The following is a 133,134-nucleotide window of genomic DNA, read 5'->3' on the forward strand; positions in this document are numbered from 1 at the left end:
GGCCAGGGTACACAGCACAGGGTGCTAGCGTGGGGTACAGTGCAAGGTGCTGCAGAGTACTGCCCCAGGGACCATGGTACAGAATGTCATTCAGGTTATTAGTGATGGGCACCAGCAGTGGTTTGGGTTCACATCCACCTTTCCAGCCCTCTCCCATTGTGTATGGTTCAGGTCAGGGGGAATATTGTGTAGCGGGTGAGGTTGGGGAGAAGGATCCGGCTGGGGTGCAGAGAGTGTGGAAGGAGCTGGGAAATGCCCTGAGATGAAGCTTCTTCTCCAAGGACAATCCCAGGCTGATGACAACATCCAGCAGGGCATGTTGGGTATCACAGCCCCATTGCTCTGTCCCAGAGCTCAGCAGCACAGCTGGCCCCTCCCATCTCCATCCCCTCTTAGGGAGAAGATCTCCTTGGTCTCCAAATGCTAATCAGCTCCCCCCACCCCCATGTGATTCTGGCTCTCAGCTCCATCGGAGCCCATGGAAACGAAACAGGTCTTCCTCTGGTCTGCACGTGCCTGGAGGTAGGAAGCAGCCTACAGCAGAGAGGTGAGGGGGTGGGCACAGGGTGAGGGGCATTTATAGACTCAGGAGGCCACGAGTCCATCCCCCTGCAGGGTTAATTATCCCTGGACCATCCCTGCTGGGCTGAATTCCAGAGGCACATCTCCTCCAGGCCTGAAATGTCACCCAGGGCTGGCGGAAGAGGTGCTGTTTGCATGGACTGCTAAGCAAGGGCTCTGCTAGGCATGTTTGTGAAGAGTGACACCAAAAGAGGGCAGGATCGGGGAAAGGGCCCTTCCTAGGGAGATGCTGGCAGGAGTCCCCCAACTCCAGTCTGTGTGTAGGGGTTGGGATGCCAGGCTCTCCTGTGCCCAGGGCTCTGTCTGGGTCTTAGAAGGGAGGTTTGCCTGGCTCTGTAGGGGGAATCAGTGTATCAGATCAAACAGCAATGAAACCAGCTGCAGCCCCACTAGTCCCTGGGACCTCAGCCCAGCCACCAACCTCTTGGAGCTGGGGAGGCTCTGGCTGGCCTGGGGCAGAGGCATCTCTCCAGAGCCAGGCCAGCTGGCCAGGGGGTGGTGGGTGTGTGGGATGGGGCCCCAGGGGCTGTCAGGCAAGGCGCACTCCCGAGCAGGGTGGGCTGCAGCCCCCAGGCCATTTGCCAGCCCAGGCAGCATCCCTGGCCCACAGGGAAGCCCTGAGCAGAGAGCATTGGCTGGGGGTGCCGGTGACTGGGTGAATCACACCCCTGGACCAGCACCAACCACAGCAGGGCAGCCAGGGGCTAAGGGGGAGCCTGGCTGGGCAGGGAACAGGGAAAGCTGGTGTATTGGAGGGGGCACGGCCACGGCTGTAGCCCCCAGTGCTCTCCAGGGTACCCCCGGCCACCGTGGCCCCAGGGGGCAAAGTGGGGAGCTGCACTGGAAGCTGATGTGACCTTCCATCCCAGCTGGCCTATGGCCCATGGGCAGCTCAGGGCCCTGACACCCGAGGAGACGCAGGCTCCATGCCAGCCTCATGGACGCACCCCGGGAGCCCCTGGGAAAGCCCAGGGCCTGTCTCGTGTTGCCACTGAGGCTGTGGTCAGGCTACAGCAGGAGGATGCGGGGGCAGGAGTGTCTGGAGGAGGGGGGCAGTATGGGGGCCTGAGGGCAGGGGGGTCAGTTTGGGGCCTGAGTGGGGCCTCTCTGCCGGGCGCCTCCGTGGGGGAGCCCCGAGGTGCCCCCCGGTGCCATGAGCCAGTTGCCCCCGCAGACCCTGTCCCTTAGGTGGGTGGGAGCCGTGGGGCTGCGCCCCGGCCCTAGGGCACCCGCCACCCACCCCCCTCGGAGCGGGACAGTCCCCAGTCGGGATCAGCACCCCAGGCTCGGACAGCTCCTTGCTGCGAGCCCGGCCGCGCCAGCTGCTTGGCTTGGGCGCCTTTGGAGGAGTTACCAACGGGAGCCAAATCCGCGAGCATCAGGGAGAGGGCGCGGGAGCGGGAGAGCCCCGCTCGGCAGCTGAGCAAATCAAGAGCCTTCAGCACCAGCGCGGTGGGCAGCTACTTATGCAAGAGCCGAGGACCGAGAGGCAGAGCCCCTCCAGCACCGGGCGGAGGCAGCAGCAGCTCCCCAGCCAGCGAGCAGCAGCCCAAGAGCGCTCGCCTCTGCCTGGCTCCGATGGGGAGGCGAGGAAGAGGCTGGCCCGGGAAGGGACCGCTGCTTCCCAGCCGCTAACAGGTCCCCTTGCTGCCCAGGTAAGCGATTGCTCTCCATCGGCATCTCCTGCCACAAGGACCCTTCCCTTCCCTGTGCCCGCCTGGGGCAAAGCAGCCCAGCCCGTCCTCCGGGCTGGAGGCTGCAGGAGACTTGGCTCTGCGATGCTGCCCCTTGGGCGCCTGCTCGTCTTCCCCAGAATCAAAGGGCTGGTGCTAACCCCTCTCCCCCGTTCTTCTGGGTGTGAGGGCATCCGTTGCTTGGTTAAGGCTTGCTAAACCTATACATAGCCTCGGTGTCTAATCCTATTCTTCCCGGCAGATGGAAAGGCTGGTACAAGATTGTACTGGGAGCCAGGCAGTTCTGTGTGCTGGGCACCCACTCCCAATTCTGGCCATTCAGCCTCTTCTAAAGTTGAATTGGGCGGCTGGAGGAGGCGATTCACTCCAGAACTAATTTTATTAGCCCGATCCAGACTCTGAGCCCCCTCCTCCCGCAGTCTCCCCGGGAGCTCCGGGGCAGCAAAAATATGCCTCCTTGCTGCTGGCTTGTCTAGGAAAGACGGGGCTGTCTTCTCCATTTGATGCCAGCCGGAGTGGCCTGCCTGAGCAGGTTTTGCTGCGTTTGAATTATTCAATGTCCTTCGTGGGCAAGACGAAAAAGTCTGAATATGTGAAAAAGGGCTGACTGCTCCGCGTGGCTTTTAATAAACAAACCGAGCAGGCAGGGAGATTAAACCAGAACGCAAAGCGGGGGAGGGAGGAGAAGTGTGAAGGAATCAGGTGAAACAGAGACACTTGTTTCCTCCTCTCTCCTTTGCACAGAGTCTAGAGCCCTAATTCAGGGCTTGTACAGAGCAGCCCCCAGCCACACAAGGTAACTTGGAGCCTTCCTTCTGTTTGGCCTCGGTACATTCTTTGATTTACCCCTCCACACACACATCACCCCCCAAACAGGTGTAGGCTGCGCAGAAACGGGCTGAGGGGAAGCGATTGGCAGGTGCGTTTGTTTTTATTTTCTTCCAGTTGTTCAAGCCAGTCACACAATTAACAACTGACCAAGTGAGCAAAAGTAAATGACTGGCTGGGGGAAAATCTGACCAGGAAATTAAGACTTTCTTTCTTTCTTTCTTTCTTTCTTTCTTTCTTTCTTTCTTTCTTTCTTTCTTTCTTTCTTTCTTTCTTTCTTTCTTTCTTTCTTTCTTTCTTTCCCATTAGAACAATTGACCCAGGAGCTTGGTGGATTCTCCATCCCTGACAATTTTTAAATCCAGATTGGATGTGTTTCTAAAAGCTCTGCTCCAGGAATGACCTGGGGGCAGTTCTCTGGCCTGTGCTGTACANTTTCTTTCTTTCTTTCCCATTAGAACAATTGACCCAGGAGCTTGGTGGATTCTCCATCCCTGACAATTTTTAAATCCAGATTGGATGTGTTTCTAAAAGCTCTGCTCCAGGAATGACCTGGGGGCAGTTCTCTGGCCTGTGCTGTACAGGGGGTCAGACTAGCTGATCACAATGGTCCCTTCTGGCCTTGGGATCGAGGAATTTCTGAATTTCCCCTTCACCTCTCTAATTCTTTCTCTCTTTTCTACACGAGAGGGAAGAATACTCATTTCCCAGCTTTAAGTGTGTAGGTCCCAGCAAGGCTCAGAGGTATTTGTTATCTATCTAGAGCCAGGGGCATGCTAAGAAGACAATGCTGTAACATTTAACAAATTCCTAAGGGGAGAAAAGGCGCTCAATTGCCTTCCAGTTCAAAAGAAATAGCCAGATGAAGTCTGCAATCTAATTCATGTAAAACAAAGTGCATTATTTATCATGCCGTCTCAAAAGCCCAAACTCCTCTCTCTCCAAAAAGTTGAGTCTGTTTTATAAATGCAAGAGAAAAGCTTTAACTCATTCCACCCCATGGATGCCTTTGAATCCTTTATGGACACTTGTAAGAAAGGCAAACGAGAAATCAGAGCACATTGCTCATTTTTGTCACTGATGTCTCGTGAATGCTCGATTTGACCAGCTATTCCAAAGAGCAACCTGAATTAACTTGTGTGGATTTAAAATCACCCTGGACAGCCATCCATCAGACAATCACTGACAGACAATCACCCTCTCATAAAGCAGACCCGACAGGATGTCTATTTTGGAGCAATTTATCGAAATGACTGATGGTGTCAATTAAGCACAGGGCCTATGGAGACTGGGGCTTGCTCTCAGAGTCTCCTTGTATGTTCCATATCTCAGAAAATCACCAAGAAAGGAGCCTGAAGCAGCGGTTGCAGCTGTCAGGTGAGAAGACTGAAGAGCAACAGGAGAGCTGAATGAATGCTAGCGCACAAGATGTGCTGCGGGTTGGAGGGCATATTTGTTGTCTTTGCTTTTGCATGTAAAACCCCTTGCCTGCTACCTTCACAAACTGGCTGCCACCAATCCCCTTCCAGGCTTGTGCAGAATTTGGAGGGTATCCGATGACTCCAGTACAGCTCTTTGAACAAATCCACGCAAAGACCAGGACCTAACTACTCCCAGCGGAGCAGGGCTGCCAACTGCGGCACAGTCTCTCAGGCCCCCAATTCAGGAAAGCATTTAAACATGTACTTCACTTTAAATATATGCTCAAAGTCAATGGGACTTACAGATTAATAGATTCATAGTTTATAAGGCCAGAAGGGATGGTTGTAATAATTTCATCAGGTCTCCCCTGTAACACAACCCACAGGATGTCCCTGTATTAATTCCTCTGTCAACCAGAGCAGATCTTTTAAGAAAGTCTCCAATCTTGATTTAAACATTGCCAGTGCTGGAAAAATTCTGGGTACCTTATTTCCACTCTGAATGGATCTAGCTTAAACTTCCAGCCATTGGATTATGTTATACCTTTGTCTGCTAAATTGAAGAGCCCATTATTAACTATTTGTTTCTCATGTTGGTACTTACAGATCAGGGGTAGGCAACCTATGGCACACGTGCCAAAGGCAGCACACGAGCTGATTTTCAGTGGCACTCACATCGCCCGGGTCCTGGCCACCGGTCCGGGGGGGCTCTGCATTTAATTTAATTTTAAATGAAGTTTCTTAAACATTTTAAAAACCTTATTTACTTTACATACAACAACAGTTTAGTTATATATTATAGACTTATAGAAAGAGACCTTCTATAAACGTTAAAATGTATTACTGGCACATGAAGCCTTAAATTAGAGTGAATAAATGAAGACTCAGCACATCACTTCTGAAAGGTTGCTGACCCCCGTTATAGACTGTGATCAAGTCACCCCTTAACCTTCTCTTTGTTAAATAGATAGATTGAGCTCCTTGAGACTATCGCTATAAGACAGGTTTTCCAATCCTTTAATCATTCCTGTGGCTTTTCTTTGAACCTTCTCCAATTTATCCACATCCTTCTTGAATTGCGGGCACCAGAACTGGACACACTATCCCAGCAGTGCTCACGCCAGAGAAAAAATATAGAAGTAAAACAACCTCTTTACTCTACTGGAGGTTCCTCTGTTTATGCCTCCCAGGATCACCTTAGCTCTTTTGGCTACAGTGTCATGCTGGGAGCTCATGTTCAGCAGATTCTCCACAACAACCCCCAAATCTTTGTCAGAGTCACTGCTTCTCAGGATAGAGCTCCCCATCCAGCAAGTATGGGCTACGTTCTTTGTTTCCAGATGTATCGCTTTACATTTGGCCATGTATTGTTTGCTTGCACCCAGCTTACCAAGCATGCTTAAAGGTAAGAAATTTGTGTATGCACTGTATGCATGTTTTCCTGCATAGGGATGAGTACATGTATGTGCTCCAGTGTTTTCCTGACCTGGGCCAGATTCTGAGCTGATGTACATCAGTGCAGCTCTATTAAACTCAAGAGGAGTAGACCCATTTACACCACTGAAATCAATGACGTGACGCTGTTTCACACCAGCTCAGGATCTGGCCCCTGCTGGCTAGATTCAGTTTTTAGGCTCGTAGGAAATAAGAAATAAGGAAGTTTTGCATGTCTATGATTCTAGGATGGAAGAGCCGTTTAATAGGCAAGACTGAGAGGGATAGAGCAGCGTGATACTAAATCTGCTAACAGAAAGCTAGGACTCCTGGAGAAGAGAAATGCGCGAGGGAGACCCGGGCATGGCTGTGATTTGAGAAATGGCTCTGTTTGAACAGGACAGTGACTAAAAGCAGAGCCCAGGTCGAGTTGTACATGGGGAGCTGGACGCAGACACTTCCTTTGTTCCACAGACTTCAGGGCTAGTGGGAAAACAAAGGCAGCTTAAGGCTCTTCAGAATGAATCAATGTGAAGGCAAATGACATCTCGCCTACTAAAGCGAGGGAAAGTGACAGAATGGGCCCTAGAGAACCCCAGAATTACTCCGATTATCTCCTTCCCTAGCCCCTGCCATCCCACGAGCTCAACAGACCTGACAAACATTAATGAATTGACCCTCACAACCCCCTTTTGGGGCAGGGGGTTTCATTATTCTCCATGTGACCAGAGGGGAAAGAGAGGCATGCGCAGGTGAAGTGACATGCCTACAGGCACACAGCAAGACAGTAGATGAGCCAGGACTAGAACCTCTGACTAAAGGACCAGTGCTGTAACCAACAGGCAGTGCTTCCTCTCTGGTGGCCTAGTGGCTGCAGTGTGCAGTGCTGGGGCTCAGACAATGGACAAGAGGGACTCCCTGAGGTCATGGGGAGAGGGTGCAAGAGGGGAATGGATCAGGCATGAGGGGCCTCAGTCAGGCACAAGGAGGGATTGCAAGAGCATCCCCCACTCCTCTAGGGAGACTGTGTCTAGCCTAGCATCTCTCACTGTCGGGATGGCCCCCCTGATGTTCAAACTAAATGTTTCCTTTGTTCAGATCATCCCGTTGATCCTAGGCCTCCCCCACACGTGCCACATAAATGATCCCTTGGCCTCACAGCCCTCAGACCTTTGTAGGCTCTTACGTGCCCCATCCTTCATCATCTCTTAGGCAAGCTCTAGCTATTTAGCTCTTTCAATCTTCCCTCATAAAGCAATCCCTTCTCCCCCTCTGCCCCCGCAGCTCTCCTCTGAACACCCTCCCCTTTGCCAAACTCTCTCCAGCCAGGAGGGGCTCCGGCATCGAATGCAGGGGGTCAGTCTTGCGCTTGGTGTGGCGCTCCACCAGTCTCACCAGCTGAGAATCCAGAGCTGGATTTGTGATGTGGTCGCACCACAGCTGGATGCATCTCTGTATGCAGCCCCATCTGGCACTGGGCCTGTTAACTATCAGATTGCACTACAAACTCATCGCTGATTCGCTGTCTCCTATCACCCTCTCAGTACTCAATGGGGAGGCAGTGTGGCCTAGTGCATAGCGCACTGGCCTGGGAATCCAGAGACCTGAGTTTTAGTCTGTGCTCTGCCACTGGCCTGCTGGGGGACCTTGGGCATGTCACTTCCCTGCTCGCTGCCTCAGTTTCTCCATCTGTAAAATGGGGATGTCGTAAAGCCCTTTGAGTTCTATAGCTGAAAAGTGCTATAGAAGAGCTCAGCACCTGAGACAGACGAGTTGTTTTCTGACCCTCCCAAACCTGCTCTTGTTGGCTACCACCACCATCTCCCACCCATGGGGTTGGCTCTCCTTCCCTGCCTGTTGGGTCAGTGTGGTCGTGGCTATGTGCCCCACGCCTGCCGTGCACCTCACCTGCTGTGCTGCAGAATGAGAGGCACTGGGACGCCTCGGCACACTCGCACCATAGCACACACAGTGTAGCGAGGTGGCAGCCATCAACAGGAGCAGGACATGTATCTGCCACCACGCCAACCCCACGGGTAGGACAAGGCAGACCTGACCCTGCTGGGCTGTGGTGCTCGGGGATGGAGTCCGACCCACCTTGACACTGAGACGTGGAGGCCAGGACATGGTGCTGGCTGGGTGGGTGCTGATCCGCTTGGTAATGGCAGAAAGGATATGGCTCGCCAGTTGCAGGCGCTTAGCGAAAAAGGCAAGCTCTGTCAGCTGCTATTTGAGAGCAAACTTCTGATGCCAGAGTCGACAGTGGCTGTAGGGGCCGGAGCCGCGGCTGTGAGCCAAGCCGGCGCCAGTGAAAGCCAGGGCTGCCTGGGACGAGAGGGGCACTCATCTCCGCCCTCGATTATTAGTGTGCTCAGCCCCTGTCAGGAGCCCATAGCCCTGGAGGTGTGTGATTTGGAGACATTTTGCCTGAGTTCCCCCCACCTCCCTCGTGCTCCCTGTCTCTCTGCCTGGCTGGCCCCGTCTCTCAACCATTATCACCTTTCAGATCCGATCTCCCGTTTCCTGAGCGGTTCTGCTCAGCCATATTTGTGAAAGGCAATAAAGTAATAATTCTGCTTGGATTGCCTGAGCATGCCTCATTGCGCCATCGCACCAGGGGTGTCAGCAAATGCTTAATTTAAGGAAGCTGGCATCATCCTATTTATATCCCATTCAGCCTTCCACTCTGAAGCAACCGGGCTCCAGGCCTAGTGTGCTCACCGTTGGTGGGGCGGGAAGGGTGGGGCAGGACTGGGGGCTGCAATTAAAGGACCATACCCAGGTTCCAAAGAGCAAGGAGCTAGTTAGAAATCCCTGGGCTTCTAGGAGTTACCCCTGGGTGCTTATTCTTGCCTGTGCCTGCCATGCTCAGGGTGGCTCTGGGCTGCAGGAAGCACACCATCCTGTCTGTTCTGTACCCGTAGGGCAGGGAAAGGACAAAGGATGGGAGCCGTGGGTTGCTGCAGATCTCACACACAGTCACTGCCAGGATGGGCTCCTGCATGCAGACTGCTGGACTCCAGGGCAGCCAGCCCAGAAAGCCTTGCTGGGATACAGCGAACAAAGTATGCAAGACTCAGTGCCACACGACAGTGTGTTGTCATTTCAGTGTGCACCAGGCTCTGGCCCTCAACGGCTGCCAGGCCTGGGTTTTCCCAGCTCTCCCACTGACCTGCTGTGCTACCATTAGCAAGTCACTTCCCCCCTCTGGAAGGCGGGGGAGCCAGGGGCGCAAGGACAGTTTACACCCACTGCGGATCTACTCCCTGGGCTGCTTCCCCCTCCCACCACTGTCTGTCTTGTCCAGTTAGACTTAGCTCTGCTGGACAGTGGCTGGATCTCAATGAGTGGCAGCAAGATGGGACCCCGATCTCAGGTCGAGCCCCTCGATGCTACTGTAATGTCAATGCTACTACTAATAATTGGGTCCCTCTTGGCCCGCACCCCTGAAGGACCAAGAAGGTGGCAAATTGGGAATGGAACCAAAGGGGAAGAAGAACCAGGCAGACTTTTCTCCCCAGTGCATTTCTGTTGCAACACAATGTAGACAGCAGACCCATCTCTAGAGAGACCCTCTGGGCTGACGGTGACACGAAGCAGCACAAGCTGAGCTGGAGAGACCCACGGGATTTTGTCTGTGGCCTGGAGCCTGGAAAAGGGCCTGCCGTCTATTCAGTGCTGCGCCTCTTGTGCCTTCTCCCCTGTGAGGCCAGCTCTGCAGTCGCAGGGCGGGGCTGATTCCCACCAGAGAGAGAATCAATTGCCAGCACCAGGTGCAGGTATTGCCCAGAGAGCTGCATTACGGAAAGCAGCTGCCACTGGCACCACTGGGCTGCTCTGGTGTTGAATTATTTCTTTCTTTCTTTTAGTTTCTAGTAGGCCCATCACCATAACACGCAGTCACCCTCTATTCCCATATGTCCTTCTTCACTCTGGAGCCAGTGCCAAGCGTGTCAGACTTGTGCAACCCCATTCACCTCCTGATGGCCCTGGCTGGCTTGTGGGAGACAAGCATGCCCCCCACCCCCGGGCGTGCTCCACCCACAAGCATTGTTCCTCTGATGCCTTCTCAAGCAGTTGAGAAAGGGTCCTGAGGACTAGCCTAGTGAACATCGGAGAAGAATGTGTTGTTTGGTGGCTGAGGTGGGATCTGGAACAAGCTTTCCGTATCTCGCTGCTGCATAGCTCTCCAGGCCTGACTCTGCTCTCACTTGCCTCAGTTTTACATCAGTGTCATGACATTGACTTCAGTGGTGGTCACCCCTGACTTACACTGGAGCAACTGAGAGCAGACTCAGACTCTCCTCCGCTCTACTCCCCATCCCCACTCCTTTCTCGCTTGTCAGTGCCTCTTAGCTCCCGCTCCCTTGGCTAGTCTTTAAGGCCAAGAAGCACTTTGGGGACGCAGGGCCAGATCCACAGTGTGGCTCTGTTGACTCCAATGCAGATTATAGTGTGACTGCCCAGACACTGTGCCAGCTCACACCAGCTGTAGAACCGGCCCTCTCTTTGTGCGGAGGACTCTCTGCAAGAGAAGGGGTGTGAGTGGAATTTGCTCTATTGGTTTAATGTCAGTATTTAGGCCCAGGGCCAGAGAAGAGCCAAAATCACTGGAACCTGGCCAAGCCACAGGGAAGTGGGCATGCTAGCTCTGTGGCATGTCTGCCTCATCCCTGGGAACAGGCTGGCGCTAAGCAGGGGCATTCCTTTGGGGAATCTGAGGGCAGGAGTTGGTTGCTCAGGGGAGCAGCTGCACTCTGTTGCACGACCTTATGCTGATTTCCCATCAGATATGGGAGAGCGGCTAACACTAGACCTGAGTGGAACAGTAGGGTCGAAACCTTTTGGTTGAAAAATTCGTTTTTTCTATAACAAACCATTTGTTGGAACTGGAATGCAATGTTTCAGTTTGATCAAAGCAAAACATTCTGATCAACCCCAAATGAAGTCTTTTCAGCAATGCAGAAGAGAAGAATGATGGGGGATTTGATAGCTGCTTTCAACTACCTGAAAGGGGGGTTCCAAAGAGGATGGACCTAGACTGTTCTGAGTGGTAGCAGATGACAGAACAAGGAGTAATGGTCTCAAGTTGCAGTGGGGGAGGTTTAAATTGGATATTAGGAAAAACTTTTTCACAGGGAGGGTGGTGAAGCACTGGAATGGGTTACCTGGGGAGGTGGTGGAATCTCCTTCCTTAGAGGTTTTTAAGGCCCGGCTTGACAAAGCTCTGGCTGGGATAATTTAGTTGGGGATTGGTCCTGCTTTGAGCAGGGGGTTGGACTAGATGACCTCCTGAGGTCCCTTCCAATCCTGATATTCTATGATTTGGCAGGACATTTTGAAAATGGTTTGGTGTCATTTTGGAATAGGAAAAAAAAAGGGCAATTGAGGAATTTCCCTTGAAATGGAAAATCCAGTTGCCTTCCAGCTCTAGCTGATGCTGCTCCAAGCGATGGTGTGTTGCCCACCAGCAGGGGGCGGCGGGGCACAGCAGCCGGTTAACAGCACCTACGCAGTTTGGGACAGGAAGTGAAGAACTGCTGGAGGAATTTCCAAGGAGGCAGAAGCGGACAATGACCAGAGTGGTGTTTAGCCTGGACACTTGGGCTAATGCCCCGGCTCTTCTGAAAAACCTCCAGAGGACTCCACTGACCATGGCTGGTGGCCAGGGCCTGGGCTTGATGTCTCACACTAAAGACAGCAGTGCAGTGTCCCCTGCCGGGTGTTGGTTCAGCTCTTCCGGTGGGAGGCTCATTAAACCCTGCCTGCTGCTTGCTCTGCAGAGCTCCCCTAAGACAGGTACTGGCCAGACCAAACCCACCTTTGATTGATGCGACCTTTGGCTGTCATTTGGGGTCACCCATTCAGGGCATGGCTTATCAGCTGGTATAGTGTCTACCTCCAGCCCCGACTCTTGGGAGACCCTGCTTTATAGCTGGTCCATGTCATTTCAGGAGCAGGGAAGCCTGCAACTGTCTCCCTTTTGGCTGCTTTGTCTCTGGGTATGTTTACATTGCAATTAGACACCAGTGCCAGCTGGCTCGGGTTGCAGGGCTGTTTAATTATGGTGTAGATGCTGGGGCTCAGGCTGCAGCCCGAGCTCTAGGACCCTCCCACCTCACAGGGTCCCAGAGCCCAGGCTTCAGCCTAAGCCTGAACTAGGGTTACCATATCTAATAAATAAAAAAAGAGGACCTCCACGGGCCCTGGCCCCGCCCATTTCCCCACCCCTAGACCCACCCCAACTCCACCCCTTCCCCACCCTAACTCCGCCCCCTCCTCCCTCCCACTCCCAGCCACAGGGAAAGGGCTGACCCAGCGCTACCAGCTTCACGGTTTGCCGGGCAGCCCCCAGACCCTGCGCCCCCGGCCGGCGCTTCCCCAGCGCAGCTGGAGCCCGGAAGGGGAAGCGCCCAGCCGGGGGCGCAGGGTCTGGAGACTGCCCGGCAAACCGTGAAGCCAGTAGCGCTCAGGCTTTGGGCAGCCCCTATGCCTCCGGACCCTGTGCCCCCGGCCGGGCACTTCCCCTCCCGGGCTCCGGCGGCGCAGGGTCCGGAGGCATGGGGGCTGTCCGAAGCTGGTAGCGCTCGGGCAGCCCAGATCTTAAACAGAGCCGAGCTGCCCGAGTGCTACCAGCTTCGGGCAGCCGCCCTGCCTCCGGACCCCGAGCTGCTGGAGCAGAGCAGCTGGAGCGGGGAGGAGAAGTGCCCGGCCGGCATTTTCCCGGACGTGTTTGGCTTTTCGGCAATTCCCCCCGGACGGGGGTTTGATTGCCGAAAAGCAGGACATGTCCGGGAAAAACTGGACGTATGGTAACCCTACCTGAACCTCTGCACTGCAATTAAACAGCCCCTGAGCCTGAGCCTGAGCCAGCTGACACGGGCCAGCCACAGGTTTTAATTGCAGTATAGACCTAGCCTCTGTAGTCAGCAATCTTCTTCCTGTTCCCCACCCCTTCCTGTGGCGGGCTTTCCCTTTTTACGCTCCCCTGCTCCAAGCCATATAGGTGTGCCTGGTTAGTGCTGGCTGAGCCCAGATGAGCTCATTAGTCTCCTCTCTGCTAGAGCAGGCACATGCCCCCTCACACTGAGTACATCTGTGAGCATTTCTGTGTGTACATGTCCATGCGTGTGTGTGGACACAGATGGAGTGACGAATCCAAGACAGTGTTCTGTGGGTTAAATAGGTCAGTGGCTCTGTGTTGAGCGCTCTGGGAGGACCCAGGATTCATTCCCATGCCCAGCCACTGCTAGCCGGCCTGGGAGCCCAGCCCAACCAGAGCAGTCAGCCTGGGAGGAAGGAAGACATGTCCCACAGTGCCCCCGATGGCTGATCGAGGAGCGGTAATGGTGGCCACTGAAGGGTGCCAGGCAGGAGGCAGGGCACCTGGGCCTATTCCCGGCTCTGGTACTGACTCGCTGTGTGCCCTTGGCCGAGCCACTCCCCTCTCGGGACAGCGGGCACGAGGACACCGACTGGCCCTGTTAAAGCAGGAGGAGAGCACTAGAGCAGCATTTATTTGCTCTACTATCGTTGTCTATAGCCAGCCCCCTTCTGACAGCCGAAGGGACACACCACCTTCCTTTGCCTTGCTTTGCTTTGACTCAGATTCCCCTCTCTCTCAAGGGAAAGAGAGAGACAAGGATCTTTCTTTTGTTGTGTGTGGAGAACCCCTTGGTCATTACAAACATTATAAACAACTTGAATTGTGGTCTGGTGGGGGCTCGGAGAGCCCCCACACAAACAGATGTACACAGTGAGAGACACACAGATGTACACAGAAACAGACGTACACACACAGAGACAAGGAGTATCTTTTATTGGACCAACTTTTGTTGGTGAGAGAGACAAGCTGTCGAGCTTACACGGAGCTCTTTAGGTTTGGGGAATTCACTCAGAGTGTCACAGCTAAATACAATGTCAAACAGATTGTTTAGCTCGTAAGTAGTTAACACACATTTCAAGGGACCATTCAAGATGAAGAGGCCCATTAACAGCCCTCCAGTCATAGGGAGGAAAGGGGTGGGGGATGGAGAAAGGCAGCTGGGGGTTGTTAGGGGTGGATTATAGGTTGTTTTAATAAGCCATAAATCCGGTGTCTCTGTTCAGTCCAGGACTTTAAGTGTCTAGCAAAGTTATGAATTTAAGCTCCCAGGCTTGTCTCTTGTAAGTGTTGCGCAGGTTTCCTTTGAGGCTGAGGACTGAGAGGTCGGATACAGAGCGATCGCTTCGGGAAAAGTGTTCGCCCACAGGTGTGATGGTGCTCTGGTCTTTTATCATTTTCCTGCGTGAGCTCATTGACAAGCGTAGCGCTGGGCTGGTTTCACACACACACACTCGGAATTACACAGACGTCCATATACAGAATGGTGCATGTCCACGTGCGTGCATGCACGCGCACACAGAATCATGTCACCGTTGGCTGGTGAGATTATAAACCTCACAATGAAAACAGCCCCTATTAACGGGTGAGTTTTCCCCACTCTACTTTTCCCCAATGATAAAGTATGTTGAGGCCAGTTTGTAGTGTCTCAGTGGGTTTCAGAGTGCTTGGCATTCTCCTCACCCGGTCCATGTCTCAGAACAAAGCCTGCTCGGGCATTGCATTGCAAGCTCTCAGCAGCCAGAGAAATAAAGGAAATTGAGTCTGTTACGCAGGAATTTTGTCACTGATCCATCAGCGGTGGGGTTCTGGGAGGCTGGTTATTGGGCTGAACTGCAAGGAATTGCAGGCGCTCACACACCAATGTACAGCAGCTCCATTGTTGCTGGCGCTGGTGCCACAGCAGATGGGGCCCAGCTAAAGGCTTGACAAGCCCATGCTGACATGGCGCCCCCTGTACTGCTCATGTCTCCGTCTGATATTGGAGTGTAGGGGCGCCGTGTGCTCCACAGGGGTTTGTTACAGGCGGTGGCTTGGGAGTTCTGGCCTGTTATTGTAGGGTGGCCCTAGGAGCCCTGGGCTATGCAAACCCTGCTCTGTTATTGTAGAGTGGCCCAGGAGCCCTGGGTTCTGCCCTCTTCTGAAACACAGGCCCATCAGTTCGGGAGGGACGTGGGGTTGTTGGCTTACTCATTAAGGGACCAGACGCTGAGCAGTGGTGCTGTGAGAAGCTGACCCCTCCGGCAGAGACAGGGATCCATCTTGGCTGACGTGACCTCAGGGAGGACTCTGCCCCTAGCAGCTGCAATGCAAGGTGCTTGGGTAGCGCTGGGGGAAAGTGTCTGTGCTCCTCTCCTGGAGCTGGACATGACCAGTGACTGTGGAGAAAGCCCAGCCCTCAGCACGCTGGGACTTCAGATTCCCCTGCCAGCCTGAGAAGCCAGGCAGGCCCCTGCCTGGAGCGTCCCTGGCGCCAGCCTGGGTCTTCTACCAGCACTAAATGTGATGTAATAACAACGCTGTGGCAGGCTGTGATTCTTACCGTGCTACCAGCAGGCAGTGCCAAACCCACAGTGGGTTGATAGACAGACTGGCTAAGCAGGGGCATGGTCTAGCAGGAGACAGGGAGATGGGGTTCGATTCCTGGCTGTGCTGCTGTGTCTGTGGGTTATTAAGTCCCCGTGCCTCGGTTTCCCCAGCTGTAAATTCAGGATAATGGGTGTAGCAGGGTGGTTACCCCGCTCCTGCCCTAAAGGGCTTAAAACAGCCCTGGGAGAGGGCTGTGGCAGGGAAGGAAAAGTGGGGCTGATTGGGGAAGCAGCCGCAGCTGGGCTATGCCCCAATCAGGCCTCAGCTGGCCCTATATAAGAGGCTGGGAACGAGAAGCTCAACAGTCTCTCTCTGCCTTCAGAGAGAGAGAAGGGCCTGGCTGCCTGCAGAAAGGGTATTGGGAGTGAAGCAGGGCTTGGGAAAGGCTAGGGGAGCCCACAGAGGTACTGGGAGGCAGAGGAAGGCAGCAGGTCTGAACCCCCTTGCCTATGATGAGTGGCTTTTACACTGCAGTCTGCCCCAGGGAGCAGGGGCTTGATGATGACTGGCAGTAGCCCAGACTGAGGCAAGGTGGGGATTAGAGGGTTGGGGGTTCCCCAGAGAGGGGTGACCCAGAGGCAGAATATGGGGGTATTGCCAGGGGGCAGTACCCCAGATAAAAGGGTACCAGGTCCTGGGAGGGACACGAGGGGCCAGCAGCAGCAGGACACTGGCCTGCAGAGGGTGCTCCGGAGGCTGGATGGGCTAATTCCCTGAGACAACCAGCAGGCGGCGCTGCAGGGGTGAGTCCCACACCGTTGTAATAGGCTTTAGTTATAATGGTTCTTCTTTTCTCACGGGGGTGTTGGAGGATTATTCTTTATGCTTGTAATTCATTAACGAGCATAAAGAATAATCTATCTGTCCATTGCCATTATTATCACCTCTCTATCTGTGCTGCATTTCTCTGAGTCTCTCTAGTATCCGGGTATCCGATACCTTTTGCTAGGCACTGTGTAAAAGTTATTAAGGGTACATTAACTTGGTATTATTAGCAGCAGGACTGCTATTACTTTAGTCTAGTGAGATCTCAGCCATCGTTGCTAGTGACCTTGCCCCGACTCAGGCCTGTTCTATGTCTCGGCTTCCAGAACCTCCTTTTTCTCAGGACTGCTTGGCTGTTGGGCCACATCAGGGATCTGGAGATTTCACTGCTCCCATCTCTGCAATCTGGACCCCCTAAGGATGGTACCACCTCCAGCGCCCCTGCCCTGCCAGAGGCTAAGGATTGCATCTCCTCCACCACCCATGCCCTGTCTGGGGCAGAGGTTCCGCAGCCCCTGCTCCATTCCTTCTGCCCTGCCCATTTCTTTAAAGCTAGTCATGCCATCTGCATTTGTTGCTGGCCCAGCGGGCCAGCCTGCCCCAGCTGGACACGACACTAGGGTGAGGGGGAAATGTCCTGGGGTAATGATAATGGTTGCTGTGGCTTTGCCTCCCTCCAAGGCCTCAGCCCCACAATCAGGCAGCGAGTTGCCTGCCTTGCTGGACCTAGGCTGGAGGAGTCTTAGGCTGCCCTGGGAGCTGATGAGTCAGTGCAGGGCCCAGGCCTGGCCCTGACATCTGGTTAGAGCAGCCAGAAGGAACCACCCTCATGCTGCATCATGAGGGCTGGTGATGGCTCTGTAAAGCCCACAGTGGCCTTATTGGAATCCTGGGAGGTGGACGGGCACAAGCCCACCCACGTCTAAAGGCCCCGCCCCTAGCCTTGCGTGAGGGACCACTGGACCTGAGAACCAACTGAATATGAGGGATAACTAATGAATAACAGGGTCAGGAGTGAAGGTCACAGGTTCAAAACTAGGGATCCAGAGAGAGAGAGAGACAGAGCAGAGAACCCTGGACAGCGCCCACTGCTCCTCAAACTGTCTAGGGAGCCAGCGGACGTCACCCAGAGGAACTCTGTCCGGATGCGTGAGACCAGGGAAGAGCGGAAATAGGCCCCACAGTTGCAGAGCACCCCCTTGTCCAGCATCCTCCTCCTGGTGTTGAAGATGGCCACTTTGGCCAGGGCCAGGAGGAGGTTGACGAGGTGGTCTCGCGACTTCATGGGGCCACGGCCAGGGTGTGCGAATATAAACAGATGGGGGAAAGTGCCATTAGAACCTCAACAGGAAGCTCTGGAGGAGCCAGAATAGGGGCTGCAACCTGGCGCATTCGAGATACGTGTGTGCCAGGTTCTCCCTCATGCTGCAAAAGGGGCAGGCGTCAGGGATGGGGGTGAACCGTGCCAGGTACATGCCCATGCTCACAGCTCCATGGAGGAGCCACCAACCGATATCCCCAGTGAGCCGTGGGACCAGGATGGAATAAAGGCTGGCCCACCAAGGTTCCTCACCCTCCACAGGTGGTGGATAGTACCACCATGTGATATCAGGGCGGGACACAAGGGTGAGGAAGTGAAACGTGTGGAGCACTAGTGTGTATAGTTGTTTCCTTAGTGTGGTTCGGAAGCGAAGCGGCTGCAGGGCATGCAGCCGGCTGGGATTGTGGAAGGGAGAGGGCTGAGAGGGCTCGCGGGACAGGGGCCCAATGAAAAGGTCTGGAGGGTGAGGGGTGGGCGGGGAGTACCCTCTCGCAATACCTGCTCAAGGAAAACTCGAGAGGTGGGCGATAAGGCTGCCCCCAGCTCCTGGAGCATGTGCAGGGAGGTCAGGAGGGTAGAGAGCCCCATGTGCCAACCGAGTGCTCGGGGATCCACCCAGTCCCCTCTGTCGTAGTTCAGGAGGTCTCCGATTCTAGTGGCTTCTGCCAGGACCAGCCTCTGGCGCACCGAGGGGGACTCTGCCACCTGCACATGAAGGTAGGAGTTGTGTAGCAGGGGCTCTGTGAGGAGGTCTGCCCCCTCAATGGCCATGACAGACTTGGTTGCCGAGAACTGCAGAAGACCTCTCCAGCCCATAGTGGCAGTGAGAGGCTGTCTGGGCAAGTTCCTCAGGGTTTGTCCCGCTCGCAGTAATCTAAATCCGATACCAAGGAAAATCCAAACTGACTGCGGTCGTCTTGCTTGGTCCATGATTGTTTCATGTTACTGCTAAATTGCTGGCAGAGTTTAGCATTTAACTATTCATGGGCTGATCCTCTTTACAACTGGCCTGCTCCACACATGGGTTTCATACCCGGATCACTCTTTCCCTTAGGGGTGAGAGTTCTTGCCCAGAAAGTTATGCCAGTACAGCCTTTAGTGTGGCATACAGGGGGTCCCTACCCCAATATAGGTAATTCCTGTATGCACCGTTGTATTGGTATCACTACCTCCACATGAGGGGGTTGTATTGCTTAAACTACCCCAATACTGATAAAGGCAACACCTTTTGTGTGCACGATTGTTTACAACATTAGAAGTGGAGAGCAGAGAAGCCTGCTGCCAGCTCCTTGCATTCAAGCATGTGAGGTAAGGGGGTTCAGGTTGGAGAGAAGGAGGCAGTGAGGAGGGGAAAAGAGAGGCTGCAGGTTGAGGAGAAATGCAGGCATGAGGGAGAAAAGTGGAGTATAGAGAAGAAAGAAAAGCTAACTCGAGAGAAATCCTAGAACCAAATGATTAGAAGGGACTGCAAGGGTCATCTGGTTTAACCCCCTGCCAAGATGCAGGATTTGCTGTGGCTAAACCATCAAATCCTGGGAGATCCATCATTTTCATTTCACAAAGACCCAGGAGGGTATTCTGGTCAGCTTCTGTTCTCCGCTCGTGTTTGCTGTCCTGCTGCTGCTGTTTCCTGCCCCTAGTGGGTACATGGCTGCAAAAGAGAAGAGCTGCTTGGAAAAGGCTCCCATCCATGTTTAACTAGGCATTTTGAAAAAAAATAATTAAAAAAAAATTCCCTACAGAAAAATGTTCCATTATTTTGATGGAAAATGGATGTGTTTTCAGGTTTCAAAACCTGCTTTTGTCAATGTGTTCAACATTTGGAGAAGGCGTTGGCTTTTCAAAAAACAAATGTTGTTTTTTAAAAACTGAAATATTCTGCTTGAAAGATTTTCAGCTGAGAGCTTCTTGTTTGGGGCGGGGAAGGAAAATGTTGATTGAAAATCCTGCAAAAAATATTCATTTTGGTCAAGAAGCTATTTTTCCTTTTAAAGCCATTTTTCAACCTCCTCTACAGCTCGGTAACTTGGTGGCTAGTTGTCCCTTTGCACCCGCATCCACCCCACTTGTGGGTGAAAATCCCAGTCTGTCTACACACACCCCTCACCTTGGGGGTATTATGGTTTTACTCATCCCTGTGTGAGTCACTGGCAGCAGGCACTGAACCTAGGACTCCTGGATCTTAAAGCCTATATTGAGTGAGCTGAAGGACCCAGTTCTCTTAGGTGGCTCAACCACTGGTAGAGGGGGACAGAGTGCCACACAAAGTGGGGGTGCAACCACAGCACTCCTCCTTTGAAAAGTTGCTCCAGTATCTCCCAACAAGATCACCTCGTGGAAGTACACTATCCAACTGAAGACAACGCAAGGGTCATGCCTGGGCTCTGGACGGTTCGGCTGGCTGGTGTTTTCTTCGTGCTCTAGAACATGGTGACACCCTCAGCTCCTGGGAGGAGCATGTGCCGGGAGCGTTGGGAGGGAGCCGGATTGTGGAGTTCAGCCGGCAGGTCGGAGGAGCCAGGGCCTGTCTGTCGGCAGGCGGAGAGCTGCCTGTTTGCAAGTTGTAAACATTTATAATTGACGAGCCTTGTAGGAAAAAATGTGTAAACAGCAAGGATTGCAAAAGACATGTGATTGGGGGTGAACTGAGCAGGTGTTTGCAACTCAGAGTGCATGCAAACAAACAGCACAGCAAATGGGGATGTGTGAAGTTTGAGGAAAGCAGAGACTCCACTCCTAGCCAAGCGCAGGATTCCCTTGGGATTGTCTGTGTGCACATAATATCTCTAGGAGAAGGGCAAGCAGGGTCAAAGGCTTGGTTCACTGCATTGTCTGCTGCACAGGTGTAATAGATCGTCATATATTAGGCTTAGCACTCATACAGTGTTTCTCATGCATGGATCTCAAAGCACTTTGCAAAGGCGGCTGAGTATGATGAGAGTATGACTATACATATGGGTAAACTGAGGCACAGCAAATACTCTTCTTTTGGACTGTATGGTGTGTGTGTGGGGGGGAGGAGTGCTGGATAAAAGCATTGCCCAAGAGTTAAAGAAGTCAGCATAGGTACCAGGAAGTTGGGCATCTAAATGAAGAGAATAGTGCAGGTTGGCATTGGGTGTTTAGATGCCACTCCTCTGTCAACTGCCCTGGGAGGGATTCATAGATGCGAACGCTGGAAGGGACTATGTGATCATCTTCTCTGACCTCCTGCCTGGCACAGGCCAGAGAACTGCCCCAATATAACCTCTAGAGCAGCACTTCTAGAAAAACCTCCAATGTCGACTGAAAAATTGCCAGTGATGGGAAATCCACCCGCCCCTTGGTTAATTATCCTCACTGTTTAAAAACTTCCGCCTTATTTCCAGTCTGAATATATTTAGCTTCAGCTTCCAGCTAGTGGATCACGTTCTACCTTTCTCTGCTGGTCTGAAGAGCCCATCATCAAATATTTGTTCCCCATGTAGGTACCATGCTAGGCTGACCTTATGGGGTACGTCTGCATTGCAATCCAAGGTGTGACGATAGCATCTCTCGACATACCCAAGCTAGCTGTGATCTAGCTAGCTCCAGTAATGGTGAAGCTGTGCCACTATGGCTTGGACACCCGGGGTAGGTACTTCAATGGCACACAGCTTCACTGATGATGTTCCAGTAACTGGATCAAAGCTAGCTCAGGGATGTCTACACATGCTACAGTTGCATCTTGGAGTGCATTGAAGGCATACCATAGACAGTCTGAGTCCTCTAGATCCCACCTCCCAACCCAGCTTTCCGACTCCCACTGGCACAGGGCGAAGGCATTTATGGCCACAGAGGGAGCTACAGCTGCCCCGTGCCACTGGCCAGCTCCTGCCATGGAAATGGGCATTTGTGGGCAGCGCTTCTACCCTCTTCTATCCAGGGCTGGCCTTAGAGAAAGGGAGGGGTGGTGAAAGCAAGGGACAAGCTGGGGAGCCAGGGGGAGGGGAGAGCTGGGTTTTGGCTGTGTCAGCGCTCTGAGCCGTGCGCTGCGCTTTCCTCTGGCGATGGGTGATGGTGCTGGGAGCTGACAGGAACAGCCCTGCCGTTCTCTGCTGGAATCTCACTGACTGGGAAACAGCCCCTGCACACACACAAACAACACAAACGGAGTGTTCTGTCCAATGAACCAAGTGGCCGTGACACGCTCCAGGGCCAGAGCAGGCGGTCTGTGGGGCTACGGAGTCGTGACTCCCCCCAGGCGCACTGTGGGACCTTTGCAGTGGTTCTATACAGTCAGGTAGGGTTACCATTCGTCCGGATTCCCCCGGACATGTCCGGCTTTTTTCAGTTAAAAATAGCGTCCGGGGGGAGTTTGTCAATGTCCGGACTTCCCCCCGCCCCCCTCATGCAGAGTGTGCGGGGCTTACAGGGCAGCCGGCCGGATGGTGCCACTCGTACGGGCTCCGGCAGCCAGAGCCCTTCCTTCACTTCCCCCCTCCTCTCCCCTGCAACTTGAGACCACTCCCCTCCTCTCCCTCCCTCCCCCCGCCCTGCATTCACAGATCGCCGGCCGTGGCCTCGGCCTCCGGCAGTCTGGAGCTCCGACCCTGCTCCCCTCCCCCGCTGCCGAGCGCGCTGCTCTGCAGCACAGTAAGGGGACCGGGGGTCAGAGAAGCGGCAGGGAGGTTCGGGGGGGGGGGGGGTAGTCAAGAGACAGGGAGCAGGGTTGGATGGGTCAGGAGTTCGGGGGGGGCTGTCTGGGGGTTGGGGGTGTAAGGTTTTGGGCAGTCAGAGTACAGGTGGGGGGGGTCTCAGGAGGGGGCAGTTAGGGGACAAGGTGTGGGGGGGGAGGGTTGGGAGTTCTGAGGGGGCAGGAAGTGGGAGGGAGTGGAAGGGGCAGGGGCGGGGCTAGGGCAGGACAGGGGCGGGGCTCCTCCCGTCCTCTTTTTTGATTGTTGAAATATGGTAACCCTACAGTCAGGTGGCAAGAGGCCGGATGGAGTGGTAAATCAGTAGTGGTCTGAGAGCTGGGAAGGGAGGATGAGCCCTGCTGTACCCTGGGGAACACAGGTGTGGCCTGACCAGAGGGTACCTAGAAGCCCAATGGCTTGTATGTGTATTATAGTCGCACCAGGGAGTCTCTTCTGAGCTCAGCCCCTGCCCCAAAGAGCTTACATTCTGAACAGGCAAAGGGTTGGTGGGGAAACTGAGGCACAGAGGGGAAGGGACTTGCCCGCACTCACACAGCACAGCAGTGGTAGAGCTCGACCAGAAGCCAGGTCTCCTGACTCCCCCAGTCAAGCATTCAAATACTAGACTGTAACACAGACACCGAGTGAGTGAGAGGAAGTAGTGGGGAGGGAGTGAGCAGTGAAAGACTCTCCATGAATAATGCATGTGATGAATTTAGCCTCTTCTCCTGCTTGAGGAAGCCCCATGAGCAAATCACCATTGCCTTGCATTCATTTTTTCCTTGAAGTTATTCAGTGGTGAGGTTTTTTTGGTTGGTTTTGTTTGTGGGGTTGTTTGGTTGTTTGCAAGCTCCCTTTTAAGTGGGAGGGCTGGTAAGGGCAAGGTCTCTGAGTGCATAGGGCTGGCTGCAGGCGGAGCACTGGGACAAGGACAAGGCACTGCTCAAGCCCTGAAAACAAGGTTTACAAGAACGCGAAGGGGGGGTCCGGACCTTGTGCTGGGCTTGTGGATTTCCTCCATTTCAGCTGAGTTGATTGCTGTGAATGGGCAGATGTCACATAGTATCACTCCTGTTCCCTGATTGGATGCATACCTCTGGCGTGTGAACACGCATGCACGTGACATTAATGTTCATTGTTCCTAACAATGACACTTGGCTGCAGGGATCTCTGGGTGAGGAATGGTCCCACTGCCCCAGGTGAAGTCAATCCATTTAAACACTGCTTTGGATTTCAGTGTCTTCCCAGCTCTGATCCTGACCTGCTTGTACCAGGGGAGCCTTCACCAGCCCTGGACGAATGAGCCCTGGCATAGGACTTTTCCTACTGAAGCCACTGGCAAACCTCCCATTAACACCTATGGAGGTGAGATCAGAGAGACCAGTGATGGTGCCTCATTCTGGTCTGCACAAGGAGAATAATTATCTAATTAATTAATTAGGCTTGGGCAGAAGTGATGACAACTTTTAAAATGAAAAATAGCCTTTTTTTCAAAATTATTTTTTTTTCAAGAAAACATTTTTCGTTCTGAATTTTGTTTTTTCAGTAAATAAACCCCAAAATGGACTTTTTTTTTTCTTTTGTTTTTTGGTTTTTAGTAAAAATGTGGGGCAATATGTTTACCAAAACCCAAATAATTGTTGGTTTTTAAATTTTCATGGGAAAATGCAAACATCTGGGAAAATAATCTTCCCAAAAAGCTGGGGAGAAAAATTCCAGGCGTCTGTCAAAACCATCCACAGAAATCCTTGTCATTGCGTGACCCAGCTCTGTCAGTCATTCACCATTAGCCATTCAAAATGGATGTATTCTGACAAGTGCAACACAGAGGTAGCCCAGCAGCCAAGCTCTGATATACTGCAAGCTTCTTTCCAGTGTTAGGAACTTGCTGATAGAGCTGGACAAAAATCTGGAAATCCATTTCCTGGAAATATTTATTTGAATTTGTAACTGAATTAGCTTCAGACATTTTTGGTCTGCTCATTTTCCATGAACATTTCAGCCATTGAGTCTTACCGACTATGGGTGTGCAAAGGGGCTGTTGATCACGTACTGAGATTTAGTGGGTTTTTCTTGGTTGGCCCTCTCCCAATACCAGGAGAAAGGGGAAGGGCTGATAAGGAGTCAGGATCCTGGGGCTGACAGGTCCCCAGGCCACAGGAAGAAGCCAGCGCTCTAGTCAGCTGGATTGACTGATGAGGGAGTTGAGAGCTCAGGGCCTGTCCTCCATGTGAGCTGTGGCTGCCAGAGCAGCAGCCGGAGAAGCATGAGTGTAACAGTGGTGGGTTGAGTTTCCTGTTCTCACTGCAGGGTTGTGTGCGCTGGTCTAAGGGGAGAGGGAGAGATGGGCCCCTCTCCCAAAGAGAGAGACCCTCAAGTACCAGATCCAGAGGCGGACATGGCCAGACAGGAGGCCAGAACAAAGGTGGGGCATGGGTTCTGGCACACAGAGTCCACACCCATCCTGGGGGCATGCCTCTGGCAGCACGTCCAGGTCCAGGAACGAGACCCCGGACTTGTGAACTTGTTGTTGTAAGGTCCAGACTGCTGCATGGAAGCTTGCCCAAGCTGTGCTGATGCTGTGAAGGATTCGTTAATCCCCAAGGAAACGGTTTTGGTGTAAATACATTGTATATGTGGCTACGTGATTACAGGTTAAAAGGGTGACAAGTGAGTTGGGAGTATCCTGGTGTAGGGGACCCTCGTTCCTGCCCAGAGCTCTCCATGGAGAGACTGAGGTAAACACCTAGGAACTTCTGGGTTCAGTCCTCCCTCTTCAGTCTCTTTTAGATGGGGCAGGGAGGGAAAGTCAAGGTGGGCAGGTACGGGGGTGCAGTGAATCAGGTAAGGACTCAGCTCCTGTCATGGCTTGGTTCAGCTGGGGTACAGTGTGTCATGCCATCTGGAGTAGCTCATGACTGTGAGTGCCTACCACAGAGCAGACTGTCAAAAGCAGGGCCAACGCCCCAAACTGGTGGTATGTTCTAGAATTAGATTTCACAAACCCAGTACCAAACGCAAACTCCCAAAGTCCTGCAATAGTCTTATAATGGAGTCCCAGCCAGTCCCCTAGGCACTCCAGTCTACCTTGCCACCCAGGCAGGCTGGACAATGATAAATAGTCACACCAAAAATCACAAAATATTCAGGTTGCACTCAGTCCCAAGAGACCAGTCACTCACCCAGGTTAATTTCTATCCCAGATCTCACACCAAAGACAATGCTGCTAGGTACAGGGGTGTACACAATGTAAACATGTGCTGGATATGGATAAATGATAACAAGGCATGCAGCATCCCATTAGTTTTCATGAAGTTTGAACACCAATACATTCTGATATATTTAACAATCACTTTGATCTAGACTAATACAGAAGTGAGTTGCCCTGGTTTCTAGCAGTGAGTTTGTCAGGTCTCAGCTGATGCCTATGCCTTGGGCAGCTCTGGCACTTGGCTTACCAGTGTCACACTGTGTCCCTATAGAAATAACCCTATGACAGTGGGACAAATCCCCAGCTTGTAGGTGTGCATGTGCATGTAATCTCGCGCGCTCTCTCTGTCTCTCTCTCTCTCACACACACACACACACACAAAACTAAGTTAAAAGAACATTGTTAAAGTTGCAAAGTCAAGCACTGGAAAGTTAGCAAATGCATGAAATGAAGGTTGCCTCTTCAACTTGAATTCACCTCCCTTGTGTGTATGCATTATGCTACAGCCTTTAATGACATGATTACATACCGTTTTTTCTCACAGGACCCCTGCCTTATTCAGAGCACAGAATAGAGCAGGGGTAGTCAATTATTTTTTTGTTAAGGTCCAAATTTCTTGGTCAAAGTCCAGAATCCAGAGAAAATAATAATAAAAAAACTAATAATGATAATAAGTAAATAAAAAGATGTTGGGGTCCATTCAAAAGAGTCTAGCGGTCCAGATTTGGCCTGCAGTCCACCTATTGACAACCCTTGGAATAGAGGGTGCTCACTGAATGAGCAGCTGTTTCATATTTTTTTTCTCTCCTCGTTGTTCAGAGTGTGGCCCCTGCCTTATTTACTGTGCACTGTTCAAACACTGCTCTGAAGCCAGAATTACGGGTCGTCTCATGGGCCGTGCTGGGATGCTCATCACTGAGGACGTTGCAAACATTCATTAAGGGGAGGAGGTATTGTTTCCATTTTACAGATGGGGAACTGAGGCACACTGAGAGATTAAGGTCAAAAGTATCTACTAATGTTGGGTGACCAGATGCCAAGGGGCTGATTTTTTTTTTGGAGTACGCAGTGATATATAGCGGTTCTGAAGTGGACCACATGTGAACTGCTTGATTCAGGTGACTCGCCCAGCATCACACAGGAACTTTGTGGCAGAGGCAGAGTTAGAATCCAGTTCTCCAGGGCAGCACTCACCTGCCTTAACCGTTTCCTTCACTGCACAACCCTCATTCACCCGTAGTGAGGTCCAGGCACTGGTATGGCTATCCTCTATGTGGACCAGCACTGGGACCTCTTGCCAGTGGGTTTCCCAGACAATTGCTGTCAGCAGAGAAATGGTGGGACTCTGGGTTCCTGGGTTTCATTCCAGGCGCCAGAGGGCAGTGTTCTCTAGTGGTCACAGATCCTTCTACCCATTCCCCATCAAGCTTGACCCCTTCAGCCCTGTCCCCCCAGCTTGTCTTTGTCCCAGTCCTGTATCTTCCCCACCCTGGCTCCTCATCCCAGTCTCACCTAGGCAGTCCCAGTCTCCATTCCTCAAGTTTCTCCTCTCAGTCCAAGTCACCCTACCCCTCTCCCAATCTTCCACCCCTAACCCCAATCTGCTTGCCTAGCCGGTCACAGTTCCTCCATCCAAGCTCATCAGCTGATCTGTCTCTCTCCTTCTCTACCTGGCCTCCAGTCCCAGTCTCCCTCCACAATTTCCTCATCCAATCTGTTTAATTTCTCTGCCCCACTCCTCCTCTCCTCTGCTGGCTTCTTGTCCCAGTTTCTTTGCCCTACCACTCCCCATTCTCCCCCAAACCCTGGCTTCTCATCAGATCTATCTCCCTTCCCCCATAGCTTTTTCCCCACACTGCGTCCCAGTCTCCCCTGACTCCTCACCTGATCTCAATCTCCCCCATCCCACTGGTTCCCGATCCACTGCCCATTTCCCTACATGACTCCCACTCTGTCTCCTTTCCTAGCCACTCAGCTTCTCTCCATCCTAACTCCCAGTCTGTGTCCCCCTCCCAATCACCAGTTTCCAGTTCCAGTCTCTCTCTTTCCCCGCCCCCCCGGCCTCTTCTCCCAATCTGTCCTGCCCCCCCACACACACACCTTCTCCCCCAGCTTGGGCATTTGTCCCCTCTGTATTCAAGTCAAGTCAAGTCCTCCTCTGTGCTGGCTGAGCCCAGAAGGGGAATCTCTAATTGCAGGGGAAGTCCAGCTTCACCCCTGCAGCCCTGGGCTGGAGGATGGCCAGTGAGGAAGGCATATTTGGACTTTAGCAAAGTTCTAGCAAGTCTCCACTGAACATGTGCGAACTGTGACGACTTCTTTTTTTTTAAGGTTTATCACTTGGCCAAATTTGGGTGCATTCTCACCGGGATGGCGAAAGGCACATCCGTGACGCAAAGGCCACCCCTCTGCCGAATGTCAAATCCCTGCTCTAAAGGGTGGGATGCTAAAGCGTCTCAAAGAAAAGGGCACCAGGATTTTTTTCAATCTAGGTAAAACAATGTATTTTTCTCTAGCCTCATTCTCAGAAATGGCTGGACTGTTTTTGCTGATGTTGGCATGGGAAATTTCAGCCCAAATGGTTGAAGTTTGGCAAAGAGGCAACTGAAAATAGGGTCTTATAATGGGAAGGATCAGGCAACATGAGAGGCTATTTGTGGAAGCCAAATTTTAAAGTCCCGTGTGGAAAGTCTTGTCCCAAAGTGCTTGCATTCGTCCATCGCGGGGAGAGGACCAACACCACATGACTTGTTTGAGCAACAGCAAGCAAGAGAGCTGGAGTCTCGAATGTTTATTGCCATCGGCCCATAGTGTAAATGGAGAGGCAATAGGCCGAGTAAGTGGGAATAATGACTATGTTCAAGGAAGGCACTTTAACCCAAGTGGGGTTGAGGGGAGACGGGGGTGGCTCCCATCCCGCGACAGATGCCAAGGAAGCGCATGTGTAGGATCCTTCAGCTCATCTGCTCTGCATCACCCAAATTATACCCTCCACCATGCTGTTCCCTCTTCAGGAGCTTGATGTGTTGGATTTAGATAATTGCAGCCAGCTCCTGCTGGCTGCCTTCCAGACAGCATTTAACACTCTCAACGACTGGATCAGCCGCTGTAGGATTCCAGCCTCGTGGGGGTAAACAATTAAACCCACTAATCAATAGTTCGCATCACCTTTCACTTCCTGCATCTGTTTCCTTTCCAGGTATTGAAACACTGTAATTCCTACCACCCGCCTCCCCTGAAGCTTCCAAGTTTTGCTGCTGTCACTTTCGGGCAGCGCCTCGAGCAGGATTTGCGGGGACACCAGGACAGAAACCCCATCCAGAGAGGGAAATCCTGCTGCTCCAGATCTGGGATGGGCTGTAGGCCCTTATGCGAGTGGAGGGAGATCCAGGGGGTGCAGTGTGCATGGCTGGCTCTCTGGTGGTGGTTATTCGGCCATGCGGTTATCAGATTTTAATCGTTCCATTTGTGTTAAAACGATCTGGGGAAGCAGCACAGCAAAAATGGCTGATATTTGGGGTGTTAAATATATTTGACCAGACTCTCTGTTATGATCTGACCCCTTTTTCAATGCTCAGGTTGCATGGAGGGGCCAGATTCTGGCAATAACTTAGCATCTGTTAATTACCCTGATGGAGTGGGGGACACCTCTTGGGCATAAATATCATGGAGCTGATTACTGCACTGGCCAGGGCCGGCTCTAGGCACCAGCGTTCCAAGCATGTGCTAGGGGCGACACTTCTCAAGGGGCAGCATTCTGGCCCTTTGGGGGCAGCGGCTCTCTGGTTTTGTTTTGTTTTTGCTTGGGGCGGCAAAAAACCTGGAGCCGGCCCTGGCACCAGCCATCCTGCCACCCCAGCATGGGGGAAAGCGTGTGGATACACTGAATGGGGGAAGGGGTTCTGATGGAACTCTGTTCCCCTCCGTTCTTAGGGACCAAAGTAGCGTAAGTTAGAGCCACCCATGGACAGTGCTAACTTCCTCCAGGATTGGCTCAGACCAGCCTGCAGGATCAGGAAGCCAGACCCCAGTTCCTTGATGTCCCTCACCACTCTCCTGGCCCATGATGTATATTTTTAGGGATGAAATTTGGGAGGGGGGCTGGAGGGGCAATTGTGCTGCAAGCTGGAATTTTGTTATTGGTCATTTTCCCAGGGATCGCTATTGTTGAAATCAGCATTTAACTTGACCAGGTTGACATCCCCTCTCAGTGTCATCGGCAGGGTGGGTGACATGGTGTCATATTCAGGATCAACACTAACTTTTAAATGCTAACATTTGTGCATGGTGGCAGGAGGTCAGTGGGCTCCCAGTGGAGCTAGCGGTCAGTGCTCCATGGGCAGCTGAAGAAGGGTTATTGTAAAGCTGAAAGGCTAGCATAAAAATATCAGAGCGGCTGGCTTTCTGATCAGCTGGTGGTGCAATGGCAAAGGGCTCCGGGTGGTGATGGCCAGCGATGGGGCGGCGGGTGGAATATTTGAAAATCAGGTTGTTTGGGGGTTAATCCTAATTTTGGTCCCTGGAAGGAAAATAGACACGTGTTTAACCAGATTTAAAGAGACACTGGAACTTGAAAGCTCGTCGTGACTTTGAAGTCGTTTCCAATGCTACTGAGTCTTTCTGCCAGTCGCTGTGGTTTGAGGAGCCCTCTTTCCTGGTTTGACCCTTTTCTCTCCTTTGCTTCTGTGGGCAAGAGCTGCACAAGCAATAGGGGAAATGGAGATTAGGTCGATTGTGCATCCTCACTCAAGCTGAGCTGTGCCGTTTGCTGCCACAGAAGTCATGGGGCAAGAGCCTCTGCTCCAGCCCCTCCACACCGTGTAAAAGGGCCAGAGTGGGGTGACAAGGCTCTGAAAGCCCCAGTCCGATCCCTGGGAGGATTCCGTGGCACAGGCCCTGGGGCATGCAGCCGTGAAGCTGTCCTCTGAAGACTCTCATACAAGACCATGCAGGCTAGGGGTGGACAGGGCATGTCTGGGGCAGGGCCACGGTGCACATAATGTGAAGATGCTGAGCTGGAGTGCAGCCATAGGGCAGACTGGGGAGACTGCCTTAATTTAGGCCCCCAGAGCTGTCTAAATTATGCTGGGGCATCTGCAAGCCCCAGAGTAGCCCAGGATCAGGAGGGCACAGAGATAGTTTAGAGCCACCTTACTTGCTTGCCCTTGGGCTCAGGGTTCTGTGCTGAGCTGTTAAGTGCCGCAGCCCAGAATCACACCCAGTGGGAGTAAGGCTGTGCCAATCCAGCCCTAAATGACGCTGTGACACACAAAACGCTGCCAGTAAACAAACTGCAAACACCGAGATGTTTGTTCTCTAATCTGCTTCAATTACAGTGATCAGAGGAGTCACTTGTTCCAACAGTCTGCCAAAAAAAAAAAAAAAACGTAGACAGCTCTGTAGGGCCAGATTCCCAGCTGATTACCCATTTGAAGCTGATGGCTTCCCATTTCCCCTCGAAGCCTTAATTTCTGTGCCGATGGCTAACACAGCAGTGAGTTTAGGAAGTTGTGTGTTTATAGTCTCTATCGGGACCATTAGACAAATCAGAAGCAGCAAACCGACGCCACTCGCAATGCCAAGGATACAGACCAAAAAAATGATAAAAGCAAATGGAAGGAAGACTAGATTGCTCAAAGGAAGGGAATAGAACACAGCCCTTTGGCTGACTGTCCTAACAAGACGGAAAGTCATTGCAGCATTAGGAGATGGGGAGAGACTTTAGGAGAGGCTCATGTCATCTGCCTTCTTCCCTTCCACGTATAATTGAAGTGATGACCACTTGTCCACACTGGTTTTGTCACAGATCTACTTCTGAACTGCATTAGACACAACCTTAGAAATGTGATTAACAGAATTATCCCAAGTCATTACACTCAACAGCAGTGTGTCCTGAGATCAGAAATGTATCATTGACTTGATTTAACACCTTCCAAGCGAGACCTCCCCTCTCACAGCCTTAGACCCACATCTGGGATAGTCTGGGGGCCTGGCACATAAAAATAGACTCGTCCAAGCCAATGGGAGGCTTTGTATTGAGTTCAGTGGGCTTGGGCTGAAGACCCATGGAAAGAAAGTCTGTAGAGGCTGTTGTACCTTCTGTTCAGCTGGAGAGATAGGGGGGTCTTGGAGCAGGTAGCTGAGCAGAGCGGGAGGCGAGTGGCCTGTTGTAGAAGGATTAGGGAAATAATCATACATATAGCAACATAAGATCAACTAGGCTCAGGGCCAGGAGTTAACAATAGCTCTTCATGGGGAGAGTGTGACAGTCAGACGGGCGGCAGAGGAGCTGTAATTAAGCAGCTTTGCTGAAGGGAAAGGTCAGAGTTCCTTTATATGGTAACTTCCTTCACGCTCCCCCCACCCCCATTAGTGTGTTAATAGGAAAGATATCCAACTCCCTTGAGGTTTCCTAAACCTCCTGCCACTGGCATCCAGCCTGGCGCAGAGACTGATGCTAATGTGGCCCCTGGAGCCTTAAGAAGAGCTGACTCATCCTTGATTGGTTTAGAAAGCCCCTGGGTCTCAGCCAGAGGTCAGGGGTCTATTAGAGGAGCAGGGAGGTTCTGTGGCCTGCGATGTGCAGGAGGTAAGACTAGATGATCATGAGTGGTCCCTTCTGACTTTAGTCTAGGAGTCTGTAGGTCGTGAGTTTGGCTGTTCAGACTGCACCTGTCCCCTTGGCCTGGCTCTGGTAGTCACCTCCTGTGAATGCTGCCTCCATTGGGTCTAGCTTGAGCATCTATCCCCAGCCAGCCTGATCCCACGCCTGGTTCGATGCCATCAGCAGTGGCTTATGTCCCTCTGCTTCCTTGCTGTGGTTCGTTGCAGGCTGTGGTTTTGGCTCCTCTCCCAGCAGGCTCTTGGCGGTGCAGTTTTTGCCTTTCCATTCTGAACAAGTCAGTCACTTAGCACCATACAAAAGTGCCCTCAAAAATGTCCGGAGTAGAACGCGCCCCGATGGGTGGTGACCGGAAAGCCATTGGCAGCCAATGGCTCTTTGGGCAATGAGTTGGGGTTATCAGTCCAGCTCCTGATGGGCAGCTGTTCGCCTCACTAGACTCCCCATTACAACTGGTTCTGGTGGACCCTCTGAGAGAGGCCAAGGCCAAGGAGATGGATCAGTGATGAGGCACTGTCAAAGCTGAATCCCAACCCTGTCACTCGGAGTGCAGAAGTGGGGCCAGCATGGATTTTAAAAATTAATATTGGCCACTCCAGGCTTGTATTAAACTCCAAAGGTTACAGCTTTTCTCTGATCTTGGCTTGGTAAACGCTACCACCACCAAAAGGCAACCAAACCCCCTTTCAACCCAGGAAGGAGCACTTGGGAATTCCTCCCTGTGGGGTGCCCTCAAGCCCTTTCACCCCCACTCCGGAGAAGAGCTCAGTAGGAAACAAAGGAAATTAGCTGTAGCTACCAGCTAATCAAACAACATGCACAAACTCTTGGGACACCAAAAATCCAATCCTGTTCTTAAAAAAGGTAAATTTTATTAAAAACAAAAAGAGAGAAAATACATCTGGAACTTAGGCTTTTGCTAGATAATAAAAGCGCAATTCCAAAAATCAAGCATCCAAAATAGCTTTCTTGAGGGTTCAGCTTAAAGGTTACAAGCAAACAAAAGCATCTGGGGTTAGCACAGAGGAGTCCACAAGCCAATAAGAAATAAAATAAATAACTCTAATCACATCTAATTAAACATTCTGATCTACTTACACATTGGAGTTCAGATAAGTAGTTCTAGGCATGATCTGATGACTTATAATCATACCTGGCTTAGCGGCATATAGCATGGCTGCTCTGACCCTTAAGCCCAGAGAGAACAGACAAAGGGAAAGTTTCTTTCAATTTTAAAAAGTTCTGTCTTTCCATTGGCTCTTTTGGTCAGGTGCCCACTTTTTTCTTTACCTGGGGACTTTTTAACCCTTTACAGGTAAAGCAAGTAAAGAACAGCTACCAAGAGGAATTTTACAGCTAAGTGGCTGGCTGGGTGTCCATCAAAGGGAGCTACCCCCCCCCCCACTTTATTTATCACAGGAACGTTGGCGGAACTATCTGAGGGGAGCGTGTGCTGTTAAAATAGGTAGACACATGGTCTGTGATCCACTTCTTACCACCAACTCCAGGACCTAATCCTGTTCCCCATTTACACGCATGGAACTGCACTTCCACTCCATGCATCTGATGAAGTGGGTTTTAGCCCACAAAAGCTTATGCCCAAATAAATTTGTTAGTCTCTAAGGGGCCACAAGTACTCCTCGTTGTTTTTACTTCAGAGAGCTTCCCACGGGGGAGAGTCTCTGGAACATGGGGAACAAACCCATGGTCCACCTAGCCCACTGTCCTATCTCTGAGAGGGACCAGCAGCAGCTACTGCAGAGGAAGGTGTAATTTGGTCCCATGTTTCCAGAAAAGAGCTGGTGAGATCTCTCGTCTCTTTTCATCGTCCTCCCCCATCCATCTGTTTGGCTGTATGCAGGGAGCTCCTGGTTAGCTTATGCTAATAGAACCTATGAGCGTATCAAGGAAGGAACGTGTGTTTGAATAATGCCCATTGCAGGGCACGGGCGCAGATTTTAAAAGGGGACTTTAAATGGGGAAACAAAACTCTCCTGTTGTTTGGGAGAAGACAAGTAATCTCTAAGGAGACTTCAGTTATTGCCAAAAAAATCCCTGTCTGTTGCAAATGACTTTGATTCCCCAGCCCCCGCACTTGTTTGTGCACAGAAGGAGAGTTGTTTTTTTAATTTAAAAGAGGCTTAATTTGGAAGGGAAAAAATCTGTTTAAAATTAGAAGAAGGAAAAAAAAGAAAAGGCAACCAACAAATGGTGTTGCTCAAGGATGGAGGACACAATGCCACACTGTTGGCCACGGAGGGGAAAATGCTTGTTAAAAAAGCCTCAAGAAACCTCCCACGATTTATTCTCAAATAATTTGTTTGAAACAAAGGCCTGGTCCACACTAACCCCCCACTTTGAACTAAGATATGCAACTTCAGCTACGTGAATAACGTAGCTGAAGTCGAAGTACCTTAGTTCGAACTTACCGCAGGTCCAGATGCGGCAGGCAGGCTCCCTCGTCGACTCCGCGTACTCCTCTCGCAGAGCAGGAGTACCGGCGTTGACGGCGAGCACTTCCGGGATCAATCCGGGATCGATTTATAACGTCTAGACAAGACGCGATAAATCGATCCCAGAAGATGGATTGCTTACCGCCGGACCCAGAGGTAAGTATAGATCTACCCAAAGAATTAATATATTTGTTGGAATGTTTCATATGTGCTATAAGAAGACGCCATGTGCCAGGTGCCACCTCCTTCCCATGCTCCCCTTCCCCTGGTGGTTGTACTGCCTGCAGTCACTGTTTTCACCGTGCCTCCTTCTGCTTGCACAGCACCAGGGGAATTTGCTGCAGCCGCCTGACACAAGCAAAGGGCTGAAAGTCAGTGACCTTAAGAGAACCCTGGTGCCAGATGGCAAGGGGCCCCTTGCTATTTAACAGTAAAACTCAGCTGGCCTGACCAGCTTAATACACCTCAGACTCTGTCATCATATTTGTTTAACTAGGGTTACCATACATCCGGCTTTTCCCGGACATGTCCGACTTTTTGGTCCTCAAATCCCCGTCCAGGGGGAATTGCCAAAAAGCCGAACATGTCTGGGAAAATGCCGGCATCCCTGCCCCAGTCCCCTGCTTACCTGAGTGGCTCCCACAGGCTGCAAGCTGCAGGCGGATTCCCCGGGGCGGCAGCTGCTGCTGCTCCCCCCAGACACCTCAGCTTTGTGTAGCTGAAGAGCCGAGCTGCCCGAGCGCTACCGGATTCACGGTTTGCCAGGCAGCCCCCAGACCTGCACCCCCGGCCGGGCTCTTCCCCTCCCGGGCTCTGGCTGTGCTGGGGAAGCACCCAGCCGGGGATGCAGGGTCTGGAGGTCTGGGGGCTGCCCAGCAAACCGTGAAGCCGGTAGCGCTCGGGCAGCTGTTTCACATGGCTGGGAGGGAGGAGGGGGAATGTAGGGTGCTCAGGGGAGGGGGCGGAGTTGGGCGGGGATTTGGGGAAGGGGTGGAGTTGGGCGGGGAAGGGGCGGAGTTGGGGAGGGGCCAGTGGGGAAGGGGCGGGGCCAGGGCCCCGTGGAGTGTCCTCTTTTTTTAATTTTTAAATATGATAACCCTAGTTTAACAGGTGGCTTGTAATATGTCATTTGAAAAGTAGTAACAAGCTGGTCTTTAATATCGCTGTGAAATGTACGTAACAAGGCTGTACGTGGACTTACAGATACACTCTCAGATTTGTCTTTTGGAGTCCCAAGGAGGCCAACTAGGTTTTTTCCAGACAAAGGAAAATAGCCAATGCCTCTTGGGCTCGATTGCAAATCACGCCATGTGTGGCCCAGAGTAATGGGCTCTTCGTTGGCAGGAAGATCATTTATATTGTAAAACCATAGGAGACTGCAAAAAGTAACATGGTGTCGGCTCCCTGGTGGACAGCGGACACGGAAAGCGAGTCCCCAGGAAGGCTCCCTGACTTTGAAAACAAAGAAAAACTTTGAGGGTACAAGGAACTGCTGAAAGACATTGGGGGTATCCACCACTTAGGACAAAGGGGGAACAGCACCTTCTGAGTTCAGGAAAAGTGGACCTCTTACGCCGGGAGGCAGGAGTCGTTGGAAATGGATCATAGGTGTGAAACACGCTTAGACAAAGATTGTAACTTGCTGAAATTAAGCTTAAGTCAGTAGAAAGCAGGTTTGGGTTGGTTTTCCTTGTCCCCATGCCTGTCTCTTCTGTTCTTCCTCAGGATTCCTTCAATCTCTGCTCCTTGTTAATAAACTTATTCTTGTTTTATTACAAACCCATCTCGGGGCTGAGTACTAAACTGAAGGGTAAGATCCTCAGCCAAACTACCAGGCTGGTGTGTGCTCTGCCTCTTTGGAAGCAGTGAACTTGAGAACTTCTGGGAAGGTCCGGTGAGAAGAGCTGGGCACTGCAGGGGAGACTCGGGACTGGAAGGGCTGTTGGGGTAACCAGGCTGGGGAAAGCCAGGGTCAGGCCATTGTGCTCTGAGCAGATGGCTGGTGGCTCGACTCTGAGCTGAAGCTGCATAGCACAGAAGCACCTGGGGTTATAGGGCAGGCGGGGACATGGCCCCTCACTGGTCTGGGTGACCCCCACAAAGCACCTCTCCTGCCAGGGGCTGTTCCGGGGTAGGTCAGAGGTGTGCTGTCAGGACAGGAGGTGCAGATAGTTCATTCCTACATGCTGGCTATTCCCTCGCGCAGCAGCTATCTCCTCTTCATCCTGTCACCAGGCTTTGTGCTGGTTTAGAGAAGAATTGACCCTCAAGGCTCCCATTGACATGAGTGGGTTTGCGCTGGGGTGCGTGAGATCAGAATCAGGCCCCTCTGAGGTTTTGCTTGAGTGGGGGCTGAGCAGTGAGCCCAGGGGTTGACCCCACTGAAGCACATGTGTCCGATATGCCTGTTGCCTGCATCTCGTTTTCTACCTATTTGCTCTTGACCCAGGCCAACAGTTCTCGATCCCTTTCCCCTGCCTCCCCACGTGGCCTCTTCAGCCAAGCTGTTCCATCGGGGCTACTTGGGCTTGTCCCCAGCTCTGCCTCTTTGAGCAGGACATTGAGTAACTGGCCCAGAACGTCCCCAGCAAGCTCTACAAGGCCGAAGTGTCTTCTGCATCTCTGTGCAAGGAGCCGGCCCTTCAGTCCTTCCCACTGACTGACTAACCATTGGAAAGGCTGACTAAGGGGCATGGTGGATTCTCCATCACTGGCAATTTTTAATTCAAGAGTGGATGCTCTTCCCAGAGAGAAGCTGCAGTTCAAACAGGAGCTATGGCGGGGGAAGTTCTATGGGTTATGCAGGAGGCCAGTCTACATGATTATAATATAATCCTTTCTGACCTTGGAATCTATCTACCTGTGGAACATGATGGACTAATGCCTAGCGAGACAGTGTATTGCCTTGGTGAGCGCATATGACTGGCTGTCGGGAGAACTGAGTTCTCTTCCTTTTTCTGACACAGCCTGGGCACCTGAGCTCTGCTTTCTTAAGTTCTCGGTCGGTCGGTCTGTCTTACATCCGTTCATCTCAGGCTCTCCCCAGGGTATCCGAGTGACCACGCAATGCCGCCATCAACAGCAAACTATTGCAAATACATGAGAGTCAAGCGTAGTCTCCCTGCTGTACCAGGGCAGCTGATAGGTACTGATTCAGTACATTCCCTCAGCAGCCCCTTTCATCCCCGCCCCCTGTGCAAACTTGGCAAGTGCTGGCAGCCTTCTGGGTGAATTCCCCTCCGTGCTATGGGCCAGGCTAAGCAGGGAGGTGGAATGAGTCTGGCCCAGTAGATATAATGAAGTGTTTCATAAACTCCCAATATTAAACACATCTCTCTAATCTAATTCCTGTTTAAACAATGCTAACACATAGGTGAGCCAGACTGGTTTCCAGCTCTGCGTTCATCAATGTTCAGTGTGGTCTAGGGGCCTTGGCATGAGCTGGCACCTGGCCTGCCAGTGTCACAGAGGGTGGGGAATGGAAGGATCTTTTACAGCCTGAGGCTGCCATCCTGGTGCCAGCCAGGCCTTCCCTGTCTCTGCGTTGGGCCATGCCCAGGTGTGAAATTAACTAAGAGTGGTGAGAAATGAGAAGTGAGAGGCAACATCGACTCTTTGTTTGCTGTCTCTTTGCTTTCAGCCCGCTTTCTGTCTCTCCCCTGAAGGGCTGGCGGCTGCTTCCTTCTAGTTCCTGCCAGTGGGTCAGTCAAATTGATTCTGATCGTTTCTTTAAGTCACTCCTTGGCTATAAACAGAAACACTTTCTTCTTAATGCGGTTTTAATTCTAGAATCGAACAATTATTAGATCGTTGTCCCCTATTGAGCTGTTTTGCCTCTTCTCTGCTAAAGGAATCAATCGAACAGGTATTCACCACATGTGTAGGTGTATGCAGCTCATTTGCTAGAACACATGTAGTGAGGGGTTGGATTTGGAGATGCTCTGAATCCATACGCATGTCTGTACCCACCCAGGCAGAACCACAGGTATGTCCGAATCCACACACACACAAAATCCATGCGTGTATGAATTAACATACTCACACAGATCCCCACACATACACACAGACCACACCCGCATGTATGTGTGAATCTGCACTCTCGCAAATCTATACATGTATGTAGTCAAGTGTATGTATGAAGAAAGAGCCACGTGCATTGAGAATCTGCACACTCCCGCAAATCTGCACGTGTTTACAGGCACACACAGACAAAATCACACATGTCTGAATCCACAGTCATACAAAACCATGGCTGCATATGCAGCCCTTGACGTATGCCAGGTGCATGCGCACACACCACACACGGATGTAATACTCACCCATCTCCTGCCCCAAAATCCCATACACAGGCTTACTTGGACCTCATGTGCCTGTCGCAAGATCATTGACCTAGCACAAATATATATACACACACACACACACACACAGGAAAACACCAAATATCTCTGCTCAGAACCCCTGGCTCCCGTTCTCTGTGATCAACTCCCCTCGGACTCTCTGGGGCAGCTTCCACAGAAAGATCTTTCTGTGGTTTGTAGCACAGACGACCCATTGACTAAACTACGCAGATAGGAACATAGGGATAATCGGCTCTGATCCAGCTGTGGGTAAGTCTAGATCAGTGTCCTGTCTCGGGGGGCAGCCCCAGATATAGCAGAGGAAGATATGAGGACCCTGCAGTAGCAGATGTGGGATAATCTACTCCCACCTAGGTCTGTTCCTGGTCTCTAACAGCTAGAGATTGGCTTAAACCCTGAAGGACATGGTTTAACAGCCCTCTAAAATTATTATCATACTAAATCTCAGGGGGAGGGATAGCTCAGGTGTTTGAGCATTGGCCTGCTAAACCCAGGATTGTGAGTTCAATCCTTGAGGGGGCCACTTAGGGATCTGGGGCAAAATCAGTATTTGGTCCTGCTAGTGATGGCAAGTGGCTGGACTCAATGACCTTTCAGGGTCCCGTCCAGTTCTATGAGATAGATAGGTATATCTCCATAAATCATTAATGCACATGCATGGAGGAGACTAAAAGCCGAGCTACATATACATGGTGCACACCCTGACATCCAAGCACAGAAACCACACATGTGCTTTTTGACACACATGCAACCACACACAAGCCGATATGTGCCAACATGCAGCCCTGCCCACACCTGCCTGTGCACTCCCCTTCGGACATGAGCACGGATGTCACATGCACATCTGCTCTCACACATGCACTTATGTTCACTGGTACACACACAATCATACAGCCCTGCACAACAAATACACCCATCATGTGCACATACCAATATACACACTACACCTATTCCTAGCTGTACGCACATCTGCATGGGAGTATGGATGTACACATGGGAACATGCACCGCCCAGCTAAAGATCTAGGAGGGAGATCAATTAATGCCCAATCCGGCTGGAGGCCAGTCTGAGCGCTCCCACAGTAAATAGCTGCTTAAAGGAGATTTCATTTTACGCAGAATTAACAGGCCATGGAACTGAGTGGAGAGGTGTGATCAGATATCAATTTCACTGCCTGGTGCTGGCGGGCACAGAGCTTCTGCCCTTGGTGCTGGTGCCAAGTGCTAATCCTGCCCTCAGGGTGCCAAGGTGGTGAGAGATTTTTGGGGGGCAGTGGAGCTGGAGGATGTCCTCTCACAGCAGCTCTCCTCTCTGCCTGGCTAGACACTTACTGAGGGGCCTGGCATGCCTGGCGCGAGCTGACAACATGCCATTTAGCAGTGCCAGTCGTCCGAGTTCCCTGTCGAGTCCCGGGGGCAGGTCCTGCATGGAGCAGCACAAGTCATATGGGGAATGAGGAAGGCTCAAACAATGGCTTCATTGTCTCCCTGATTCTGATTCCTAAGGCCGATTCCTCAGCTCCATTTTGGCCACTTTGCCCCACTCTGGCTGTGCCAAGGGGCCGGAAAGGTGGCAGATCCAGCCAGCTCGATACTGGCTCTGGTTTGCTTCTCCGCATGGAGGGCATGGCTAAAGTGCAAGCTCTTTGGGGGAGGGACTGCCTGCTACTGTGGGTTTGCTGCAGTGTCTAGCACAATGGGGCCCCCCCGGCGCTCTGGCAGTAAACATGATGAATAATAACAGCCAGATGAATTGCACTCCAGCAATCCCTTGCTGCCAGAATAGCCCATGGGGGCCATTACCAGCCAGCATAAATTAGAGCAACCTCGAGGTTGCTTAAAACTTGGGCTGAAGAGTGAGCTGGCCCCCGGCAGAGCCAAGGGTTGGTAAAGCAGAAAGGCACTTTTGCCTCCTTCTTGGTCGGTGTGTGGCGCAAAGCTGGGACAAACCCATGAATCGTGGGCCATGCCTCTGTCTATCTCCCTCTGTTTCTCTCTCTGTGTCTCTCCCTCTCGCTTTGCTGTCCTGGAAGTACCAGACTGCTGCTGGAGCTGTCACATCCTCTTGGCTCTGAACTCACCCCTTTGCCTCCCTGCAGAAAGCTGGGGAATGCTCCTGTCTGGTGAAGGGCAGGGTCCATGTCACAGCACCCAAGGGAATGTCTGCTCTAGTGGGTGGGTGGGAGCACACGTCTCCTAGGGCAGGTTTCAGCCCCAACTGCTGCTGCCCCTGCCCGTCCAGCAGCCCCTAAAGAGAGAAGGAAAAGCAAGGCCCAGTGGGGAGGGGGAATCTCAGAGCCTGACAGTCTGGGGCCAGCAGCCGTATTCCTGGAGCCCTCCTGATGGGGCAGAGCAGAGGTGGCTTCTCCTGGGGTGGGATCATGGGTGGGTGAGTCACTGGGGAGGTGAGAACAGCCTCGGGGGGAGGCAGGGAAAGGGGGTGAAATGGAGAATGGGGAATGGAGATGGAGAAAGGAGGAAAGTGTCTGACCCAGAGGGCGAGGGAGTGCAGGGGGGCAGCCAAGCAGACACCTACCTGCTCCAGGGTTGCCTTGTGCAGCGGGGCTCCACCTGGGCCCCAGGTGTATATTCCTGAGCACCTCCCGCGTCTCGGCCCTGCCCACATGTGCTCTGGAACAGCAGAGTAGGTGCAGGCGGCACAGGCTGTCAGTGCCCAGCTGAGGGACCCATTCCAGGCCAGGTTCCTGGACAGTGACTGTCTGGCCAATCCCAGGGCATGTACGGCTGTCCCAGCGACAGCCACGGTGATTGAAATGCAGTGAGAGGCTGGCATAGAGTTGCCCCAGAGCAGGTAGTGTTGGGACCAGTGGTGGTATCCAAGGCCCTTGGGGGCGGGGGTAACCCCACTGCCCATCCTGCTGTCACAGCCCTAGTGCAGGCTCCTAGCAACTCTTTCCTCCAGACATATGACTGTCGATCTGCTCCCTCTGCCCCTACAGGTGCTGAGCACTTGTCCTCCTCCCCGGGCGATGGGTCCCCACTGACCTCCGCGCTGTAACCTGCCAGATGTAGCTCAGCCGCCTGTTGCTAATGTTTGGATGCCAGAGGCCAGCGCTTTGACCAGTGCCGCCTGGTGGCTCTCCTCACTCCGCAAGGACAGGGCCATGGGGCTCTCTGTCCCCCTGTGGCTTTGGCTGCTGCAAGCCGCCACGTGCCTCGCCAGCAGCCCAAACCCCAGCTACAGCACAGTGGCCAAGAAGGAGATCAGCACGGAAGGGGACCTGGTCATTGGGGGGCTGTTCCCGGTGCACGAGAAAGGTAGCTCCAATGAGGAGTGCGGCAAGATCAATGAGCACCGAGGGATCCAGCGCCTCGAGGCCATGCTCTTCGCCTTGGACGAGATCAACAAAGATCAGCGCATCCTGCCAGGGATCACACTGGGGGCCCACATCCTGGACACCTGCTCCAAGGACACCTACGCCCTGGAGCAGTCTCTGGATTTTGTCCGCGCCTCCCTGACCCGAGTGGATGGCTCCGAACACATCTGCCCTGATGGCTCCTACGCCATCCACGATGACGTTCCCATGGCAATTACCGGGGTCATCGGGGGCTCATACAGTGACGTCTCCATCCAGGTACTATGTGCACAGAGGGCAAGCTGGGGCCATGGGGATTAGAATGAGAGGGCATTGAGGCCCAGGCCACTGGCAGTGGGATATAAGGTGACCTCTGTGTGGCCAGTCTGAATCTAGCTCTGGTTGGCAGAGAGTGAATGTCATTACATTCGGCTGGCTACGTGGTTTGCTACAGTATGTGCAATGAGTTTGTGTGTGGGGTCTCAATCCAGATCCTGGTCCCCAGGTGCTCGCATGACAAGAGCTGGTGCTCGCTGGCATAGTCTCAGCAGAGAGGCCAAGGACTAGATGACTGTTGGAGACCTAGCTGGTTGGATTTGAAGGGGTTTGAGGTGCAGCCATCCCTTCTGTACCTGTTTGGGGGATAAGCAGGGGTCTGAGCATATGGGTGTGACCTCCACACCACGGACCACATCACTGTCCCAGGGAATGAGCACATGGGTGTGACCCTTGCCCACCCCCAAGGAGTGAGCGTATCTGGCTTAACCTACCCTGTGTGCTCCACCACCCACCCCCCAGCCTGAGAGGATGGTGCAGCCTCACACCTGGCTCTCTCATTGCCCCTGGCATATGCTGATTTCTTTATTGCCCAATTTACCATTTAGAAGTCGGCCTCCTCCTGACCCAGTGCGGGTTTGCCCCTGTTCCCATGTGTGCACACCCGTGCCACTCATCACTCTCCTGCCCGTACAATGGAAAGCACGGTTCGCGTCGCAGGGAAAGAAAGAGCCACAGACATTCCTTGGTGACAGTGCCGGCTTGGGGCCTGTCAGTTTAACTGCAGCCTCTCCTGCCTTTTAGGAACCTAAAATTCTCTTTGGGCTTGTGAGAGATCCGGGCATGTCAGCCCAGGCAGAGTGGACGTGGTGTGGCATGTGGTGTGGAGGTCACACCCCATACGTTCAGACCCCTGGGATGGTGATGTGGTGCGATGGTCAGACCTATACGCTCAGATCCCTGGGATGGTGATGTGGCATGTGGTGCAGAGGTCACACCCTTACACTCAGATCCCTGGGATGGTGATGTGGCACATGGCGTGGAGGTCACACCTTTATGGTCAGATCCCTGGGATGGTGACGTGGCACATGGCATGGAGGTCACACTTGTATGTTCAGACCCCTGGGATGGTGATGTGGTGCAGTGGTCACACCTGTATGTTCAGACCCCTGAGATGGTGATATGGCATATAGCATGGAGGTCCCACCTGTATGTTCAGATCCTGGGATGGTGATGTGACACATGGTGTGGAAGTCATACACCCGGATGCTCAGACCCCTGGGACGGTGATATGGCACGTGGTGCAGAATTCACACCCATGCGCTCAGACCCCTGAAACAGTGATGTGGCATGTGGTGTGGAGGTCACACCCTGAGACCTGGTGTGTGCTTGTAGCAGACGTGTATACCCCATATGTTGAACACCGAATGCCTTTGAACTGTTCCCAAGCACAGGCCCTGTGACTTGCCCTGACCTCGTCCACACACTAGTATTTTCCAAGCCCTCTCTCCTTGCTGTGGCCATGACTTTAAACTCAGCCTAACTCAGCTCCCTGCCTGGGAGGGGATGGGCTTTTTATAGCACAGCAGCCACGTTGTGCCTTCCCTGCCCCGCCACGATGCCTCCCTCTCATGGAGAGCCCCTTCCCCCACACACCCCGATTCCACGCAGGTTAGTGGGGGCCTAGATCCCGAAGCACTCAATAGCCCGCCCTCCCGACCACCACAGTACTTAGCTGCTGCTCCCAAGCCTCTCTGTGCTGCATTAATGTTGTAATTAATGCAAATTAATCTCTCATCATCCCATTCAAAGCCTGGCCCAGGGGGAGCAGGAAGCGTGGCTAGGTGAGCCGGCATGGCAGCCAGCCTGGTGCCAGGGCTTTGGGGCACTGAGCCAGGCATGCAAGAAACTGAGCCGAGAGTCTGAGCAGAGCTGGCTCCTTGCAGCAGGCCTGCGTGGGAGAGCCATTCATTCAGCAGAGCCCTGAGCTGCTGCTTGCAAAAGGTGTGTGTGGGGGGCCCCACCGGTGCCCATTCACAGCCCTTCTCTCCTTTCCCCTGCTCTCATGCTCTACCTCAGCTCTGACCCCAATTGCCTCCCTGCGGGAGGGGCCACCAGGGGGCCCTGCCAAGCACACCTGAGACTCCACCATCTGTCGCTAGCATCAGCCGCTTTCCCTCAGGCCTCCTGGGCCAAACGCCTCCCCTTGGGGTAGCTCGGCCAGAGTCGCTGAGACGCAGGCCCAGGGTGGGAGCTGGAACCCTGGCTGGCTGGCAAAGAGACACAGAAAAGAAAGGAGACCTTCATTCATTTATAGCTCCACTCCCTCCCCGAGTGGGTGAATGCCAGGCAGCATCCCTAAACCCCCACACCTCTAGTCCCACGAGATTGTGCCAGCCATCCACCTTCCCTTCCTGCAGGGCCTTCTTTATTTACTCCCTGGATTCCCCTCCCAAGCAGATTGCTGCACAGCTGGGGCGAGCAGCTCTCCTTTCCCTTCCAGCTCAAGATGATGTCCCCCTGAGCCAGGCTGCCAGGGAGCCCTTGGCCCTGAACCAAGGGGTCTGCAGGGATGGGGATGGGGGGACAAGCAGGAAGTGGGGAAGGGAAACAAGGCAGGAGAAAAGGGAGGTGGGCCAAAGAGCAGGGAGAGGCTGCAGGAGCTGAAAAGATGGGGGTGCAGGAGCTGGATGGTCAGCTGTAATGTATGTTTGAAGTGCCATGAATAGCATTCCAATGGGGCTGCAGGAAGTAAAGGGAGCATTTTCTCTTTGAAGCTATTGTAGATGGAGCAAGAGAAAAAGGAGGAGGGGAAGGAAAGAAAGGGATGGGGGAGGGATGGATGGACAGATAGAAATGATGATGGGGCCAGACAGACAGGCAATTAGATACATCGACAGCCCAGAAGGTGGGTAAATCCATCGCTGGGCAGACAAAAGGAGAGGGAGATTGGCAGTGAGATCATTAGGCAGCTCATTAAAAAGAAGCAGCTAATTAGCTGCAGTTGCAGACACTGTCCAGGGCTGGGGACAGAGCTGCACGGCACTGAGGAGAACACGGAGCCGTTTATTAATAATTCTGGGCTTTCCTAGCTCTGCGTGCGTCTCCTCCAGGCTGCAATAAAGCAGAGCATGCTTGCAGTCTCCCCTGGGCTTCGCACAGAGAGCTCCAGGTTTGATCCAGCTGAGACATCACATTTCTGAGGCCTGCATTGAATTAGGACCTTCCCCCACCCCGACAATGGCACACGCGCTCCCCGTTCTTTCCTCACTAGGTGCTCTCCCTCTCTCTCTCAACACTCCCTTCTGGGAGCAGCAGCCCCTCGTTCTGCAGGCTGGCTTGAGGACCAGTGGCTGAGTGTAAGGACAGTGCAGCCTGCCCAGCACCGGGCCAAAGGTGGCTGTGAGCTCAGATGCAGGGCAGTGGGGCCCCAAGTGTAAATTAGAGCAGCCCCAGGCACTCAGCCCTATGCTGTGCCTGTGTAGGGGGGATTCTCTCCCAGCTACACATGGTGCCTGTATCGGCCCCTATATGTTTCCAGAGCAGTGCAGGGTTGGATCTCTCCTTGCCTGTCTGCTATGCCAGACACCTTCGGCAGGTATAATTCACCTAGCTCCCTGCAGCCCCTCCTGGAGGAAAAGTCAGTGCTGCATGTTTTCTTGTTTCCAAGTTTATAGCTAATGCTAGTCTCTATTATCCAGAAGGGCCTCCAAAGCATTTTCACAGACCGCAGGCACCCAGCATTGCTCTCTGTTATGGCTCTGCGGGTGTAATCTGGATTAATGCCGCAGGATGTGACTGCTAGCTGGATATACAGGAATTGTGCACCAACGCTGAGATGTAGCCACCTCGGGTGGAACACAGCAGCTGTTCAAAGCCAGCTAGGCGAGACACTGGAGCCAGTTCAGCCTGCTGGGAGAAGCGAGCAGGAGTGGTTAGGGCAGCAGGATGCAGTTACTGGTGGGAAGTTTGCACGGATGCGGAGGCTGATGCTGCCCTGTTCTTGTGAAAAGCAAGACGAGGTTTTTATCAGTCATGAGTGGTTGGGGAGAACTCCTCTGAAAGGTGGCATTGCCAGCAGCACAGTGCCCCCTATGGCAGAGTCACAAAAGGGTATCACTCCCCAAGTCACCAGCATCACTCCCTGTAGCACCTGTTTTTTTCCAGTCTGCTGCTGAGGTTATTGCTGGCCAAGATGATGGTTTTGGCCCAGATCTTCCAAGGTGTTTAGGCTCCTAACTTCCATTAATTTCAAGGGTCCTAAATACCTTGGGATCTCTGGACTTTCCCCCTTCTTTCACTTCACTGAAAACTCCATTAGCTTGGGGCTGAGGGGATGGTTGGGTGTCTCATAACTACCACCTCCCCTGGTCATTCACCCACTTGGCTCTAAAAGGGCTGCATAAGTCACTGACCCCTTTGCAGACTCAGCATGGGCCTCTGCCACTTACTACGCTGTAGCATTGGGCTGATCTTCTGCATTGGGGCAAATTGCACCCACAACCCCTCCTTTCTGCTTAGCCCAGGCACCCTGTTTTATATGGACTCGCCTTGTTCCTGGCCCCCACTCCATGTAGTGCTTTCTTGCCTTCACGCCACATAGAGCCTTTCATCTGGCAGGGTCTCGAGCCGTTTCACAGACTTATCCCCTCAATCTTTGGAATCGCAGTCAGTGCAGCTGTGCTGATTTCTACCAGGATTGGATCTGGCCTCGTGTACATTCAGATCACTCCCACCACCTGGTAATCAGCCTCTTCTGCAGCAGTGCACGACAGTGGGGTGGAGGGGCTGGAATTTAGGGAACAGGAGGTAATTGCCAATAGCCAGGACCCTAAGTTTAATGAGGAATCTTTATGGACCACAAGCGGTTGGAATCTAACCAGCACAGTGCCCCCTGGGTATTCACTCAGTCCCGATTCAGCCAGAGGAGAGCGACCTACTAGCACAAAAACAGGGCATTGTGTCACATGGTTCCTTCCTGCAGGGTACAGGGTTTCCTTGGCAGTCTCCTAGCTAAGGACGAGGCCAAAATTTCCCCTGCAGTTCCACCTGGATGTGGTATTCTCCTGCACTCCCTAAGTTAACCTGTTGGTTAGTGTGACTGTCCACTGTTAAAAACAGCTGCCATGTTTCACCCCAGAGGTGGCTGCATGGCAGTGCAGGTGAGGTGATTTTCTTATAAGTGGTTGTAGGCCTGGCTTGACATGAATAATTAGACATGGGTGAAACCTCATTTCTCAGAATACAGGATTAGGGAGGTAAATGGATCAGCAGCCTGGAAACAGAATGTCTGCACTAGCTAAGACAAGGGTGAACCCCCAGGGAACCATTTACAATGGCCAAGATAACAATCAACAAGATAAATTGGGACCATAAAGATGATGTAAAGAGTAAGTCGTGCGTGGACAGAGCATGCTGTACAGGGATTGTACAGCCAATCCTTAAACGTGTGATGCAGTGTATAGTAAATGCAGTTTAATCTGGAAATGTCTATAGAGAAAGAAGTTTGCTGTGTAACTTTGGGTGGGGGTGGTATGCCCTGTTCCCACCCTCTACTCTTGAGGCTACTCAACTCAAGTGTCGTTTGATTGCATGCCAATAAAGAAACCTCAGTGAGGAGTTCAGAGTCGAGCTGAATTCTTAGGAACTGAGGGAATGAGATCTTGGAGGCCACTGGGTGGATAAGGTCTCAGAAGCCACCCCAACGTACTCCTGAGCAGATAAGGTCTCAGAGGCTACCCCAGAACTGGGCTGGTGGAAGTCACAGGGCTCTGCTGTGAGCAATACAAAGTTCTTGAGGCTGGTGGATGCAGACTGAGGCCTGGGCTGTCTAGGTCTTGGCATGGAGTAAACAGCCCCGGAATGGACGGCTGCCTATGCTACCCGGTGAGGTGCTAGATTCCCAACGTGACCTTCCTCACAAGGCCTACAGTGGCTTAGATCGCGCCTTTGTATGCCAGCTTGGCCTGTCCACTTTCAGAGGCCTGCTGCCTGCCTGCCCGCCCCAGGAATTCGCTGGAAAGCACTTCCTGACTGGGATTTCGCTTCCCAGGGAACGTGTTTATTTCACTCTCTGTGCTTGTCTCTGCATGGAGCCTTTCCCACGGCTTTAACAGAGTCGGCTTAACCCACAATAATCTCAATGTTCAGGTCCACCCCCCCGTCTGCCAGGCTGCTCCCTGCAAACACTGCAGCCTCTCTCCGGCAGGCGTAGTGCCGCCACTTGTTCTGGATGACCAGGACTGCCCTCTGGTACTTCTTGTACTGGCTCCTTGCACGCCACATCCTGACCAGTGATTGCAGGAGGACGGTAGCTCTCATGGGCCTCACGTACATTGCCAGCACCGTGACCCGCCTCTCCTCCCGCTGCCAGAATGAGACCCGGCGCCACCACCTCTGGATCACCAGCACGCAGAGCGTCGCTTGGCGCACCGTTCGCCGGGTGAGCACCCCCCGCCACCATGACTGGATGGCAATGGCGGATTTGCTGCTGGGGTCCTTCTCTGGTGAGGGGGAGAGAGGAGGAGAGATTGCTTTCTGCTGTGAAGAGAAGACAGGAAACCATCTGTCGCTACGGGAGAGGTAGCCACTAAAGCACAGATTTCTATTGCTTGAGCTAAAGGAAAAGTTCCATTATCTGACAGCAGTAGTAGGTTGCTACCTTCTATGTGGCCTAGGCCCTAGAAGGGGACATGACACTCACTTTATGTTTATTGAACATCTTTTTGCCTAAACATAGGTGTCCACGTAGGCCATAAATGGGCACCTAAGAGACCAGCCAAAACTAGCTGCCTCATTGGGGTTGATCCAGCCGAGCGACCAATCACAAATCTGTGAAGCTGCTGACACAGTACCATGCGCACTGCCACTTTTGGGGAGCCCTATAGGGACTTAAAATACCAGCCTGAGCCTGCAGGAGGGGTCTCCAACGCCCATGGGTGAGCTGTTGTTTTGGCTGGCCAGTCACTGGAGAAGGCGGAATCCCGCTCGGCCTGTTGGTGGAGATGCTGGGAGAGTGTTGGGGCTGTTGCGGCTCTGAAGGAATGTCTGGGCCTGCCTCTGTGCTCTGCACTGGGAGGAGTGGAAATGGAGAACCAGGACCGGCTTTCCAGGCCTGGCAGAAAAAGACCATCACAGAGAACCGGAAGGATTCCTGGAGCTGTGCAGAGAAGAGAGGCTGCTCCGAGCCAGGCTCCCCCTGAAATCTGACCCAGTTTCCCCAGTTCCACTGGTCATGCTACATGTCTTGGCGCTGGCCATTCAGCTCTTGCCAGTTTTTGCCTAAGCCCCCTTTGGCTTCCAGAACGGGGGGGGGGAGGTGTCTTTAAAAGTGATATGAAGAGAGTTGTCAGGGGGCAGATCCGTGCTGGGTGACACCCGCAACCCCCACTGAGCTGTGCCTGGGGGTTCAGAGTCAAAGAAATCCCGCCTGCGAGATGGAGGATACTCACGTCCATAGCTGCTGCCTGATCTGGAGCGCCCAGCTGCTGCAGGGAGTCTGGAGCTGCCAAGAGATGCCTCTGAGCATCATCGCCGCCTCCCAGGGCAGGATCTGTGACCACGGAGTTCTTCAGCGCCTTGGCATCAGGCTTCTTCCTGGGGCTGCCCTCCAGAGCCTTCACGCCCGCCATGGAGGAAGGAAAGAGAAGAGCTGCTCAGCGTAAGGATGGGAGGGAGGTCGCAGGGCTGACGACTGCAGCCCAGTGAAGGTGAAAAGTCCCCACCGCCCATCAGTGAGGCTTCCCCTCGTCAGCACCTGCCGGTGTTACCCTGACTTTCCCCGAGCTTGTCAGGGATCCAAAAGAACAGGTGTGGGAGCTAGAGCCAGGCAGACTGGGTGTGCTGCAGTCTGCCTCAGAGATAGGTGTAACTGAGAGCAGAGCTTGGCTCCTAGAGACAGGCGGACGTACACAGAGACAGGTGGAGACATGGGACTGCCCAGTCGGGATCGGACTAGTGCACCAGTTAATCCAGGGGCTGGTGCCAGCTGCTGCAGAGGACAGGCAGTTAGGGGATAACCTGCCCCAGGGGAGAGAAATCCAATCCCAGGGCTCGGCCTGGCTGCATTGACTTTGGTGGGCATTGTCTACAGGCGGCAACCCCAGTTAGTTAGTTTAATTGCAAGTTTATTCATTAGCACCCTCATCATCGACGGCTTCAGCCTTTCTGCAGTCAGTGCAATCGCACCCACCCGACGGTGTTGGTCCCAAAGGCTGGTACCAGGCACATTAGAAAATCTTTCCATATCCTCTCCTGGTTTGGGTGGAAACATAACCCTTCCATGATCAGCCTCTTCCCTCAGGGGTGGGGATGGGTTGAGGAGAAACAGGGAATTTAGTGCTGGAGAGTTGAATGCAATGGAGGGGGAGTGAAGGCAGGCAGTGGACCCCATCCTGAACAACAGATTGCCTCACTGAGAGTAAGGAGGCAGGTGGAGTCAGTCAACCCTAGGCTTCTCCTCCAGTGGATCCCCCTGCTGTGTCCTGAGAGAGCTACACTCTCCTAGCAGGGGAGGGAAAACCTTCTCCCCATGGTTTGCCATCCTCGGCTTCTCCATTTGCCTCCATTATCCATGGTTTCTCCAGAAGATCTACCACATTCTGCCCCAAGAGACGATCCTCTCCTCAACAGTGGGCTTGGGGAAGGGACATGGTGCCTATAAAGGGATCTGTGTCTGGCAAGTTTCTACTTCTGGGTTGATATTACCCCCCTCAACAGCCAGATATAAGAGAGTGTTATCTGTGAGTAATGCACTCCGTACGGGAGGTTTGCTTTTTCGTGCCCCCATGAGGCACCTCACATCTCAGGAGAGGACCATGTTTCCCTGGGATGGCAGGAGTTCACTTTTCATCAGCTGAGGGTCTTTTAGGACACTAGCATCAGCACCCTGTGGCGAGAGCTGTGATGTTACAATGGACGCCGACATCACTAGTCAAGCTGGTCAACCCAGGTAACGGATGAGACAACAATAGACCTGCCTTGACCGCTCTGCTGTTGGTCATTGGCTGGGTTGGAGGCAACCCAGATCCATGTGGGTTACAGACGTGGAAAACCTTGGCCTCAGAAGGCATGTTCAGGATTTTTTATGTCCTTGCTGAACCCCAGGGCACTGGGGGCAGAGTGTGGAGAGGTGAGGCATTGAAGAAACAGCAGGGAGTCAGTGGTTGTTCCTCAGGGTAACTGCAGGAGGAAACATTATCTGTCTGTTGCTGGTATCTTTTTCATCATTCTTTTCTCTGTACAGCTGTGAACATGGGCACAGCTGTGAACATGGGCACATCTATACCCGTTTTGTTCTTTCTCACTTCCATGCACCTGGTCAAATCCTTCTCTCACACCAGTGTCTTCCCTGGAATCACTGAACCTGTCTCTCTCAGCTTCATAGTCCACAACTAACCCTTCAGGGGCTAGTAGCCAGTGGCTCCTTGAAGGTGGGAGATTTACATGTATTGGGAATCGTGACCACCAGGAGACCAGGTGGCTTAAGGAACAGGTATAGCCCTTCCCCCTCTAAGATCTATAGTTCAAATCTAGCCCAGGCCAGTAGTGGCTGGAAGTCCTGGTGTATGATGGGCCATTTGAGAGCCTCTATAAGACAAGTTGGTGGCCTCACCTTTGGTTCCTAGTGGACGTGGGTCTGTGCTACATTGGGACTGTTTGGAAGCCTGGTGGCAATCTCAGTAAAGAAGCCAGGACTCCATGGCCCTACAGATAGTGAAAATGCCTCTTGCCCCTGGAGCTGGCACCTTTCATCAGCGCTTAATTCTCTTTTAACAAAGGCCTGGTGGACATTCCCAGCGCCGTCCTCCCCTCGGGTGCCTGCTGGGACTCTGGGGGCAGGATGAGCATGTGGGAGCACTGGTGTTACCTGTAAACAGGGCGTGTTGCTTTCCATCCTCCTTGCTCCCCTGGGCGCACTGCACAGCTCCAGTGCACCTGGCTCCGGCTCTGCTCCCTGGGCCAATTGGGGGAGAGTAGCCTTTCCTGTGACAATACATTGTCCCAGCCCTGTGTTAGGCCTGCAAGCTGTCGAAGGGGTTGGGGGCAAAGGGGAAGGAGGGGAGCAATGAAATGTGCTGCCCTGCGGGATTTCAGTCCCAGCAGTGCTATCATGCTGGAAAGTGCCAATCTCACCCCTAAGTGGCATTAAAACTTATGAGCATGAGGCAAGGGCAGTGCCAACGGAGGGAAGGGCAGCAGGCAGAATCGTGGCAAAGGCAGAGCTGTGCTGGCTGGTCTCCTAGCAACAGAATCGTTCCGGCTACTATTCTACCAAGTGGGCTCATGGCACAAACAAAGCTCTGCTGGCCACTAGCATTTTAGCGAGCAGGCAGGTTCATGGCTGTGCCAGACTGGGATTTCCCTATACTCCCCCGAACTCCCCCATCTACCCCAGTGGTTAGCAGAGTGTACCTCATGCTTGGCTAAGACAAACACTCCCTGGCAATGCTCAACTTCTGTACAGCCAGATTCCAGGGACATTTGAGGGCACCAGGGTCAATCAGGTCACAGCGGTTCCTAGGATGTTAGCTTCCCACTGACGGGGACAGTCATAAAGAGCACAAGCTTACAGACAGCCTCACTGCAAGCTAAGTGACCCAGGGTCTGGCAGTGCCTTATCACTTCCCCTTTCAAGGGCTTGGTTTGCCCACTTCAAAAATGGGGACAGCAATCCCTGCTAACCTTACCTTCATTTGTTTTTAGCATCACATGAGCTGGAACCAGCAAATTGTGTGGTAGGGCCCAGTTCCTCAAAGGTACTTAGGTATCAACTCCCAGAGGTGTTAGGCACCTAAATACTTTTGAGGCTCTATGCCTCCCTGTGTGACCACACAATCTCAATATCCTGCGTCCTGTCTCTCCTTCTACTTCTAACATTCACTTGTAGCATGGTTCACATTAGATAGTAAGAGGGTAGGGACTGCATTTCCATATGCTTTTGTATAGTGTCAAGAACCATCAGGCCTCAGTCCTGATTGGGACCTTTGCATGGCACCATCATTATGGACATTAATGCCTTGTCAATGCCTGGACAGCTTTCTGTAAGTGCCGTCCCTTGGCCTTCAAGCGTGTCTGTTGCAAATTGTGAAAATAGGGTTGTTCTCAAGAGTGCAGAGAGCCCATTGCTAAATTGCACCACGCAGGGAGTTCCAAAGGGTTTGGATCTTGCTGGCAAAGGATACCCAGCTCGTGTTAGGTATCTCCCCCTTCTACCCAACTCCAGAAGTGCCAGTCGCCAATTTTGGTGTAACAGATTGAGCAGAGGTGGATAATGGGGCCATAAACTGGTCAAACAGATCTGATGAGAAGAGGGGAAAGTAGAGAACCCATCAGAGCCCCATCTGCCCAGGATTCACTAGACGTGAGAGCTGGAGGGAGCCACGGAAAAGCAAAAGGACAATGCCCCACTGGAGGTCACCAGTTGGCGTCAGCCTGTCAACTCCCTGGAGACTGTGGCTGTCACATGGTGCCACTCTCTCTGCAGGCTCTGAGGATGTTAGGGGGAGGAGGCAAGGGTGGGGGTCTGCTGAACAGTTGGCAGTAAGAGGAAGTACCACTGCCCTTCATCACATGACACACTGGGTGTCTCTTGCAGGGGTTCTGTCCTTCCAAGTAAGATAAGGAAGGCATCCCCCAGGTGAGGCTCTGAGTTCTCCTGCCAGATCAGCAAAGGTCTGTCCTAGATGCTTAGGTACTACTCGGATATCTAGGTAGCTCCCAGATACCTGGATACCTCCAAGATATCTCAATTCCTCCCAGATGTCTAGCCATCTCCTTGGGACAGCCAAATGCTCAAGTACCTCCCAGCTGTCAAGATAGCTCCCAGCTGTGTTTGGGAATTCTACCTTCTCACAGTGAGGAATTGCCTTCTGCATTTTAATCAGGACTGGTATAACCTGGCACGATCCCAACTTGTGCCTAACAAAAGTCAGAGCCCACTGGAACCAGAATGTGATTGGCGAACTGTGCGCCTGAACGTTGTGATCATTTGGCAATAGGACATGACAGGGAGTGAATTGTTCTCCATTAATTTGCACCTCGTGTGCCTACGGTCAAGTGCCTTCGATGACGATGCCTGGTGTGAATCAATGCAGGTTAATTCGCAGTCTCTGGTGCCTTATTGCCATGAGGAGTGTAATATTCTGTTAAAAACATATTTGTACATGTTAATTAAGCAGTGGAGATTTCCACATCATCGGGGGCTGGGAAATCAGCTCCAGATACCAGCTCTTGCCAGCCAATCAGATCACAGGCTTCTTCTCGCCTGCCTCTTTGACAGTCTGTATTTTTAATAGCCTCATTAGTGCGGATTTTTCCCCTTTGAAGGTAATGAGAATTGCTGCAGAGCATCTGGAAGAGCAGCCAGCGCGAGCTGTTTGGAGGGGGGAGGAAGAGGCACGCGCCAGCGCTTGTTCTGATCTCAATGGCTGGACACATGCGGTGGAATATTCTGCTCTGGCCCATTGTTTTTTTCATTCTCCTGTCCTTTCTCTTCATCTGTCTGGGCTGAGATATGCCCGCGCTGCACCAGCTCACAGGTGAGACTTTTGAAGGGTGGAAGTATTCTGAGATGAGTTGCTGGTGCTCCACCTCTCTCAGCATTTGGCCCCTATGTACATATTCCAATTCCTGAGTCAGACCTGCCTGGTCTTGCATGTTCTGGATTCATTTACAGGCAGTTTTTATAAAGTCTCTCGCTCTGATAGAGAAGGATTTTGTGGTATTTCAGCGGGAGGTTTAATATCTCACCTCTGATGGTGTTGCTGTTGAGATCTCACTCCAGGTTCAGCCTGCCAAGCCATGCAATGGCCCAGCCTCTGCAATTCCTCTTACTTACCACCTGCTGGCATGACTTCTCATTAATCATTGGCAAGCAGTGTGTGTGTTGGGAAGAAAAGCAGGGCCCCAAGTCAGGCAGGGGACAAGGTTCACAAGAGGGGAACAGCCCAACCTCCTCTCATGGGGGCAGAAGTAGAGGAGAAATCCCCAGGAATGCTCTGGAACTAGAAACCCATTTTGGAGCTCTGGGGAACCCCCTCCAGTGTTCATGAGCAGTGTTTGCTGATCCTTTGGATCTAGTCTTAACCCCTCATGGATGGACTGGGATTCCATGGCGCAAGGGAAATTGCAGGGGAGAGGAACATTGGGAAGCGGAAAGTATCCCCTCCCTGCTAAAGCTGGTGGTCTCATCGTGCTTTAAATCTCCCTGCCACCCTGAAAGTCTGATGGAATTCAGCTGCAGAAAAACATCTCACTGACAACACACAGTAATGCCTGAGGTACAGGGTCTCTCATAGGGTTGCCTATCCTCCACGATTGTCCTGGAGTCTCCAGGAATTAAAGATCATGTCATGATGAAACCTCCTTGAATACGTCCAACCAAAATTGACAACCCTATGCTGGGGGATTAATGACCAGTGCCCAGGATAGTTTGCTTCTGGTCACTAACCTCAGCAGGTCATCACATCCCTTGTGGTCAGAGGCCTGCAGTCTCGCTATGATGGAGCTATATTTTATGTAGCTATGAGGGGATGCTGTGGAACAATGCCTCTCCTCCCCCATCACCATGCCACATGGTGAAGTGGGAAGCAGTTGCCATTTGCATAGCCTTGGCTGTTGGTTGGCATGAAGATGCATGGTTGCGGAAGTTCTAGAGTGCAAACTGCTTGGGGTCCTTCTGAGCATGGAAGCCCCCTGGGGGTCACTGGACGTTCCCATGCAGAGGGCTAGCAGGATTGTCCCTTCTCCATTCCACCTTGGGCACTCCCAGAAGTCATCCTGGGGCAGGAACTCTAAGAGGCTGTGGTCATGGAAGATGTGATCATCTACCCTAAACCCATCAGTCTTTCTACAAATGATCTACCTGTGCATGGCGCATTGGCACACAGCAGAGTCAGGTCCCTGCTCCAATGAGCGTGCAGTCTCCATTAGACATAATACAGTGAGGGATCACGGTAGCCAAAGGGACTTCAGCTTGAGTTCCCATTTTGCTGCAGGACATTGAAACACAACAAAATAATTATGCCCATTTCTTCCCTGGCAGCCACCCCTTTGCCAGAGTCTCAGATGTACGGCTTCTTGCTCTAGGGCACTCCTGTCCTGTTCCTAGAGATGATGTGAGGTGGTGGGTGTAGGTGATGTCTGTGATTGGACGTCACTGATACAATGTTACACCATGCCAGAGGGCATATCAGGTGACAGAGACAGGAGAGCATTTGAACACACACATTAAAGTCCCACTCTGATGGCTGAGCATGGGAGCTTTTTCATCAATAGCAGACCATGCAACCAGGAGCCTTAACCCCTGAAGAGCAAGGAGAACCTGCATACAGGAAGGTCCCTCCCTCTCTATGCCCGTACGGTTCTCCTTTTCTTTCCACTGCCAGCTGAAGATCTGTGGGGCACTCGATGGTGTTTTGCCTCATGTGTCACCCCGGACAATGCTGTCATAAGTTCTAGCCGAGCCTCTTTTTAGCCTTTGTCCAGCATATCAAAATCATTGTGTCACAATGTCTTGGAATACACCCTATCGTAGTGTGCTGGGGAGGTGCCTCGTTGAAATTACTTTCAGTATTTCAGAATGCTTTTAACGTTTTAATATTCTGTATGTGGAGAGAGAGCCCCATGGAAATCGGGACAGGAGGCGACCTCAAATTGATATCAGGCAACCCCCCTTGCAATATCAACGCTGTAGTGTCCTCCCCAGCTATTTAGTGTAGTGACAGGCTAGCTCCCTGCTTACACATCTGCCTGCTTTGCATCAGTACTGTACCGGAATGGTTAGCAGGGGCTGGTATGTTAGAGGGACGCATGGGCTAAGTGCATGTCTGAGCATTCTAGCTCTGGCTCTGGCATTGACTCTTTACGTGGCCTGAGACAAATCCCTGAATCTGTCTCAGCTGTCCCACCTGTAAAATGATGGGGATCATGATAATACTTTGCTGGAATCTTGTCTCATATATAGACTGTCTTTTTGTTCTGTGCTTGTGCAGCACCTAGCACAATGGGGTTCTGGTCCATAACTAAGGCTCCTAGGCTCTACAACAATACAAATAATGAATAATAATAAATTACTGAACGCTTGGAAAACACTTTGAAGATTATGATGTTCTGTTGTGTTCTCTGCAGCGGATTCTTCTGCTTTTGCAACCGAAGCAGTTTATTTTCCCAAAAAGAGAACACAATATGAAATATTAAAACCAAACAAAAACAACCCAGAAGAAGTCACCAGCTCAGGATAATTGCTACTCCTTCAGAAAGCTGGAAACCACAGTGTAACAGGAGCGGAGACTGGAAGGAAAAAAACATCCAAGTCACTCAAAATAACGGACATATATGACCTTCACCCTGACAATGAACATGATGTGACTCGTAGGGAAAGCCTGACAGGTTATCACCCTCTAGACTGCTGATAATTATCTTCACATCTAATGTTTGAGGTGGAAAAAGGTTTATTGTTCAGAAAAATATTTTGAAAAGAAATAGCAGGAGGCTCATGCAGCCCCGCTACAGGCATCGCTACATCGATAGAACGCTCGGGAAATGGAAGGATATATGATTGGCTACTGGACTCAGAGAACTCTGAAAGGTCTCACTTTCAACCAATCAAAACTCTCTAGCCTTCAACATCCCACATGCTGCTACCTTTCTGACATCTCACTGGGGTTGTTCACATTTCCATAAAAGTGACCCTGTAAAAATGGCATGATGAAAGAAGTTCCATGGTGATTGTCACTCAGTTGTTTATCTGGTGCCCTTGTCTGCATCATCCCCATTGTGGAGTCCTCACAGGGGGCTGATGGTGGACTCTCGGACATGGACAACTTTGCCCTTAGTCACCAGTCCAGGTTTGCTGGCTGGCTTCTCCATCATGTTGGGGAGGGATGGATACTAGGTTTCTTCCTTCTCTGTCTCATAGAGCGCATGTGTGGTTGGATGTGGCTTCACCAGCTGTGGCAAAATCTTTGTCCAAGATTTTCTTAGACTTCACTATTTCTGGACACTGGGCTGTGGTACATCCTTCTCCTGTGTGCATGGTCCTTGAGCCTCCTTCAGCTTAGCCTCAGCATCCAGCTGAGGAGAAACCTAATTTGTTTTCTTCAGATACTTCAGGAATGAAGCCATGACTCCCATCAAGGGCTGGAATTTTATAACTGCAGACATCCCACTGTGGATGAAAAATACAGGTGCATAATCTACATGTGCAATTACACTGACTGTGCACAGTTGTGACAACTGCAGGTGCAAACAGCCAGGGAGATGTCTAAATCGCTTTTTGTACCCGCAGTTGCTGTGACTGCACATCCACGCGTGGGAACGAGAAATGTGATTACATGTGTGAAATTATCAATATTCAAGGCCTAATTGGCTCCATTTACAAGTCAACAGATGATTTTTCCAAACTCTGCCTGGTTCTGAAAATCCAGCTGGGTTCTTTATTCCATCATCGCCAGTAACAAAGGTTCTGTGATTGGAATGTAGTGATAGCGCAGGTGATGCTATATGAGACCAAATAGAATCCAGCTCACTCTCCACCACTGAACCACGGTGGCTCTCAGTCTTTGACTACTGGAGAGTCATCCATCGGGGGTAGCGGAGTGTCATCAGATAGATGAGTCACAATGCTTATGTCGTGAACATGCATCGAGAGGTGGTGACATTGCATCATGATGTGATGTCAACACATATACTGATGCAATCTGAGAATGTTGAGGGTCTAATGCAGTGGTGCCCAAACTTTTCCTGTCACGCCACCTCTTACCAGTAATGGAAGCTGTCTGCACCCCCGCTCCATTACTGCACAGTTGCTCAGCAGAGGAGTTTGGGTTGAAGGCAGAGCTGGGTATGGGGGAGGAGCTGGGGCTAGAGGCAGAGCTGGGCTGGGAGTGGACCAGAGGGAAGAGTTGAGTTGGGCTGGGGCGGTACAGGAGGCAGAGTGGAGCTGGGCTGGGAGTAGAGAGGGAATGAGGGCAGAGGTGGGCTGGAGGCGGAGATGGGATAGGGGCAAAGTGGAGCTGGGACTGGAGCTGGGCTGGGGGCAGAGTGGAGCTGGGCCTGGAGCTGTGCTAGGAGCAGAGCAGGGACCACTGGTCTAATGCCTTTCTTTCCTTTCTGGTCAGTGGGCTTGGCAGGCTCCAACTCTGTGAGTGGCGCTTCAGGTCAATGGAGATGTAGAGCTCCCAGAATACAGCTCAAGAGACATGAATTGGCCACCGTTGCCATGAGAGGTCTCCAGGGCTAAGAGGCAGAGAAGCGTGTTTGTGTTAGAATCAGCCTATAATTACTAGGAGGCACTCTGGGCTCAGAGCCATTGAATAAAAAGGGCCTCTTTTAGTGTCATATTTCTGACTTTCCTGGCGCTTTAAAGGAAAGCCCAGTGTTTAATGCCTAGGAGGGTGAGTGGCTCTGCTTGGAAATCACTACATCTCTGGATATGTGCCTGAGATGAGCAGATTCTGGAAAGTTTTGTGTCCATTGCCTCTACCTCTCTTAGTGAGACAAGTCCCAGGAGACCTAAAGAATGGGTCACACTTTACAGTCGGGGTCAATACCTTGCGGAGGGTTAACAAAGCATTCACAGACCTTGGACTAAAAGGTTGACCAATTGTTAGAGTCCAACAGGTCAATAGGTTGCTAATGACCATGGCTTAAAATCTTCTGTGTAGGAAACACCTTCTAATTATGTGCTTATACCACCTATATAACACATAATACTCAGATCTGCAACATAATTCTGACATCTATCAATCCTTTGTTTACAAACCATGTATGTAACTAAATGTACCTTTAGAATAAAGTGTACCCAAAGAAGACATATCCTATCCATCCCATTTCTAATGCACCAATGACTGTGGAATCTGGGCCTCAGATATAGGCATTTCTACCATGTTCATCACTGTGTTAGCTGAGTGCTTATAATCATAGAAATGTAGGGCTGGAAGGGACCTCAAGAGGTCATCTAATGCATCCCCCTGATCTGAGGCAGGATTAAATATACCTAGACCATCCCTGACTGGTGTTTGTCTAGCCTGGTCTTAAAAACATCCAAGGATTGGGATTCCATAAAAACTCCCCATAATCTTATAGATTATGAATTTTGTTGACTACATCTGACTCTCTAAGGGTTAGAATATGGAATGGTCCAATTAGGAGCCTTCAAGGAGAGGTTTTCTCCCCTCTAACCCTTAAAGGACCAGCTGTAGATATTTCCCAGGAAAACTGCTGTGGCATCCCACACTCTCTTCAGTAAATGGAGGCAGGATGCTCTCCCTCTCTCTTGCTCCCATGTACACCTTGTAACCTCACCCATTCCTTCTTTCCCCCTTTGATCTAGGTGGCCAACCTGCTGAGACTCTTCCAGATCCCGCAGATCAGCTATGCCTCTACCAGCGCTAAGCTCAGTGACAAGTCTCGCTACGACTACTTTGCTCGCACCGTCCCACCAGACTTCTACCAGGCCAAGGCCATGGCCGAGATCCTGCGCTTCTTTAACTGGACCTATGTCTCCACAGTGGCCTCGGAGGGTGACTACGGTGAGACGGGTATTGAGGCCTTTGAGATGGAAGCCCGGGCCCGCAACATCTGCATCGCCACCTCTGAGAAGGTGGGGCGCTCCATGAACAAAAAGACCTTCGAAGGAGTGATCAAGGCCCTCCTGCAGAAGCCCAGTGCTAGGGTGGTGGTGCTGTTCACCCGCAGCGAAGATGCCCGGGAGCTGCTGGCGGCTGCACAGAGAATCAATGTCTCCTTCACATGGGTGGCCAGTGATGGCTGGGGTGCCCTGGAGAGCGTGGTGGCAGGAAGCGAGTTGGTGGCGGAGGGGGCCATCACCATTGAACTGGCAGCCTACCCCATCCAGGAGTTTGCCATCTATTTCCGGAACCTCAACCCCTACAACAACAGCCGGAACCCCTGGTTCCGGGAGTTCTGGGAGCACAAGTTCCAGTGCAGCTTCCATACCCAGGACTGCAGCCGGCACTCGCTGAAGACAGGCAAGTTCGAGCAGGAGTCCAAGATCATGTTTGTGGTCAATGCTGTTTATGCCATGGCCCACTCCCTCCATAACATGCACCAGGCGTTGTGCCCCAATGCCACCAAGCTGTGTGACTCCATGAAGCCGGTTAATGGCAAGAGGTTCTACAAGGACTTCATGCTCAATGTCAAGTTTGATGGTAAGCCCACGGCATCAATAGGGATTGATGGCTGAACTGAAGGGGTTGGGATGGAATGGGCAAGGGAAATCAGAGGGTTTAACTAGGAGTACTTAAAGCCTGGGGATTTCAACTGGTCACATCTGAGCCAGACAATCCAAACTTGCTGAGCGCACTAGGTCTGTGATTCTTCACATGATGATGTCCTTGCCCAAAGTCCTTTGGCCCAGGAGTTCACACACTTCTCCTGCCTCTTGATGATGGACTCTGCCAAGCTGGTGGCATGAAACCGCTGCATCAGGTGTCATGTTAACGTTGCATCAGGACACAAACATTGTTGCACAAGGGCATAGTTAGGGTCTCAGGTTTCAGCTTGGCTGAACGTTGTGGTTGAACGTTGTGTTGGGTTCAGCTTCTTCTAATTTTCTAGAGGATGACTGACTAACTGGGAGGGTTGTGAGACCATTTCCTTCAGCTGACCATCAGCTTCCCAGGCACGCTGGCTGATGCAACTTCCATTATTCCTTTCATAACCTGTTTGGGTTTTTAATATTCAGCACCAAAATATTTGTAATAGTTGATCACATATTTTCCTACCAGCTCTGCTGTTTCTCGGGGACATCTGTCTAAACAGTCAGTTCTGCTAGGCCAGGTGAGCCTGGAGAATTGGCCAGTCACATCTCTTCTTCCTTAGATTCAGCATTCTTGTCGGGGCAGAGCAGTCAGATATAAGTCAAAGCAATTTAAAACTGTTCAGAGGCTTTATTCTCACGAGACCACATTGCACTGACCCCGCATACGGCGGATTCTTACCCCGGTGTATCATTTGTAGGAGACTCTGGAACACTGGTTTAAGATGCCACAGAAACAATGAGGACTCAGTATATTCCAGACTGCGTCCTTCTCCTTTGCGTTCTGGGTTTTATTCAGTCACAGGCAGCTAGGAGAATGTGGTGCTCTCTACAGGACTGACCTGCTCCTGAGATGGGCATTATACTGGCACACCGTGAAGACCTGAGCTTGCTGGATGGAGGAACCATCCAAAGTGTTCTCCTCCAGGCCAAGCTCATTAGACACCTGGGAGGATGATTATCAATCTATCAATTATCCAGCCTCCATCACTGTCATATCTGGCAGCATACAGCCCTTACTGTAGCTATCCTCACCACATCCCGGTGAGATAAGGAAAAACCCATGTGTGACGGGTTCGGTCACAGAGACCCCTTGGGACTGTCACCTGATGTGCTGAAATTACTTCTGAGATCGTTTGCCCTGCCAGCTTGGGACTCCAGAACCCTGCCTTGTTGAGCCAGACCCGCTAGCCTGCTGTAACACAGACTCAGGGTCTGGTCCATGCCCCCAAAGCTGAAGACTTAACTGAAAACAGCTTAGCAGGTTACCTGTCTCTAGCACCCAGACACCCAGTTCCCAATGGGATCCAAACCCCAAGTAAATCCATATTACTCTGTATAAAGCTTATACAGGGTAAATTTATAAATTGTTTGCCCTCTATATCACTGATAGAGAGATATGCACAGCTGTTTGCTCCCCCAGGTATTAATCACTTACTCGGTGTTTATTAATAAACAAAGGTGATTTTATTAAGTATAAAAAGTAGGATTTAAGTGATTTCAAGTAATAACAGACAGAACAAAGTAAGTCACCAAGCAAAATAAAGCAAAAACACGCAAGTCTAAGCCCAATACATTAAGAAACTGATTACAAGTAATACCTTGCCCTCAGAGATGTTTCAATAAGCTTCTTTCACAGACTAGACTCCTTCCTAGTCTGGGCCCAATCCTTTTCCCTGATACAGTCCTTGTTAGTTCCAGCAGACATCCCAGGTGGTAAGCAGGGGTTTTCTAATGACTGGCAGTCCCTTTTGTCCTGCTCCACCCCCTTTTATAGGTTTGACACAAGGCGGGAATCTTTTGTCTGTGCTTGTCTGCACCCCAGCCTCATCAATGGAAAAGTACAAGGATTAAAATGGTTTCCAGTATTATGTGACATGGTCACATGTCACTGTAAGACCCCTAGTCTCCATGCTTCCTGGGTTGGCCCACAGGTACACAGGAAGGTTTGCAGGTAAATAAACCATTTACAACCAATTGTCTGGGTCAGTGGGAGCCATCAAGATTCTAAACCGCCATTAATGGCTCACACTTTGCATAATTACAATAGGACCTCAGAGTTATACTTCATATTTCTAGCTTCAGATACAAGAATGATACATGCATACAAATAGGAGGAATATATTCAGTAGGTTATAACCTTTGTTATGATACCTTACAAGACACCTTTTGCACAAAGCATATTCCAGTTACATCATATTCACTCTGTGATACAGGAGGGCCAGGGAGCAGTGGAAGAGTGGTCGAGGGGAAATATATAAGCCCTAGGCTAATTAAGGCATGGTTCCCTGTAGACTAGATACGGCTGCTACAGGTTAATTGGAGCACCTGTAGTTAATTAAGGCCCTGTCAGGAACCTAATAAAACCCCCTGCTTCAGGCAGTCAGAGGAGGAGGAGGAAGGAGAGAGGACTGGAGCATGGAGATGTTTGTGAGATTTGAAAGACCAGAGAACCAAAGTAAGGGAGACCCTGTCCCGGCAGGGCATGGAGACTCTCTCCCCCAGCATCTAAGGACTGAGGGTAATCCCACTAAGGGGGAAGAGGGTAAGAAATCCACAGGGGCTGGGACTCTGAGTGAGGAGCAAACTCAGACCCCTTCCCCACTTCTCTCCTCTACCACCTTCACAGGCACTAGTGGGACCCTCGGTGCCCAAGAGCAGGGGCAAGGGGTGGCGTCTTAGCCCCCTCCTCCCCCCAAGAAAAGCACGGGACCCACCATATGAACATCGGCCATCTTGTCACAACACTCATAAGCATATTTCTATAAAACATATGGAGTGCAATGTCACACCATGCATCTCTGCGTAGTCCTGAGGGTGCTATGCATGGCTGGAGACTGGCATGCCAGCCACTAGTTGTCCTGAGTTTATTCTCAATACACGTTGCTCCATGTAATCTTCCATGTGTGTCCAGGGGCCAGTTCGCAGGTATACTGGTGTGGGCAGCAATAGCTCCCTGAGTCCACCCCTCTCCAGTTAGAGCACAGCTGGATACATCAGCCCTGCTCCCAGCCCCAGCATAGGGGGCAGGCTGGAGGCAGATCAGGGGCATGGCTGGTCTCTGCTTCCCAAGGCCCAGTCTGGTGTTAGTGGAGCTGCTGTCCAGCATAACTAGGGCACAGTTCCCCTCTCATAATCTTATGAAGAGTAAAGGGAGCAGGCTTGCCAGAGAACCTGTATATACTTCATCTCCCAGCTTGGCAATCAAGAGACCACATAGCGGGAGAGAGATTGCGGACTTACCTATATTTGATTTCATATATAAGCAGCCTTGGGCTGTCAGGCTTATGTCGGGGAAGTTAGTGCTGCTTAGAAAAATGTACTGTATTATCGGTCTCCTTGGGGAGGATTCTCATGGAGATAAATGTAGTATTTTCATGTGACGTGTTTAATACCAACCTGAGATGATAATAGAGGTGGGGGAGTGAATGATTGTCAAGTTGAAAGGATGTACTTAAGTGAAAAAGAATATGCATGTTATTGTTAGGTATTATAGTGCTATAAAGGGGTGAATATAAAACCAAGGCATGTGGGGTGGCGGGAAAGTCGTTGAATATTTGCTCAAATCTGAAAGTGCATTTGGATTCATGTGTGTTTGTGACCCTTTTGTGTCCCCATTCTGGTAACATCTGAGTGCTCCTTTACTAGTACAAATACAGCAAATACTAGTACAAATTTTAGCATGAAGGCTGGAGTAGTCACTGAAAACAAATTCTAGGTGGTATATTCAGTTGTAAAATTAACAATGTGCAATTCACACTGTCTTTGGTTAATAAGTCATGTGGCATAGTATATGTTCCCTGATTGGACAGTTTATGTAACTGACCAACAGAGCATGAATTGTGAATATTCAAATGTTCGCAATGTAACTTCCAAATGTAGCTTTAGTTACAGATTCATAAATTAGTGGCATAACTTTACAAATTGCACATTACAGATTACATTGTCGCATTTGTAAATTGTGCAACCTGCAGGCTAAGAACTATTTGCTGAAGGAAAATTGTGAATGGTTCTGAAAATATATAGCTTTGATAATGTTGGGATTTGTTTGTGGACAGAAAAAGAAGTCATTTTTTTTTAAGAGATTACTTGTGAATTATTTGTTCAGCTCAAATCAGAAGTACCATTGTGGTTTTGCAATATGGTGGGGAAATGAGATAGTTAACTCACGTACATTAATTAACATGTTAAACGTCACTTAGCATTTAGTGTGGGCAAAGGCAGAGATTTAGCTGGTTGATAATATTGTGTGATCTAATTGTAACCCTTCTGCCAGGTGAAGCCAGCAGCAACAAGGGTCGGGTTCAGTATCTAGAGGTTCCTTTTCAACAATACAACACAAACCGGCTCGAGCCACCACCCAGTGACCTGGGACAAAATTACACACCACTCCCTGGGTGCCTCTAAGAGGCAATACTTCCCCTCTCGTAAGCACAGAGTCTGAGTGTAGCAAAAACTTTTAATAAAAGGAGGGAATTAACTCAGCATTAATTTGGGAAAACACTGCAACTAGGGCTCATAAACACAAACCTAGAGCAAAAGACCCACCCCCAAGTCAGTTGGGCAGTGTCCTTTTCCCATCAGGGTCTTAAATCAAGCAACCCAAGCGTCCCTTTAACGTGCCTGTCCCTTCTCTGTACCCCACTCACAGTTGCTATCCTTGGCCAGTGCAGCCCCAGAGTTCAGCGGTTCATCCGCAGAGTCCACCTCCCACCCTGTGTGGAAGGCAAGGAGGGGTAAGCTCTGCGGGGCTCTGCTTTGGCCCTCTCTACTAGCTTTCTCTGCTGGCTGCTTGCCCCGCCTCTCCACCAGCCACCCGGCCTGCCACCCTACTAGCCACTTGCCACACCTCTCTGCCAGCTATCCATTCACCAAGATGTCTTCAGCCTCCCCCCCCACACACACACACACACTTAGCCCAGCTCTCAGTGATTTCAGCTGTTAGTGGGGGAGCCTCACTGCTGGTGCACACTTGGCAGTCTCTTACAACACTGTATCTATTAGTCTAATACCTAAGTATCAGTGATTTTCAGTTCTGTAACGTGTAAGACTCTCAATTGAATCTAAATTAGCTCTTTTATTATACCATGGAGAGAGAAAATGTCAAATGGTGTTTAGGACCCTTAAACAGCACCCACACCACCAGGTATACATGCCTACATCCACACTCTCTCAACTCACTGGGCTTTGGAACCCATGTCCCCTTCCTAGCAAGTGCCTTTTAGTTGAGTCCTTCCATTGGGATATGCCAAGTACAGTTCTGCTGCCCACCGTTCACACAAGAAGTATAACAACCCTTCATTACTCCTGCCCCAATAACAAGGAGACTGGGGATCCAACACCAGCCACAAGTGATCATTTGGGCAAGCAGTCATGCAGTCCCATCATGCTGAGCACCTAGGCAGGGTGGGTGTGTCCATGCAAACAAGATCAGCTTCTGAAATCTTTTCCCACAGCTAACCACTAGATGTCAGGGGAGAGCTCATCCAGACTCTGCTTACATCATTAATGCCTTCTAAAATGTTGGTCAAGGCAAAGCAAGTTGTTCTTTAGCACACCCAAAAGTGAGGCTGGGCTCCCTCATAGGCAACATCTGCACTTGGAGCTAGTGGTGTGAGTCCCCCCCACTTATGCTAGCGCTGATCAAGGTAGTGCACTAAAAATACAAGTGAAGCCATGGTAGCATATGCAGTGGTCAGCGGTAGCATGGGCTAAGCTGCCACCTCGCCCCATTGGTATGTACTCGGGGTAGCTAGCCCAGTGGCACTGCTTGCTGCTGCCCATGCCAGCATGACTATGCTTGTATTTTTAGCACACTAGCTCAGTAAGAGCTGCCATGAGTATATCCACGCAAGCTGCGAATCACACGGCCAGCGCCCAGTGCAGATGTAGCCACAGTCCCTACTGGGACCTACTAAGTCAGTGCGTAGTTTTAACATGAGTTATCTTCACTAGGATCTTGCCTCCTATTAATGACAACATGAGGTACTAAGGACACACCGTTTATCCCAGTGAAAATGCACCCTAAAGTTTCCCTCATTAACTCACCCATGTAGCACATGCTAAAGTGCTACTCCCTTTTTCTTGCCTCAGGGTTTGGAAGATGTTAATTAGGGTAGATCTGCGTGGCAATCAGAGGGTGTGATGGCAGCTGGTGCAGACAGCCCTGAGCTAGCTTTGCTCTAGCTAGCTGGAGTATCAGGAGCACTGAGTCTGGATAACATGAGCTACAACACTCCTTTAAATCCTAGTCTAAATATGCCCCCTGAGGGAGGGTGGACAAAATGTGCCGTGTTCCAATCTGTTGAGCATGAAACCCACTGGAAAAAAGCCCAACATTACTGTACATTGAATCTTTCATCCTTTTCCTCCTCACCCAGCTCCATTCAGGCCAGCAGACACCAAAGGCATCGTTCGATTTGACCGCTATGGTGATGGAATCGGTCGTTACAATATCTTCAACTACCATAGAGCGGATGGGAGATATAGATACCAAAAGGTGGGCTACTGGGCAGAAGGGCTTACCCTGAACACCACCCTCATCCCCTGGGCGAAGACCTCTGTTCCCGTGTCCCAGTGCAGCGACCCCTGCAAGAAGAATGAAATGAAGAGCATGCAGCCAGGGGACATGTGTTGCTGGATATGCATCCCATGCCAGCCTTACGAATACCTGCTGGATGAATTCACCTGCATGGACTGTGGTCTAGGATACTGGCCCAATGATACCCTGAATGGCTGCTATGAGCTACCACAAGAGTACATCCGCTGGAAAGACGTCTGGGCCATTGGGCCAGTTACGATCTCTTGCTTGGGCTTCCTCTCCACCCTCTTTGTCTTTGGGGTCTTCATTAAGAACAATGACACTCCCATTGTGAAGGCCTCAGGCCGCGAACTCTGCTACATCCTCCTTACTGGGGTCCTGATGTGCTACAGCATGACTTTCATCTTCATTGCAAAGCCCTCCACCGAGGTCTGCACCCTGCGGCGCTTGGGGCTGGGAACCTCCTTTGCAGTCTGCTACTCTGCCCTCTTGACCAAGACCAACCGGATCGCTCGGATCTTCAGCGGGGTGAAGGAAGGGGTCCAGCGCCCACGCTTCATAAGCCCCACCTCACAGGTGGTCATCTGCATGGCCCTCATCTCCTGCCAGATGATCATCGTCATCATCTGGCTCATGGTGGAGACCCCCGGCACGGGGAAGGAGACGGAGCCTGACAAAAGGTACATTGTCACCCTCAAGTGCAACAACCGTGACTCCAGCATGCTCATTTCACTGACCTACAATGTGCTCTTGATCATCTTGTGTACAGTCTATGCCTTCAAGACCAGGAAATGCCCTGAAAACTTCAACGAGGCCAAGTTCATTGGATTCACCATGTACACCACGTGCATCATCTGGCTGGCCTTCCTGCCCATCTTCTATGTGACCTCCACCGACTACCGCGTAAGTGATCCCTGCTGAGCAGGGTAGGGAATGGGAGGCCAGCAGCGTGGCTAAGTCCACTGGATTCCAGGGTCCTGCTCCTTGTTAAGTGGAGCTGGAGGTAGAGGACTGAGGGTGGGTCCTGGACACTAGAAGACCAGCCTGCAGGTGGGAAAGTTGTCTGTGCAGATGAACAGAAGGGTAGTTGTCATAATTAAATTAGATCTGAGGACACTCTGGATTGTGGTTAAATGCAGCATAGCAGGTCACTAAGGGAAAGGAGGAAGGGTGTGTGTCTCTGAGGGAGGCAAATGGGAGAACATGGCTGGTAGGCATAATGCAGGCAAGTTCTGTGCAAGTTCCTTGCTATTCCAGTCCCAGGCTTCCATACCTGCCTGCCAATACATCTCAATCCTGACCTGCTGCCTTCCTGCTATTTCAGCCTTGGGCCCCACACACAGCCCTGCCAATGCCCCTCCAGCCTGACCTGCCTCCCTCTGCTATTCCAGACCTGAGTCCACACACAACCTTGCCAATGCCCCTCCAGACTGCCCTGCCATCCCCCACCCCCGATGCCAATGGTGGTTGGCCTTGAGTGCGGCACAAAGAGGATTCAGGGACTAGACCAAGACCAACACATTGATTCACCCTTTATTCGTTCATCTAAATGCTCATTAACCAGAGTCATCAATCAAGGGGACTGATTTTTCCAGCAGAAATTGCAAACCAGAAATCTAGAGGCCATAAAAGCATGTCTGGGGAGGCTGTGCCAGACTTAGGCACCAAGTGACACCCTGGGGAGCGAGGGACCCTCAATGTCTGAGAGACCCACATCTCCTAGCCCAATTCCCCCTCTCTGGCAGCTCTGCAAATTCAAAGGCTGAGCCAGTGGGGAAACACAGCGTTAGTCCTGCTCCTAGAATGGATTCTGCCTGAGAAGGGGAATGTGTCTAACTCCATTACTGATCACTGGGCTCATTGCTGTAGTCTCTGACCTACAGGAGCCCGTGGTCCTGGAAAATGCTGAGGAAATGTTTGCTCTTGTATTTCTGTAGACAACCAGCAGCACCTAGTGGCAGCTGAGATGAACATTAGAGAGTTGTACAGTGCCTACCGGGGTCCTGTCTGCCACTAGCCACTCTTCCATAGAGAACAGTTTGAATGATGTACATTGGAGAAACACTTTATAATGCTGTTGGGTGGCAGGGTGGTCGAGTGTGCAGAGCAAGCGGCAGGGAGGCAGGAGACCTGGCTTCTGATCCAAGTAATTTCTCCTGTCTGTAGGAGGCGGGTAACAATACTGGCTTATCTTGATGGGGTGGGAGGTAGGCAGGGAAGCTTTTTGGTAGACAGCATAACCAGCAATGTCTATCGCTAAGGTTGTCTGACCCCTTCCGTTATAAGACCCTGCTTTCAGTTGCTTGCAACTTTGCTAAACTTTAGCTTGCCAGGGTGAAATTTCCCATGCTGGGCATCTGCCTCAGGCTGATTTTTTTTTTTTTTTTTTTGGAAAGTTGCAGCAAAAAGGCTTCAGATGTTTCCAAGAACGAGATGAGGAAAAATGGGTTGGCTTTGCTCTTGTTTAAAAAAATCCCTCACGTGCATTTTGCTCAGAAGCATAGCGCCTCCATGTGTTGGTGCAGGGACTTGAAATGGGGCAGGGAAGTCACCCTGATGTCAGGGCTGTGCTTTTTTTGCTACCTCTGTGAATATGTGCTCAAATTTGGCCAAGTTATGAGCCTCTGAACATTTCAGTTTCCATGTGCTCAGAGTCCATCTGCACTGAGCATGCTCCAGCCCAGGGCCTGAGCAGAGCAGGAATTGTTTTGCAATCACCCTCCCCCTCTGATACAGGGGCTGCTGGAGGGTCGGGAGCAGAACTGAGAGCAGGGAACCCCTCTCTCCTCTGGTCTCAGTGACACCAACCCACACTGGGCCCAGCAGTGAGAAGGAGAACTCAGACCACCTTGAATGCAGAGGGGTGTGACAAGTGGGGCCTGTGGGGAGAAGGGGTTGGTGGGAGAGGGGGGAAAGCTGGGATGTGACACCAAGAAGAGGTGAGGGGGACCAGGACATGAAGCTGAGCAGGGGAAGCTGGGATTGGGATGAAGAGTCAAGGGCGAGGCAGTCGGAAACTGAGGCTGGGACGTGGCGCTCTGGGGGTGTGATGGAGACAGTTACTCCATTAGCTCAAGAGTCTGAGGTCTGTGCAGTGAATCTAAAAGCTTCAGCCCTGCTGGTGATCCACCTGGGTGTCAATATGATTCCATAGGATGGGGGGAAAAATTTCAGTTGGCTTTTTAAGAACACAAAAAGCTAAGTTAAAAGAACATTAAGGTTGCAAAGTCAAGCACTACCTCATTTGTTGCAGAAATTGGAAGGAGTGTAATGAATGAAATGGGACAGTAGGAAGAGAAAGGAAAGCTTTGTGGTTAAAGCAGGTGAATGGTGCCACGGAGCACTGGATTCTACCCCTGCATCTGCCACAGATTTCCTGTGTGATGCTGGGCAAATCACTTAATCCAAACTCATCACATGTGATCACTAATACATTTTCTTGGTGTCTGACTTGAGACCCTAGGGTCTGATCTGCAGAATTGCTGAGCACTCACAGCTGCAACTGAAGCCAAGGGGAGCTCAGCTCTGAACAAATGAAATGCTAAATTCTCTGAAAAAGCAGGTCCCAGGCATCTCAAATTGGGCACCAAAAATGGGTGGGTACTTTTTACCTCAATCTGTCTCTGTGTCTCAGTTCTTCAGCTGTAAAATGGGGATAATGATATGCCGTCATCTCACAGGGGTGCTGTGATGATAAATTCGGTAATATTTGGGCATCACTCAGATATTACAGTGATGAGACCCATAGAAAAGCCTGTGCGGAAATGAACAGTTCTGTCTCTAGAGCAGGGTTTGGATAGTGTGTGCAGTAACTAAGAGTTGGGCCACACATCGAGCAATGAGGATAAAACAAAACATTGCCTAACTGCTCATTAATTGAGCACCATCTGTCTTGTGCCCTCAATGAGGAAAAAATAGTATGTGAGCATGTAATTAGAGCCTATCGTAATGCGTACGGGGGTTGAACTAAGGTTGCCCAGGCAACCTCAATTTTGACATGTCCCAACTTTCAAGCGCTTGACTTTGCAGTTTTTCTGATGTAATATAATGCTAATTTCAGTGACATTTAGTGCAGGCAGCAGTAAAAACCCTCCCTCTGCAGCAAGTAGTCTTTAATCTGGCATGGGCTTAGCATATATGGCATAACAATGAGAACAAAGGAGATGGGTTAAAACTGATGAACAGATGATGGGCTGAGGAAGATGTTCCTGAGATGACTTAGGGGCTGCTTCTGCTTGCTCTCACACTGGCTTCTTTCGTGTGTAACTTCTCCAGAGCAGGGAGCGCCCTCCTTCCATGTTTGCAAAGCCCCAGGCGGGGAGGACTTTAAAGACTTGTCTTGGATTGTGGCACTTTGGGGAAGGGTCCATGTTTTTGTTGCATGTTTGTACACAATGGGGTCCTATGGCTGGGAGTCCTCAGCACTACTGCAATACAGACCAATAATAACAATAATCGTTTTACATTGGTGTAACACTGTTTGCTTCATGTGTACACAAGTGAAACCAGGAAATCACAGGGGACATCAGAATCGGTGAAATCAGAATCATGCCCTTAAAATCCAACTTGCCATCCCTGGAAATCCTGGCCTAAATTGCACTGATTATTCACCATGGCCCCTGGAATAGAATGAGATTCCTGCTTCTGGAATAACAATTGATCTACGGTAGCCTTGTTCCCCTCTCCCCAGTATCAGTGGGTGACCTGAAAGGCCCTGCCCTAGCTCCTCTGCTCCCCTGAATATACTCTGAGTATGATGATTCCTGCTCTCCAGTTGATTTCAGCAGAGTAACTCTGGGGGAGAGGCAGACCCTCTGTTTTTACATTACGTTATCCCTGGTGTCAACTGGCACCTCTACAGCCATGTCGATCTGAGTGGAAATGGGATGTTTTCCAATCATGTCTGCACCATTCAACCCCCCTGGCAGATACTTGGAGCTGGTTGTGCTGTAACTTTGGGGTTCTAGTGTTATGGAGGGACTCAGTTCTGCCCCTTCCTCCCCGAGAGCTCACCTTGAGTGGTTCCTGCTCTGCTGTTTGCACTGGAATAAAGCAATACTTGGGGCCAATCATGGGGCTGGAATCAGGCCCTTGGTGATTAGCGCTAACAAGATTGCCTAGAAATGTGTAAGGAGTAATCGCACAGCCCGGGCTTTTGGACCCTCACTTAGCTCCCCGCTAGCCAAAGGCTGCCAATGGTGCTCATGCCTGTGCTGCCTGACAGCCTTCTGGAGAGAGGTAGAACTTTGGACTCAGCTGTTGGGAGCTGCTAAACTTCTCGGTACGGCCATGACTCTGCTGCTACTGGAGCCCTTGCAGGACTCCTCCTTAGTTTAGCATCAGTCCTGCAGAGATGAGGTGCCCAGGGCTGGAGCACCAGAGTTAGCTGCACCACTCACCCCATTTTTATGGAGAGTTGGCATGTCCCTGGAGAGCTTGCTACAATCAGGGCTCTCCTATAAGCTGGGTGTCTTCACTGTGGAAGGATTTGTCAGCACTGTCTGGTTTCTTGATATGGTATTACTGTGGCTTAGTTGATAGAGTACTGGCTTAGGACTCAGGAGACCTCGGTTCTAGTCCTGGCCCAGCTCCTGGCCTGCTGGATGACCTTGGGCAAGTCATTTCCCTATCTATGCCTCAGTTTTGGGGGGAGGGATAGCTCAGTGGTTTGAGCATTGGCCTGCTAAATCCAGGGTTGTGAGTTCAGTCCTTGAGGGGGCATTTAGGGATCTGGGGCAAAAATCTGTCTGGGGATTGGTCCTGCTCTGAGCAGGGGGTTGGACTAGATGACCTCCTGAGGTCCCTTCCAACCCTGATATTCTATGATTCTTGTCTATGCCCTTAGAGAATCATGTAGGCAAAACTCCCACTGCAGGTTGCATGAGGCATGTGAGATTGGGCCTGTAGATTGGGAGGAACCTCTGCTATGCAGAAGACTCTGACATGTGGGAGCAGGAGGGGAACTCTTTGTACTCGGAGGAGCAGCTGAGATTCAAATGCTGCAAGGGGTGCCGGCTTCGGACTGCCCCACCTGGAGAGCTTGAAGCTGTTCTGCTGAACACCAGAGAGGATGAGTAAGCAAGAGCCCCTCGTTGAGTTTGGAACAGTTACTCACAGGCTTCGGGCTAGTGCGGAAATGAGTGATAGGTGGAAGCGAATGTTGCAAAAGGCGAGGGGAGTATGGGAGCTCAGGAGGCAGCGTCCTTGTGTGCACTGGGGCATATGACAAAGCCCCAGGCACATTTTCAAAATGAGAAACTGACTGGACTCAGCTACAGTCTCTGACAGGGGAAAGAAATCTTTAGACAGTGGCCTGCTCAACCTCCACCCACGCAGAACTTAGGGGCTGCAACTATCAGAGGCTAGTGCCCAGAGGACAGGATACCATGGAAAGTTCAGGAAACCTGAGGTCCCTTCTTAGATCATGTGGAGCTAAATCCTTAGCTGGGGCTCGATCCAGCAAAGTGCTGAGCTGTCTGGTCAATCAAGGTGCTCAACACATGCTTAATAACAGTAATAATATCGTCATCCTGGGGAAGGCAGTGGGGCTAGTCTTGTGCTTAAGGGCTTTGGAGGATCAACAGCTTTGTGTGGCTTTAAGCACTAACCAAATTTGGTAGATTCATCTGAGCTCCACATTGAGTTTTTGGAGCTGAAATTCAAGATGATACCAAGGGTGTGTGTGTGTGTGTGTGTGTGTGTGTACACGCACACCACCCTCTTCTACCCAGTTCAATAGATCGCGACCAATGGAGTCGTCTGTATGAAACTTTGCAAACCAAAATGGCTGCATCCCCCCAGCTCTGCTGTACTGTGGGAGTATCTGTAAAAGGCTGGAGTTTGCATCTGTTTAGGATATAGACAAGAGGCTGTGTGTGGAAGTTTAGATCTGTCTCTCAGATCAGGCAAGAGGTTCAGTGAGATCAGGTGATGGAGGATTTGGGTTTGTCCCTGTACAGAGATAATAGGGGCTAACCACAAAGCTGGAGCTGGATCCAAACTCCTGCAGAGTTCAGCATCAGGGCTTTGGTTCTGCCCCATTTCTGCTGGAGTGGGGATAAAATAGAAACTGTTCAAAGGAAGCTGGTGGGTGGATGTCCCCTCTGAGCCTATGCTAGCTGTGCAGTGGTTTGCAGGAGGTGTAGCCAGGTACAGTGTCTTAGGGCAGGTCAGACGCCAGGTGTGGCCTTTACTCAGTGGTGGGTTGAATCTATATATATTCATATATATAGATCTATATATATTCACATATACATGTGTGTGTGTTTCACTCTGTCTCTCTGGGTTGATGTCTCCCCTCTGCTCCCTGCAGGTGCAGACCACCACCATGTGCATCTCCGTCAGCCTTAGCGGCACCGTGGTCCTCGGCTGCCTGTTCACCCCCAAACTCCACATCATCCTCTTCCAGCCCCAGAAAAACGTCGCCAGCCACCGCGTGGCCACCAACCGGTTCAGCGTGACTGCAGCAGGCTCCAGCCACTCGCACGGTGAGTGGCTAGTGGCCCCACAGTGCTGCTTCCTGGGCATGGAGCATGGCGTTTGTCCTCCTGGGATAGGAGTCCTGTTGCCGGAGGGCTGAATGCCATGGGGGATGGGAGCATGGCCAGGTGGCCCTGTGCACCAACTCCCTTTTGAGAGCTTTGCAATTCAAATGTCAATGGCCAGTAAAATTGAAAATGTTACAAGCCATTGAGTCCCCCTGCCCCGCTCTGTAATGTCATATGCTTTGTGTGGCTGCTAATGCTGACATCTCCTGCATGTTTGAGGACATGCATGCCTCCGTGACATGTAATCGCCACTGCCACCTCCCTGGGGGGGGCAGGGAATCTTTGCAGGGCAGGAGGGGATGGTCACTGGGAGGCAGGAGCAGGCACCCACAGTTTGTGGGCAGGGTGAGAGGGGGACATGCCCTGGAGAGAGGAAGGGACAGCTCTGGGGCATGGGATCAGCAGCAAATCGTGGCCTCAGCCCTGTGTCTGCACATGGGGCTACAGCGCCCACTCCAGGGTGATCTCTCCAGGCCATGGGGAAGGCACCAGGGTGCGGCAGGTGGCGATGGTGGGTCTGGGACCCAGGTCCAGCTGCTGTTCCATGACGCCTCTATGTGTTCTTGCCCCGCCAGGGTCAGCCTCTCAGTCCGTCCCCACAGTGTGTAACGGCCGCGAAGTTGTGGACTCCACGACCTCATCCTTATGAAATGCCCTGTGGTTCCCATGGGCAAGGGCATGGTCCCCAGTGCAGACCCTGCACGAAGGCGCAGGCCTTTTTCGTTCCCATTGGGCCTTTTGTTTCTCAAAGCTGTGCTCCCAGCCTGCTCGCTGATGCCGTCTCACTCGCTGGGCCGGCGTTCCCCAAGGAGAGGAGCCGTCGTGTGAGAACTGGGTGCCACCTTCCGCTAGCCTGCTCCCCCAGCGCCGGCTCAGAGAGACACAAACCTGCTGGGGCGGTCGTGATTGTACTGAATGGACCTGCTGGGGCGTGGAAGAACCATGCCCTCTCCCTGGGGAGCCAGCTCTGAGCCAAACGGATCTCGTGGCAGATCCACCCTGTGTTACCTCTTGCTGGCCAGATTACCAGAGAGAGCAAAACCTGAGCATCTGTACCTCCCCACTTCTCTCTGCACTGGAATAGGGTCAGGGGAAAGTCCACAGATCCCCACTGGCTGCTCCAATCTCCCCCTTCCCTTCCCTCCCCAAAGGAAGCAGGACCCCCCCCCCCCCCCCAAAAAAAAGAGCAAATACCAACTGGTCAAAGGTGCTATGGCTTGAAGAGAACAGACAGGCCCTTCTCCAAGACCACACTGCCCCGCAGCGTTGGGAAGGAATTCAGACTGAACAAGCCAGGGGCTCAGGGCTGCTGCTGATTTTGCAGGAAGATCCCTGGTTGGAATGTGAGCCCCCTGCCCCCTCTGAGCTGTGAGAGACTCACTTTGAAATGGACAAACAGGTGCTTCCACATCAGAGATTTCGGACCCCAGGAACCTGGGTTGTATCCATGATCCTCCTGCTGACACATTACCTGATTTGGCTAGAGGGACCCAACCCAACCGGGCGTTGCCGCAAGTGCGGCCCTGTAGGGTTTTGTCTAGCAAGGGCAGTCGGGGACGGGCACAGTGGCTAGTCAGGAAGCAGGGAGAGGGTGAGGGGCCCGCTGGGAGGTGGGGCGAGGCATGGCACAGGAGGGCTGCCCTGTCCGCACCTGGTGTGGGACACTGACAGAGGAGGGTAGCAGGGGACTGAAAATCCTACAAGTGGAGAAATGATGACGTATGAGAACGGAGGGAGAGACCTGAAAATGTGGGACCAGCCAGACGCAGAGAGCGAGTGAGGATCTGGCAGCCTGCAGTCCTGCGGACTGACTTCAGGGGGAGCTGTGTGTCCTGTCCCCGGAGACTGGGCCTTTAGGGTGAACGAGTCCCAAAACACAGAGAGCAGGGAGGAACAAACCCCCAACACATGCTTCAGGCCCGCTACCTGGGGTGGGGGGGTGGGCACAGCTGCTGCTTGGGGGGCAAGGGTGAGGGGGCATGGCCTGCTGCTCCCCACTAGCATAGGGGTTTGAATTTGTGGTGTGCTGGAGTCATTGACCATGCAGCCTGGTATCCAAAGGTGCTCCCCGCTCTTTGCCTCTACAGGCAGCAGGAAAAGGACATTCCCACTGCATTAGGCTGCCCAAGGGGCCGTTCCCCCAGAATGCCCCCACGCCCTTCATGAACGACGGGATGGGGAGGGGTTGGTCTGATTCCATGGAGGGCCAGGGTGCCTCAGACCACCCCCATTCCTGACCCCGCCAGGAGCTGCCTGACCGTGACATCACCCAGCAACCAAAGTGGCCCGAGCGCTGGTGCGGCAGCAAAAGCAGCAATAAACCATCCGGCTCTGTGCTTTACAGCTGCCAAACACTCTGGCGGCAAAGCTGCTCCCCTGCTTCGCTGCAGTTTTCTTGGCACCTTCATCCACCGAGAGCCAGCAGGTGAGTGCAAAAGGTACCACTCTTGTCCAGAGCTGCTCGGAGCTTTTCAAACAGCATCATTTTGGTCCCAAAATTGTGTGATGCATAAATCAGCCTGAGAGACCTTTTTTTTTTTTTAACGATGCTTTTCCCCCCCAAAATTCAAAATCTCAGGTCTCAATATGCTTGTTTTTGCTGGAGGACAACTAGTGACATTTCCAGAGCCTGGAAGAGGGAAAAGCATGTTCAGTGAGGCTCTTTAAAACTCTTGGTTATATTTATTGTAAGTCCCCACTTAATTCTAACACCTGACACACCCTTGGGAGAAAAGCACTCTTCGTGAAAGGTTCAGCATGCCCTGGTCTTTCAATTGAGGAATGAGAAAGCTGCCATTCAGGTTCTCCAGTCGTCCAAGGAGTTCTCCTCCTGATTACTCATCATTAATATCCCACTCACGCCTGTCGGAAGACAGGACACTGGGCTAGATGGACCATTGGTCTGACCCAGTGTGACCATTCTTATATAGCTATTCCTGAGATTTGTAAGTGGAAAAAACAAGCCGAGACAAATCCTTCCAGGTCTTCTTTATGTGTCATCAAGAATCAAAACCAAAAAATTAGAGCCCAGTGCGGATACAAAATTTTTATCCACATCTGAGCCATGATCTGCAAAAATGGTCTGTGGGTATCCATGGATATGCAGGACTCTACAAAAAATCCCCCAGTTTTAACCTTTAAAGCAGGGGTGGCCAACCTGTGGCTCCGGAGCCACATGCGGCTCTTCAGAAATTAATATACAGCTCCTTGTATAGCACCAACTCCAGGGCTGGAGCTACAGGCGCCAACTTTCCAATGTGCCAGGGGGTGCTCACTGCTCAACCCCTGGCTCTGCCCCAGGCCCTGCCCCCACTCCACCCCTTCCCAGCCCCTCCCCTGAGCCTGCCATGCCCTCGCTCCTCCCCCCCCCGCCCCACCCCAAACCTCCTGCATGCCACGAAACAGCTGATTGGGAGGTGCTGCGGGGAGGGAGGGGAAGGCACTGATTGGCAGCGCTGCCAGCTGGTGGGAGGTGCAGGGAGTGGGGAGGTGGGGAGCTGCTAACATATGACTCTTTGGCAATGTAAATTCTGGCTCCTTCTCAGGCTCAGGTTGGCCACCCCTGCTTTAAAGGAATACACTAATGTACATTTCACACTGAATTATGTTAACCATTACGGTTACAAGTGACTCCTAGGATCAGGGTAAAGAATCAAAAATTGGTGTCTGTTTTTTCAGTATGTTTCCTTTTTACACTTGACAGCACTTTGTGTAGAGTTCCCCTCCCTTCCCACCCCATACGTATAGTCATTTTCCTGTTGTTTGTGTGGGTCTTTCTCACCGCTCCAGGGAGAGACATTTAGACAGAGGAAAATGGGATTTCAAAAGTCCCCAATGTTTGTGGAGGGACATGGGTAAATTACTTGTAACTATTTGTTTCATTAATCAATTAGATTTCAAGTTGATGGGGTCCCTGGCATGATGAGGTGAGTACCTGCCCTCTTGCCCATTGGCTTGGATGGCTGAAATAGGAAATGCAAGGCAGCACTCAGAGGAGAGGGACAGGGTGAAGTTATTGGCACAACAATTTGGATCCTCACAGCAATGCATCTCCTGCCTTTCACCTGCATTCAGATGCTGAGATGCTCTTCCTGTGTCTCAAATGACATCATTAGCCAGCACTTCCTGTTAGGAATTATCAGTATCAAGGCCCTGGTGGGCTGGGTAGTGCTAAAGAGGTCGCATCAGTGTTTTTCAACTGACTGATGGAAAAATCCATGTTTACTGTAGAACTATAGAAGTATTTAAACCAGGTGAGTTATTAGTTATTTAAGCAAACGTGCTGCTGATCTCTCAAGAGTTTTCTGTGGGTCGCATCTTTTTTCACAGTAGCCCCATGATGTCGGTGCTAAATGCTAGAATTCCAGTGTTCGTAGCTGTGCCCAGCCCTCTGCCGTGACACTGGTGCCAATGTCCTGTCCTTCTGCCAATGCCCCCTTCCCACCATACTATCCACTGCTCCAGCAGGACGCCTGTTAGCACCACCGCTCTTCCTGACTGCTGGACAGGCACAAGCAATCAGCATCCTGCTCCGCTGCTTCTAGTCACTAATCTCCCCTCACCCTGGGGACAGCTGTACCTGTGGCCGCTGGCACTCAATGCAAGGGAGATCCTGAAAACCAAATGCCAGGTTAGGCTGGGCTGGGCAATATAACTCTGTAGCTCGTGGTGTTTTTTTAATTTTTATAAACTATTTATTGGGAGGAGCCTTTTGGCTGGAGAGAAAATTATAATAATTAGCTGGCTGCTAACAAAAATGTGCGTGTTCTTTGGCCCTTGACTAGGATTATTATCATTGTGACACATGTATTACAAGCCAAGCGAGTTTTTAAGCGTAGATCTTTTTGTGACCAAGTTTGTGGTTTTTGTAATTTATGTAAATAAAGTGCATTTTTTTTAACGGACCCCCGTTGGTCCCATGTGGGCCTCTCACTGGAATAGAAAGCAAGAGCTGGTGTCTGTGTCTTCTTGGCAGAACTGCAGGGTTCCAGGGACTGATTATGGAGTGGTAGGGTTGTGTGAGTCAGGCAATGTGGGGTCAGTGCCCTGCTGTGCCCCAGATTGTGTGACACACCGTGGGCAAGTCATGTTATCACTTTGTGCCTCAGGTCTTCTGTCATGGGGGATCTGACACCCTTTGCCCTGTGGACTCTTCAATGTATGGGCTGCCCAACAGGGCTCCCAGCCCAGCTGCCACCTCTCTGTGTCACCATACTACAAACAATAATGCAAAGTGTTGCAGCACCAGGTCAGGTCACTCCTCTGTGCACTGAGGTGCTAGAAGGGGGCAGCTTAGGGGAGCCAGGCAGGAGTCCCTGGGCCTTCACTTTAAAAACCAAGGCAGCACCAAGCTTTTTCCTTGGGGGTGAGAAAACAATGCAGTTGCGAAAGTAGAAAAGCAAAGGTGGCCCACTGAATAGATCTCTGGACTGGTTCTTGGGAGATCTGGGTTCTAGTCCCAGCTCTGGCCCTGGCCTGCTGGGTGGTCTTGAGCCTCAGTTTCCCCAGCTGGGAAATGAAGATGATGCTACTGAGCTGTGTAAAGGGTGAAGTAGTAGTATCCTGCAGCAGGGCAGGGGCTAATTATGAACTCTTCCCCTCACTTCCCAACACCCACTTCCCTCCACCAGTGCAGAGGGGGGTATGAGGCTGGTAAAGGGGATGGCGGCATATTAAGTGTTTGGGCAGCTCACTTGCCAGTAGCAAGGGCCAGCTGTGCTTGTGGGAAGCTTCAGCCCCCTGGGAAGCCATAGCCGCCTGCATGGGAGGTGCACACACCCCCTATCAGCCATGGGCTAGACACATGCAAAGCCAGCCACTTGCACTATGAGGCCCTTCCTGCTGACACAGACCAATGCCTTAGCCAAGAATTATAGCCTATCTGACCCTTTAAGGGGTGGGCCTAGCACCCCTCCTGAGCTCGCAAATTAATTATAATTAGTGACCAAAGCAGTTGAAGAGTCAGGCAAGAGAGACTCCCTCCAGAGCCAGCCCTCCTTGGCTGGGGGAAGAGGGTGAGGAGTGCTAGGGGCTCCTGTTCCAGCAGCAGAGCAAGGAGCTGGGAGAAGTCTGTGAGCCAGAGGAGAGGCTGTTTTACTTCAGACTCCTGGGCAAGCCCCTGGGGCTGGAAGGGACCCAGGGAAGCAGCAGCATGGCTAAAAGGAACAGCACTAGCTCTTAACAGAGGGACCTTGGGCAGCACCCCAGGGCAGAGGGTGGGGAGAGGTTCCTGGGCCAGGAGGAGGTGTAACTGCCTCAGCACCAGCCTGGCAGGATTGCAGGCTGGGATGTTGGGACTGCTATATGTACTTCTGTCACCCTATCTGGGTGTTGGCACAGATGGGGCTGAGGTGGGGGGCTGCAGTAGCAGAATCAGGCCATCCCAAGGTGGCAGTACTGCTCAGCAGAGGGCACTGGGGCAGAGCTCTGCCCTACCCTGGCCTGGCACCAGGAGATGCAACCGTGACAAGTGCCACTGCTTCCACCAGGGCTCTGCTTATCCCTAGCAGAGGGGCACCTGTGCCCTTCCAGGCTGGAGGCCAAAGCCCTTGTCTCACCAAGTTTGATTCACTCTTGTTAAAGGCAGCTTTCAGGTCCCAGCTTGCAATCCTCAGCAGTGAGATGCAACCCACCCCCCAATCAACACTGCCCTGGCAGCAAGGGCAGGCTGCTGAGCCCATACTCATGCTAAAAGCAGTGACTTTTCCAGGCCAACCCCAGGGGAGGCCAGAGCTAGCTAGCTTGCTCCCCTGCTGGGGATGGAGAGGAAGGGGAGAGGGGTGGACGCCACCCACAGTACATCTGCCAGTAGCCCCTTCCTGCAGGCCCTGGCTCATGGCTGCAACCCAGGATGCATGGAGCCCTTTCAGGGCTGGACTGAGTCCTCACAGCAGAGACTACAGCTGTAGCTCAAGGAAATCACTTCCCTCCCCCTCCTTAGGTTTTCCTTCCCTAAACAGATGCTAGTATCTGCTTGTGGCCTCTGGCTGCAAGGATGGAGTGAACTGAGCTACTGAACACTTCCATTTGTTCCCTGAGGGCTAGCACTCCATGTCAGGCTCTGTATATCTGCCTGTTAAACTGGAGACAACTAACTCTCTCTCTAATGAGCTTTCCTCACTGCCCCACTATGCAAGGCACACAGCTGTCTGCCACGTGTGCAGCAGCCAGGAGCTGGGAGTAGCAAAGATGGCACAGGGCTAGCTCCACTGCCAAGTTGAAGCCACTGTTTGGCTAAGGCAGGTAAGACCTCAGGCCAAGGTTGTGCCTGACCTGTAGCAGGGCAAATGCTAGGACGTCAGTTAGTCTCTACCAGACGTTGTGCTCAGTGATCCTCTGGCCCAGGTTGTGGGGAGGGACACTAGGGCTTGTTTTACTCTTAGCACTGGTGTTCATTCCCCCAATGCAGTATGCAGGGAGGCCCAGCTCAGGTACAGTACCACGCCAGGCAGAGTCAATGCAGTTGGGCAGACACAGATGTCATAAGAGCTGATGCACAGGAACAGAGCTGGCATAGGTGGCTGAGCTGAACTTATCCCTGAAGGTCCAGGAGCAGAACTGTTGCAATAAATAAATAAAAAAACCACAACCCAAGCTAGCGCAGCCATCAGCTCTCAGATCATGAGAATAGCAGCCGAAAGCCCATGTAAGAGCAGCATGCAGGCAGTCACAGCTTTTAGGAAGTAGCCTGCAAGGCTTTAAGGAACAGCTCTGTTTAAAAGAACAAAACACACAGTGTCACAGCTGAGATTAAAATCTTAACTACAGGAGGTGGTTTTTAATGGTCCTGCTTTTCTAGCTTAGCACCAAACAGCCTAGCCCCCACTGCAAGCTCCAGTTTGATCAAAATGCAGTTTAGAGCTGCTCTTCTTGAAGACAGATCCCAGGTGGAAACAGACATGACAGCACTTAATTCAGTCTCCAAGGCTGCAGCTGCTGTTAGCACAGATACATTTCAAAATGCCTCAAGTTTCGAGACAAAACGCATGACACTTGAACTTTAGTACATTAGCAGCCATGAACGGTAGCTTCCAAACCTCCCTTGATGTTCCCTACAACGGAGATCTGCATCATCAGTCCCAAGCTCTGCAGCACCGAGACTGAGGGACAGCAAAACAAAAACAAACCCACCGCCAGATTGATCAGAACGAGGGAGGGCTCATGCTGTGATTGCACCTGACGTAGATGCATAAGAGGCCTGTCTCCTTGTTTGAATAAAGGCAGGAGTCTCTCCAGATCTGCTGCACAACCCCCCCCCCCACACACACACACACGAACTGAGGTCTGGATTCTTGTGGTGGAATCTACAGGGCTGTGATTACTCAGGACTTTCGGTGTGGGCAGCGCACACACACACGCTAAGCGAGAACTTAGCCTGGGGGTAACTTACAGTTAGCAGCACAACTGCTTGTTACTCAGCTTTCCCCACAGAAGTTTGCCCCATCCTTGAGGCTAAGCACAAAAGGGAAGAGAAAATGCTAGGACCTGCCACAAGCTCCAACATCTGTAGAGAAAGGGAATTCTTCATGGGATCTCAGCAGGCAGAGATAGGGCTGCCCCTTGCAACGTGCCCTTGAAGGTCATGGGCCATTTGAGTGAGTGGCTCTGGCCTGTTCTTGGAAAGGGAGGGAGTCAGACTGGGGCTGCCATGGCTTAGTCTGCATGTCCATCTCTCCCCCTCCTCCCCCCCCTCGAAAAAGGCCAGGTCTCAGCTGCTCACACCTTTGGAGCAGGTTCTGCCGTCTGGCTGCCGGTTGTGGCCCGGGCGTCTCATTTCATATGCTACACCTCCCTTTCCTCTTGTGCCCAGCCTGCAACTGGCCCGAGAGGTCGTCCTTGCCTCCGGTTTCGCACGTGACAAAGCATCCGAGCCGTAGACAGGCCGACACTGACAGCAGGGTTTTACACAGGGGGTTTGCTTTTAATGCAAAGTTTTAACTCAAGAGTCTCACAAAGCTCTAGGAGCAACACGACTGTATGCAAGAGGGGAGCAGGGTTAGGAGCCGTCAGCTGGCTGTGCGCTGCCAGCCGTCGTCCTCTGCAGCGGGATGATGCAGATGCTGTTCTTGGCTTCTTTGATTCGCCACCAGCGGCCCAACCTGAACACGAGAGAGAGACCCTGAGCTTTTGTTTCCCCCACTCCCCAGCAAGAAAGCCACCTGGTGCCAAGCTGAGCTCCCTCCTCAGAGGGTCCCGGTGCTGGCACCCAGTGCTTCACACTGCTCTAGCGCCTCCCAGGGGCTCTTGCAGTGCTTTGCAGAGATCCAGCACCTGAAATGTGCCATCTCTGGTCTACAGAAGGGGAAGATATGTCTCCATTTCCCCCAGGAGAAAGCAAGTCACTAGTAAGGCTGCCCTGGAGCAATGGCAGGAGGAGTTTCATACCAGTGCCAGCCGGGCTTTTAAGAGGGTTAGTGCCATTTTCTGCCCTCCCCTCCTAGACAGCCCACTCCTCGCATGCTTCACCCCGAAAGCTGCCCCTTCCCAGCATTTAACAGACCCTTCTTCCCAGCTGAAGAAGAGTCTAATGCCAAATGTTGGATTTTTCTAAGTCCCCAGCACAGGCTCTGCCCCATTGCCAGCTCCTTCAGACTGCACACTGCAGAGAGACTACCACAAGGGCTGGGAGAGGGTCTGGGATTAGCGGCTGGGGCCTTGGGCCAGAGCTCCTGGGACCCCATGTAGCTAGCATCGAGGCCGGTACCTGTGTTCCTGTCCGACCCCAACAACCAGGAAATCCCCAGCACTGGAGAACTTCAAGCTGTTGACAAAGCCGATCTGAGAGAGAGGAAAAGGCATGAGGCCAGTACCGCAGGCTTGAGAGCTATTAGTCTGCCGGGACAGGGCTCCCATTAGCGCAATGCAACTTCGATCAGGCCAAGAAGGGATTTAATCTCAGCAATTCACTGGCTTCACACACCAGATGGGAGGGAGCCCCTGTGGGCTTATTCTGGACCCCTGCACTCCCTCACCCCAGCCTGCACAGCAGACTTGTTTGGGGAAGGGGAACCCAGCTGGACAGAAGAGGGAAATTCCCATCTCTCCTCAGCCCCAAACATCCGCTCCCATGAGCCTCGCCTGCCAACGGGGAGCCGTCATGCCCACGCCCCTTTCTTACCAGGGGGATGTCGAAGAGCGGCTCCAGCCTTCGGAATCCCTCACCGCACTTCCACAGCCGCACGCTGGCGCTGTGCGAGCCTGTGGTCACAGAGCAGAATGTGAGGGCCTTGGGCGGCCAGGCCCTGCGCCTCCCCCAGGCCCCGCCATGCTCTGCACCGATCCAAGCTAGAGTGGTCTCCCTCAGCCCATGGCCCTGCCACCACACCAAGCCCTGCTGGCATCCACGACCGGCACCCCACACAGCCCAGCTCCCCCTCCCTGCCACCCCACCAACACAACGGGGACCACAGGAAGCTGAAGCTGCTGGCTGGGCAATTGGAGCAGCAAGCTGGCCTATTTCAGGGGAAAACACCATCCTGCCTGGGGTTAGGTGGCGGTGGATCCTCACCATTCTGGGGGAGCAAGTCAGAACCAGAGAGGAGAGCGACACAGCGATCTCCTGCCAGTTACACACGGGACAGACTGGTCACAAGGCTGTGGCTCTCTGGAGAGGCCCAGCCAATGTCCCCAGAACCCCAAGTGCAGTTACCTCTTGCTCCGAGCTCACCAGTCATTTATTGTATGTGACATGGATCCAAGTTCAAACCAAGCCCTCCCTCCCTCCTCCCAGCCTGCCCCAAACCACTCCCTTCCATCCAAGCAGGACTTCCCCACTCCTCAGCTAGTTTCTAAGCCAGGGTGGCAAGCCTGAGAGTGCCAGGGGTAGGAGTTGTAGGAGTGGCAGGGACTGGGCTAGTTGAGAGCAGCATAGGGCCAGTTGTGGGTAAATTCCCCGGGGCTGCCAGGAAAGCAGAGCCAGGTTCCCAGAAGAAGAGAGAAGTTAGGAGCCTGAGGAATGACCCGTCCAGGGCGCTTTCCATCTGAGCCCCTTGGAGCACTTCAAACAGTAACCCGGCCCCGCCCACGAGACAGGCATTGTCCCAGCTGTACAGAGTGCTGGCCCAAGCTGCAGGCAGGAAGCCCAAAGCCAGAGCCAGGGAGGAAGCCAAGATCGCCCAGCTGCCAGGGGCCTGCAAAGTACTGCATCCTTCCTCCCCGCCCCAGTCCCAAAGCAACAGCAAAAGCGAGGGTCTCACAGCGCGAGGCACCTGTGGCTACAACGTCACTGTTCAGCAGGGTGGCCACTGAGGAGATCCAGTACGGCTGCTCCAGGCCCTGGGCGCCGTGGTTACTGTGCGCTTGCCTCACCGTCGTGAGCGGCTTCTTCTTTGAAAGGCCCCAAAGGGCGACCGACCTGTTGTGAGACGTGGAGCGGATGAGGCTACGTGCCAGAGCCCAGGCCTTCAGCACCCCCAGCATGTTTCCAGCAGGGTTACTCACCCGTCGTCCGCGCCGGACACCATGTGCTCCTCGTTGATCAGCTGGACGCAGTCGATGGAGCCCCTAAGATGGGCAGAGGGAAGGAGGAGAATGATTTGTGGCTATGGGCCCCCTGGGAAGTTACCCTGCAGGGTGCCAGAGCACCAGAGGCAAGGGTAACCCCAGAACTTGAGCTGAGCACAGACCGGGCTTCCAACACCACCCCTCAAAGGAGACTGTGCTGGTGGCACTCAGCATGCTTCAGAACAGGCCTCCTTGGCAGCCCCTCACTGCAACAGGCAGCCCCCTAGAGGTGGAGCATTCTCTAGGTCACCTCCCAGAAGGGCACATTTCCCCTTTTGGCTGCTCCCCCACTGGAATCTGGCATGAACGCTCTGGACGAGTCCTCCTGCCGGCTGAGCCGCTTGCCCTGTGGTTCAGCCTGGCTGGCCTAGTTCCACTCTGCACCACTGTGATATGGGAGCTTGGCTTGAGCTGCTTCCAGGAGCTGCTGCCGGGAGGAGCGGTCCCATGCACGGTGCAGTGCTGTGGATGGCCAACAGCCAGCCTCCCCCACCTAGCATGTCTGCATCACTCCTGCAGGCACTAGGCAAGGTAGCACGTGCCACCACCAGCTCAACAGGTGTGGCCGATAACCATGCACGAGGCAGGTGCTGGGAGGCATCTGACAAGACACTGGGCTGCAGAGCTGAGGAGGGGAGGTAGAACAGACCAGGGCAGTTGCTGGCAACCACCAGACGGGTATTGTGCTTTGGCAGAGGAGCTGCCATGGAAGGTGAAGTGAGTTAAGCGGAGCAGACGCCCAACAGCCCTCACCACCCTCTGCAGGGGCTGCTGCCCACACCTACTGGTGCCCGTAGAACACAAGCTGAGACTCCTCAGGGATCTTCCAGACCCGGACGGTGCCGTCTCGCCCGCCTGACGTGACACAGCACTCCCGGCTCAGGCTGTCCAGCCCCGTGATCGCATCCTGGTGCCCGAACCTGGAGTTGGGAGCAAACCGAGCAGAAGATGAGATCCAGTCTCAGTAACCCAGGGAGCCCAGCCTGACACCTTCTACATCCCTTCCCACACAGGTTCTGCATTCTCAGCCTCGATGGTCATCTCCCACCACTGCATAGCCGACGCTGATCACTGGTTCTCCTGGATGGGGGGCTTGTGGCTACAGCACACCAGGCCTCCACCCCCACAGAATACTTGGCCTCTCACCAGACACAGCTGGTAGAAGATGTGGTGACGTCTATCTCAGATAACCACGCTTGGCACAAATGACTCAGGCCCTCAGGAGATTTCTGAGCTGCGGCCGCATCACAGCTACTGATGCAGTAGGAGGGGTCCCGATCAGGTGAGCCTGACTATGGGTGCCACCAAACTGAATGGGCCGCTTGTTAAGGGCAGGGTAGCCTTGAGCAGCGACCATAGGACAGCTTGGGGGCCAAATGCATTGCTGGGCCAAATCTGCTGGAGCCCCCTGCCCAGGAATCCCAGTCTTCCATCTCCAGGGTCACCCCAAAAGCCACATAATCCTCCCAGCTCAGCCGCCCTGGCTCTCCTGCCCCAAGGCACAGAGAACTGGGTCCTCACAGAGTTTCCACGTAGGCGTTCTCAGCCACGTTCCAGACTTTGACAGAGCGATCGTGCGAGGCGCTGTACAGCTGGTGAGTGCCCTTCTGGAACGACAAGCCCTGCGTCGGGGGAGAGACAGGTGCTAAATACAGAAGAGTGGCTTTAATGCCGATCCAGAACTGCATTCTCCAAGGTGACTACCCTAAGGAAAGGCTGCCCTGGAAGCAGCCAAATTTCCCACCCATCCCGAGCTCAGCACCTCAGAGGAAAGGCACTCAGCAAAGGGGGAAGAGGATTCCCGTGGAGAAAGGGCTCCCTGACTTTTAGTCAGAGCCTAGATATGTTTCCCAAGTCAGCGTGGAAGGATCAGGTGTTCAAAGCCGCCTTGTTGTGTCTGAGCTACATGGCCCCAGCACTCCAGCCACTCACCGTCACAGCGTCTCGATGGCCAGTGAATTTATACAGGTGCTTGCATGTGACAGCCTCCCAGATCATGATCAGTTTGTTTCTGTCTCCTGTGGCCTGGCAGGGAGACAGAGGACACTCTCACTAGCAGCCCCTAACTAGGTCTATATCATCACAACGGGCTGTGTGGCTGCACTATTATGTTCTGCTGCCATTTCAGAGGCCCACAGGGAGAGGTCTCAGCCAGATGGGAAGTGGGATTCCCCACTAGCCACCCCTTGGTTTTGTTCCCGGCTCACTGTCTTCCCCTGGAGAGCATACAGAGCAAACAGCCTTTGCCCTTCCTCCTCCTCTCGGGATGGTCCCATCAGCACCACAGCCAACGCTGGAGCCCAAGGCTGGTGAGATCCAGCTATGCAGCCGGCCAGAGAGGCAGCGGTGATACTGTGTGTGCTGCCGGTGACTGGTCCCAATCATGGAACAGCAGCCATCAGCATTTCGCCACTGGGGCGGAGATGGACCCTGCTTCTGTCAGAGCAAGCTCCCCCAACAAGGTCTCACCAGACGAGCCGTGTACCATGCACTCACAGCTGATGTGCTGTTTGCAGCTCCTGTATCCTCTCTGGAGGGTGGCAGTGCCCAGCTCTGCCTGCCAGAGCAGCCCACCCAGCTCCGAGGGGGGCCCAGGGACGGTGAGCGGGCAGCAGGGTCGGGGATCAAAGGGGGTCCAGCATTTGCAATGAAGCAGAAAGCTGACAGCGTGTGCCAAGAACTCAATGACAAGAGCCTCCTCTCACTGCATGACTAGAGAACAAGGGTGAGCCAGCCAGCAGGGGAGAGGGCAAAGCCTGGCCGTTCCTCCTTACCAGGTATTTTCCATCTGACGAGATGGCCATAGAGAGAACATGTGCTGTGTGGCAGACGTGCTGAGCCTCTGTCCCCTTCTTCCCTCCAGGGATCACGTGCAACTTCTTCCCGCTCTCCACATCCCCTGCAGCAGACTGCATCGGTCACCTCCTGCCTGATTCTGCAGGGCTAAGCTTCTGGCTTTCTTAGCCAGACTAGCAGGGCTGCCTTGGCCAGCATGTCCTCTTGGCAAGCCAAGGGCCATAGAGACAGGGCCAGCGCCTCCCCAGAGGGTTAGGAAGTAGAGCATGCAAGGCACATTTGATGGTCCCAGTTCACCCATCTTATTCCACTAATGGGGACTCCTTGGTAATGAGGCAGGCGATACCAACTATCCACATCTGCTCAGAGCAAGGTGCAGGAGGATCACAACAGTACAATGGAGTTCCTGCACCAGCCCAAAGCAAGCTGCCAGAGGGCAGAGCTGACGCTGTACTTAACAGTGCCTTCTATCCTACTGTGAATGCTAAAGACCGAGACTCATTTTTTCAGGAGGGTCAACTTATTTTGGGCCCCTAAGATCTAAGCACCCATTTCTCTCTCCTCCCTCCAAGGCAGTGGGAGCTGCGTGTGCATGGCACTTCTGGAAAACAGGGGTGTAGGTGTTTGGAGCTAAGCACTCGAGAACTGAGGGACACCCCTCCCCCGCAAATTAGTGGACACTTCTGAAGAGTTAGATCCTGCTTGCAGGGTCAGTGCAGCTCCAGCACTAAAATCTAGCTTGTAACAAAGCAAGAGACTTCCCTTCAGAAGAGGAGGCTACAAGCAAAACTAGAAATTGACAAGCTCTGACAGCCTGCCCTGCATAGCTATAATGTGTGAACACGGCACCTGCCGGGAGATGGGGGTGGATGCTCTTCACAACTGTCTTCGGAAATGCTGGAACCTGCAAGCCACTGGACTAAGAGGGGAGGTGGCCTAGGAACAACTCACATTTGATGATGGAGCAGTCTTTGGCAGCTGAGAAGATGCACTTGTCATCTGGAGAGATGACCAGGCAGGTGATGGGCAGCTGGTGACCACGCAGCACTCGGATGGCTGCTGTATCTGGAGGCTGCAACTGTTCACACACAGCACCTCATTAACAAAGTGCTCCGGCGCCACAGAACTTGCATGGGGTTGTGAGCTATTTTATCCCTGGTGATGGGATACACACTGACTTCAGTGGGAGCACAGCACCTCGAAGATCTAGCTGTCAGCACCCAACTTTAGAAGGTCAAGATTTTCAAATATTTAGAGGTACTTATATACCCTCCCCCACCCCCATTACCAACAACAGAGCACTACCAACATCCCTGTGATAGGACAATGCTATTATCCCCATTTTAAGATAGGAAACTGAGGCACAAACATGCCACATGACTTGCCCAAGGTCACTCAAGAAGTCTGTGGCAGAGCATGGAATTTAACCCAGATCTCCTGCCGTCCAGTCCAGTGCTCTACCCATTAGGCCACGTTTCCACAGAGCAAACCTGGATCCACAAGAGTCCCAGGTTAGTGCAGGGCCACCTTGCCCTAACATGCAAATGCTGTTATTTTCAACTGAACTAGGAGCAAGCTCGTCCCAGGCGCCTGCATTGTGAGAGAACAGTCGATCTGACAGCTGGGAGATTGAGCCAGTCCAGAAAGGGATCACATGACAATGAGACACCCTCTCCCCTCCCCCTCTCAAAGGGAGAATGGGCAGCCAGCAACCTCTCCCTGCCCCTACCCAACTCTGAAACAGAACTGTTCATGCAAAGCTTTGCAAACTTACATCTTTGGCGATCAGTCGCTGCAGTTTTCCCTTCTGTTCAAGCTGTTGAAAGTACGAGGCAGTTAGACATGAGCAAAGCCCTAGGCACTCAGTCCCTGCATAGTGGAGACTATTCTGCCCTTACAAGATGTGAAATGAGGACAATTTAGATACAAAAGTTGTTCAGTTGCACAGTCAACTGCTTGACCACGCTTCTGTTCGGCCTGAAATACATTCCAGAAAACCAAATAACCAATGTCACCCAGGCTTGTTGCTAAAAGACAATAAAAAGTATAGGACAGGAAGAACAATATCATATCGAACCTGGCTCTGGGAAGCTCTCGTGAAGTGTTAAATTCACCTTACACCAAAGATGTGCTCCCAAAGCCACCACCCTAAAGCCACCTTTCTATATCCTACCCATTTACAAGAAGTGCTGTGTACAGCACCTGAAACTGGATTTAACCAATCAGCTTTCTATGTTGTTTTTCTGGTACCATGCTGTACCCCCTTACCGCTTTGTTCTGAGAGCATGCACTCCAGGTACTAGGCCCGTGAAGGCACCTCTGTGGTTTGCATGGTCTTATCTTTTTTCTTTGGGACATTCTAGTAGTAGCCTGAGAGAGTTACTCCCTACCTCTTGCTATGAGGAAACACTCCTGTGTGCTGATCCTGATCGTTTTCCTATCTTCCTAAGCCAAAGCATACTTATCCGAACGCAAGGTGTTATGGGATACTTGACAAGGGTGGGCAGAATTGTGGAGAGAGTACAATACATTCAAGTGAACATACCTTCCCAATACTTATATTAACACTAAGCCAATACATGTGTTGTTAGGCAACCCAGGTGATGGGCACCTTAAGAATGCTGATGGTTTAAACAGGAATATGCAAAGAGGCCCATGGGTGTGTTTACCTCTCTGCTTAGCAGAGGACTAGGTTCCCATGCATGGAGCAGCTGCTTGGTTTCCCTCAGGTTCAGAGAGCCATAGATCAGTGCGAATCAGAAAGATGATTTGGGACGGGGAGGGGGGGGGGGAAAAGAGGGAAATTCCATGCAGAGATTCAAGTCACTTTCTCCCCAGCTGGGGGGATGTTTGGAAGGCAGAGACTTAGCTTTGCTCTGGCCACTTAACGAAAGCCGCAGTAAAAGTCAAATGCACGTTTGCGTGGGAGTGAGCAGACACTCTCGTCTCAGAGATTGTAGCCATGAGACAAGCCCTCAAGGCAGGCTGAAAGGAATTGGGGTGGGGGGGGACAGAGGGGGGAAATCCCCAGGGCTCCAGGAGCATCAGAAGGGAAGAAGCAGGCACAATTCAAAAGAAAAGACGTCAGCAAGCAAGGAGCCCCTGAATCCATTAACTCCTCTCCCCCAAGTGGCCTACTCACCACATCTTCCTTCAGTCGGCCAGCAACCAAGTCCTTTTCCAAGGCCTCCTCTTCTGCTTTTTCTTCCTCTGCCCAAGACACAAGCACAGAGACAGCACATTAGGAATGGAGCACCGCATGCACAGCAAGAAGGCATTCAACTGAAGCAATGAACATTCCTGCATTAGCAGAGCTTCCTCTCCAAGAGGAGCAAGCAGCAGACAGCCCTCAAGGAACTACACATCGGAATATTAGCACAGGGTTTTAACTATGCAAATACATGGGGAGCTGGTCCCCAGTGACTGCCTGGTCAGCCCTCCTGCTCCAGACTTAGACCCCAGATCATCGGGCCCAGTCTCATTTACGGTAGTTTCCTGGCCAACAGCAGACCACACATCCCCCATATCAACATAGAATCACAGAATATCAGGGTTGGAAGGGACCTCAGGAGGTCATCTAGTCCAACTCCCTGCTCAAAGCAGGACCAATCCCCAGACAGATTTTTGCCCCAGAGCCCTAAGTGGCCCCCTCAAGGATTGAACTCACAACCCTGGGTTACATGTGGAAACTTAAGCATTCTAGCTCTTGCATTACCACTTTAAGGCAGAGTTTATCACTGTGCCCATGCTATAAGCAGTTCCTGAGCATACTTCAGGGCTTCATCTGGTTGCATAAAAGATTTTATATCCTTTTCTGGGGATTATTTTTAAAACAGCTGGATAGGGGGTGCTGCAGGTGTGACCGACACACCTGAAACTTCCTCACTGGGTCATTCTAGTCTATAGAGGTTCTTATGACAAGTGTGGCATTGTAGGATCCAAGCTTATAGTCTATGCATCTTTTGGCACTACACAGAAATCTTGGGAAAACATGATGTGCTTGCTGTTATGTGCAATGGAATCTTAAAGCTGCTAGTGTCTCGGGATGTTCCTGCCATTGCAAATTCCTATTTTGGGTCAGTTCCCTGCTGGGTTAGGTGGTGATTTTGTCAGCTGAATGGGAAATGGAGCCAGGCCTTAGTGTGAATGCAGCTGAAAGCTAGAACTGCATCATGCCCATGACTCCTGTATTGTCCCCACTTTAACAAGCATTGAAATGGATGTGCAGAGAAGGGACGGCTTTGCCCAACATCTCACAGTAAGTTGGCAGCAGATCCAAGGTCAGAATCCAGGCCTCTTGATCTAACTGCTACACTCCCTCTGAAGCATTCCCCAGAACAGGCTACAGTAGTAACACTGCCTTCTTGTTATATTAGTCTCAGTGAGACTGGTACTTAGCTTGTTTTCCTAGCAGGATATCTAGATTTACCCTTAACCTGTTTAAAAAAAAGAAAAAAAGTCTTTTACTGCCATTACATGCAAAGGATAAAGTACAAGCGGTTGACAAATTCAGACTGGAGATACGGTGTACATTTTTCAGGGAGGGTAATTAACCACTGAAAAGTTTTACCAAGTGTCATGGTGCATTTCTCATCACTGGCAATCCTATATATGGGGGATATAAAGTGTACTTTAAAAGAGCCGGCCTAGTTCAAACAGGAATTATTTCAGGGCAATTCTCTGGCCTGTGTTATACAGGAGCTCAGACTACATGAGTATAGTGGTCCCTTTCTGGCCTTGGAATCTATGAATAACAGCACAGTCTCACTAGCAGATCTTTCAAGTCTTTTAAACCTGGCACATGCCTAGTTTAGATCCTTTAATGACACCCTATTTGTGCTTCCCCAGTGAGATGTTGAAGGATGACAAGATTTGGAGCTGCTTTGTAATTTACAAGTTCTGTATGTTGGCTTGGTTATTGGGGTGCTCACTGTATGACTAGCCAGTTAGATCAACAGGGCAATCTGGGAAAACCAGCAGCAAAGAAGAAGAGCTAAGCCACCACTCCACAAACACCTGAGAGTTGTTAAGGACAATGCCAGGCCTTTGTGCTTTCATGATTCTGGCTCTGTCTCCTGCTGAGCCCACAGGACTGTTGACCAGAAGGGCAGGAACAGAGTAAAAAAGCTGCCAGAGGGTTAAAAAGGAACCCTCTCTCAAGGGAGGGGGAAAAACAGGCTGGGACAGGCACCCGGTGCGTTGTCTGAAGAGGTCAGGCCTGCGTAGGCTAACAGTAGGGGATTGTAAGTCTTTAGACAAGGCAGATGTGTCTAGACTGTTCTGTTCTATAATCCTCTCTCTCCAATGCTTTGTTCCTACTGCAGCATAGAAATTGTGGTTTTAAGAGCCTGTTTTGGCACTATGCACACCTGTGAGGGTCACTGTGGCAGGGAAAGGCCAATTAACCCAGCTGGAGGGTGGGTCAGGCTTAACTGAAGATGAAGCCCAGCTAATGGTGCTATAAAAGAGGGGAAGCCCTGAGCAGAAGGGGCTGGAGAGAGAAACTTTGCAGTTGTTCTGTGGGACTAGAGTGTGGGGAGACTAGGAGGAGGTTCAGGAATCCTCTCAAGGAGAGAAATCTGGCAGGAGCCCCAGGAGAGGGGTTGCTGGAAGTTTCCACTCTCTGGGAGAGGAATCACAGAGGAGCCTGCAGAAAGGAACTTGTGTCCTGGAAATGTTCCTGAAGGGCAAGGGTAGGGGGGAGAAGGGGTCCCTTAAAGCAGACCAGGGAGAAGAGAGACTCTAGGAAAGAAGCCCTAAGGGTCAGTGGCCTGGGAGGAGCCAGACCATCAGGGAGAAAGCCTGGGGAGGCAGCCTTCTGTAAGAGAGGAAAAGCCCTGCAGAGCCTGGGACGGGGGCAAAGCCAGCAGAGGATCAACCCTGGGAAGGGTGGAAGAGTTTTGGTACCTCTGACCTGTGACACTGTTACCCCAAAATACATGGGACTAAAGCATGAGCTGACCAGAGGGCCATGTCATGAGAAGAGACCCCTGCAGGGCTGGACCAGCTGTCACCAGGGGGCACTAAATGAGGAAAAAGATGCTATGCCACACCGATCCACACGGGGGAACTCCAGCCGTAAGTCCACTATCTTACATTACCGCTGATCAGACTCCTAAACAGAAGAACTGCAGGTGCCAAACTCAATCACACCTGCAGGATAACCAGCCTTGATACACAGGATATAGTAGCCCGGTCTAAGAGTAGGAGAATTGCAGAATCCTGTCCCAGGCTAGGCAAGGCCTGACACCTCAGGTGATGTACTCAGAGACCAGCAGCTTATTCTGCAACTGTGGCAGACTTTATCCAAAAAAGAGAGTGTTTTACATAGCAGATGACTTACAAGCTTCAAGACACAACAATGCAGATGACAAAGAAAGCATTTCAGAGCTTTTCTTTCAAGTTACTCAGAACACAGACAACACATCCATTGTTACATGTCAAGACAAACTGTAGATTCGATTTGTGTAGCGACTGGGTCACCTATGCTGAATCACCACCTTTAGGAAAGTAAGCAAGCAAGGAGTAGGAGACACCGCATGTTTGTCACTTTTAATTTTATACTTCTCTATATACTAGAGAATGCATTAAACTATTTAGATTGTCCCCAAGGAGTTTAGACTGCCTCTTCTTTGGGGTCTGTGCTTAATAGCAAATTTCATCTAGCGAAAGCAGTCCACTCATTACAGCACTGAAGCCTGAGTAGCAGGGAAGAAGCACAATTCCTGTGTTCAAATCAATAAGGAAGAGCAGCAGGGCTGAGGTACAGCTACTAGTGTCCTCACTCCTCAATAGCATCCCCTGCACTGCCCAGCCAGCCGAATACTCACCCTGCTGTCGAAGCTGCTCCAGGTAAAGTTTGGCTAATCTCAGCTTCTTCTCCTGTGCCGTCTCTTCAATCTCTTCTGCCTCATTCTCCTTCTTCCGCTTCCCACCAAATGTAGGGCTACAGGGGGAGAGAGGGAGCGTGCATGGGAGGGGGTCTCTTCCTCCAACCATAACACCTTTTACTTTATAGACCATTTGTAGTCTAGTATCCAGTCAATAAAATCGGCTTTTGGACTGAAGTCTGTGTACGGAGGGACACTCATGCACAGCAGTAAAGGAAATAAACAGGCCCCACTCAACTTTATTTAAAAGTGTATAAAAGGGCAAGTTCTTTGTAATTAGTGGAGAGGGTCCCCACCACCTAGTATTAGACCCCACATTTCTGAAACAGTGGCCCCCACCACTTTAAGTGAGAGGGACTGTGAAAGTCTGGCTTGGAACAAAATGCTTCGTGCAACTGTAACTAACTATAGTTCTGCAAGAATCCATCCAAATGAACAGGATAGAACAGCCTGCATAGAACCATGGAGCCAGATTCTAGTCTATGTAGATACTTACACCATGCTCATCACTGTAGCATCTGAGTGCTTTCCAGCTGAGCAATGTGAGTAACATCTTCATATGCTTATTCTCTCCTCCCCTCCTAAAGGGAGAAGTGTATGCAGTGGAGTGGTCTGGGATTTTTTTTTAAATATACCCTGTGGTGATGGTCCTTAATTCCTTGGGGAGTTTGCTCCCCAGTCTGGGACAGGCCCCCGAAACCACTGTCTCCTGATTGTAGGAAGTTGCACAGTGATCTCAGGAAAAGCATACAAAAGAAGAGCTCTGGGTGTCCCACCTTGTTTCCCCCCACTGAACCCCAGGAGGAGGGATCTCTCTCTATTTCTATGGCCCTCACCTCTACAGTGTTTGGGCACCTTGGAGTGGAAGGAGGGGTGTGCATGGATAGGGATGTTTCCTGGGTTCTGCTCTGCAGAGTGGCTATCTGAGGGACCCTTTGGGGCAACACCCACAGGGGGGCTAGTGCATTACTTCTCTGCATCGGAGTCGCTGGAGATCTCCTCATTCAGCTTCGAGCCAGCTTTCTGCCAGGATTTCTCCTCTGCATCAGGGACCTCAAGCACAAAACCCTCTTTCAGTACATCCTGCCTACAGCAACAAGGGGGGGGGGGCGGGCAATGGGCAGGGAGAGCCCACTCCTTGCAACCACCCTAGGATCCCCACAATGTTGTCACCTCCAGTCCATAATAAGCAGAGGAAAAGTGATAGGCAACTACCTTAGCCAGCCTAGGAAATCCTTGCTTCCTCCCCCATTCTCCCCAGCCCCCCACCTACCTCCATTCCCATAGTTCCCTCCAACCCCTCTAGCCTTCCACCCCGTTCCCCCTACCCAACCCCTCCAGCCCCCTAGCCCTCAATTCCCCCACCCAGCCCCCTGCCCCATTTCCTCTACCCAGCCCCTCTGTCCCCCCGCTTCCCCCAGCCAGCCCCTCTGCCCCATTCCCCCTACCCAGCCCCTGTCCCCCGTTTCCCCCAGCCTGCCCCATTGCCCCACGCCGCCCATCCGTCCCCGATTCCCCCACCAGCTCCTCACTTCCTGCCCTAATCGACCTCGATCTCCTCCCCAATGGGCGCCCTTCTTCGCGCCCCCACCTTGCGCCGCCTGCGCCCGGCTCCCCCCGCCGCGGCCGCTCGCTGCTGCTGTTTCTTCTTAGCTCCCGACGCCGCCATGCTGCTGCCTCCGACCCAGCCTGCTGCTCAGCGCCAGCTGCACGTGGCGCTCTAGTTCCGCCCCTAGATCCCTCCCATTGGGCAGAGCCACTCCGGCCCCGCCCTCAGCTCCCTCTCCATTGGTTGGAATTATCCACAGGTCCACCCCTCCGTACTCGCGTTCCTTCCAGGGCTAACGCCCCTTTCCTGCCCCGCCTCCCCCTCCTATTGGACAAATCTTCCGCTGCCTCCCCCCCACCCCCCACCCCCGTCTGCTGTTGGTGAGCTGAGCTGCCTAGGGCTTGTTCCCTAGTAGGTTTCGTTTTGCACATGCGCGGTGTGCTCTCCTAAGGCGGGGGTTGTGTGAGGTGAGTGTGCCAAGAGGGGGCGCTAGAGCGTGCTGCGCACGGCGCGCTGGGGTGGCCGGGGCCTCGGGGCTGGTTTTGTGGAGGGCTCGGGGCGGGAGCCCCGGGACTGGTTTGCGGAGAGGGGCTGGGCCCTGGGGCTGGTTTGGGAGAGGGTGAGGGCTTGGGGTTGGTTAGGGGAGGGCCTGGGGGGGTGAGAACTTGGGGCTGGTTTGGGGGGAGGACTTAGGGCCTGGGGCTCGTTTAGGGGGAGTCTTGGGGCTAGTTTCAGGGGAGGGTCTGGGCCTGCCCCTTGGGCTGGCCCTGGGGGGTAGCGATCTGTGTCATGGTGGTGGGGGGGTCTTGGTGCAGGCGCAGTAGCACGTGGCAGCGGGGGGGCTGTGGTCCTGGTGTGGGGCAGTGGTTTTGGGGGGTGCTGTTTAGATCTGGACTCTTGCTTTGGGGGTTTGGCAGACCAGTGGGGAGGGTGAGCAGACAGGGCCTGCCCCAGGGGGTGCTGAGCAGTCCTGGCTCCCGTTGGATTGAGCGGTGTGGGGTGCTCAGCACCTTGCAGGATCTGGGCCAAAGGCCACTGGATTCTAGCAGAGTTCAGACTTGGGAACAGTAGCATCTAACTGGTCCCAGTTGGGCCTTGAAGTTCCAACCTCACTGGGGGACTGAGATGTCAGGCGGCGGAATGCATGGTGGTGTTCTGTGATGCCGTTCATCCACATGGCTCACTGCACTGTGCGGAGCTGGTGGGTGCTGGTATCCCGGTTTGGCAGGGAGACACAGCTAGTGTTACTTACCCAGAATCATTTAAAAAAAAAAAAGAGGGGCAGCTAGGAAATAAACCCTGGGGGCAAATCTTCAGCTGGTGTAAATTGCCACAGCTCCACTGGAGGATTTACCCCCTGGACTAAGCATGTGCACTAGCCACTAGCCCTCACTGCCCCCCTTCCCTGCTGCTGTTTAGCTCAGTGGTTCTCACCCCTGCAGCTGCACCCAGCTTAGAATTTCTGCAGGGAAAGAGGCTTGTCCTGACCATATTGTTCCAACAGGAACAGGTCTGAGAGCATCCAGGCTGGAATGTGCTGGCCTGGCTGAGAGCTATCCCCACGTCCTCCTTTCTAGGAAGGGGCGGGAGTTTCTCACTGCTGTCTCTCTTCCCTAGCAACTCCCCTCCAGTTCCCCTGAGCCCACACAGCACAGAGCCCCATGCCAGGCAACCTGCGAGCAGGCATTAGTCCTGGCACTGACAGTGCAACGTGAGGCTGCCGGCTCACTTCTTCCTTCCCCTGGGCTAAGCTGGCTCCTCTCCCATAAGGGGAGTTGCTTTGCAGTAGAAAGGCTGAGGTCACAGGAAGGAGGAGAGTGGCAGGGAGAGTGGAAAGAGCAGGCGGCTGTGCCAGCTCCGGCTTGTCTAAACTTGTCCCCATTGCATTCCTCCGCTGAGGCCGGCCGGGAGGAGCAGCCCTAGCCCCCCCAGTCTGCGAAGGAGCTCCAGGCAGGTGAGTGCACCTCTGTTTCCCCAGCAGGCCAGAGGGCAGTTGGAAAGGAGCTGAGTGGAGCCTGCAGCTGCCCTATGCATCTGTCCCTTGCCGTTAAAGCCCTGAGTGGCCTCAAGGGCAGGGCACACAATCTGCTGCCTTCAGGCCGTGGCTGCTGGGGTTGATCTGAAGCATGATTAATTTTGGGAATGGAACTGCGGTGCTGGGCCTTTCCTGCCTGCCGAATTCCTTCTCCTCCTCAAAGAAATCCTAGCTCAGGACCAACAAACCCCAGGGTAACTCTAGCGCTCTCCCTGCTCCATCTCCGCCTCTCCAAAGCTCCCATTGCTTCGCTGTCCACAGAAATGTCTGGAAAGGCCCCATTCTCCACCCCTCACTTGTTTATGTTGCTTGTTTGCTCTTTGCCCCTGCAGGGCTGCTGCCTGCCTACTCAGGCACCACACTTACGGAGGTGATGCTTCCCAAAGGGATAGGTCTTGCACTGAGCCTGGCGAGATTCTGGGGCATTCTGCTCCAGAATGGTCCATACACAGCTGCGTAAGACTAGGGCTATACAGTACAGCCATATGCATCTGGAGTGAATCTCATATTCACGGAGTATGTAGGTTCAAGTCTTCATTGCCCATTAGTGGGGTTATTATCACTAGAGACTGAGCTGTGCAATCTGCCCAGAATTCTTCTGCCCAGCCATATTTCCTTCCTGTTTGGTCCTTGTTTTCTGTATCCTGCTCTTGGCTTACATTACTTGGACACCTGGAATAAATTGGGTGATTCTTCCAACCCAGCTTCCCCTTTGGTTTGGGGTCTGCTCCTGGCATTGTGTTTCTTTGCGCCAGGGTATGCAAACAAAGCTTAAGTGGAGAAGTGCAACCGGTGCTTGCCATTTGGCTGGGTGTATTACATTTCTGCCTTGGTCCCAAGGGAGAGGTTGTGTTTGAGCTGCTTTTTCTGCCTCTTTCCCAGAATAGGGGGGCAAAAAAGATCATTTACCCATTAACCCCTTCACTTTACATTTTAAAGATGACCTGCCACCTATAGATTTGTGCCATCCCATCCCAGCCCCCCCCCCGCTTTCTGCAGGCTTGGCAGGTTGAAAGGTTTGGGGGTTTCTTGCCTTAGAAATATTAGGCATGGCAAGCCTAGTCTTCTCTGGCTTTGCTGGAGGACTCCTTGGCGGCTGCTTGTGTGGACTAAAAGGTCAATCTTTAACCAAGAGAGCTTTTCTCCAAAGTGTGTAGTGGGTGTTTGAATTCGATAGAGTTAAAATAAAATACCAGCGTTTTAAACAGTGTGAATAAAAATGCTTTCCCTTCCCAGTTCATTAGATTTCACTCCTTTGGTGTCTGTGATGTTATAATTTCAGTCCTTCAGTGGTCCATAGAGTCTTCCAGAGTAGGCTAGACCTGCCTGCTAGCTAAGAACTAAGCAGTGGTAGTAGTAATAATGTAAAAAAATAGAGGAGGAAAGAAATTTGGAAAAAAAATATACTTTCGGCATCTTAAAAAGCACACTAGAGCACAACACGTTTGTCCCCGTTCAGGGCAGCTGCCCCTGTATTTCCCCCTTTGTGGTCCACCAGAGGCTCCTCAGCTGTCACCTCTCTTGGAGAGAGACCCGCATCTCTCTCCCTCCTGAGTGGGGATCTTTAAGGCTGCAGTTTCTTGCCTACACTGTGCAAGCCAGACTGCCTAAACAGACTAGTGTCGGCACTTCGCTTTCTCTCCAGAGATCGTGAACAGCATAACGGCCTGCAGTTATCAGTTACCACCCAGCTCTTTCTAAGCAAGCACATTTATTCTTAAGGTGAAAGCATTACAGAGAAACATATTGATAACATTAAAAGAACCTACACGTATGCTAAAAAGCTTACCACGGGTCACCCCAATTCCAGCCTCTGGCCCTGGGACATGTTAGTCCTTCAAACTCCACAGCTGGATTTTCAGTGTGGCTATGAGTTTATAACCAGCTCAGATTCAGAACCACCAGGAATAGTCCTGGCTCTTTCTTTATACAGCTTGAGCCTTTGATCTTGGCCTCAAGTAATAAGTAATCAGCAGGCAATAGCTCACACCTCAGGGTGTAGTTTCAAAAGGCCAGGTTTCTGTACAGCTGGATGTGGGGAATTTGCATTCACCTCCCCGTAGCTTTTCCCCATGAAAACCACGTAACACGTTTTGTTCCCATAGTCCATTCTTGTCTGGCCCATTGTTCACTATAGTTCTGTGAACCCTCAGGTCTTTCATCCCCCCTCCCCCCCGAGCAGTTATGTACAATCTGGGCCCTCAAATGAATGGCTAATGTATTATTAATACAACGGGCCCCAAAGAGACTCAAACTTAGTTCAGTGAGATCTCCCAAAGATACTGCAGAAAACTGACACATCTGTGACACCACTTCTCCCACCCCTTAAAACTTCTTCAATCAGCAACCAGTCACCAAAGAACCCTGCGAGTCATGGTCACCCAAAGGGGGCGCTCTTCTAGCCAGCCAAGGGGCTGTCTCTTTCAGCTGCATGTTGAGTGAGGACACACTTGTTGTGCCAGTACCTCCTAACACAACGTGCTTTGTGTTGCTGCATAATCCCATCGCGCTGCTTTTTGCCACATCGCAGTTGGATGCTGAGTGAAGTCTGGAGGTTTAACCCAGGAGGTTGAGGATGAAATCCCCATTGATGTCAGCTGGGCTGGGTCTGTCTGGGTTTGACTGGGTGTGGTTCAGTTGGAGTGTGCGCTTGTGCCGTCAGATCACCAGGCTGGACTCAGAGGTAAGGGGACATTTAAATAAGGATCCAGCAAAACTGGTTCCTCCTTGGCTGTGCTGAGCCATGGCAGTGCTGTGCTTGAAAGACCTCTTGGTTTGATTGTTCAGAATGCCAGACCATTTCCCCACAATGGCCAGGTGAGCAGTGCTAGAAACTGGCTTTGCCAGATCGGTGTTTAAACAGAGAGTTAGAGGGTTTCAAACCTGGTTCCCACTCCAGTGCAGACAGGGCCTTCCCTTAAACAGAGATCTCACATCAAGGAATTGGAGCATCTGATCACCACCCCTCTCCCAAGGAGTAAGGATCCACCCATGCTACAAATATAGCCGAATCAGGGACCTGGTGACAGTCAGGCTTTTGCTGCCCCTCCTCTCACTCTGGTTGGATAGCCCCCATGGGGCGGGAGGGGAACAGCAATGCCTGGGATGCAGTCCAGGACTTAAGCTCTGCAGGAGAGTGCTGGAAACATATTCACCAGCCTGCCCCAGAGTGCAGCAGGCTAAACTCCCCCCCCCCCCCCCCGGCAGCACGCTCCCTGGGCCGGCAGCCACCGTCAGATTACAAGAGGGTTCAGCTGGACGGATCCGTTGCCCGACATGGGGCACTAGACGGGTATTTCATTCGTTGAGCTTGTCTCCTGTCAGTGTTTGTCTGGGAAAGACAGACTGCTCTGTATGGACCAAGGACTGAGCCCAGACTCTAACCAAACATCCTCTGAGGGTCAGTGGTTTTCCCCCTCTTCCTCTTTGGTTGTCTCTGCCACTCATAATCCTCGTCCTTCCTCAACCACTCCAGCGCTGTGTGGTCCTCATTAGTTGCATCCCCTCTGACCCAGCCCCTGCGCCTTGAACTGTAAGTTCTTTGGGACACTGGCTGGGGCTTGACTTGTTCCTTGTATGCTCAGCACGCTTCTGAGTGCTCCAAAATGAACAGTAGCAGCTGGGGGGGCGGGGGGCGGGCTTGCGCTGTCTTGGCGTGCGTGGGGCTAGTGGGCTAGGGTGGGGAAAGGAGGGGGGTTTTGCTAAGCAGGTATGGGGAGTTGTCCTGCAAGGGCTCCAGTGGAAGGGCTGGGGAAAGCCTTGGTATAGTCCAGCTGTGCTAGCACTAGAAACGTGAGGGCACCTGGGCTTGGGATGTTTCCATGGCAGCTTTTATAGACTTTGCAAAGTATCTTCCATCTAAGGATCTCCATGCACTCAACACACACTAGTGAGATGAAGCCTCACACATCCCCTCTTCGAGCTGGGGAACGATTATTATCTCCATTTTATGGGTGGGGAAACTGAGGCACAGAGGCATGTGACGTGACTTGCACCCATCTCACACACCAAGTAAGTGGCAGGGCTGGGAGCAGAACCCAGGCCTCCAGGTGCCATAAGTACAAGACTAGCCATCCTCCCTGGACCCAGTCCTGAAGAGCTCTTGGTGTTCACCCACTCCTTGTATAGCTTTGGGATAATCCTGGGAATTGAGCAGGCTGCTGGCCTGTGGCAGAGACTGGCCCCCTCGCCCTCCATCCTGCCTCTGCAGGACATAAGTGACTGTGACGGAGGCCCTAATTCTTATTGCAGCAGGGTGGCCATTGCTGCAGGGAAGCAATGGCCCCCAAACGCAAGGCGCCTGCCAAGGCCCAGGCCCAGGACAAGAAGGTGAAGCAGGAGCCGGAGGAGGACAGCATCCGGTCCACCGTGGAGGCGCTGAAGACCGCTCCCAAGGAGAAGCTTAAAGCCAACATCGACTCTGCCTGCCAGCTGAGCAATGGGAGCGATGCCCAGGTACGAGTGAGGCTCAGGCAGCAGGGTCCCCTGGGGAGGGAGGAGACGCCTTCCCATGTCACCCGGCCCCTGGGCCGGTCTTAGCGAAAATGGTGCCCTGGGCAAACTTGTATTTTGGTGCCTCCCTCTCCCACCATCACCCCTGGCTCTACGGGCTCCCTGCCCATCCCCCCTCCCCCCCCATCACCTCCGGGCCATTACTAATACTTCATATGGAATGGCCACAGGAAAGTCCATTAAATGTAGATGGGGGTCCCCCATGGTCCATTGTGAGTTAAGTGTCCCTTGATGAGCCGCTTACTTTGACCAGTCCCTTCAAGATGTGCTGGCTAACTACCTTGTTACCCCAGGAGCAAACATTTGAAATACAAGCAGCAAAGAGTCCTGTGGCACCTTATAGAGTAACAGACGTATAGGAGCATGAGCTTTCGTGGGTGAATACCCACTTCTTCAGATGCATCCGAAGAAGTGGGTATTCATCCACGAAAGCTCATGCTCCTATACGTCTGTTAGTCTATAAGGTGCCACAGGACTCTTTGCTGCTTTTACAGATCCAGACTAACACGGCTACCCATTTGAAATACAGGTATAGAGCCAATACTCAAACTTCAAATACAAAAATGCTGCATGCATGCATACACCTAACATAAACATAGTCAGCAAATCATACCCTTTTCATAAACATCTTACATGCCACATTTTGTACAAGATTTGTTGCAAATATATAATAGTGGTTGCAACAATGATCTGCACGGTCATGTTTTAATCAGATAACGTCACAATGAGTAACTGCTACAACTAGCAGATTCCTAGGCCACTGTCAGCAGAAGCAAGGATGGCATGGTATATGGTGTATTGCTACACTTACTTCTGTGGTGGCTTGTGGTGCCTGGCGCTTGGCCTGCGGCCTATGGCAGGCTTTACGCTGTCACATGGGGGCTGCATCTTGCCAGAGCCCATGGCCCTCCTGCAGCCCCTAGCCACTCCTGGCTCACCGCAAGCATTTTGACAGGAAGTACTAAGCAGTAATAACAACAATAATACAAGTGTGTGTGTGTGTGTGAGAGAGAGAGAGAGACAGCCAATGTGTGAGAGTGTGTGTGTCAGGGGATTGTGAGACTGACACACACACACACAATCTGTTGGGGGGACTTTGAGAGACAGAGTGTATGTGGGTGTGAGAGCCTATGTGGGTGTGTTAGGGAAGTTTGAGAGACAGCGAGTGCACTGTCACTTTAAGTTTCCCCTGCCTCCCCCATGCTCTGCCCAGATCCCCCCCCCCAATGTGCCGCCAGTGACCAGCCTCGGTTGGTTGGTGGTGCTGCTCTGGACTCCCTGGGGCTGGGACAGAGCTGGAGCCCCGGGGCTGAGAAGCGAGGGAGGGAGGGGCTATGGGGTTGGGGTCAGGGAGAAGTCCGCCAGCCCAGTTCGAGGGAGGGGCCAGAGAAGAGAGGAGTCTGGCCACACCCAGAGAGCAGGAGCCTGAGTCCCGTGTGGTGCCCCCCAGGCTACAGTGCCCTGGGCATGGGCCCCATTTGCCTGGCCCTGAGGCTAAATGCTGGTGCTCGGAGAGCCCGCTGCCTGAACCCTGGGAGAGAAGGCAGTTCGTGGGTTGCGGCAGAGCTGCAAGGACTTGGTCCCTGGGAGTGTTAAGCATTCTGGCCTCCCAGCGCTAGGCAGAGCTGAAAGAGCCCTCTCCCCACCAGACCCCATCAGCTAACGCTGCTCCACAAGACAGTCCCAGGGATCCCGGCCAGAGGGATCCCCTCCCTGTGTGACCCACTGCAGACAGCGTTACTAATGCTGCTCCACGGGATAGTCCTGGGGATCCCGGCCCGAGGGAGCCCCTCCCTGTCCGACCCCAGCACAGGCTGTCCCGGAGCAGTTGTGTAGCCATCCCTGCTTGAGGGGACACTCGCGTTCACTGCTCCCCTGTGGTGTGTTGGGTAGATCCATGAGGATTATGACTGCATGTTGAACCAGACCAACATCGGGAACAACAACAACAAGTTCTACATCATCCAGCTCATCGCTCACAACGGCAGCTACAGCTGCTGGAACCGCTGGGGTCGCGTGGTGAGTATCCTATGCCTAGCCCAGCCACCGCCACAGCTGGGCCAGTATCTCCCTCTGCCAGCCACCAGGGGGCGTCGTTACGGGAGCTACCTCTGCTGCCATGAGGCCAAGGCCAATCCTAGGGGACATGACAGTAAGTTAAATCCAGGGCAGTTAGACATGGCACCTGCACCGCCCTCCTGTGCAGAAGCTGGGTTTTAAATTACATCCTCTACTTGCTGGCATTTGTTTGTTTATTTGTGCACAGACCCACATGCTCTTCTTTTCCCCCTGCCTCTACCCTGTTAGGTACTGGAGGTGGCAGACCCCACAAAAGTCTCCTTGGGAAGACTCAGGGAGGGCACAGCACACCCTTCCCACTCCCTCCGGACAGGCCAGGGAAAGGGGGGCTGAAGCCACCGGGCATGTCCCCCCGAGAGGTGCCGATGGGGGTGTCTGGCTCCCTCTCCAGGAGGGACTTCCCAAGTTGTGAGCTCTGCAGGGGCTATCTTGCTGTGTGTGCAGTGCCCAGCACAGGTGATTTACTGTGGCTACTGTAGTGAGATTCCCTCTCTGACCACTAGGTGTCAGTCTCAACCTGCTTCCTTCTAGGTACTCCCCTTGCTGATGTCAGTGTCATGGGGAGACAGTCCCAGCCGAAGCCAGTGTTAACACCAGGGCTGTTAGCCTCAGTGCCCTGAGCCCTTATGACTCAGATCCCTGCTAGATGCTGCCAGGGAGGCCGAGCCTCGCAAACTCCCGAGCCAGGCGAGGGACAGCCCAACTCGGTGCCTCACTGACAAGGTCCCAGGAGCTCTAGGGCTGTCCCAGCCCTAATTTGCTTTACACAGTGCCGGTTGCAGCTGGCAAACAAGGCTCCGGTAGCCTGTAGTGACGGTGTGACAGACAGGGCAACTTCCTGCCCCTTTTTGGGAGACCAGCTGGTATTAGGTGTAGGCCAGGTTAGACCATCATATGGAATCAAGTCTCTTGCTCTCCCTGTCCAGATAGGAGCCACCTGCTCCCAACATGGTTCTCTTGCCTGCTGCTTTTCTCTTTGTGGCTATTCTTGCAGGGGCCATGGGCACTCGGCAAAGCAGAGGGAAACCACTGTTAAGTAAACACTTCTTCCCATCCATTGCCCTGGGCAAAAACTAGCGGAGGGCATTGCACTTTGGCAGGAAAATCCACCTCTATCTGTAATGTCCCTCATCTGATTTACCCAGGCTAGCCAGAAGAACCCTACCCTGGGATTGGAATACGAGTGTGACATTTTGGGTGGCTTGGCAAAACTGGGTATGCAGGAGAGTCAGAGTTAGGCTTAGCTGGGAAGCTTAGTTAAGTGGATTCATGTCCCAGAAGGATGCATGCAGCCTGTTGAGACTACCCAGCATGCAATGCAGCCTTGTTGCCTTTATCAAATGAAGAATTGCATGCTGGGTCCTGTAGTCTCCACAGGCTGCACCTGTGTGAAGGCGCCTGCAGCTGCACTGTAGAGGCCAGCTGGACCCCTGAGTTGAAGGGGAAGATCAGCAGTGAGCACAGGAGCGAGGTACCAAGCCTGACCCTGCTGCGGATTTCTTCCCTTCCTAGGGGGAGGTGGGACAGTCAAAGCTCAGCCCCTTCCCTTCCCTGGAAGCCGCCAAGAAGGACTTTGAGAAGAAGTTCCGGGAGAAGACCAAGAACAGCTGGGCTGAGCGGGAGAACTTTGTGGCCCACCCTGGCAAGTATACCCTGATCGAGGTGCAGCACGGGGCTGAGGAGGAGCAGGAGGTGACCGTGAAGGTGAGTGACCAGGAGGCCCCAGGATAAGCCAGGCTGCCCCCACATGGAGCCAGGGAAACAGGAACCTGTCCAAGGCAGCTAGGGAGATATGTGCCATGGGGCTGAGGGGCTGGCGTGGCCCGTTTGGAGACTCGGGGGAGCGGGGAAGGTAGCCCCCCTCCTGGCTGCGCAGTTGCAATGCAGGGGCCATGTCCTGAAGTCCTGACTTAGGTACATATCCCACTGCTGCCTGAGAGCGCGATGGGAGCTGGTGGGAGCTCTGCATCCATGAGGAGTGAGTGAGGGCCTTGGGGTTTGGCCCACAGGCGGCGAAGTGTCATGTCCTGCTTCAGATGACAGCCCCAGTTCACCCCCCAGGGTAGCTCCCCGCTGGAGACAACCTTCCATGGGGAGGGGTGGCTGGGCAGGGCTGGGGGGATCCATTGCTGGCTCTCTTGGCTCTGGAGGCCTTTTCCCTGCAGCGGGCTGGTGGTGGGTGGGAATGTCCTACGGAGGGGGGGAGCCCTTCTGCCTGTCTGAGCTGGAGCTTTCCTCTCTCTTCCCCCTTCCTCCCCAGGTGGACAGCGTGGATGGAGGGAAGCGCTCCAAGCAGAGGACGTTGCCCTGCAGCCTGGACAAGGCCACCCAGGAGCTGGTCTCACTCATCTTCAGCAATGACATGTTCAAAGAGGCCATGCAGACCATGAATATCGGTACAGTTTGGAGCGGGGCCCTTGGGGGATGCGGGGGGGAGGCAGCCCACACCCCCGCACCATTGGTCCCGCTGCAGCCCGGGGCTTCTGGATGGGGGCCCAGCGGCCCTGCTGAGTGTTTCTGTTAGCTGTCTCCAGGGCTTGGTCAGAGGGGCCAAGCCATGCTGCTCTAGATCAGTGGTTTTCAAACTGCGGGTCACGACCCAGTAGTGCATTGTGGAATGTAAAGCACTGGGTCGCGATGGCTCTGGTCAGCACCGCCGACCGGACCATTAAAAGTCCTGTTGGCGGTGCTTCCCGGCTAAGGTAGGCTAGTCCAGGAACCAGCCAATGCGAGCTGGGGGAGGTGGGGGGCAGTGCCTGCAGGCGAGAGCCACATGGAGTTGCTTAGGAGCTGGACCTACTGCTGGCTGCTTTTGGGGTGCAGCGCAGTCCATGGTGCCAGGACAGGCAGGAAGCCTGCGTTAGCACCCCCACTGCACCACTGACTGGGAGCTACCCAAGGTAAGCCTATACCCCAATCCCCTGCCCCAACCCTGAGCCCCCCCAAACTCAGAGTCCCTTCCTGCACCCTAAGCCCCTCATCCCTGGCCCCACCCCAGAGCCTGCACCCTCAGCCCAGAGCCCTGACCCGCTCCCGCACCCCAACCCCCTGCCTCAGCCCAGAGCCCCCTCCCAAACCCCTCATCACCAGCTCCGTTGCGTTGTGGGCATCAACAATTTTCTTCAACTGGGTCGCCAGAAAAAAAGTTTGAAAAATTTGAAAACCCTGTGGCCCCCCTGCTTAGGAGCCGGATCTGCTGCTGGCTGCTTCCGGGGCTCAGCGCAGTGTCAGAACAGGTAGGTACTAGCCTGCCTTAGTTGGGCAGCACCGCCAACGGGACTTTTAATGTCCTGGTCGACGGTGCTGACCAGAGCGACTCAGTGCCTTACATGCTGCGACCTAACAAACTTCGAAAAACACTGGTCTAGATCAGTGGTCTCCAAACTTTTTTGATCACGCACCGCTATCAGTACAGAATTTTTGAGCACACACCCCCTGCCATGCCGCCCCAAGCCAAAAAAAAAAAAGGCGCTTGGACTCCCGCCTGAACTGCCGAAGCCAAAAAAAAAATGGCCACCCGAACTGCCGAAGCGGCGTTGCTCCGGCGGCGCTGCTCCTTCCGTGCACCCCGAAGGATCCTCTTGCGCACCCCCTGGGGAGTGCGCACCCCACTTTGGAGACCCCTGCTCTAGATCACAGGGTGACTGGCTGAGTTGTTCCCCGTAATCAACCTGTTCCAAGCTGTGGAGCTGGGTACCTGGGGCGCTGATGGAAGTGGGTTTGGTGCTCTCAGCCCCTAGAGCTGTATCGCAAAGCTGTGTGATAGGTGGCTGGTTCTGCTCAGGAGCAGTCCCAGGGCTGGAATATCAGGGGCTGCAGGGCAGGCTGGAGGGCATTGGCAGGGCTGGGGGTTGGGGGGGCCCAGTGCTAGAATAGCAGGGGCTGCAGGGCAGGCTGGAGGGCATTGGCAGGGCTTGGGGGGCCCCAGTGCTGGGATAGCAGGGTGCTGCAGGGCAGGATGCAGGGACATTGGAAGAGCAGGGCGGCTGCAGATCAGGACTGAGAGGCATTGGCAGGCATTTATCCCAGCTGGAATAAAGGGGTGCTGCAGGTTAGGGTAGAAGGGAATTGAACTGACCTCCTGCTTGCTCCTCGTGGTCCAGAGGAAGGTGCCTGTGATGATGACCCATGGCTGGAGCTGGGTGTGAGGCAGAGGGCTGCTGTAGGCGTGCAGAGAAACCACTGCCCTGAGGGATGGAGGAGAGGCTTTTATGAGCCCAGGGTCTCTGTGAGGGATTGCCCTGGGGCCCCTGAGGGGAAGGGGTCACGCTCAGGTCTGGGGGGGATGCAGGTGCCCCTGCCGGCCGTCAGCTGAGCCCTTCATTGCTCGTCTCCCCTCCCCGTGCCCGTCTGCCTGCCCCAGATGTGAAGAAGATGCCGCTGGGGAAGCTGAGCAAGCAGCAGATCGCCAAGGGCTTTGAGGCCTTGGAGGCCATTGAGACGGCTCTGCAGGAGCAGCCACTGTCCAGCAGGCAGCTGGAGGAGCTGTCGTCCCGCTTCTATACCATCATCCCCCACAGCTTCGGCCGTGCTAGGCCCCCCACCATCAACACGCAGGAGATCGTCCAGGCCAAGAAGGACATGCTGCTGGTAAGGGTCCTGCCCGTGGCAATTGGGCTGGGTCTGCACTGTGCTGGCTTCTCCTGCTGGCCAGGGCGGGACCTCCAGGGCCAGGCCTCTCTTCCTTGCAACTTTCCTGCTGCCTGCCCAGCCTCCCAGATGGGAATGTTCTTCCTCCCCCTCGCCCTGGGCTGAGGCCAGCTGGATTTCCCTGGGGCCAGCAGCGCAGCACCTCCTCCTGGTTGAGGGAAGGAGTCTGTGCTCCAGGACAGCGCTTGAGGAAACCATCACCTTCACCCCTGCTGTTGCCATGGTGGTGAGGTGGGGTGGTACTGTGCCATTTGCTTCCTTGGTTCTAGAATGGAGCCAGAGTGCCCTGTGAGAGGGGGAAGAGGCCCAGCCCTGCACAGGGAAATAGCCACCCGGAGTCTGCGGCATCTCCTTGTTGGCATGTCTGGCGCTCGCCTGGGAGCCCAGCGGGTTAGGGGGCACGGCGCTGCCCACCACCACCCCAGCAGGGTGGCCCACTGAAAAACGTGTGGGCTGTGTGCATCCAAACTCCCATGAGCGCTGCAGGCGAAAGGGCCTCTCCTTCCCCAGGGGTGTAAAACCAGACCCCCTTTCGGAGCCTCCGGGCAGGCTGAGGCCATGCTGCGAAGGGCAGTGCGGCATACAAACCTCAGCTGGGGTCACGCCCACCCTTGGCCGAGCCATCTCTGGACAGGACGGGCAAGGAGCTTCCAGGGCTATTAAGGGGTTAAAGTGGCCCACCCTTCCCATCAGCCCGGCTCTCTGCCTTGGTAGGTGCTGGCAGACATTGAACTGGCCCAGAGCCTGCAAGCGCAGAAGAAGGAGGAGGAGGAAGAGGAGGTGAGGGTGGAGGAAGTGCCTCACCCGCTGGACAAGGACTATGAGCTTCTGAAGTGTGAGCTCACCCTGGTGGATCCGGCGTTGGAGGATTACCAGGTCTGGAGGGGCTGGTGCACGCCAAGTGTCCTGGTGGAGGCAGCAGCTTGGGCAGGGGAGCGATGTGGGGGGTGGAGGTCACTAGCCCAGTGTGAGAGGGAGTGTCACTTCCCTGAGGGAGAGCCTGGGGACATGGGGTCCTTCCGTCGGCACTTCCGTCTTGGTCTGTACAGAGCCAACCCCACCTCCTGCGTGGCACTTGTCTAGTATGGAAAGGAAGCTGCTTCCTCCAGGGGCCCAGCTACCAGGAGGGATGTGTGTGCCCCACCCCCAACCCCCAGGCTATCTCACCACTGCATGGGCTCTCCAAGCCAGGGTGAGAGCCAGGGAGGAGCCTGGTGTAGGTGAATTGGCCTCTCTCCTCAGGGGTAAGTCCCTCTAGGGCATTGAGGGGTTCTGCTAATGGAACTGACAGGGCCGGTGGGAGCCCAGGCCTGGTGAACTTGTGGGTCTGAGCTGGAGGTGTTGGGAACGGGGGCGGTTCTGGATGTGGAGGGAGTGAATGTTTTCAGGTGTCATCATGCCAGAGGCTTCTCCAGCACCAAGCAGAGAAACCTGCTCCTGTGGGATGGGCCCCAAGACCTGTGTGTGGACCTCTGTGATAGCCAGGGCAGGAGGGATGGGTGCTGGCACTGAGGGGTCGAGCAGAGGACTGCTCTTGCCTGGTCTTGCCCCAGGTGCCCCCCGATCACTCTGGTCTCCCCCACAGGTGATCCAGACCTACGTAGAGAAGACTGGGTCGAGCCACCAGAAGGTCAAGATCCTGAACATCTGGAAGGTGAAGAGGGAGGGAGAGGTGAGAGAACTAGTGTCCTGCCGCTCACGGGTGTATGTGTCCATGGGCGCTCGCTCGTTGGCCAGGTGGGGGAGAGTTCGGCACCCCGCAGCTCCCACTGGGCGCAAACAGCTGCTGGATGCGGCGCCCGGCTCCGTGTCAGGCCCCAAGAGCCAGCAGTGCCCTGATTGTGCAGCAATTGCAAAACGGGCTCAGCCCCAGCAGCTTCCAGCTGCTCTGCCTGTGTTCAGCGTTGACCATTTAACTGTGCTCAGGGCGGTCTCGTCAGCCGGCACTCGTGGGTGCAGCAGAGGGAGTTCGGCCTGCGCCCGGGCTGTCAGCGTGGCTGATGTCAGCGGCTCGGAACTGGTGTTGGCAATGGGCAAAGGGGGCCTCTGGCAGCCTGGGCAGAGGCCGAAGGCCACAGGGACTCGGAGCTTCAGCTGCCCTCCGGCCCCTCAGATGCCTTCCCCAGGACAGCAGTGGGGGAAGCGGATACTGCTCTCGCTGCTGCCCACGTCTGTCCTGTTGGCTGCAGGGCTGTGGATCCAGCCCCTTCCCCCAGTGCTGAGATTCCTTCTGCATCAGTGAGGTTATGGGCAGTGTTGGCTGGGGGCGTGAAGCATTTGCAGTCGTTGAGCCCTCGCTCTGTCTAGAGCTGAGGACTGCCCGGTCCGGCTCCGCAGGGCCAGCGCTTCAAGGCTCACGACCACCTGGAGAACCGGCGCCTGCTGTGGCATGGCACCAACGTGGCCGTCGTCGCCGCCATCCTTAAGAGCGGCCTGCGCATCATGCCGCACTCCGGCGGGCGTGTGGGCAAGGGGCTTTACTTCGCCTCCGAGAATGACAAGTCGATGAGATACGGTAAGGCCCATGGCTGCCCAGCCTGGGGCGCTCTCCCAGCCACCCACTCTTCCTCCCGCACCTCTCCCATATCCCCTCCTGGCAAGGGGAGACACTGGCAGCCTCTGGAAGGTGAGTATCTGGGGACGGTGGGAAGCCCAATGGCATTACATTCTCGGGGCCCTCTTTCCCTCTCCTGCCCCAGGCCTGTGCCCTCCTGGATGGTGCGGCCCAGCTGGCAGTGCCAGGTGCGGCAGGGCAGAGTCTGACACACCTGGGTGGTGGGACACCACAGACAGGGGTGCGAGCCAGAGGTTAGACTAAGGGAGAGTGAAGCAAGGAGAGCTCCTGGCTTGGGGGAGCAGGGCTCCCTGGCTTTCCAGGCGGCTTTAATAGGCCACAGCAGAAGGGTGATTGGAAGCACTGGGAGTGCAGTGAGTGCTATCCTCGTCCACAGTCAGGGCGGGGCAGAACCAGCCAGGGCAATGGCAGCTGGGAGCACACCACCCCTAGATATATCCATGGTCCCCTCCCCCCCAGCATTCCCTGCTTTGTCCCCTCTCACCTCGCAGCCCGGCTCTTGGGGAGGATGTGGGGACAGGAGTCACTTTGGGACCCGTCAGTGCCAGTCCTCAGCCCATCAGGAGAGGTTGCTCTGGGTCACTGGCCAGGGGTGCTGGAACAGAGGGAGCCAGGGCCCCATCACTTTTTACCGGCCATAAGAATGAATAACGGGGACGGGGGAGGGGGTGGAGAGGAGTGAGCAGGAGGTGGGGCCTCAGGGCAGTGTGGGAGAAGGGGCAGTGTGGGGGTGGGGCTACGGTTTGGGTGCTGGTGGCCCCCCCCAACTTACAGGGAGCTTCCTCTGCTCCTGCCACCGGCCTGAACCCCCAGTCCAGGAACTGAATGCGCTGCTTCCAGATCTGGACAGCTGTGCCAGCTTGGCAGCCAGGCTGGGCGTGGGAGTGGGCCTTGCAGCCAGCTTCAGCAGCACAGGCCGGTCTCCCCCTCTCCAGTGAGCTGCACCTCCCAGGGGGTCGGGATCATGTTCCTCAACGAGGTGGCCCTAGGCAAGGAGTATCGGATCACCAAGGACGACCCGTCGTTGTGCAAGGCCCCTCCGGGGTATGACAGCGTGATCGCCTGCGGTCAAACTGAGCCAGGTGAGTGCGCTCCCTGATCTGGCCTCCCCGCTGGGGGCTGCCACCCGTCTGTGGGGAGGTGGTGGGGGTAGGGATTCAGAATGGGAGCAGGCTGGAGGTGCTGGCAATGGGGGGGCATGACAGAGATGGCGGGGATTTGGAACTGGAGATGGGGGGATCGTGGAGAGTGGGGTTTGGAGATGGGATAAGCGGGGGGTCTCGCAGAGCCTGGTGCTGGCAGTTCCTGGCCCGGTCCCATGTGCTAACCCCTTCCTCATCCCACCCTCGCCAGACCCTGCTTGTGACCGGGAGCTGATGGTGGAGGGCAGAAAGGTGCTGGTGCCGCAGGGGAAGCCCATCCCCATGGCCAAGTACCAGGACTCCTACTTCAGCCAGAGCGAGTACCTGATCTACCAGGAGAGCCAGTGCCAGATCCGCTACCTGCTCCAGCTCCGCTTCTGAGGTGCTTCCCTGCAAGCCTGGCACCCCTCCAGCTCTGGGAAACCGGGGCCAGCTGTGCTGATGGCGACGATGTCCTGGGGTGCCACCTGCGGCAGGGTGAGATGACAGCGCTCAGTGAGCTGCCTGCGGGAGCGCCTCTGTTGTCTGCTGGCTCAGGATCCCTGGGTCCCACGGGCCTGGGAGTGATGCTGTACGACGTGCCGTGAAATGCGTGGCTCCTGCGCTCGGAGTCCCTGAGCCGTGCTGCCCGGAGGAGAGGGCTGGGGCACAGCTGCCATAGCCAGTTAAACTCCCAGCAGCCTCTGTTGGAGCTCCGGGGGACACTCCCGAGTGCTGGAGTCTGCGAGCAGCAGGGCTCTCTGAGGCCTTCTGTTACTGTAAATAAAAGTGTGTGCGGATTGCAATCAGCTTTCCCCCATGTGTCACTCTGGCGCTGGAGAACTCAGCGGGGGTCGGATCCGGGGGCTGGCATGGGCACATCGCTTTGGCCTGCTCTTGCTCCCAGAGTTCTTGTCTGGGAGATCCCAGCAGAGGGAGAAGATCAAGGGACTCCCCTCCCCTTTTTGAGAGGTCTAGGAAATGGGGCCTGCCACAGATCCCATCCCCCTCCCCTGGGAAGATCCGCTCGCCCTGCACAGTGGCCTCAGGAGACATGGGCTGGCCTATAGAGATGGGGATGCCCTACCCAGGAGACATGCTGTGGTGGCTGTGGGTGAGGAGATCAGGGCAGGGAGCAGCTGCTGACCAGGATCCCAGTGCAGCTTCCCAGGCACCTGCCAGCCAGACTGGGGGAAGGTTGTTCTCTGGTCTCTTCCATGGACGAAAGGAAGGAACAGGGAGGAGGCCGGGGTGGTGTGGGGGGTGTTGGAAACACTGGTCCTGGGAGAAGTGTGAGGGGGGGAAATGGGGCATGGGATCAGCGGGTGCTGAGAGGAACAGGAGGAGGAATTGGAGGCCAGAAATAAGAGCAGGGAAGTGGGGCGGGGCTGACACACTCATCGCAAATCTCCGAGTCCGGGTCTGAGGGGTTAATTTGTGCAAAGTAAACTAAAGAGACATATTTCCTTATCTAATCTGGCTACTTATATGGCTGCCATCACCATAGTATCCTGCACCGAGGCAGTAATTACTAGGCGAGAGAACAATAACGATCTATCTCGCTCTTCCTTGCTGGCCTGGTGGGGAAAGAGCTGGATTGGCTCAGAGCTCTGGGTGTCTGCGGGAAGATCTGACTGAGGGGAAGCCACAGGCTCATCTTCACTGCAAGTAACTCGAGATGTTTGTGGAGGGTTCTTCCACAGCAAGTGCCGTCCACACCCATGAACCCAGAACTCCGCTGGGATGGAATGTAGCTCGTGTTAGCCCCACTCACAATCGCTCTGGGCATGGCTGCTCTTGCTCGAGCCAGGCTAACTCGAGAGGGCGTAGCTAACCCGGGTTAACTCTGCAGTGCTAGCATGGCCTCTGACTCAGCTGTGCATTGAGTTCCGAGCCCAGGCCCAGTCTGATCTCGTACACAGGCAATTTCCAGAGTCTAGGGCCAGCCCCCAAAAAAGCTCCATCTGCACTGATGAGCTTCCCCTGGGTGGTGGGAGGTGGCTGGCCTGGCAGGTCCTGGAGGCTAAGGCCTATCTCAGCCAGCCAGAGCCAGGCCCATCAAGGGCTTTGAACTACAGACACAGGCTCTGAAGTGGACTCTCCTCAGTGGGAAGCTGTTGCAGAGGAGGGTGGTGGGGCTATGCAGCCAGCTGCACTTTGGGGGTGTATCTATCCCTGGGTCTAACCAACTGCAGTAGCCCAACCTTGGGCTCGCAGATGCCTGAAGTTCAGGGTCAGGGCTGAAGTCGCTAGGGTGGGGCTCAGCATGGGGGATTTGCCACTGTGGGTATCTGAGCACCCAAGAGCACTGAGGAACCCCAGGATGAAATCTGGGCCCCTTGAAGTCAATAACAAACTTCCCCTTGAGCTGGGAGAGCCAGGATTTCATCCAGGCTCTGCTGGCCTTGCCAGCCTCCAGCAGCTGCCCTGGCTGGAGGGGGTGTTCCAGCGTGAGAAGTTCTGTTCCAGGGAGAGCTGCAGAGTCAGTCTGGGGCATCTGTACCTCAAACACTTCTCCAGTGCCTCCCCTGGCCTGCCTGGAGCTGCTCTCGCATCCTCCCCTGGCCTGCCCCTCTGGCTCTCCAGGGCTGGGTGGCTTCTGCGGGAAGCAGAGCTGGAGAGATACCAGAGGCTCTTCCCTGCCCCAGCAAAGTGTAGGCGTGAGGGACCTGCTATGATGTTTGCATAGTGCATTCCTGCTGCATTGTGTCTCTGCACAATCACAACTGTGGGTGCAAGGCTGTGTCTCTGTGCAGCTTTCCCTAACAGCAGACAAAGGGGCAGGTCCCCAGTGACCAATCCACGCTCAGTCCAGTTTTTGTGCTCAGGATATAGATGAGCACGGAAGCCAGCTCTAGCCCCACTCTGCTCTGCCCGTGCCCCTCCATTCTGACCCTTTCCCTATTGGCCCTGTAATTCTTTAATGAGAACTAGTCCCTTTGGAGCAGTGGTATGAGATCATAATGCTAATTGCAGCTGGGCCCTAATTCAGATATAAGGACTGGCTCCCTCCTCTTCCCTCGCCCCCCCCCCCTCCGCCCTGTGCCCTCTTTTGTCAACATCAGTGCAGCGTATAAGGCTGCTGGCTATTCTTTTGCTACAAGTGGTTTCTTGGGCCTGCTGCCATCAGTCGCTTTGTTCCCTCAATAGCGTGATAGCGCTTGACAATGGGAGCAAAAATTTAGTCAGCCGCACCACCCGCCACCTCCTTGTTCAGCTCGCCAGCAAATCCAATTTTGGCATCCAGCTCCTCCAGGGCCATAAAATCCAGAGGTAAAACTCCCTGAGAATAATGGGTTCCCTTAACAAAAATCTTGTAAACAAGCTAATGGCTGCAATGTAAACTCGTAAATAAGGAACCCCTCCCCAGCTCCCACCGGTGTGGGGCTAAATGTGCCTTTTCCTCCATCATGGGCCCTGAGTCATGGGGAAGGAGGAACAGGTCTTGCTTCAACCATTAAAGCCTCTACTCTGTAGAGAAGGGCTGATCCTTCCGGATGGCTCTGGAAGTCATTTTTATTTAGACGTAATTGGGTCAGATCTTCAGCTGGTGGAAAAGGTGTAGTCTGAAGTCAGGGCATGGAGCTCCAGCAATCTGCAGCAACTGGCCTGGTTATTCAGCTGATCCCAGGCTTCCTGTAGCTTCCCCCAACCCCCTTCATGGAAACTGCGATCTCTGTTCTGGACAGCAACTGTCCCCTCTTGCCATCACCATGAATGAGCATTGAACCTGGGACCTTCACCTAAAACACTCTCCCACTCAAGCTGGGGTAGTAATTGTTAGCTGTGTGGCTGGTTGTTGCATTTGCTGGGCCCAGCCACTGCGGGGAGACATAATGACAGGCACTAAACTAGTATATTTTGTGGGTGCTGCCACAGAGGGGTGGCTGGGGGGGGGAGCCCTTTCCCCTCAGGCATGCCTGAGGGGAATGTATGACACACCTCTGCAAGGGGTTGGGTCCCAGGAAGCATTTGGCTTGGCTGAGGGAATAGGAATAAGAATGGTTAAGATGGGGCAGGCAAAATGTCTCCAGCTGAAGTCCCCCTCCCCCCCCCATGAGCGAGGCTGCAGCTTTCACAGCCACCTTCTCCCCCTTTGACGTTCATCCGCGCTGACCCTGGGTTCTGCAAACCCAAATTGCTGTGTTACAAGAGAGGGAAGTGACTTGCTCAAGGTCATGTAATAGATCAGTGGCAGAACTGAGGCTCAACCCCCCCCCCCCCCCGAGTCCTGCTGCACTAGTCACTAGCCACTCTTCCCTTTTCCCACAACCTGTTAACAGCCATTGACATCTTTCTCCCTGTCTGGGCCAAGAGTTTCCGAAGTAACCCGTGATTCTGGGCACCTCTGGTTTTGGGGCCCCACCTGGAGACACCTGAAGGGGGCATGATTTTCAGAAGGTGGGTGCTCAGCACTTAGAGTCAGGCCCCTTGATGGCATCTCAAGCCAGGCCACTAAAATCACTGGCCATATAGGAAAACCTTGGTCCTGATCTGCACGTTGTGTGTACCCTGTTCCTCTAGGGGGGCAGGACAGACAGATTAGCAAATTCCCACCGCCTGCATGGGTGTCCCTGGGCTGGTCCCCTCAGTGGCTGAGCTTGTCCTATGATCTGACTGGGGAGGTCATCTCTGGATGGCAGGGGTCCTGGGCCACATGCCCTGACTGGGTCAGGGAGCAGGGAACCCCTGGGCTGCTAGGCCCTGCCTAGCCAGAGTAGAAAGAGGGCTCCCCAACCCGGACACCTGGGACCCTCTGCCCAGGCTGGGATTAGAGGAGACCTGCTTGGATGCCTGGAACTCTCAAAATAACATAGCGCCCCCTATAGCTGGAATGAGGCATCTGGGCAGAGTGCTCTAAACTGGGGGACAGCAGGATCGTACTGTCTGCAGCCTGAGCTCAGCTTCTCATCCCTTCCTGAGCCTCCATCCCCACAGCCCCAGACACCAGCCCCTCTCCACCTTGCCCCCCCTGGTATTTGGCTGCTTTAGGTGATGCATGGCCTGGCTGTTTGCAAGAGCTGGCCCTGATCATCTCCCCTGCAGGGGCGGTGCCCTGGAGGTGAGGCCTTTGCTTTGCCCTCCATCCTGGCAGTGCAGTGAGGGGGCAGCCTGGGCCCAGGTGTGGGGCTGAAAGCTGAGGCTGCTTAGGACCCAGTAGAATTCTCTGTATGAATGACTGTGCTTTAAAAGGCCAGGCAAAGACCAGATGTGACAGCCTGTGCCATCCGCAGCACAGAGCTGCAGCAGTAGCCTCCCGGCACCCATCCAGACGGGGGAGAGAGGGGACCGCTGCCAGGCAAATGTGCCCCCTGCTTCCCCAGAGGATGCTGTGAGGCCCTCCATCATCCCAGCTTCAGGGGCTGGGACAGTGGACACCCCCCTTCCCCACACACACACTGGCACAGGGAGCCAGAGGGACTCTGATGCCATTAGCCAAGCAGGCGTGTGGAGGTGAGACACCGGCCGCCTTGCTTCGGGAGGGCTTTGCTCATTCATGTCCCCACCAGGAGTGGGGTCCGCTGTAGCATGGGACTGTGAAGCCCACCCTGATCCCAGGGGCAGGGAGAGAGCTGAAGCCATCACAGCGCATATTCGATCAGAGGGGTAAAAGTTGCTCACCTGATAGAGCCAAGATGAGGACCCCACTGGCCAGCGGGAGAAGCCAGCCTGGGTGCCAGCCTCCTAAGAGTCTCCAGGTGCATTTGAGTCTGGTGAGTTACCCACCTCCTGCCAGGAGAAGGGGGGGGAGGGGATTCATTCTCTTACTAAATGACAATGGCAGGGTGGGGCCCGATCTTGCCAGGCCCTCGGCACCCTCCAGATCAAGGGATCTGGTCCTTCTTTGTAGACAGTTTCTCGTAATTTGTGTCCCAAATGCGCTCTGGGGTTAGGAGCAGATTACCGGAGGGGCTGGTGGAGAGATCTGGAGGCAAACGAGGTGCATTTACCACTGGGATTTGGAAAGGGGGCCACTGAGCAGGCACAGACATGGGCTTTGCCTTAGGCCAGGGCTAGATGTGAAACTAGCTAGTAATGTTGGTTGGAGGGATATTTTAGACATGTCTATCCTGGCAAGAGCCCTAGTGTAGACACTGTTATACCAGCAAAACAAGTGATTTGGCCAGTATAGGCTACTTCATCCGGGGAACTGGTCTGAGCACTCTTGTTGTGGAAAGCTGCGTTTCCGCTGGGAGGGCTAGGTCTGTAGCTGGAGCCTTGTAGCTATACCCGCAAACCCTTTCCAGTGTAGACTAGGCCCTTCAGAGTGAGACAGACTGCTCTTGCACCAGTGTTTTGTGAGGGGAAGCTAGGTGCTCTCCTCTGGAGCTTTTCATCCAGAGATCTCAACGCCCTTTTTAAGGATGGTAAAGGCTCATATTCCACATGTTACTGATGGGGAAACTGAGTCACAGAGTGACTTAGAATCATAGAAATGTAAGGCTGGAAGACACCTTGAGAGCTCATCAACTCCAGCCCCCTAGTCAGTGGCAGTGCTGGGAATAGATCTCCTAAGGCCCAGGCAGATTCCCTGTCCACTGGACTAGGTTGTGCCCAGGAGTGGTCATGGGGGACATAGAAGGAGAGCAGAGAGAAAGGGATCTGTAATATTGAGCATGCTGTTTATAGAGCAGGGGGGTGGATTTGAATGGCCCGGGCTTTGGCTGTGGTCACCCCCATTCTGTATTCTCTCTGCAGGGCGCATGGCGGGAGGGTCCTGCTGCCCAGCCTAGGGGAGCTGCTGGAGAATGCTCCCAGCAAGCCAGTTCTGAGCTGTGACCGGAGGATTGGCAGCAGTTCCTAAGCATCGCGCTGCTCCAGTCCAGAACCAGAACCTGCCACGTGCCTGGCTGGGCCCAAGCCAAACAGCTGGCTTCAAAGGCCATTGGTCCATTGATTGGTTTCGAATTTCCCACTTTTCAGTTTCATTGAACATTGCCTGGTTCTTGTGTCATGAGGCAGAGAGGACAGACGCTCCCAATCTTCCTTCTCCGTTCCAGTCATTATTTTATAGACATTTATCTTATCCCCTCTTATTTGTCTCCTTTCACTTCCAATGGAAAACCAGAGAAATGTCTTTGGGAATTGGGGCTTGTGGTCGAGGTCCCTGTTCCAATCCAGGTTGAGCATTTACTGATGAGGAGCCTGAAGCAATGTTTAATTAGGCCCTAGCGGTGATACAATACTCGGTATGTGACTCAAATGTTGTGCGGTGGGTGGCAAAGGACCCAACATGGTCGCCTCCTGAACACAATAGGCTGTGGCCCCATGTTATGACTGCCTGGCCGTCTGTGTAGGAGAAGCAGCTGGTTCCAGGACAGTTCTTAATGGACAGGTACCCACAGCACAAAGCAACGGGCACAATTTGCCCCCTCAATGGCAATCTCAGTGGAGAAGCCATGGGTAGGGATGGAGCCTGCTTTGTTCTCAAACTCCCTCCAGCTCCGGATTGAGGTGCTCGCTGCGGTTGGGGTTACCCATACCTGCACAGGACTGATCTGCTCCTGCTAGCGGCTGCTGGTTTCTGGAAGCCAGACATCCTCTCTGCCCTCCTTGCTGGTAGACAATCAGCAAGGAGCTCTGCACTGGGGCAGTAGAAGAGAGGGCTGTTGTAGCACTGAGAAGGCTCTCCTAGCTTGGCTTGTGATTCCTCCCCAAGCCTCACCCTGTAGTATGTCACCTCTAGCATCTCGCCTGTCTCTGTTGGCTTGAAAAATAGGAGTTGCCAAGTTGCTCCTAATCTTAGGACCCCGCACAAGCAGAAAGGTGAGGTGCTCATGTCATCCCCAGGGTCATTCAGGGTTGGAGTCACTTGCAAGTGAGCAATGAGAACGTCTTGCAATGCTTCTCAATTTTGCTCCCCTCCCTTCTCCCCACAGGGAAGAAGATCCACCCGGGAAGAAGATGGGGGTGGTGACATTTCCTGCTAGGAGATACTGGCAACTTGTTCCTGCTTCCCAGATGCTGGAGTTCTCAGAGTAGCCCGGAGGCACAATGGCAAACAGAACTGGGCTTAACACTACTCCGGGGCTAGACACTTCCTCTCTACCAGAGGTGTCCCAATTCCAGGAGGCCGTTGGCCTTTTCTTCATGGTCCTGCTGAACCTCGTAGCCCTGGTTGCCAATGTGGCAGTGATGGTGGTCATCCTCAAGACCCCTCTGCTGAGGAAGTTCATCTTTGTCTGCCACCTCTGCTTGGTGGATCTGTTGTCCGCCATCTTCCTGATGCCGCTGGGGATCATTTCCAGTTCCTCTTGCTTCAACAGAGTGATCTACAGCATCGCAGAGTGCCAGACCTTAATCTTCTTGAACATCTGCTTCATCAGCGCCTCCATCCTCACCATCTCAGTCATCAGCGTGGAGAGATATTACTACATTGTTCATCCCATGCGGTACGAGGTCAAGATGACGGTTGGGCTGGCAGTCACAGTGGTGGTCTTCATCTGGATTAAGTCGATCCTGGTCACAGTCTTGGCATTGGTGGGGTGGCCTCAAGACAACGGGGCCACAAGTGCCAGTAAGTGCACTGTGTCCTGGAGCCCTGGGGCCCACAAGAAGGTCTTTGTTATTGTCTTCAGCACCCTCTGCTTCTTCCTGCCTACCCTGGTCATCTTTGCTGTCTACTGCAGCATCTACAAAGTGGCCCGGATTGCCTCCTTGCAGCATGTACCTGTCCCCTCTTGGACTGCTGCCCCGCGGCAGCGATCGGAGTCTATTAACAGCCAAGTCACTATTATTACTACCAGAAACCTGCCTCCCAGGCTGTCCCCAGAGCGGATGTTTGGAGGGGGAAAAGCTGCCATGACCGTGGTCCTCATTGTGGGTCAATTCTTGTGCTGCTGGTTGCCATTCTTCTCCTTCCATTTATACTGCTCCATTAACTCTGTCAGCCCAGGCAGAGGCCACGGGGAGACAATCGTCACCTGGCTCGCCTACTCCTCCTTTGCTATCAACCCTTTTTTCTATGGGTTCCTGAACCGCCAGATACGGGAAGAGCTGTCTAGGCTGGGACGGAGCTGCCTCAACAGACCCTTGAGCCAGGAGCTCTGTCTCTCCAGCCCGGAGGGTTCCATACAGGAGAACTTCCTTCAGTTCCTGCAGAGGACCAGCTGCACACTGGAGACCCGATCCAGTTATGTCAACTCTAGCCCCAGGAACACGTTGGACCAGACCATGATGGGCTTCAGAATTCCAGGCCAAATCCCAGAAGAAACCAACTGAGAAAGCACAGTTGGCTGGGGTCAACTTCATTTCCTTGTTCTCCATATCCTGGCCTCTGCTAGGAGAAGGATTGAAGCAGGGTTTCAGCTAATCCGAAGGACTGACCAACCCTTTTTTGACCTGGCGGGAGGGTCGGGGTTATGGCTTTGGAAGAACTTGCCTTCAGCCAGAGTAAATCCAGTTAAAAGCTATTTCCGTGGCTTTACAATATTGAGCCAGCCTTGTTTCATGGGTAGGAGACAAAGAGGGAGAAAGCAAGAAGGCAGGGAGCTGGAAAAGGACAACGGCGCTCACTAGAGCTAATTTTCTTCCTCTCCCCGCATTTTCCCTGACACTGACATGTCACGAGCACCAAACTCCAGCATCTGAGCTGTCAGGGAGGTTCTGCTTTTGCCTAGTCTTCTAGATTAATAGACCTTTCGATGGAGGTCCAGGGAGATCAAGTGACATGCCAGAGGTCACCTAGTGCCTCAGTTGTGGGGGATGGAGGTAGGAGGACCTCAAGCCCCTTCTGTTTCTGCATCCTTTGCTCAGACCACTAGGCAACACTGCCTCCCTCTGGTTTAGGGCTCAGCCATCCCAGGAGTGAGGGCTGGCTGAGCAGCAGTAAATTACCCTAGCTATGAGGGACTGGCAGAGAGTCACTCATGATCGGGTCCTTTTAAGAAAGGGTTTGGGTTACTTCTCTGGACTCACCCTTATGCCAGCTCATGGGATCAGAGAACAGGCTATTGATAAAGAAACCAGACAGCAGGGTTTATCGACCCACTGAGGTATTTAGATAGCAGCCCCTCGTTCTGCAGGAGCAGAGCTTTGCTCTGCAGCGATCGCTCCCAAGCTATTGACCTCTGGGAAGGCAGGTGAAACTGACATGCAAAGCTGTGACAGGAGCCAAGTGACAGCAGCGGGTGGTAGGTGCCGGCCTGCCTTAAGGCTCTTGCAACGCCAGACAGCCTAATCCAAAGCGAAGGCAACTCCTTCAGTGGCTGGCTGTGACAAATGCAGGTTGGCAGGGAGAGATGAAGAGAGCGAGGAATTATTCCAGGGCATGCGGGCCAAATTAATCCATGGGGCAACACTGCTGATTTCAAGGACGGCAAAGGACCTAGCACACTTCAGGTGCTATAGCAGGTGGTGATAACAATGGCAGTAATACCATGACTCCCCTGATTTCAATCACATTACACACCAGCAGTTCACTGAGCTCCCTGTCTCAGGTGGGGACGTTGCACTTCAGGAGACCCTTCATGTGTTTCTCTGCAGAGACAGCCAGCAGTAAATGTGAAGGGCCAGATCCCCAAAGATATTTAGGCTCTTAACTTCGGTTGAAACCAATGGGATTTAGGAGCCTAAATACCCTTTGAGGCTCTGGGCCTAAAGCGTTCTTGACTGGATATTTTCCCCACCCCGGCTGGCTCCAGAGGCATTTGTAATTATTTTTTAATCGACCGCTAATGTCTTTTCAACAGATGTATTTTAACAACTGTCTATTAATAGAGGCAAAGGAAGTGCCAGGCTCAGAAGCTTTGTTTGTTTTGAAGAAGAGGCAGAGTCCCCTTTTCCTCTCCTCCCGGCACAGTGTGGGAAGGTGCCTCTTTCTTTAAACGTCTCAGTGCAAACCTGTGGAGAGTACTTGGTGGGGAGACTATCTTCTGGTGGCTAGACACGGGGAATTGATGGCAGAAATGACTCACCAGGAGGCTCTAACATAAGGCCCAAACTCAGTTATGTGATTATGGGGGGAGGGATAGCTCAGTGGTTTGAGCATTGGCCTGCTAAACCCAGGGTTGTGAGTGAGGGGGCCACTTGGGGATCTGGGGCAAAATCAGTACTTGGTCCTGCTAGTGAAGGCAGGGGGCTGGACTTGATGACCTTTCAGGGTCCCTTCCAGTTCTATGAGATAGTTATATCTCCATATATTTTTTATTTTATTTTTACAGCTTCGTCTTGCTTGGAAATGGGAGACTCTAGGAAATAGAGCCGGGAAATGCTCATTATGGCATGTTGGTGTCAGTTACCCCTTGCTTAGTTATCAGATGTTCTAGGCCTGGTTCCCCCGTGTTATGAGTGCAAAGTCATTGTAAAGTGCCACCAGATCACGATGATATTGTCGGGGTTCCTTCACCACTCTGAACTCTGGGGTACAGATGTGGGGACCCACATGAAAGACCCCCTACGCTTATTTTTACCAGCTTAGGTTAAAACTTTTCCAAGGCACAAGTTCCACCTTGTCCTTGATCGCTGCCACCACCAAGTGATTTAAACAAACATTCAGGGAGGGCCACTTGGAGCCCTACCTCCCCCAAAATATCCCTCCAAGCCCCCTTTCCTGTGGAGGCTTGAGAATAATATCCTAACCAACTGGTTACAAAGTGAGCACAGATCAACCCCCCTGGGTCTTTAGGACACTGAAAAACAATCAGGTTCTTAAAAGAAGTTTATTTAAAAAAAAAATCACCTCTGTAAAATCAGGATGGACGATAACTTTACAGGGTAACAAAAAGATTCCAAACACAGAGGATTTCCCCTCTAGGCAAAACTTTAAAGTTACAAAAACAGGATAAACCTCCCTCTTATCACAGGGAAAATTCACAAGCTAAAACAAAAGATAATCTAATGCATTTCTTTGCTATTACTTACTATTTCTGCAATACTAGATGCTTAGTCCAGATATGGCTTAGGGAGATGTATTTGCCCTGCCCTGGTTCCTTTGCTGACTCCCAGAGAACAAAACAAACACAAAAACCTCCCCCCACAGATTTGAAAGTATCTTCTCCCCTTATTGGTCCTTTTGGTCAGGTGCCAATCAGGTTATCTGAGCTTCTTAACCCTTTACAGGTAAAAGAGGAATTAACCCTTTACAAGGTAAAGAGGGATTTTATGCTACCCTTAGCTGTATGTTTGACAGATACATTGACAGAAGCCCCGCTCCCCGCCAAACCCATTTAAAAATGTCCACGGGGGGCGGGGGGGGGGAGTTGCACCAGTTTAACTGGCTTTAGCTAAACCACTGCCAGCTTTGAGTGTGGATAAGGCCTACGGATTGTAAAGTGCTTTAAGAAGATGGATGAATGAGCATCCCATGAAGTTGGTTAGTAGCACTGTGCTCCTCTTACCGAGGCTGAGGCCCTTGCACCACCAAGCCTGTCGGGTCCCACCTTTCCCAGAGCATCTCAGACATCTCACAGCATCTCAGACATCCCCCAGTGGGGGGGCTGCCTTTCCCCCCAACTCTCACCCAGCAGGAGGCGTCAGTTAGATCTGATCAGCAAAGCGCCTGTTAAACTGGCCCCGTGGCACTGCACAGCTGCGTTGAGTCATAGCCGCTGTGTTTACTGACACAAAGCCCAGAGTGCAAGCGGGAGGCTGATCTGCCTTGTGCATCCCTCGGGCAGTTGCCAGTGAAGCTCTCATTCCAGGAGCTTTCTGAGTAACGAGACGTATCAAACCAGGCAGGAAGGACAAGGCTTTGATTTCCAGAGAGCAGCATGAACTGCCAGGGATGGGGGTTAAAATAAAACCTTGTGAATGGAGCCGATTTGCTTATGGATGGGGAAAAAGCTCCAAACTGCTCGGGCCGGGGAGAGGGAATTCTAGGGGGAGTGGGTGGCTAATGCCCCTTTGGCAATCCCAGCCTCCCTGTGTTTTACAGAGTCCCTTTATTATTATTTCTCTTACCCTGACAACACAGGAGAGGGATGACTCATCCCCCTGCGTCATTCAGCCCTTTCTGTGATCACACCAGCCAGGCTGCGGCACTGGGCTGAAAGAAGCCAGCAGTCTTTCCATGCCTTTGACCTAGTACAGACGAGCAAAAGTTATCTTCACTTTCCTTTTGCAGCCCCCTGTGCTCTCTCCAAGCGCTCCAGCCAGCTCCTTCTTCCCCTTCCATTTAGTGTCAGCGCAGTTGGCGTTTCTTGGTACAACATGGGAAAAGGTGACGGCAAGCCAGGTGCACACTTTCCTAGACAAGCACAACAGAAAGCATCCCCATGCTGACACCAAGCCTAGGGTCACAGTGCAAGGGTCTCTTATCTGGATCATTGTGGGAAAGCAGCTCTGTCTTCTCCCCATTTGGGGGAAATGCCGCTCATGCCTCAGCTCCACAGTGTCTGTGCAGTGTGTAGCCCCCACCCTTCAGCTACTGGTGTGGAGAGAGAGAAGCCTTTACACAAGATGCACATTTCCTTGTGGCCCATGTACAATTGCTGACGATCAGTGAATGACCTGCTCAGTTTCTGCCAATTCCTGCTTCTTTCTTCTTGTGATCTGACAATGTCCGTTTCCAGCGGACCCTTTCCCAACCAGATTTGTCCCCCGTGAAGTGTTGCGGTTCTACCTAGCGTGTCTTGGGCCCATTGGTCTGGCCACTGTAAGGCTAATGACTGTACAGAATGCCTCTACAGGTAGGGTTTCGTTACCATGCACATGGATTTAAGCCCTTTCCATACGACATAGCCCAAGACAAAGAACTACATCTCACTTTTCTTGTTATATGTTTGTAGAGTGGCCAGCACAATGGGGTCCTGGCCACTAGCTGCTGCTGTACTATGAACAATCACACACGAAGAATATGCAAAAAGAGCGCTGAGGTTGCAAAGTCAAGCACTCAGAAGCGAGGACACGCTAGAATGAAGCTTGGCTGTGCAACCTTAATGCAGCTCCCTTGTGTGTATGTGTGATGCTACCATCGTCAATTCTATGCGCACATGCTCCGAATTCCACTACCTCAGTCACTGCCCAGGATGGCTGGTGCTCGTTGAGTGAGCCGCACTTTGCTGTTTTGTTTGATCCTTGTTGAAAGTGCCGCCCTCAGATCGTATTTGCGGCATGCTGTTCAGACCCTGCGCTGGAGACAGAATTATTAATAGGCATATGGCTTTCCTAGGGCGCTGTCGCCGGGTGCCTGGCCTTTTAAGGGGAAAGGGTCCCAGCCCCACTAGTGAAACACACGATTTGCCTCCCCAGGTGAAAAAAATGGACAAAGTCCCAGGACAGGTAGGTCATTGGCTAAATCAGGCCTTCTGGGGTGCAGCGAGAAGACCGAAACCTGGAGAAAGCAAGAGCAAGCCGGGAAAAGGGAGGCTCCATGCCCGAAGCTGCCTTGCTAAAAAGACAAAGGAGCCCGGGAGAGGCTGAGGAGAGATCTGAGGGAGCAGGGACTGGGCTCAGCTTTCCACGGGGTGTGGGAGACGTTTTATCTATACGCTGGAAGGGGTGGACTTTTTCTTTATGACTGAGCTGGAGGCTCAGGTCCCCACAGCAACCAAACCAGGTTGGGAGTTCAGGAAACCCAATTTGAGCGAGGAAGAGCTGAGGCAGCGGCTAGCCTGAAAGCCAGACTGGGCAGCCGGCACTGCTACGGATGTTCATCGCCCTGAACCTGCATGCGTCACAGCTTCTCACGCTTTTCCCCCCGGCCCCCTCCTGCTTCCCACTCTTCCCCTATGGCCTGGGCTAGGGCAGGACAGCCTGCGGCTGGGGACTCAGGGTGGCTGGGGGCAGTCGCCCACCCGGCACTCTGGGGCTGGGGTGCTGGGGCCACGCTGCCCGCCTGGTGCTCTGGGGCTGGGGGTGCTCATGAGGGCTGGGTCACGGGAGGGGCGGCTGCGTGCGGGGGGCTAGCCTCCCCTAATCGGCGGTTCATGCACTGCCCATGCTTTGCTTCATTCACGGCACACCTGCAACAAACGCAGCTGACAGTTCTACAGACAATGGCTGGCTGCCATACACTACCCTAATTCATCCTCAGAATGGATCCATCCTGGGCACCGAATGAGGCAGTGTCCTGGGGAAAAACAGTACAGGCTCATGTCATTAAAGCCTGTCAGACAATACACGCCCAAGGGGGCCAAACTGAGGTTGGATGGGCAGGCTTCATTCAGCATCCACTCCATTACCCTGGCAGCGTGTATATCCATAGTAACTCCCCTGCCTTACTCTGAGTTTACACCAGTGTAGCAGAGATCAGCGGCTGGCCCACTTAGTGTAATTGCTCAGGGAGCTGGAGGGCCCTGCAATCGCTAGCTAATTACCCAGCAGACAGGATATTTACTAAACGCAGTCCGCATGGCTACAATGGCAGGAAAGAGGAGTTTCCACATGCTCCAGGAGGTAGCCCTACATTGGGACCCTCCTCAGCTTCACAGCCACACCTGTTATGGCATTTACATGGGATCTGCTTTCAGCCTCTAAGAGAGAATGGCTTCCAAAATCTATCTGGCTTCCTGCAGTCTTGGTTACTACTGCAGGGTGACCTCCACATGCTCCCAGTCCCAGATTCCCCCTCCCACCTCCAAAGCATATGTTCTGCCCTCTCCTGGACAGTCCATAGCCCCTCTAAGGGGATCAACATAGAATAGTCTGCTGCCTTCAGTAGAGTTACCCAAACACTTTACAACGTTGGCTTAGTTTTAATTAAAGAATAAAACAAGTTTATTAACTGCAAAGAGAGAGATTTTATGTGAGTACAAGTAAGGAGGCTTTAAAGGCAGAAACCGTCACAAGACAAATAAAGCTCAAACACTCTCTAAACTTGACAAATTGGACTCAGTTCAAAGTGAAGTTCCTTGCCACGTGTTTTCTGAACCAAGCACTCAGGCCAGGCTCTGCTTCCAAAGTCCATAGGCTCTTTCTTTTATCTTCCTAGGTGGCAAAGAGAACTGCCTAGAGAGAGAGAACCTGGGGTGTTTTTGCCCTTCGTGCATCTGACAAAGTGGGTATTCACCCACGAAAGTTTATGCTCCAATACATCTGTTAATCTATAAGGTGCCACAGGACTCTGTCGCTTTTTGCCCTTCACTGTTACTCTTCAGTCCCCTTTGAAATTCATTTTCCCAAGAGTTACCCCTGGATCATGTTCATAGCCGCTGTGAGGACAGAGACAAGGCAGCTCGTGGGGAAAGCAGGTTCATGCTGTTTGCTAAGATGCAGCTCTGTTTGTTCCTGCCGCCCTCCCTTGCCAAGGAATGGCTATGTGATGGCCCATCAGCTTTGATGACACCTGGGTCAGCTTTGTCCTTTGTCTTTGAGAAACAGGCTTGTCTAGCAAACACATGATTTCAGCGTACATTTGTAACTTTACATGTAATGTCGCTAAACACATTTCACCATGATATCACTGACCAGCGAGTTGTTCGTTTTCAAATGATGCCTCACCTGGCGTATTTTGTACAAAGATTATTACAGTTGTGTGAAGGGTGTGAATACAGGCTGTATTCTAGCTCCCCCACCTGCCACCAGTGGTCAGTGTACAGGTTTGATGCAAGGAGCATTTTCGGTGAGTCTCTTTAATAAGAGAGAGCTGACGAGCCGCACGGTTCTTGTAACCACCATTCTCTCCCTCTGGTGGCAGCCTTCATCCTGGTTCCAGCTCCTGCTGGGGTCGCTGCCTTCAGAGCAGGAGGTGGGCCTTGCACAGCGTGGCAATGCTGCATGCCGGGATGGGGTGAGCGCCCAGGCAAACACCGTGGGTTCTGAAATCTGGTGTGGGTTGGAACTGCTCAGTGAGGAGGTGCACAAGGGCGACTGTGCTGGGGAGTGAACTGGGGCCCTCCAGAGCCAAAAGTATCAGTGACAGGGCCCTAGCAGACTCCTAGCCGCTGCGGCTTGGCCCAGAGGAAGCCTAGAGCACACCCGGCCCAGTGGGGGGAAGGCCTGGAGGCAGGGCCAGCTTTAGGCCGATTCCCCTAAGAGGGCCCCGCGCACTTACCCCGGCGGCGGTCGTCTTCGGGGGCCCCGCTCCCCTGGCCAGAGCACCGGCCGGAGCGCAGCAAGCCCTGCGGCCCTGCTCTCCCGGATGGAGCTCCGACCGGAGCACGGCAGCCCCGTGGCCCCACGACCCGGCCGCAGCGCAGCAAGCCCCGTGCCCCCCCCCCCCCCCCAGCTGGCAATCTGAAGTGCCGCCCCAGGAATCGGGCCCCGCACTTGCTAAAGCCAGTCCTGCCTGGAGGGAGCTGCACTGCAGTGATTAAGGCCCCCCCTCTCCCCCGAGGATGAAGGACTTCTCCCCTCATCTGAGACTCCTGGGGTCATCCCCCCACAATCCCCCGCCCTAACCTGCCCCAGCCCTGCCACCAGTTCTGGAAGGGGGAAGCAAGCTGCTCGCTCCACATGCTGGCAGTCAGACCCCGCGGCAGGCCCTGTTGTAACTAGGTGCCCCAGGCATAGGGTTACCATATTTCAACAATCAAAAAAGAGGACGGGAGGAGCCCCGCCCTAGCCCCGCCCCCATCCTGTCCTAGCCCCGCCCCTGCCCCTTCCACTCCCTCCCACTTCCTGCCCCCTCAGAACCCCCAACCCTCTCCCCCACTCCTTGTCCCCTGACTGCCCCCCAGGACTCCACCCCTTCCCTAAGCCTCCCTGCCTCTTGTCCCCTGACTGCCTCCTCCTGAGACCTTCCCCACATCCTAACTGGCCCCCTAGG

The 133,134-nt window shown here is 52.9% G+C and overlaps 5 protein-coding genes across 8 annotated transcripts; 3 read left to right on the forward strand and 2 right to left on the reverse strand.

Moving 5' to 3' along the window:
- The first annotated feature begins 35,559 nt into the window (after nt 1–35,559).
- GRM2 (glutamate metabotropic receptor 2) lies at nt 35,560–76,954 on the forward strand. The gene is made up of 6 exons (XM_034777739.1): nt 35,560–36,352; nt 41,776–42,411; nt 60,743–61,580; nt 68,071–69,134; nt 75,544–75,718; nt 76,354–76,954. The coding sequence occupies exons 2-6, from the start codon at nt 41,875–41,877 to the stop codon at nt 76,425–76,427; spliced, it is 2,688 nt and encodes an 895-aa protein (XP_034633630.1). The 5' UTR covers nt 35,560–36,352; nt 41,776–41,874; the 3' UTR covers nt 76,428–76,954.
- On the reverse strand, nt 48,532–50,039 carry IQCF6 (IQ motif containing F6). The gene is made up of 2 exons (XM_034775549.1): nt 49,860–50,039; nt 48,532–48,948 (listed from the first exon to the last, which is right to left on the reverse strand). Exons 1-2 carry the CDS (start codon nt 50,037–50,039, stop codon nt 48,532–48,534), a joined length of 597 nt encoding a protein of 198 aa, XP_034631440.1.
- Nucleotides 76,955–84,677: 7,723 nt separating the features above from the next.
- On the reverse strand, nt 84,678–98,696 carry RRP9 (ribosomal RNA processing 9, U3 small nucleolar RNA binding protein). 2 transcript variants are annotated; one of them, XM_034777030.1, is made up of 15 exons: nt 98,558–98,696; nt 97,937–98,019; nt 96,907–97,022; nt 93,219–93,286; nt 91,851–91,892; nt 91,028–91,154; nt 90,055–90,179; nt 89,213–89,305; nt 88,802–88,902; nt 88,066–88,200; nt 87,218–87,280; nt 86,986–87,131; nt 85,896–85,975; nt 85,482–85,555; nt 84,678–84,876 (listed from the first exon to the last, which is right to left on the reverse strand). In XM_034777030.1, the coding sequence occupies exons 1-15, from the start codon at nt 98,633–98,635 to the stop codon at nt 84,774–84,776; spliced, it is 1,434 nt and encodes a 477-aa protein (XP_034632921.1). In that variant the 5' UTR covers nt 98,636–98,696; the 3' UTR covers nt 84,678–84,773. The 2 variants fall into 2 exon arrangements, with proteins under 2 accessions (XP_034632921.1, XP_034632920.1); XM_034777029.1 differs by having other exon boundaries at nt 86,974–87,131.
- Nucleotides 98,697–98,918: 222 nt separating this feature from the next.
- On the forward strand, nt 98,919–116,296 carry PARP3 (poly(ADP-ribose) polymerase family member 3). 3 transcript variants are annotated; one of them, XM_034776950.1, is made up of 11 exons: nt 98,919–98,982; nt 104,802–105,005; nt 106,956–107,081; nt 108,654–108,845; nt 109,402–109,537; nt 111,505–111,731; nt 112,506–112,667; nt 113,377–113,463; nt 114,129–114,306; nt 115,302–115,448; nt 115,720–116,296. In XM_034776950.1, exons 2-11 carry the CDS (start codon nt 104,829–104,831, stop codon nt 115,887–115,889), a joined length of 1,602 nt encoding a protein of 533 aa, XP_034632841.1. In that variant the 5' UTR covers nt 98,919–98,982; nt 104,802–104,828; the 3' UTR covers nt 115,890–116,296. The 3 variants fall into 3 exon arrangements, with proteins under 3 accessions (XP_034632841.1, XP_034632842.1, XP_034632840.1); XM_034776951.1 differs by lacking the exon at nt 98,919–98,982 and adding an exon at nt 100,119–100,469 and having other exon boundaries at nt 104,805–105,005; XM_034776949.1 differs by lacking the exon at nt 98,919–98,982 and adding an exon at nt 100,122–100,469.
- A 4,454-nt stretch (nt 116,297–120,750) lies between these two features.
- GPR62 (G protein-coupled receptor 62) lies at nt 120,751–126,229 on the forward strand. The gene is made up of 2 exons (XM_034777770.1): nt 120,751–121,201; nt 123,368–126,229. Exon 2 carries the CDS (start codon nt 123,483–123,485, stop codon nt 124,707–124,709), a length of 1,227 nt encoding a protein of 408 aa, XP_034633661.1. The 5' UTR covers nt 120,751–121,201; nt 123,368–123,482; the 3' UTR covers nt 124,710–126,229.
- Nucleotides 126,230–133,134: the final 6,905 nt, after the last annotated feature.

Source organism: Trachemys scripta, chromosome 7 (assembly GCF_013100865.1).
Source record: "Trachemys scripta elegans isolate TJP31775 chromosome 7, CAS_Tse_1.0, whole genome shotgun sequence".
NCBI lineage: Eukaryota > Metazoa > Chordata > Testudines > Emydidae > Trachemys > Trachemys scripta.

Excerpts from the sequence above, each read along its gene's own strand:
- GRM2 (XM_034777739.1), top strand. The coding sequence starts at position 41,875 with ATGCCAGAGGCCAGCGCTTTGACCAGTGCCGCCTGGTGGCTCTCCTCA. Across the intron at positions 61,581-68,070 it reads GCTCAATGTCAAGTTTGATG|CTCCATTCAGGCCAGCAGAC; the intron begins GTAAGCCCACGG and ends CTCCTCACCCAG. Across the intron at positions 75,719-76,353 it reads AGGCTCCAGCCACTCGCACG|GGTCAGCCTCTCAGTCCGTC; the intron begins GTGAGTGGCTAG and ends TTGCCCCGCCAG.
- IQCF6 (XM_034775549.1), bottom strand. The coding sequence starts at position 50,039 with ATGGCGGGCGTGAAGGCTCTGGAGGGCAGCCCCAGGAAGAAGCCTGAT. Across the intron at positions 48,949-49,859 it reads ATCAGGCAGCAGCTATGGAC|CAGAAAGCAATCTCTCCTCC; the intron begins GTGAGTATCCTC and ends TTCTCTTCACAG.
- RRP9 (XM_034777029.1), bottom strand. The coding sequence starts at position 98,635 with ATGGCGGCGTCGGGAGCTAAGAAGAAACAGCAGCAGCGAGCGGCCGCG. Across the intron at positions 97,023-97,936 it reads AGCGACTCCGATGCAGAGAA|CCCTACATTTGGTGGGAAGC; the intron begins GTAATGCACTAG and ends CTCCCCCTGTAG. Across the intron at positions 88,903-89,212 it reads GCCATCGAGACGCTGTGACG|GGCTTGTCGTTCCAGAAGGG; the intron begins GTGAGTGGCTGG and ends CCCCCGACGCAG.
- PARP3 (XM_034776950.1), top strand. The coding sequence starts at position 104,829 with ATGGCCCCCAAACGCAAGGCGCCTGCCAAGGCCCAGGCCCAGGACAAG. Across the intron at positions 108,846-109,401 it reads AGCAGGAGGTGACCGTGAAG|GTGGACAGCGTGGATGGAGG; the intron begins GTGAGTGACCAG and ends CTTCCTCCCCAG. Across the intron at positions 111,732-112,505 it reads CCAAGAAGGACATGCTGCTG|GTGCTGGCAGACATTGAACT; the intron begins GTAAGGGTCCTG and ends CTGCCTTGGTAG.
- GPR62 (XM_034777770.1), top strand. The coding sequence starts at position 123,483 with ATGGCAAACAGAACTGGGCTTAACACTACTCCGGGGCTAGACACTTCC.